The sequence below is a fragment of the Haliotis rufescens genome, unplaced genomic scaffold, assembly GCF_023055435.1.
Source record: "Haliotis rufescens isolate VD_foot unplaced genomic scaffold, xgHalRufe1.0.p SCAF_11, whole genome shotgun sequence".
NCBI classification, from domain to species: Eukaryota; Metazoa; Mollusca; class Gastropoda; order Lepetellida; family Haliotidae; genus Haliotis; species Haliotis rufescens.
Window position 1 is genome coordinate 30,698,702 of NW_025963791.1, and position 144,179 is coordinate 30,842,880.

The window sequence follows — 144,179 nt, forward strand, 5'->3', positions numbered from 1 at the left end:
CCATTCTGACAGTCCCACAAAGACAATCCATGTAATTCCTTATACAGTTGTTTTTCCGCTTAAATATTCTTTTGAAACCTTTGAATTTTTATTCATTTATAGGAAAACTCGATTTTGACGATACCAACACAGGAGGCGTCCGTTTCTGTAACAGTGACCCGTGATATTGTTAACATCGATATCTCTCTCTCTCTCTCTCTCTCTCTCTCTCTCTCTCTCTCTCTCTCTCTCTCTCTCTCTCTCTCTCTCTCTGTTGTCAGAAGAAAGTGTTTTAGGATAAAGCGAAAGACGCCGTCGTGTTATAACAGATTGAAAAAACATTGTAACATAACTGTCACATCGATGTTTTAAAAATATACAGCTTGTAACCTTTTTCTTGATTTAATTTGTAATTTCTATGTTTGATTTGGGCATAAAAAAACTGCAAAAAAAGACTGCAGTGTTTGTCGGCTGGAGCCGAGCTATTATGACCCATATCGTCGTTATGTGGCTATTAACTTAATTGTTTTTATGGAAATAAGCACTAAAGTTGGTTTCAAGAGAATGTGAATCTCTCTCTCTCTCTCTCTCTCTCTCTCTCTCTCTCTCTCTCTCTCTCTCTCTGATGATGATGATGATGATGAAAAGTGAAAAGTGCAGTCTGAATAGCATGGGTTGCTGAAGACCTATTCTACCCCGAGTCTTCACGTTTCCTTGTGGTGGTTGTAGTGGCGTAAAACATCAGGGGTTTCCCTTAATCATGGCTCATAGACTGTAGGTAGTATGGGCGAGCAAATTCCACGCTTCGAGGATGAAAATGCAGTGTGTCACTTACGTTGTTCGTAGTGTAGAGAATTGATAGGGTCCGGGCGGTTTCATTTCGGGCCATCGGAGGATTTCCGAAGCAGGGAACATGGAACTACACTTGTAGATGATACTGACTACAATTATGTCCTGTCTGGGGCTGTTTTCATTCCGAGTCACGACCTATATGTCATTTGGTACGACCTTATGTATAGTATATGGAATTGTGGAATTGTTAGCTTGTACATACTGATGTTTCATACGCGATGTCTTAAAAGATGCAGGTTAATATATTGTTTATTTGTCAAAGTTTTGGCGTCTTAGAAAACATAAGTATAACTATACACCCACTAAAACAAAACCTTATGATGTCCATTAAAAAGTGTCATGTATTCGTGCATCAAAAGGGGCACGGGTGGCCCAGTCGTCTAAGGCGCCGCGATTCTCTGTGCAGAGTTGCGTCCCTTGGGCACGCGTGAAAACTATGGTTGTGGGTTCGAATCCCGGTTCGCCCCGATTATGTTTCTAGGTTTGTCAGCACCATACCCGTGCTCGTGGGTTTCACCGAAGTGGTAAACGTCTGAGACTTGCATCACTTCTGGCTTTCCTCCAACATTAAGCTGCCACGCCGCGATATAACTGGAATACTGTTAAAAGCGGCGTTAAACCCAGTTCACTCACTCACTCGTGCATCAAAAACTTCAACACCTCGCCCTGCTGTGAAAGCGCTTTACACTGTAGGCGCTCTAACTCAGATTCAAGTAATGTGTCCTTGGCATTGTATTGCTCACCAAGGATCATTACTTTTGACATATCAATAAAATAATCGCCGTGGCCTCGTGTCCGCTTCATTATTAACTTATATCATTATTCGTTTGGTTGTGGCGAGCGTGACTTGGGATGCTTACTGGTAAAACGAATGGTCGTGTTTATCTCAAGGACAAATGACAACGATTAACGGAAATGGACGAATGGTTGCGATGTATTCCAATGGTACATTGTACGGGAATGATGTCGGTCGATGGGAGAGTAGTTTTTGATGCAGTTCACGGAAAGAGGCGTATGTTAACGAACAGATTACCAGAAAGTAACGAGTTTATGGCTTCTTTTCGTGGTCTCCCAGGGGTTTCGGTAACAATGGATATGTTTCAACTATATCAGAAGATACGGGTTCTCAGGGTGTCAAAAAAACCATTGAAACAAACAAATGTTTTCGGTTTGATCAAATGATACCGATTTATTTATTATTTCAAATTTGCAGACATTACGGTAGCTGATATGCCATCAAACACTAAGAACAACTGCCTTTCATTTAACAGGAACTCTGTTTCGCTAGTCTGCCAACTGAGGACAAGTTATCATGCTTTGTTTACGTAATAAATCAAATAAAATAAACACTGTGTAGGCAGTGTAATATCACGTGTAGGTTTTTCCTTTTAATGTGTTGCTTTTCTTGCGAAATTCGTAACTTTGTCTGGAGTCGTGTCTCGCAAAACAATCTTGTACAGTTCATTCACAGGCCAGTCTGGTATAGGTCATCTCCCGGGAGTGCTACAGTCGGTTTCTGTGAGAGTGGTGTGATTTTAAATCTGGCTTCACAACCATTTTGTAAAGCATTTCATTCATTGTAAAAAAATGTGTGAGGCGTTTCTTATGCAAGAAGCTGCCGTCATTTGCTGAGCATGGGATAAATGGTATGAGCCTCTTTATTGAAGAAATTGCCGTCATTTGATTAGCATAGGGTAAATGGTATGAGATCCTTTAAAATGAGTTGTCGTCATTTGCTTAGGGTGGGGTAAATAGTTTGGGCCCCTTAATAGAAGGAGTTGCCGTCATTTACTTAACATGTGGTAAATGGTATGAGCCCTAGAAGGAGTTGTCGTCATATACTTAACATGTGGTAAATGGTATGAGCCCTAGAAGGAGTTGTCGTCATATACTTAACATGGGGTAAATGGTATGAGCTCTAGAATGAGTTGCCGTCATATATTTAACATGGGGTAAATGGTATGAGCCCTAGAAGGAGTGGTCGTCATATACTTAACATGGGGTAAATGGTATGAGCCCTAGAAGGAGTGGTCGTCATTTACTTAACATGGGGTAAATGGTATGAGCCCTAGAAGGAGTGGTCGTCATATATTTAACATGGGGTAAATGGTATGAGCCCTAGAAGGAGTGGTCGTCATTTACTTTACGTGGGGTAAATGGTATGAGCCCTAGAAGGAGTGGTCGTCATATACTTAACATGGGGTAAACGGTATAAACCCTTAGAAGGAGTGGTCGTCATTTACTTAACATGGGGTAAATGGTATGAGCCCTAGAAGGAGTGGTCGTGATTTACTTAACATGGGGTAAATGGTATGAACCCTAGAAGGAGTGGTCGTCATTAACTTAACATGGGGTAAATGGTATATACCCTAGAAGAAGTTGCCGTCATTTACTTAGAATTGGGTAAATGGTATAAACCCTAGAAGGAGTGGTCGTCATATACTTAACATGGAGTAAATGGTATGAGCCCTAGAAGGAGTGGTCGTCATTTACTTAACATGGGGTAAATGGTATAAACCCTAGAAGGAGTTGCCGTCATTTACTTAACATGGGGTAAATGGTATGAGCCCTAGAAGGAGTGGTCGTCATATACTTAACATGGAGTAAATGGTATGAGCCCTAGAAGGAGTGGTCGTCATATACTTAACATGGGGTAAATGGTATAAACCCTAGAAGGAGTGGTCGTCATTTACTTAACATGGGGTAAATGGTATAAACCCTAGAAGGAGTGGTCGTCATTTACTTAACATTTGGTAAATGGTATAAACCCTAGAAGGAGTGGTCGTCATTTACTTAACATTGGGTAAATGGTATAAACCCTAGAAGGAGTGGTCGTCATTTACTTAACATTGGGTAAATGGTATGAACCCTAGAAGGAGTGGTCGTCATTTACTTAACATGGGGTAAATGATATGAGCCCTAGAAGGAGTGGTCGTCATTTACTTAACATGGGGTAAATGGTATGAACCCTAGAAGGAGTGGTCGTCATATACTTAACATTGGGTAAATGGTATGAACCCTAGAAGGAGTTGCCGTCATATACTTAACATGGGGTAAATGGTATGAGCCCTAGAAGGAGTGGTCGTTATATACTTAACATGGGGTAAATGGTATGAGCCCTAGAAGGAGTGGTCGTCATATACTTAACATGGAGTAAATGGTATGAGCCCTAGAAGGAGTGGTCTTCATATACTTAACATTGGGTAAATGGTATGAGCCCTAGAAGGAGTGGTCGTCATATACTTAACATGGGGTAAATGGTATGAGATCCTTTAGAAGTAGAACATTTAGAGTTGCGGCCATTCAACACGTGAACCAATATCCCCCAGCTTTAAACTGATGTACACTCACAGATAAATAGGTTCGGGAAATGCAGAATGAGCATGCATTTGATGTGTATAAAAGACGTTACACCTGACGAAACGGCTGTAAAATCCCATCTTGTAATTTCCTAGAAGTCGGAAAAGTTTTCAATAAGTAAAGTGTAAACCTTGCCCAGTGGTTATCCTTCAGCATTGTTTGTTTGTTGTTTGACGCCGCACTCCTCAATATTCCAGCTATATGACGGCGGTCTGTACATAATCGAGTCTGGACCAGATAATCCAGTGATTGACATCATAAGCATTGATCCACGCAATTAGGATCAATGACACCTTCAGCATTGTAATAAAATATGTCAGTGAGAGTGAGTGAGTGAGTGAGTGAGTGAGTGACACAGTCCGCAATATTCATGCTATGCCACAACGGCCTATAAAAAATCGAGTCAATCGGTGACGTGAACACTTGAGCAAGATTCCACGTCAGCAGGGTATACTGACACAGTCAGCCGGTCCAATCTAGTCGCATCTCGTCGCTTCGTAGATCTCGTCGCATTGGAATACTGGGCACCATGGATTCTTGAGGGTGCATGATGCCAGAGGTATCACATATATAAACAACAAATAAACAAACAAAACAATAACTATGAACATACGATGCTCACCAAAGTAGTTCATGGAACAAATATACACCTTTTAGAATAGTCCACACATCCATGTACTGTAATTAATGATAACCATATATATATATATATATATATATAGAAGTGACTAACGGGATCGGGTGGCCAGGCTCGCTGACTTGGTTGATGCATATCATCGTATCCAAATTACGTGTATCCCAAGCTCATGAAAAAAATCACTGGATTGTCTGGTCAACACGCGATTATTTACAGTCCGCCGTCATGTAGCTGAAATATTGCCTGCGGCGTTAAACAACAAACAAACAAACAAGAACCTTGTAGGACTATGTATATCAACAGAGGACGAAAGAAACAGAAATATAATTCCCCGCTGTATCTTTCCCACTCATGGCCGTCTTCCTCGTGGTTAATTTAGTGCACCTCATATATATTTATATCCCAGAGGCAAAAGTATAACAGTGATAATTTGTGTATTTATCATATAATGTGTTTCAGAAGCACATAACTGTTGATGCCTTGGGTGATTAAAAGTGAAACGGGGTTTAATTGGGCTGAAGACTGACGCCAGAGACTTTCAGAACTTATTTTTAATTTTCAAATTCTAACTAACATCTTTTAAACTGTTCTTTAAGTGTGGTGAAAGGTCGTGTAATTTCCGTTCCTCTTTATTGCAGATACAGCAATATTAAAGTGAGAGGAAATGCTAGATGAGACTTTCTCCATTGCTTTAATACCGATTTTAGCCGGCCATTTCGTATTCGTGGGACAGGTCCTGGAACTTTATGAAAAAAATAGTCTGTTCACGAAAATGCTGGAGTGAGTGAGTGAGTGAGTGAGTGAGTGAGTGAGTGAGTGAGTGGGTGGGTGGTTGGGTGTGTGGGTGGGTGGGTGGGTGAGTGAGTGAGTGGGTGAGTGAGTGAGTGAGTGAGTGGGTGGGTGGGTGGCTGAGTGAGTGAGTGAGTGAGTGAGTGAGTGGGTGGGTGGGTGGGTAGGTGAGTGAGTGAGTGAGTGAGTGAGTGAGTGAGTGAGTGAGTGAGTGAGTGAGTGAGTAATACAGCCGCCCCTGTTCCTTAATACAGCGAGGTGGGGCTCATAAGGATTACATTCCATTGTCTACTTTCTGGTTCCAAAAGGTTTCATTTTTAAACCAGGGTTATGTCAGCAATATTCCAGCTATATGACTGCGGTCTGTAATTAATCGAGTCTGGACCAAACAATCCAGTGACAGACTTCATGAGCGTCGAGCTTCGCAACTGGGATACGATGACATGTATTCACCGAGTCAACAATTCTGACCACCCGATCCCGTTTATCGCCTTTTACGACAAGCACGGATTGCAGAAGACCACTTCTAACCCGGGTCTTTGCCGCCTTTAGCAATATCAGGTCTCACACTGTACCCGTTTGGGGGAATCGAACCCGGTTCTTCGGCGTGACGAGTGAACGTGTTAGCCACTAGGCTACCCCACCAGCCTCATGTATTGAGAAGCTGGATATGTATCTACAAAGGAAAGAGGTAGTGTAAACGCCGGGGTGCGGGATCAATCCACTGGACCACGATATGATAATTATTGGCACATATTTGGGGGCAGCTGGAGAAATCAAGTTAAATGGACGAATAGTTTTGTCAGCCGAGCATCGTTAAATTGTTGTATATTCTCATGTGAACCCCAAGACGAACTTGCGCATGAAAATACCTGTATGCGGTGTCGGCATCCATTTTTGGCTATGCTTAACGATGTTATCAAAACACCTATTTTCTTTCCTTCAACGCCGCTTTGATTAGTATGTCAGCCACCCGTGAAGATCCGGGGTAGAATAGGTCTTCACCTACCCCTGATTGCCGTAAAAGGCGACTGTGCTTGTCGCAAGAGGCGACTAACGGGATCGGGTGGCCAGGCTCGCTGATTGGGTTGATGCACGTCATCGTATCCAAATTGCGTGGATCGATGCTCATGATGTCAATCACCAGATCTGGTCCAGACTCGATTATTTACGGACCACCGTCGTATGGCTGGAATATTGCTGAGTGCGACGTTAAACAACAAACAAGCAAACAAACAAAACAGTATGTCAGCGTGGCAATAGATGCGGGAGGAGAGACCCAAATGTGTAAGTGATGAAGGTCTTAGACTTTACCACTTTGCTGAAACCCACAAGCTTGGTGCTGCTTACAATCCAAGAATCAGGGCTATTCTGGAATTCGAGCCCCCGGTCATAGGTTTCTGGTACGACTAAGGGAGGCAACTTTGCACAGTGAATTATGGCCCTGGTTGTGCAATGGATTTCGAGTAATTGACTTGGCGCTATTACAACTTACCCCCTGCTATACACAGGGGGCACGGGTGGCCCAGTCGTCTAAGGCGCCGCGATTCTCTGTGCAGAGTTGCGTCCCTTGGGCACGCCAGAAACCTATGATTGTGAGTTCGAATCCCGGTTCGCCCCGATTATGTTTCTAGGTTTGTCAGCACCATACCCGTGCTCGTGGGTTTCACCGATGTGGTAAACGTCTGAGACCTGTATCACTTCGGGCTTTCCTCCCACATTAAGCTGCCACGCCGCGATATAACTGGAATACTGTTAAAAGCGGCGTTAAACCCAACTCACTCACTCACTCTGCTATACACAAGTATTATATACAAAGTCAAGTTCAAGATAAAAAATACAAAATAGGTGTTGTTAATATCAGTTACAGAGTAGTATGGAAAAAGTAAATCTGTTTTTGAGTTTGAACACAGATAGAAACGTAAAGTACATGTAAAACAAGCGCCAAAACACCTAACACGATACATAGCTTTATATGCCGTGCTGCGTCTTTATTCAAATGCCCCCTCTATTCATGCTGACACGGATCGTGCAGAAAGGAATAATTATGAGCAATTAAAGTTAGGAATGATGGCAATATTAGTACGCTGGAGAATAATCCCGTGGTGTATCCGTCACGTGTCAGCCTCCGTGCAGGTGCCCCTTGTTAACGATTCATCATTGACATATTGACATATATTAAATATCTTTTTTGCCTCTATGTTTCATTGCGTAATCGATGTAGGGTTTATATCGTTTCTTACTGAAAGTTTTGAATATGTCCGAAACAATGATGGTCGTAAAAGGTGATTATGTTGATCGGGTGGTATGCAGTTCATTGAACCTGATTACACAAAAACTCCGGTATAAAAATTGGATATATGTTGGTGGCCTGATATTCGACAAACTGTGCGTCAAAACTTAGCCATTGTCGATTTGTAATGTCTAAAACGGCATTGTTTTCACACTAGTTAAAAAATGTCATGGAGGAAAACAGTAAAGCAAAATGCAGGTGCAAGTTATTGCATTTGTAACTCGAAGTAGTGGCTATAAAAGGGCAAGCATAAGCCAATAATTTGTCATTTAATTGTCAACATTTTTAAGTTCGAAAATGCCGAGACTCAACGCTGCCGATCGGAACATCGCCATAGGACGTATCCCAAAGAGGGGAATCGCAGTCTTCTGTTACACGCCACCTCAACGTCCACCACAGCACCATTTGCCGCCTTTGGGACCGATACACACAGTTCAATTCCACTGCCCACCGTCCGAGAACCAGCCCACCAAGAGTTACCACCCTTGCACAGGATCGCTACATTCGACTGTTCCACCTACCTCATCGCAATGCGACAGTTACGGAGACTGTGGGACGCATCCCTGGTTTGAGGAGGATATCGGACCAGACTGTCAGGAACCATCTTCGCGAGGCTAGAATCCGATCCAGAAGCCTAGTTTTGGTCCCTGTTTTACAACAGATCCATCGACAGCGACGCTTGCGTTGGTGCCCAATCTCATTAAAATCAGATCTTAGTTCTCGCTGCCGCTAAACAAAGATCTGAGGACATCCCATTACGGGTCACGTCAGGCCGACCTTTCGCGAACTCTAACCGACCAATGGTATTACTGACAAGAAGTCGACATTAGCCAATCAGAAGGCAGCTTTCTCGTGCTTTACGGCACTAATTTCAAATTGGCGACTACGCTTCGAAACATATTTTGACAAATTCTCGCTTAGAAAATCGAAACCTGAAAAAAAGAACATTCTCGAATGGCTAATATATGGTCTCGATTGTATAGATTCAGTCATTAAGCCCGTTAATATCTTTCGGAATACCCCGTTTTAAATTTTTCGAGGTTGCATGATTAGAAATCACATTCCGATTGTCACTTTCATGATCTGGTAAGCGACGCAGTGATTGGTCGGATAAAAGGTTGTTCGGACGTGACCCCTAATGGGATGTCCTCAGATCTTTGTTTAGCGGTAGCGAGAACTAAGATCTGATTTTAATGAGATTGGTTGGTGCCATACCTTACAGCGGTAGTCTACCTTCATAATGCAAACATCAACGCCTTGCCCTGGCCTTCGAGATCTCCAGATCTCAGCCCAATCGAACACCTCTGGGGTGAACTCGATCGACGTGTACGTCAACCACAGACACTCCCACAACTGGCCAACGCGTTGCAAACAGAATGGCGCAGAATTCCGCAAGACAGAATTCGTACACTTATCCAGTCAGTGCCGAGGAGATGCAGAGCCGTGATTGCTGCCCGGGGCGGTCACACGAGATACCTTGTGGCCTTATGTGACATGACAATGAAAAGTTTTCAATGCTTTTGTACAACGACATCATGTGACTATCGAGCTCCAAAATGTCTTATTTGTATGTATGATATCAAATGAAATATATCGACTTTATTAGGTACGATAAATTTACTAAAAATATATGTGCGTTTCTTTTATTTAAGAGTGTAATAGACCACAGATAGCATGTGCAGTCATTGATGCCCATATGTAATCATTGATTCCCATGTGTAGTCATTGATGCCCATATGTAGTCAATGATACCCATATGTAGTCAATGATACCCATATGTAGTCAATGATACCCATGTGTAGTAACTAATCTCCATGTATAGTCATTGATGTCCATGTTTAGCCAGTGATGTCCATGTGTACTCACTGATGTCCATGTGTAGCCACTGATGTCCATGTGTAGCCGTTGATGTCCATGTGCACTCATTGACTTCCATGTGTAGTCATTGATGCCCATGTGTAGCCATTGATGTCCATGTGCACTCATTGACTTCCATGTGTAGTCATTGATGCCCATGTGTAGTCATTGATGTCCATGTGTAGCCATTGATGTCCATGTGTAGCCGTTGATGTCCATGTGTAGTCATTGATGTCCATGTGTAGTCATTGATGCCCATGTGTAGTCATTGATGCCCATGTGTAGTCATTGACTTCCATGTGTAGTCATTGATGTCCATGTGTAGCCACTGATGTCCATGTGTAGCCTTTGATGTCCATGTGCACTCATTGACTTCCATGTGTAGCCACTGATGCCCATGTGTAGTCATTGACTTCCATGTGTAGTCATTGATGTCCATGTGTAGTCATTGATGCCCATGTGTAGTCATTGATGTCCATGTGTAGTCATTGATGCCCATGTGTAGCCACTGATGCCCATGTGTAGTCATTGACTTCCATGTGTAGTCATTGATGTCCATGTGTAGTCATTGATGCCCATGTGTAGTCATTGACTTCCATGTGTAGTCATTGATGTCCATGTGTAGTCATTGATGCCCATGTGTAGTCATTGATGTCCATGTGTAGTCATTGATGCCCATGTGTAGCCACTGATGCCCATGTGTAGTCATTGACTTCCATGTGTAGTCATTGATGTCCATGTGTAGTCATTGATGTCCATGTGTAGTCATTGATGCCCATGTGTAGTCATTGATGCCCATGTGTAGTCATTGATGTCCATGTGTAGTCATAATACATAAGTGATAAAACTTAAGACCCCTATGAAGACATTTTCAGGGCCTGGGCCAGTGGATTGGTCCCGTACCCCGTGCCCCCTACTGAAGATAGTGTAGGTGATCAGTTTTTAATACACTTCTCTATGTTGATTCCATAGTCTAAAACAATGTTATCAAGCAAGTAATAAAAAAACAACATGTATAAGTGCAACCATGTGACCAATTGTACAATTCTCATATTATTTGATTTATTTGCGACATTAATGTACACATAAAACCATCTATATCCCACTTATGCCCAACAAATTGTTATACGTCATCGTGTGACTGTCACTGCTGTCACACAATATGCAATTGACACGTGCGTGTGAAATTAACACACCGCGTACCGTTCCCCGCAGCCCGACATCTCAAACAACGTGACAGTTAATTAATGATCACTCCAGGATTATCGGCGCCAAGGAAAGGTCCGGAGTAACGAAATTAGACAATACGTTATCTTCCTAATCCCGACGGCTATTTGAAATGATTCCCAGATAGGCTCTTCAGGCTATATTCGTCTTTATCAAAGGGCTCACAAAACCTTCACGCCATAAGCAACAACCTTGACACTTCCCGTGTCTGTTGTCAGCAGAAAGTGTTTTAAGATAAAGGGAAAGACGCCGTCGTGTTAAAACAGATTGAATGACATTGTAACATAACTGTCACATCGATGTTTTATACATATAAAACTTGTAACCTTTTTCTTGATTTAATTTGTAATTTCTATGTTTGATTTGGGCATAAAAAACTTAAAAGACTACAGTGTCTGACTGTTGGAGCCGGGCTGTTATGGCCCATAGCGTCGTTGTGTGGCTGTTAACTCAGTATTTTTTTTGGAAATAAGCAAAGTTGGTTTCAAGAGAATGTGAAATTCACTGGCTGAATATGGGTCATCTCTCTCTCTCTCTCTCTCTCTCTCTCTCTCTCTCTCTCTCTCTCTCTCTCTCTCTCTCTCTCTCTCTCTCAAATCGGTAATTTTTTTATTAGTTCTAGATTAATCAAAGAAATTCACTGATTGTGTTTATCTTACTGGTTAGTTGTAAAACAATCTTCAAAAAACATTATTTTTTGGAAATAAGCAAAGTTGGTTTCAAGAGAATGTGAATTTCACTGGCTGAATATGGGTCATCTCTCTCTCTCTCTCTCTCTCTCTCTCTCTCTCTCTCTCTCTCTCTCTCTCTCAAATCGGTAAATTTCTTATTAGTTCTAGATTAATCAAAGAAATTCACTGATTGTGTTTATCTTACTGGTTAGTTGTAAAACAATCTTCAAAAAACATATATTTTAGTATACTTGACATATTTATTTCAATCTGCACCCAGACAAAAATAAATCCACATTGTATCAATCCGTTATTACCAACACATCGACCTATACACCACGTACTGAAAATTCGATCAAATCTTGCGTGTTTTTGAGTCAACCGCTTAATCACACAACCACCGAAGGGTTCTCACTCGACATTCTCAAGTCAGTTCGCAATAAGGCAATGTCCAGCTAAGCAACTCCACCAGACTGGTGGCGGTGTCAAACACACCCCGCGCCCTTGCGTCTGGTCAGCCGGTCTCGCTGAAGGCGATGCATAGGTCAGACAAAACGAATATCGTTTGACGGGCGTGGCCTTTAAGTCAAGTAAACCGCAGTGTGTCGATGGAGACCGGCTCTCTTAATGACGGGCAAAGAGATGCTATATATGTATAAAATGCGCTCTCTTAATAGCGTGCCAATGCTTAAAGGTACAATATCCAGTGAAAGTGTGCGTATGCGAATACATGTAGAAAGGCTAGAATCGAATTTGTTGGAAATACTTATTTAAAACTTTTAAAGTAAAAACATACGTTTATTGAAGATATTTCTATATAGCTGATAGTATAGGAATCTAAAATAACCGAATGGGCAAAGTCTTTTAAAGTATATGTTATGTTATTTTCAATGTTATTTATAATTTTTCAAAACACAATCTGCTCTTTCATATATATAATAAATATATGAAAAATATATCAAATAATTGTTTATACATTAGAAAACTGTTAGATAAAATGTGTTTCATAATTTGTTTGTGTAGTCATAGTACTACAGGTAAAGCCATTTTGGAATATCAATCAATCTTTATTCAAGCACTTAAGAGGCCACGGGTCTAGAATACATATGACAGAGGTGGTTGCACACAATTTAAACTATTATTTACAAACTTGGTTCTATATAACAGTGCGTGGATTTATACATGACAAAGTTTTTCAGTATCAATTTAACTAGACTGTTTAACAATTGTCGGAATTTCACAATATTTGGATCATTAAACTAGTAAAGAGGATTACATATATATATTTTTTTTGTCACAGTGGAGTACAATGGACATACAAGTAAAAAGTGATATTCATCATCTATATCATGGCTATTACACATTTTGACCTTGGAGTTTTTGTCCCCCCCCCCCCCCCCCCCCCCCCCACACACACACACACACACTCTCTCTCTCTCTCTCTCTCTCTCTCTCTCTCTCTCTCTCTCTCTCTCTCTCTCTCTCTCTCTCTCTCTCTCTCTCTCTCGATGCATAAATCGTGGGATGAACATCGAAATCTTGCCAATGAATTACAGTATTTTGGAATATGAATATATGAAATCCTGATAATTTTTCGAATTAAAAGTATATAATATGTTTTCCGATACATCGGCGTACATGTATAAAGTTGTACTCTTAATTCACGTGTTTGGCAGTACAATCGTCCGGTCAAGGTGTATCTTTGTACGTTACATTCAACTTGACACAATACACACACGATCTCCACTTAGCTGCTTTGTACTTCTGTCATTTGACGAAATAACAAATCCCACATAAATCCCAAGTATATATTTACTTACACACATAATATATAAATACCACGAATATGTGCGCTTGGTGTTTGAAAGTGCACTTACAAATATACTAATTGATTATGAGAATTGATCCGAGCGCTCGACTCTGGAAGTTGAAATTATGGAGGGTACTGCATTCAGCTTAATGCTGTTGGCGTTTAATAATTCCGTTCTTTCTTATTTGAGGGAGCTTTCCGTTTGGTGTCGCAAATAACCTACATCGCTGGTTCTTTCTGCACCAACCGCCGAGGAGGCACTCCACAAGATTTTGTCAGCGGGCGGGCAGTCAATTTGTCGGAACAGCCTTGTGACGTCACGAACTTAGGGGTCAATCTTCTTCACAAAAAGATGGCGGACGTACGGTTGTGGGGTTATAAGATATACAGGATATGTGGAGCGTTAATATTGGTGCTACAGTTGTCATATGTTGGTAAGTAAAGGACTGGACAGTTGTTTTGATGTGTCTGTGCGTAATTTGTACTCGAATATCCCTGTAATCGCGAGAAAACACTGACTAAATGCGTGACCTGTATTCCTTCTCCGAATGTTTACGAAGTGGACGAGTGTGCCATGTCCATTTGATTCGAGACGTGGCCAACAGATTGCAAAGTATTTCCCCCCATTTTCTACAAACAGAATTTTCAATGATGTGTTGAAATGTGTGAGATCGGGTGTTGTCTAGCCAGCCCGGGATATCCGACATGGTTTGTTTTGAGAAACACATGCGGCAAGGAAAGCAGTGACAAAATTGATCAATGAAAAGCATCAGCGCTCACAATTAAAAATCTAGGTTCTATTTGTTTTGATTTCGCAGAAGTTGTATAATTGGTTTGATTTATGGATTTGTATTCCGATAAACCGATGCTTTCTAAATATGAGCGACAATGCCCTTGTTTGTGACTAAATTGTGAGTCTTACAAAAACTTTTCGTCTTGGTGTAAACTTGGCCATTGTTGTAAACGAATCTAGGAAACCCAAGTTTGTTTTACTGTATTTTTATGTCTAAAGAGAGAGAGAGAGAGAGAGCCTAAAAACGGGCCTTATATGATATGTTGTCTGGATTTTCCACTACTTTTTTTTATGGTATATGTATGAGGATTTCAATAACATGACTAGAACTGTTTCTGGTCCCACTGAAGTCATATTATACACTTTTGGAACACATTATTGAACAATATTGAAAAACGCTAGTTCTTATTGATACTATGTTTATAGCCCACAATTAATGGATTGCAATTTTGTTACAATTAATATAACAATGATGATTTCTTTGAATGGTTTTAGAAACAATAATGTATGATGAGTTATCAAAGTAGATGATATTGTGATTTTAATACTATTTATGTATGCTATTTGATTATCTTATCAGTTAATGTCCAGCATCTATCAATGTATGTGGCACCTCATGAGCATGTGAGGGAAGTTTTAAAGTCATGAAAGTTATTCATAGGTTTAACTATTTGATGTAGAAAACTTGTGTGATTATTACATACATTTATGTTCATTATTTGTGTGATTACTACGGATTATGTCAAGTGAGTGTATTCTTCCCTGAAAAATGATCCTATTGTTAACTTGTCATTAACTGTTTTTACACTCCTGTGTCAGTGATTGCCATTTTGTTATGTCATGGCGCAGTGTGTCAGTTTGCATATTGTGATAATGTGATATTTACACCTTGCAAATTACTTGTCATAATCAAATTATTCTACTTGTTATTTGAACCTGTGCCAATTTCAACTGTTCCAGATCATGTTAATTGTGATTGTTAACCAACTGTGATCATTACATTTCATGACAGATTGACTTAGCTAATTTCACATCTGCGTCGTCAATTGCTCATATCCCATAGAGCATGTAAGTGGATCAGTAGATATCTATTGCAGTGACAGGTGCTTGTTATTGACGCTGATGTGACACATGTCATGTGTTGATAGACCTTATCTGTGATTTATTGGAATTCAGTCCGTTGAAAGAATTTGATCACATATTTTATGATTGTTAAGATATCGTTTGTACATCTTGTAAAATGGAAATACTTTTTTCTAAAAAAATAACATGATTGGGTATAATTATATTTTAAATTGTAAGCATAGTCCCATTCCAACATTATGTTTACATGCAAATGATGTGCAAATGTCATTGATGCATGACAATGTTAAGATCTACCGAATACTTGGAGTTGGAGTATCACATTCTATTCAGCATCATGCAAAATAGACTACATAAGATTCTATACTACTCAAAAGAAGTTAAGAACCACTTGATTCTTTCATGTTACTGTAGTTAACCTGTCATGACATGACAGATTAACTACAGTATTATGAAATCATGACATGACAGATTAACTACAGTATTATGAAATCATGACATGACAGATTAACTACAGTAATATGAAATCATAACATGACAGATTAACTATAGTAATATAAAATCATAACATGACAGATTAACTATAGTAATATAAAATCATAACATGACAGATTAACTATAGTAATATAAAATCATAACATGACAGATTAACTACAGTATTATGAAATCATGACATGACAGATTAACTACAGTAATATGAAATCATAACATGACAGATTAACTATAGTAATATAGCAGAATCAGGTGGTTGGCACGACAGATTAACTATAGTTATATGAATGAATTGGATGGTCCCTAACTTGTTTTGAGTGGTATATATCACATGATTGTACTCCTGTCTCTTGATTGTTCTAAATGTACAGCACATGACGTTGGTTGTTTTTCTGTCTGTGAAACAGCTTAGACTTTGAGACAATTCCATTTGATGTCGTTCTTTTGATTTAGTGTTGTCAAAATTAACACAGCCACCTGTTTTCTCTGCCAATTTAATGCCCCAATAGGTGTCAAGTCTAGGAAATCTTCTCCTACAATTTGACATTTGTCCTTAAAATGTTTAGGAAGTGTTAGAATTCATTGCCATTTTGAACATGTTGTATGTTGTGAGAGGTTTCCCTTATGAATCTAAGAGGGTTTTATTGACATGTATGAATCGTAGTGTGTGGTTTAAATAGAGAATCTGTCCGGCCCGTCAGATACTGATACCTAGTGGTAAATTACAGATTATCTTACATGTCAATTTCTTATCACACCTGAGTGGTTTTATCTTACGATGTCACCAGCTGGTAACTGCTCTGTTTTCACGAACACCTGCTATCGCTTTGACTTACCTGCACGGTAAAACATGTTCTCAAGTGCACTGCAATAAGGTATAGACACTGTGTATATAAGACTGTGTATTCTTTGATAATCTTCCTGAGTAATATCCAGTGTGGCCAGTTATTGAATAGGTTTGTTTCATGTCTTGAGTTACCTGCAGTGTTAAAAATGCTCTCTTTTGCATTGCTAAGGAAATTGCATTAATAGTTTTTAATTGAAGGAAATACTGAAAAAAGAGTTGCCATTCACACATAGTGTTGCACTATGATAGGGGTATGGTATTCTTTCATTTCGTATTCATGATACACATGATACTGAGATTATGTACCCTGTGTACTGTGTGTGATAGAGGCTATGGCGGCATATGTTTCTTATGATTTCGACACTGTTACACACTTTCTCAAGTGACAAAATTTATAAGTAACTGAGATATTTTTCAAGAAAATGAATAACTTACTATTTTCAGGTCGACATGCAGGGTCCTCATTTTGAGCTAAGCAGGAGCAAATATAACCCTCAGAGCAAGTTAACTTGGTGCCAAAGCTGGACTAACATATGGTCCCTGAAATTAAGTTGTATAAAACATGTATAAGGCAACCCTCAAGTATTAAGGAACCCTGAAGCCTATATTTCAGCCTAGACCTGAGAATGGGTCAAGTACAGGCAGATAAAGTTGAGAAGGGAATTGGGAGTGGACTGGAAAGGAGGTGTAATGCCATTCATTTGTATAGATGGTTTATAGGGCTGGGATGGGTGACTCGGGTACCTGTGTCGGATGGGTACTGATAAGGACCCAGGTACCCACAGGACTACCCGGACCCGTGGTTATATTGTTTAATGATAAAAATGATCTAGAATTATATGGTCACAGTACAAGTCACTAATGTTCGCATTTCTTTCTGACTATGCACCCATTCCTTCTGACTTTTTATATGTTGAATAAAGATAAAACTTTAGTCGACTTCAGTGTATGCATGACTAGATCATATTAGACGTGTATCTTAATACATTTTGTCCAGGGCTACGGTCAAACTATTCCCAGTCAGACATTTTGTACCCATCTCTTGAGACCTACAGCGGGTTCCTTGGTAGGGTCAGGTCGGGTAATTGGGGGTGGGTACCCGAGGAGTAAACATGGACTCGTCCCAGCCCAAATGGCTTACATATTTGACTTACAAAAACACTTTTGAAATTAGAAATAAATAGAATGACTTTTAATAATTTTTGTTTTTGCCAACTCTGTCCGTGTATCAACTGGGTGCAGTAATAAAAGAACAAGAGATTTTATCACGGCTGTTTGTAAGAAATGGTGCATACCCCGGTAATACATACCGGTATACAATAATATTTATTCTAACCAAAAAAATCAGTTATGTATTTGAATCGTGCCATGTTAAAGTGTTGTTTTTGTTTCATTCATTAGTAGCAGTACTAATAATCTGGAAGTTAAATCAAAAAACATATTTTGGACCACCTACATTGAATTTTAGGCCTTAAATATACTTCCTAGGAACTGAAACTATCTAAAACCAAACGTGATGTTATGACATGAAAGAAGTCATTCCCAGGTAGATTCATCTGGAGTTGGTATTGTAATGGTGTTACACGTTTTTGCAGGGATTTGTCTGGAATTCCAAACTAAATCCCCTTGTTAGTCAATTTGGGGAAAAAAAGCCATTTTGTTCAAAATTTGTTTTTTTTGCAAAATCATATTTTCTACAGTACAGAGATATATTTTAACATTGGATTCATTGCAACAATGAAAGACTCTCGTTTTGGTCAGTGAAATACATGTCACCTCTACCATGCCTACAAAGCCATAACATCAGTTATTATAACTATTACATGAATAGAGGAAGTTTTAATCCAATTTGGGAATTTTTACTGACATTTGCTGTAGACTTATGGCCCGAATATCAGCCTTTAAACAGGTCTAGATAATCCATGAGTTGTTGCTTGAAGTTCAGTAATTTTCATCTGGCTGAGATTATGTTGGAATAGAGCTTGATGGCCTCACATGTCGAGGTAGATGGGTTTTCGTCTGATGTTGTATCAGGCCCTCGGCTTTAACTTCAGTTACACTAATCGTATCATGACAGGGGACTGGATATTGTTACAAGTCTGTTGATGTCAAGTTAAATATTACCTTTACCGATGTACCTGATAGGTTGTCATCATGGCTTCGTGTTTTAACGTGGGGATTCCGGTTTAGAACAGGTATGACTGAATGAAGGAAAAGAATTAGTTTATTGAAGTGGCATGCTTGGTCTTTACAAGCATTGTTGTGCAGTGGTAGAAACTACCATTTTTGTTTTTCTAGTCCTGTTAATGATAACATATAGCAAAACCCTTAAAAATGGCAAATTTCTACTAGTCCTTATGGTACCTTAACTATTGGGCAGTTTTGCATGGACTACATGACTATTGTATTGAGAAATACAATAACAGTAAAACAGGCAAAAGGACTTTTGAGACACCTAAAATAATTGGGTGTTCATTAAAACGAGTCAATATTATTAAAACATAAGAATTGAGATATCTGATCATTAGCATTTAAATGAATCGGGTGGTAAACTCAGTGACTTTGTTGATTGTATGACCTCGTTTCCACGTGGTTCTTGACAGTGTGAGTCATTGCTCATAATATCAATCATTGGATTGTCTGGTCCAGACATGGATATTTACAGACTGCTGTCATATGGCTGGAATATTGCTGTGTAAGGTTTATAAGACAAGGAAATGACAGTGTTTGAAATCACATGAAATTAAAGAATTAGGAATTTTATTATATTTATTGATACATTGATAAACAATACAGATTGAAAAAATGGCATATGAACTAACACGACTAACGCATGGAGTTAGAGAACAAGAGATTAAATTAAGGGAATGAGAGATGTTGTAATCCAGGTGGTGTGTATTCATGGCCATTTCAGGAGGATGAAAATATATGTGACATTTGGTCTGCTATTGTTGGGGATGACAGTGATGGCCTCATTGAATCAGTGTCACGGCTTGAGTCATGTCACACTGATGGTGATGCAGGTTACACATCTCTGTCTGTGTGCTGTGAGTTGGGGAGACACATCTCTCGCCTGGTCAAAAGGTCAGCACCAGAATTTGAATTTTATCGGTGGATTTGGTGGCGTTATCTGAGGTCATGACATCACCAATTACATGGGCAAATCGGAGGATGGTTTCAGTTTCTGTGCCGTGGTACATTTTTAATGCTTGGATGACTTTGATCAATGGTTTCAGTCCCATTTGGCAAACTCTGAGGTGTTGAAATTAGATGTTAATTAAGGGTAGTCTTTAATGCATGTGATGAGTAAGAGAATGTGATCATGAGTGATAGAAGAAAGAATTAGTGGACTTGCATTGCCAACTATTCTTAGACTTGAAAGCTTTGATTGAGTCACCATGACAGCTGAACTATTTTTGGAATATTTTCAGATTTTTAGACACTGGTTTTACGTTTCAGTGAAGTTAAAGTATTTGTCTTCAGCATCAGTGGTATGTGAGAGATGTTTTTTTTATCGCTTTAAATGCAGCATAAGGTGGTGTTTCAGTGGCCCAGTGGGTAATGCGCTTGTTCATCAGATACAAGGGTTTTATGCTGTAGTCCGGTATAAATAAATGTTTTGTTGATACTTGATATTGGCTGCCATGTGATGCCAAGACAAAGTTAATGAAAACAGCAGAACTCCTGTTTGTCCTTCCTTCCCTCTCTCTATCCCTCCTTTGGGGCAAGGGTAGCCTGTGCAGAGTTGCATCCCTTGGGCGTGCTAGAAACTTAGAATTGTGGGTTCGGAACTCAGATTATCATTATGTTTCTTACTTTTGTCAGCAGACTTTTAAAGTCCAGTTTCAACCCTTGCTAAAATAGGCTGGAATTCCTTAGCATGATCGTAGCGCCACCAGTGGTTATTACGAGTTATGTCCCTCCTAAACCTCTCCTATGGACCAATCAGATTCCACCTCTTGTATTACTTACATTTGTTTCAAACAAAATGGCAGGGCCCAGTGAAGACGATCTGATCAATAATCAAGATATATATTGTGATAAAACAGGTCGTACATCGTGAAATGCATCAAATCACATGGGCACCTTGATAAAAAAACATGAACAGATTTGGAAAATATGTGTTGGCAACGAGTTGGCGGTGCACATGCTTTGCAAATCCTGCAATCGACCGAAATCTGCACGAAAGTTTACAAACCGGTTTTCGATTTCGTTGCACGATTTTGATTGGACTATGCATAGACTCGTTAGTACAGCCAAAATGTATCTCCATAATACCAGCCTAGTTCGGCAAGGGTAGAAACTGGACTGTTACAGTCAGTTAACTCTCTTGCCTCTGGAAGATGGCTGAATCATGAACCTGAAGCTGTAGAAGTACTGTATGCACTCAGATTTGATTGATATTTTGAGGGGGGCATTTAGAGTGTGATGATTCTTTCTTCTCAAACCATGAGTTCCAGAAAGCAGTATATTTGGTTTCTGGCTTTGTCAGCACCATCCCATGCTCATGGGTTACACCAAAGTGGCCCAGTGGTTAATACGCCGCAATTCACTGTGAATAGTTGCATCCCTTGGGTACTCCAGACACCTGTGATCGTGGGTTGAAATGCTGGTTCGCTCGATCATGTTTTCTAAGTTGTCAGCACCATACCCGCACTCCTGGGTTTAATGTGTGATGATTCTCAGAAACCATGACTTTCAGAAAGCAGAATATTTGATGTGATGTGCAAAAACAATAAGAGAAAGAGAACCCTATTGTGCATGTTGTGACTTGTTCATGGCATGGAAATAGAATTATTATGTTTAGAATAATAAATCTTTTACCATGTTTACATCAGTTTGTGAAAAAAGATTTATCATGTTTGAGCTTCATATTCTCAGAGACCACAAGCAAGTATCGATGTAGCATGTTTAATCAAGACAATGGGACTAAACAACAAAAAATAATTTGTCTTTCAAAGATACCAGTAAGATCAGGATGTGATTTTTAGTCATTTAAACTTCAAATTTTATGTATGGTAAGTACCGCAATAAAAACCTGATTCTTTTTCGTTTTGATTTGATTTATTTGGGACACTGTTACTGACATTTTCTATGCTGCACTTAATATATTTAAGAAACCATTATCCTACATAGTGTGTGAGGTGTTTTTTTTAGAAAGATATGATAAATGTGTGTACAGAGGTGCTGAATCAGCATATTGCTTACCTCCTGGCACTGTATTGTTAAAACGAATTGAAAATTGTGTACGTTTGTTGTTTAACGCCACACTCTGGGAGCCATCTTCGAGCTGTATGATGTTGGTCTGAAAAGTTTGAGTCTGGACCAGGCAAACCATTAATTGACTTCACAATTGGGATACAATGACATGCATCAACAGATTCAGTGAGACTGACAACCCGATCCTGTTAGTCTCTTACGAAAAACATGGGTTGCTGAAGCCCAGTTCTAACTGGATCTAATTTTGTAAGCAACAGGGATGCAAATAAGATATGGTTCACCAAATTTTGGCCTAAAATTAAATGTTGGTGCACAGAAAGATAATAATTTTCAACTTCCAGATTATTACTGCTACTAACGAATGAAAAAAATGTAAGTCACACCAGCACAGAAGTACGAGTGTGAAATGTTATTGAAAGATAATTGATTGTCTGGTTTTTTGTTCTAATAAAAAAGATTATTCCTATTATTCACTATTTCTGACAAACAACTGTGATAAAATCTGATGGGTTTTTGCATTTCACCTCATTATGAAACAGTGTGGGCACACAAAAATTGTTTTTCTAATTTAGGAGTTTTTGGGGGGTTGGTCCCATAAACAAAGTAAAAAACAGTTTGAGGGGGTACATAAATTCAAATACTACTGGAACAGACCTAAGTACCCCCTTGGTTTCGAATGTTGCATGGTCTTTGAAGCTGAAACTTTGCATGGAGAATCTCATTATGATATTTCTAATAAGTGCTGACTGAATTTTTAACATGGACTCTACGGCAGCCATATTGGAAATATGTTTGTTTTTTATTATCATGGTTATAAAACCAAACTTATATTTGCAAATACGAAATTTGATATGCAGGAGGTAGGTTGTATTCCAGACAAGATGTTACGATGTTGAGTGCTTTAATCATTTGTCATACAACATGTACAATGTTCGCCATGACATTTCGCCATCTCTGAAACTACAGAGGCTATATATCTTCTGCAACTGCAGCAGTGTTGTAAGCATCCAAAATAAGAACTGCCCACAGAATTCCAATCTGAATTTAAACCTTTTAAACATGCAGGATAAGTATACAAATGTAAAAAATATTGAGATTTCACTAATTTTCATCAACTTCTTGGCCACTTATGACTGAATCATCATAAATGCTGTTATTAATCCCATATTATCTGCTGTGTGCAATTATGTAAGTCCTATGTTGAGTTATGTAAAATATGGTATACCGTATTCAACGTAATAAGCGCCCAGGGCACTTTCAAAATTAGAAATAGGGGGCTCTTATAAGAATATTATTATGTTGAACCAAAAAGAGTTAAAAGAAACTTTTTGTGGTTTATGCTGACAGCCTGAAATGTTTATAAACGACAGATATATTTTTCCAGAATTTACTTGCCCATAATCAAGGGTGCATATACCACTCGAGTGCGTATTATACAGAAATAAATAAGTCTTGTGTACATTGATCAATCGGAAAGGGTGCTTATTGGGATTGTTCACTTGCCAAAATATTAGCAAATATCGCCATGTGCGCTTATTAGAGCAGGGGGTATATACGGTATTTGTAATGTAGATTTCGTACCCTGCCCTTTGCATGCTTTGGGGATGTTTTGTACAATGAAATATCTTGAATCTTGTATGATGTTATAAATATGCAATAAAATATATCTTTGTAAGGGAACGTAACATTAAGTTTGCATACATTTTACTTTTGACCATTTGGTGCCCCTTATTGACTTAATTATATATTATTTAATAATGTTGAAACATAAAAAAATCAGGTTAGTGTCTCGGCCCTATATTTATTCATTACCTGGCAACAAACAAGGTTTTGCCAGGCCTAGTGTGTATACCTGCATGATTGACAAGCCAGGAGGAAAGCGTTTTGTCATTAGCAGGGTGAAAACTTTACCATATTGTGTTGATGGCGGAAGATTTCTACTGTGCTCTGTGTATTTTCCCAGATTTTAACACCATGTGTATGCGAGATAATGGAAAGAAAACCTGTAAAGCTGTTGTACAAGATGGTGGGGAAATGTGGGGGATTGAAATGAACAACTGCAATAACAAACCGGTGAATGATGAGTTAGGCAGAGTGGTGAAACTGACAAGCAAATTAGAGGGGACATTATTCCCACACGGCCTTAATGATCAATTGCATTTTAATGAGCTTGTCAATACCTGACAGCCAAAAGTTGCTTGGTTTCTTGCTGATTATTTTGCATGTGAAATCAGGGGAAGTGAGGAGATATTATGCATGACGCAAGAAAGGTGAAATATTCAATGAGTTCCAGAAGATGCGCCGTAATTGGGAAGAAGTGCATTTGCCCAACGTCCATTACATTCTTTTGTCAAACTTGAGCTGAAATTTGTACGGTTTTATGGCCATAGAGAGCAAATTTAATATCTTGTATGATTTTGTATACAAAATGGAAAAAATGACAGCTTGTTAAATAATTTTTGTTTTTATTAATTTACTGTTTACCATATTTTCTTTCGCAAATCCCTCAGGCATCAGAAGTAAAAACTAAATCTTCCCACTGTTTCCTCCAAACATTGAATTATTATGGAAATTACGACCTCAGCTATGTAGACAGCCTGGGAAGACAGTGTTTTGTGATGTTAGGTGACATGCAAAAGGAATTAATGTACTTGGGGAATTTAAGAAAGAAAGTCTGCATGCTTGATCAGAATATAAATTGGTCAGAGTGTCTTAAACAAGACTTAAATACTCACACTAAGTCAATTTAAAGGACCATGCTGTGTTTTATGAATTTGTATTGTGTTTTGCTATTTTAATCAGGCCAGGCTAGTTACAGATTCATGTCAGAGGATTGCCTAAGCCTGTTTAAATGCAGGCCATGCAAAGTGTCTTTGACAACTGTTTAGCTGGCTGATGCAATGCCTACTGCTATCAGTACAGTTGATTCTGGCCCATGGGCTCCCAGCTTGGTATAGTGTCAGCTTGAGTTGCTGATCTGTATGACTGACAGGTTATTGTGAGTATGAGTGTGGTGGAATCAAGTCAATAAACACACCGAATTAAGCTGCGCGTCTTGCAGTCTGCACTGCCTACCGCTCAGCTGGTCCTAGCAGTGGACGCTATGAGGTGCTCAGAGCACGACTAGACGTGCTAGATTAACACCAGTGATTGTAGCATTATGGCTTGATACACATATACCATCTTGCGTGATTTCTTGAAGTATTGGGAGATATCGGGCTTGCTTCACACTCAGCTTGCTAGACACTGCTTCTGGGATAGTTGAGAGATGGAGTGAGGCTTAAAGGAGCACACCCAGTGGTGTGAGAAAGAAGGGCTTTATTGTATGGAGGTATTGGGCTGATTTTTATGGAGAATTTGCAAGCAGTTAGTGAGTTCAGTTTCTCTTATCATGCTTAGTGTGATCTACATCAACGTTGCTGTATTACCTGCGAAGATCCGTGTAAGAAGACAACAAAAGGCGACTATGCTTGTCATACAATTTTACTAACGGGATCGGGCGGTCAGGCTCACTGACGTGGTGGATGCATGTCATGGTATCACTGGATTGTGTGGTCCAGACTCGATTATTTACAGACCGCCGTCATATAGCTGAAAAATTGCTGAGTGCGGCGTTAAACAACAAACAAACAAACAATGTGACCTGCAATGCTGTTCACTCATAAGCTCCCTCTTGCAGAGATAATCAGGTTTAAGGTTTAAGTGGCACTGTGGTCAAAGGTGCAGAGAGCTGACACTTTTTTTCAGTTTTTGATTTATGGATCCAAGTGTTTGGAGCCCAAAATAATGAACACAGCAATCATCAATAACATAAAATAAATAATTTGTATTTATTTTGTATCTGTCTGACCGCTCTATCTTTCAAGAATTGGAAAAGAGGATAATACTCCAAAAAGTAATAAAAAAATAATTTAAATTACATTAGATCAAGTGTGTTGAATGTGGTCTCGGGCCACTTCAAACACCTTCAAAGAACATCGCTTCATAGTAAATATTTTGCATTTTATCCTGAATTAGCATATAATTTTTCATGTTAACTGGATTTAGCCAAAACAAAATTATGCCAAAGAAAATATTAGCCACAAAAACAGAACCTAAAATCTCAAATGTTTGGCCGATTTGTTGGGAGATGTCTATGGTAATTTTTTGATACTGGTATTACTTCAGTCAGTCATAACATACATGTTCCAGGGAGGTGGTTGAAGTAAGCCCACCCTGAGACCAGGGTGATTACAGCGGGGATGGAGGAAGAGGGAGATGGGTGGTTTAGAAGGAAGAGGTTGATGTGAGGTGCATGAGGGTTTTAGAATGGCTCCACTGTGATTACAGTGGGGATGGAGGAAGAGGGAGATGGGTGGTTTAGAAGGAAGAGGTGGATGTGAGGTGCATGAGGGTTTTAGAATGGCTCCACTGTGATTACAGTGGGGATGGAGGGAGATGGGTGGTTTAGAAGGAAGAGGTAGGTGTGAGGTGCATGAGGGTTTTAGAGTGGCTTCACTGTGATTACAGCGGGGATGGAGGAAGAGGGAGATGGGTGCTTTGGAAGGAAGAGGTGGATGTGAGGTGCATGAGGGTTTTAGAATGGCTCCACTGTGATTACAGTGGGGATGGAGGGAGATGGGTGGTTAAGAAGGAAGAGGTGGATGTGAGGTGCATGAGGGTTTTAGAGTGGCTCCACTGTGATTACAGTGGGGATGGAGGAAGAGGGAGATGGGTGGTTTAGAAGGAAGAGGTGGATGTGAGGTGCATGAGGGTTTTAGAATGGCTCCGCTTGGGCTAGCATGTGATTACAGTGGGGAGGATGTTGATTGATCAGCTGGCTGGCTGTGGAAGGGACAATCATCAATCGTCATGGCTTCTTGATTAACAAGTCAAATAGGAAATGAATGTGAACAATTCGAAGATCTTTGACTTTGTCTTGTTTGGTTTGACATGCACAAAAATTTTGTAAAAATTTCTATGGCTTTGACCTTCGGTCATGATTGGATATGATGATCATGATAACTTACTGCAGGAGTTGTAGTCTGTGTTTGATGTCTAACTCTGCTAAGGACCTTTTGATTTGAAGAGATGGGGTCCAAATTGTTTTTAGGTTCAAATTGGATGTAACTAGACAGAACCTCATCCTTGTGATCACTTTATACCAAAGTACCAAACCTGAATTCACCATGACATTGTCAACACATGTCCTCTGTAAATGTCATCTCAGGCTGAAAGTGGCGTGGGGTCAGTTGTCAGTTCACAAGTAAGCTTCTGGTGTGATCACCATTAGCAGTGACAACGGTGCCATAAACCTGTCATCAAGGATCACTGAAGGGGTCTTGTCATGTGCAGTCATGCCTCCCCTCACCATTACACTCCCACCACTGATTGGAGAACATTGAACTCACGCGGCAGCGTAACGTTATATCTGACGTCGATAAACACGCTGATGGCAACCACTGTTTTCAAGATAACCTTGACTCACCTGTTAAGAGGACTAACCTCCGGTCCTGTAAACTTACCTTAAGATGTTGTCTTGACCATGCCAGAAGTGCAGTTCTTGTGATGTGACGTTATTCATGAATATCCTGAGGTCGTCAGTCCCTGGTGTTGCCAGTCTGTTGGTACCGAATGGTGTTACGATAACCCCATACACCTAGAGCAAAGTTCAGCTTTCGGCATTTAAGTTTCACGCAACCGCTTATTTTCAGATAGGCGTGGCATAACGTTTACGACGTTTGGCCGTCAGTAAAGTTGCTTTTCACAGTTAAAACACTTCAACAATTCACTCTGTGTTTAAATTGACTCATTCCAACGTGTATTGTGAATGTGTGACGAATCATGTGTTTCTTACACATGGGATTTTATGCATGCAATGACCGGTTACACGTGTAACTACAGGGTCATCGTGGGTAATCATGACAAAGTGTTTGTACATGTCATTATCATGCATGATTCTGAAAAACCCTCAGCGATTTTATTTTAGTGTGATATGTTATGGTGCACATGAATTTTTTTGCCCATATTCATCATTGTCTGAATCGTACCCTGCCATGCCGAACACTTCTATACACTGCTGTCCACATAAGGTCTGCACATGCTTTTGCGTTCTTGTACGATAAGACCTCCAGTACTTTTGCTCAGACTCTAAAACATTCATGTGTCCAGTTCTTATCAGTGTTCGGTGACGAGAACACTCTCCAATATCTGTGCACGTGCATTAAGTTTGAGTTATGTATGGTCCTCAAACTAATCATGACTTTTTGGGCTGTATCCTACATGTATAGTCATCCGAACAATGCAGGATCAGTATTTATGTATTGTTTTTTAAATCCTTTTTATTATTAATGACCAATTGACATAGTTCAGAATATAATTAGTTGTGTTTAGTTTCTCATTTCAAAACTTGATTCTTTTTAAGATGTTTTAGTTTTCAATTCTTAACAGAAATTAAAAAAACCTTCTGCATACAATGTTGATTTGCTGCCTTTCCCCACTTTCTTTTGGTAGTATTTTTAACATGTATCATATGTAGAGTGTGCTCACTGATTTCCCAGATGACAGCAGAGTGAAGAAATTGATGAACGCTTTTGTAGTTGTCAACAACAAGGTTAAGTCACAAGGCTTGATGTAGATAATAGGAGCATGATAAATCATGACCTTTATGTTTTCTCCCTAATATGTGATGTATAGCTCAGTGAAGGATTTCTGAGGATTTTCTTCATATACTGAGAGTGTTGGAATATAAGACCTTCAGCGAGGAACTTTAACATTTCTTCCTTTCCTGAGAGATAGATAATCCATTTTTTTCTGAAGGGGTTGTCATTATGAGGAGGAAACTTATAAACCATATGTTACCTGATCGCCTAAAAGAGAATTCAGCAAAGCCAAGGTACAATGATCATGGATTACCAATGACATCAACAACTGTCAATGTACAAGGAAAAGCAGTGATGAAACACTGCCACCAAACATTTCAAGAAATCACCAACGACTTGAATTTCCAATCCGTGAACAGTAGAGGCTATGGGATTGCTCAGACCATATGTTCAACTCTTCATGTCCATCGGCTCTTGACCACACCTTCATCATATCCATTGGCTCTTGACCAGACGTTCTTCATGTCCATCGGCTCTTGACCAGACCTTCATCATGTCCATCGGCTCTTGACCACACCTTCATTATGTCCATCGGCTCTTGACCAGACCTTCATGTCCATCGGCTCTTGACCAGACCTTCATCATATCCATTGGCTCTTGACCAGACCTTCATCATGTCCATCGGCTCTTGACCAGACCTTCATCATGTCCGTTGGCTCTTGACCAGGCCTTCTTGTCCATTGGCTCTTGCCCACACCTTCATTATGTCCATCGGCTCTTGACCAGACCTTCATCATATCCGTTGGCTCTTGACCAGGCCTTCTTGTCCATTGGCTCTTGCCCACACCTTCATTATGTCCATCGGCTCTTGACCAGGACCTTCATCATGTCCATTGGCTCTTGACCAGACCTTCATGTCCATTGATTCTTGACCAGACCTGTATTATGTCCATCAGCTCTTGACCAGGACCTTCATCATGTCCATTGGCTCTTGACGAGACCTTCATGTCCATTGGCTCTTGACCAGACCTTCTTGTCCATTGATTCTTGACCAGACCTTCATTATGTCCATCAGCTCTTGACCAGGGCCTTCATCATGTCCCTTGGCTCTTGACCAGACCTTCTTGTCCATTGGCTCTTGACCAGACCTTCATTTCCATTGATTCTTGACCAGATCTTCATTATGTCCATGGACTGTTGACGAGACCTTCATGTCCATCGGCTCTTCACCAGACCATCATCATGTCCATCGGCTCTTGACCAGACTTTTATGTCCATTGGCTCTTGACCAGTGGTTGTATAGCATTTCTTGTCCTTGTTGCCTGGCTGTGAATTCAGGCAGTGTTCAAAAGCACTTTGACTGTCATAGGTAGGTAGGTAGGTAGGTAGGTCGGTGCAACGTACAGGAATTATGATTGTCTACACGCTACAGGGATTTACTTGGGTCTTTCTATGTGCGAGTCTTTGGGATGGCGTGGATTGTCGCCCATAACATCAGTCACTGGATATGTCTTGTCCAGGATGCATGAGGCATGTATGAGATTAGCCAATTATTGCAGGGTTAATCAGAATCCTTCCTTTATCTTATTCTGAATTTTAGCAGAGAGAAGTGTTGTAAAGTCAGTTTCAGTTTGAACAGACACTGCCTAGCTTTGGTGTGAAAACCAGTTGGCATGCTTACGAGAATTGAAATGTTCCTCTTGTGTAAAATAAATTGTATAATTGATCATCATGATCATTCTTTTATAATTAGGTGAATTCATGTTGAAAATTGACGTCCGCTAAATTGCCGATGTAAGTAGGTTATGACGTATTGATTCCTACAGTGAGTTGTTGACCCATTCAAGTGTTTAACCATGCGTTAGCTCAGGTCCATTGACTCCAGGTCAATCCTCTGACTGTTGTTCAACTCCAACTGCTTCCACAGATATCTCAGCAAGCCCCCAGCTGGTTTGACATTCGACCCACAGTGACATTTATTTACGCCATTAGTCAATCAGTTGTGTGGGAATTGGGTTTGTCTAATGATTGTTGGGCTAATTTAAATGGGATCCTTCTTAAGTTAGTCCTGACAAATATGAGTTGTATGACTAAATCGTTACGCTCAACAAAGACTCTATTGTTGCAATTTTCCTCAGTTTTTTCCAGAGGCAAAAAGTTTCTGACAGTTCGTGGTCTGTGAAATAATTTCAAAACTTCTTAGTATCTTGAGTGCAGGGCGACCTGAAGCTGTTATCTCCAAAAATGGAATTTGTCATCCAAAACTGGCTTCACAGGCCATATTGCTTGGGACAAAATTGCACGACAATGCTTTGCAGACCATTGTGACATCATCCATTACCATGACGTCACAATCAAATGGCATTACTTATCTCTCTGCCACTGAAGCTGGTTAGCTGTTCTTTTTTAACTCAATACACTGATTATTTAAGAATTGACTTCAATATTCAATATTTTTTGCGGTTGTGCGGGTATAAAGGTTTAAATCAGTGTGGTCACTTCTGGAAATTTACGGAAAGTGTACACATTGTTCTGTTACCTTTATACTTCCATAAACTATAAAATAGACTGAAGTCAATACTTATGAATTAATAAGTCAACAATAATAACTTCACAGACTGCTTTTTAAGTATTAACACAAAAAATTATTGACGACACAAAATCAGTGACATCATTCAGTGCAATAATGCGACACAAGCCCCACCCATTCCATTATCAGCCAATCAGGAAACAGTAGTCTGGTAGTGGGCGTGGTGTAATTGTTGGGAGTGGGTGGGGGATGTTATGGAAATAATAACCAAAAAGTGTTGCTTGGTTAGCCTATCAAATAAATGCCTTGGAACACTTGAAATTCATTATCACTGTTTACAAACCAAAAACATTGAAAGAATGATTTGGGATGATAATAGAGTCTCACCCTCATGTCTTCCAAGCTCAAATATGTCAAAACACATTGATGAAGTAAAAATATTCTGGGCAAGCCTTAGATATTTATAACTTTATCAACAAGTCTTCATAAACTTGATCTTGGAAGACATAAGTGTGAGATTCTTTATACAAGACGCATCAGCAACAGGTTGATATGTGGGTGTTCATCAAAGATACATCATTGTTTCTGGATAACTGAAACAGTGTCGTAGGCTCATGAATATAAACAAATGGCCCGCAGACTCATAAATAAATATGATTGGTCCCAGGCAATGGAGCAAGCTGGTATGGGTGGTCTTTGTTCTTGGGACGTGAAAAACTATGTAAACTGTGTGAAGAATTCCACTTTTTGTTTGATGCAGATTTAATATTTTGTATGAGAATGTTTTACTGATGCAGTTGGTGCGAGATACATGCATCAATGATTCTTATGGGGATGGCATATATACTACCAAAATGCAAATCCTAGTTCGAATAGGTCTTCAGCAAACCATGCTTGTCACAAGAGATGACTTAAACAGGATCAGGTGCTCAGGCTTGCTGACTTGGTTGATGCATGTCATCGTATCCCAATTGTGTGGATCGATGCTTATGATGTCAATCACAGGATTGTCCAGACTCGATTATTAACAGACCGCCATATTATTATATATATGGCTAGAATGTTGCTGAATATTCATCAAACAACAAACAAACAAACAAAAAGTTAAGGCATGACAGATTAACTGTAGTAATGTGAAAGAATCGAGTAGTTTGAGTTGTATATTTTTTTGCTTGTTTTGTTTCTCTGGAAAACATACAGTTAGGGAAACATTTAATTTTCTTTCTGATCGGGCTGTTTGGAATAATAAATAATAATAGCCCATTTATTAAACACACGACTCCACATCACACAGGATATACTTAAAGTGCATGACATTATTACCCAAGTCAACATATCTGTGTGCATTCCAGTTGCATTCTCAGCTCCACGGGGAATATGCAGCTGAGTAAGTTTAACCTTTCTCAAGAAACTTCAAAGTAATTCTGATGAATATAATAACAAGTTGGTCATGTGTCCCTACTGACTTATTTTATCATGTAACCAAGTACCGGTACACTCTTCAAACCGGTCTTGTGTCGGTTCGCTCATCACGCCTAAGACCCGGGTTCTATTCCCGATATGGGTACATTGTGTGAAGCCCATTACTGATGTCCCCCGCCGTGATATTGCTGGAATAATGCTAAAAATGGCGTAAAACCATACTCACTTACTCACTCAAACCTGTCTTAGCCAATATTTTTCTGGTGCGATAGACGTTGGTTACACTTTCGACTACTGCAATATCATGATATTGTAGTTTTAAATAATATAAGAGAAAGGTTTTGGCAGTGCTCACTTGATCCTAATAATTCTAACAATTGGCAGGTTACTGAAGTATTTGTTTTGAATTGTTGAAGATATCAATAATTGGATTGCATTTAGGAACGGGGAAGTATGAAAAGTGAACTAACATTTGTGGCAATGTTAAAAAATGGGAAGGCAAGCATTGGGTGTTGATCAACAAGGTAAGTGTTAGAGCGCTGTATCTGGGTTGTGTATATGAGTGGAAGCGTAATGACAGCTGAGAAGTCCGAGTCAGACAACATTGTCCCTGTCTGCTTGCTGTAGTTGCTAGTTTACCTCAATAAACAAGTCAGCATTTGTATGCTACTTATCTCTGTTTACTCAGAAGTGAAAAGCTGGGCTATCACTGATGTCTCTAGTATGCATTGCGCTAAGCAGATGCACACCACGTGAATTTGGGTTTGTTTTGACACTCACATGTCAGGTTTCAATTGGGACTGAAGTTTCAAATCAAATTCCTAATTGGTATGATACAGAAGGCAAAATGGAATGTGTAGCAGAGGTAGGACTTTGGAGATTAAGGGAATTCTTTTGTTTGGGTGATTTGCTATTTACACAGGTTGTGGTGAAATGTACGCTGGTTTTAGTGTACTGTGATTGATAACATCAGGGATCAGGGAAGTCATGTACATGATTTTAGTCAGGAGCAACAAGCAACCTGTCTGCCTCGTCAAGGGGCCAGCCAGTTATCACGTAGATCACCCAAGGGAAGAAGCTTTATTTGTTCAGCATCTCGTATTGAGAGTAAACTCGTAAAACACACATCACAAGAAGGGGACATAGATGTCCATGGTTTAGTTTTAGTTAAAATATAAAGCACTACATGGTAAAACTACTTTCAGAGACAGTTCATGAATGAGGAATTTCTGAAGTAATGTTTTAAGTCAATTAATTACATTCAAGTTTATATGCATATTTGATAAATGTCAAATTCCGATATAGCCACAGCAGTTTTATAAAATTCCTAAACACAGCATGCACATATTTCATAAGCAAATTCTGTTGTGCTGTTGTTTCATATTCCTTCAAACCGATATGTGTATTTGTTGCTTGAAAGTTTGAATATATCCAAATGATGGTCAACCATCCAAAGATAATTTCAAAAGACACTTGAATGAGGAACCAGACGTAATATAACAGTCCTTCAACCAACAGTCCAACAAAAAAGCTTCAAAGGGGAACACCGGTCGTGTAATTTTTCCTGTCCAATTTTGTCGAACATCGCCCCATGTTTGCAGCCAGTAATCCCACCAGCCAAAGGTGGGCCGCCAGTCACTGGCATGGTTGCCGTTACAAGCCTGGTGACAATCGAGCATTGTGTTTTGACAGTGTTGTCACATGTAAACTGTCGCCCAACTGATCGCCAAGTTGCATGGTGGTGCAATATTATCAGACTTGTGTGTTTTCGGAATGTCAACCCCCATCCCAGATGGTTCAGGTCAAAAGAAATCCGTTCTCAATGTTGATGTTTGAAGGGGCCCAGGTTTGCTTGCAGTGCTATCATTTTCTCATGCTTGAAATATTTTAAATATTTTGTATACGCCTGTAGCTAACTTTTTTGGCTGTAAATGTATTAATGTTTGGTATTATTTTATGTTAAGGGATATGTTTTCCACATGTGAAATCTATTTTTATACATACGACTGTATATTTCTTTCACCCTCAATGTTGTTGCGTTGTGTTTTTATGACTGACAGTTTAAAGATTGGGAAACATTGCCAAACATTTGGTTGTCGGAAAAAATAACAAACAGAGGACCAGAAACTGAAAGCTTTTTAAACACATTGAAGTGGGGTAAGAAAAACGTCTTGGTGAGATGTGGGCACAGCATTCATTCAAGCAAGAATCGAGACGACTTGACGGATTGTTAGGGATATTATTCATGGTTATAAATTTGTTTTTGACGTTTATGGTATTAAACTATTTCACACTTTTGATTAATGTTGTTGACATTAGAAGGATGATTTATTAAGTTGCCTATTTCTTAGGCTGCCCGTGGATCAATGTTTTAGTTGTTATAGCAAAGGCTATACTTTGTTCCTATGTATATCAGGTTTTCATATATACAGGGCTCAATCTAGAAATTTTCTGACATGGGTCTTTTATCAGAAAATTTTAAATTTTTCCAGAGGTACACCCACCCTTTGCCATATATAGCACAATGTTAGATTGCCCCATAGTCTTTGAAAATGTGGCCTTTTTTCAAATTTAGGGGTTTAATGCTGGCTCAGCAGTATTCCAGCTGTATGACGGCAGTCTGTTAATAATCGAGTCTGGACCAGACATTCCTATGATTAACATCATGAGCATCCATCTACACAATTGGGATACGATGACATGTATCAACCAAGTCAGCAAGCCTGACCACCCGATCCCATTAGTCGTATTATGAAGTTAGTAGGGAGCACTAAGGTGAGGGGAATAAGCTTTCAATATATATTGATTTCATGGTGAATATTGGATGAATACACAGATGACTATGTGAAAGTGTTTGGTGAATTATGGGGAAATATATGAATATATGAAAATATTCACCAGTGTGATGGAAGTTACATGAAATACATCTGACAGACGTGCTTACTGTATACCAAGCCACACTTAGCTGTTGAGGCAAACAAGGAGATCACTCGCTGTGTTAACAGTTTTGTATACAGGAATCATTGTTAGTATTCAGGGTTTTAGATTGGGTCATTTTCAAGGATGGGCTAATTGTTATTCAAAATGTCAACAACAAAAATTAAAAATTCAGATTTGGTTAGTTATTGAATTGTGAGTGAGTATGGTTTTATGATGCTTTTAGCAATATTCCAGCAATATCATGGCGGGGGAGACCAGAAAGTTGCTTCACACATTGTACCCGTGTCGGGAATCGATGTAGAATAGACTTCACTCACTCCCTGATGATACATTGGCCATAGTGTTATTGGTTTGTTTGTTAATTGTTTAATGATGCACTCAGCAATATTCCAGCCATTTGCTGACGGTCTGTAAATAATCGAGTGCAGACCAGGCAATCTAGTGATTGATATCATAAGCATTGATCCACGCCATTGGGATACGATGACATGTATTCACCAAGTCAACAATTCACCAAGTCAACAATTCTGACCATTCGATCCCGTTTGTCACCTTTAACAACAAGCATGGATTGCTGAAGACCACTTCTACCCGTCTTTACGGGCCCAATCGTGTTGTACTTTCATTTAGCCACTTGTGATGAAAACACTATGAAAAGTTTGTTCAACAAAACAAGTTTCCATTTATTATTGATACATTGTTCCCATGATTCTTTGATGTCAATCTTTACGGCTATTGATTCTGATTTTAGCATAATTTTTCATATTTCTTTCATGCAAATAAAAAGTATGGACGTGATGGAATTTGATTATTTAGCAGAATATTTTTAGTTAGCACTTGAAGTAGATATTCATTAATATCAGCGACACATTTAGAATGTTCAGGAAATATTTTAGGAGGAATGTCATGACACTTTGTCTGAAAAGTAGTTGGTTCTTTGTAGAATGTGGTAATCAAAATAAGAACTTGAAATGGGAAATTGCTTCCCACTCAGCCGATTTTGAAAGAGATATTATAACTGTTTGTAATTGGGACCGTTATTAGCAAGAAGTTGTTAAATTGATTATTGTAGTGCTAATAGATGACCTATCACTCAGTGTGGAGGTGTCGGGTTAATGATAGGTATTTTGTTGTTTTTTCTGTCAACTGATATTTTTTAAGAATGTGTCTCTTTTATGACAGGAAAGTCCTTTGTTGAAATTATTTTAACAGTTTCATCCTTTGATTTTACCTGTGAAGATCCGGGGTAGAATAGGTCTTCAGCAACCCATGCTTGCAGTAAAAGGCGACTATGCTTGTCATAAGAGGTGACTAATGGGATCGAGTGGTCAAGCTTGCTGACTTGGTTGATGATGCATGTCATCGTATCCCAATTGCGTGGATCGATGCTCATGATGTCAATCACTGGATTGTCAGACTTGATTATTACAGACCGCCGTCATATAGCTGGAATATTGCTGAGTGCGGTGTTAAACAACAAAGGCTAGCTGTTCTGAACTGCCAAAGAAAGGTCACTTCATGAAAATAATTCATGAAAGTCCCCCGTTGTTATATCAATGCATTTTGGGGAGGTATCCCATTTTTGACGTTAGTCTGTATCCAAATTTAATGTCACTTCCAAAAAGTGACTCAAATTTGGATATAGTGGGTCGCAAAAACCCAGCTTAACAAACATCCATGGTACAAACTTCCAAATGCTTTCCATGAAAATGAAAATTCACTTGCTTTTCCTTGTGCCTTTTCTGATAAACGTCACCCCAAAATGTGGACCCAAGATTCTTTTATCGATACTAGTGCCATGCCAAGACTTACAAAGAATCAGGGAAACCAGGCTTTATGACGACTGCATGCTGGCCAGACTGCATGAATGATTGCCAATGCTACAAGTGTAGATGTGAAGCATCTACAAACTACAGCACCGATACCAGATCAGCATGCAGTCATCATAAAGCCTGGTTCTTTCTTTTGGGGTTCAGTATATATTGCCTATGTGTTGACAGAAAGTGTGGTTAGTTTTCTTTAACATGACATGATGTAATATAACTGAAATACTGTTCAAGCAGTGTTACATACAACCTCTGTCATCTAGTGGTAGAGCGTCTGCCAGGGGTTCGATCCCAGGGTGCGTCATACCAACATAAGTTAAAAGATGGTACTTGTTGTTACCCTGCTGGTGCTCGATTAAGGGGCTAAAACAAGGACTGGTCGGCTCGGAGTCAGTATATTGTATCTGAGTGGGGTATTCATGTTAAGCTGCTGCATGGTATCTCATGGGGAAGCACTATAAAATAGGAATTAGTCTGGACTAGTACAAGCAGCCACACACACACGTGCACGTCGCTATTATAAGTGAATTATTTTGGGCTTGATGGGCACAATGGTATACCCGATTTCACCTAACCGAGGCAGTGTTAAACCAAACAGTGTATTTTCAAGATATGTGTTGAGACCCAGCTGGCTGACTGTATGTTTTTGTTCCAGGTTTAGGTCTGCGCTGCTACTGTAACCAATGTCCACAAATGAGTGACTTGCCAAGCAACTCGTGCATGGCCCGACCCAACAGCAAGTGTTTCACAGCAGTCACCATTAACTATCTGGAGGATGAGACCACCGAGTCTTGGGACTACGGCTGTCTAGGGGATGATGAGAGCACCCTGTTGCAGGTACGTGAAGTTGGAGCTCTTCTCTGGGTGGGTGGAGGTGCAGAGTGGGGAATGGGTTGATGAGTAGGAGTCAGGGGGCAGGCTACCATCCTCCCTGGGGGGGGTAGAGGTGTGGGCATGGGTGGTTGAGTAGGAGTCAGGGGTCAGGCTACCATCCTCCCTGGGGGGTGGAGGTGTGGGCATGGGTGGTTGAGTAGGAGTCAGGGGTCAGGCTACCATCCTCCCTGGTTGGGTGGAGGTATGGGCATGGGTGGTTGAGTAGGAGTCAGGGGTCAGGCTTCCATCCTCCCTGGGGGGTAGAGGTGTGGCCATGGGTGGTTGAGTAGGAGTCAGGGGTCAGGCTACCATCCTCCCTGGGTGGGTGGAGATGGCATGGGTGGTTGAGTAGGAGTCAGGGGTCAGGGGTCAGGCTACCACCCTCCCTGTGTGGGTAGAGGTGTAGAGTGGGCGTTGATCGCTGAGAAGGAGTCAGGGGTCAGGCTAGTATCCTCCCTGGGTGGGTGGAGGTGCAGAGTGGGGCATGGGTGGCCAAGCAAATTTGGGGTAAGACATAGGTTATGTAAGGGTTTGTCTCGACCAAGGATTGTGAATGTCATACCTTGAAATTGTACAGGATATGTCAGACCAAGGCTTAAACCATACATAGGTATGTGAAGATCCAAAATGTGCCATTAAAAACTCTGTATTCTATACCGTTGGAAACCTTACATAGGCAACTATGACAAGACCTTTGCAACAAATGACAATCCCCATAGATCAATATGTTGCAGCAGTCTAAGCCTGAGGATGTGTTGTCTGAAAACCAATATGCCTATCCACCTCAACACTATGCGTTCCTGTGAACCACTACTGGTGATCCCTATATGAATCGGCTGTCCAGCCAGTGATGGCCCATTAATCGGTGTATGAGACACCAGTATTACCAGCAACAATAACCTAGATTACTCTCAGTAATAATCAACTTGCCAGAAGCACATCTGCTAGTAAATGTTGTGCCCTCAGCTTTGATATTAAGTGAATGAAAGTCACATGTAAGAAAAAGGGAGGGATTAGAAGTGTTAATTGTGACAGTAATATGGCGAGCAATTGAGCTGGGGAGTCTGCCTCAGGGAGGGTCAACTCTTGTGACAGATCATTACAGATAATGTATGCCGTTATTACTCTCATTAACTCGGCATCAAAGATACCGTATTCAGAGCTGGTTTTTGGCGATGTTCTTTTGTGAATGATCAAATGATTATTTTGTGGCTGTATCAGACATTGTCAAGTACTAGATCTCTTGCTTTTGGACTAGGCTCCTTGTTCAGCAATTTTAGTTTAGGATTGGACAAGTTGATGTTCTTCATGGTGGTAGATGCTTTTCTGGAATGAAATAAGGGTCCTGGTCGATTAATCTGAGAATCTTAATGAGGTTTTATGACAAAGACAGTAACAGGTAACCAGATCTATCACTGATTGTTTGAATAGCATTTCAAATTTGTTGTGTTTTGGACGCCTCAGGAGTACTCCATGTCTAACTTGTATAAGGAATTAATATATGGAATATGATATAGTAATTTCTTTTTCAACTGAAGTGAATATTCAGTGTCTGATCTCACACCTTTATGGCTCCATTATGGAGAATATTGTTTATGGTTGCATGATAGCATCCTTGTTGGGGGTGTCTGAACTAAAATCTGTAAATCGGAATCAAGATGCAGTAAATTCTCCAAAACAAGAGTCGTGATAAGTCAGCTGATCAGAATCAGGATATCAGGTTGATTAAACAACCCCTTGAAATTCCAAAGCAGAATAGAGCCCTAATCTGTTTCACAGTCCCTGAACCATATTGCTTGCCCTTCTGCCAAGCCTTAATGCTATAGCCCGAAATGAAGCAAGTCTAGAGTTCTCACAGGTTCATTTGGGCTTCTTTTCACTTTTAATTTAGTTGCATATTTCATTAAAAATAATATATTTTCAGAGACTAAGCTTATATGGTCACAATTCCCTGACATTGTTGTTAGGTAATCATGCTGTTAACCACTGAACTTTTATGGTCAATTCGTATTATTCCAGCACAAGCCGAATAGCGACTTGTGGCTGTTTTCAGACTGGGTTCCGACTAAGCATAACGGGCGTAGCTAAACGAATTGTCAAATCGTTGCATAATGATTCACATAGCTTTCCCCCATATATCATATTCCAAATGCTTTTTAAAACACATCGGGACCGATGGTGTTATACAATATGACTGAATACATTTAACAGCATCTTGGGTATATTTTTAGATGCAAGACATATGTAAAACGAAACTTTATTCCTGAGGGATTCTTTGAGCGAAGTACCTGAAGTTATACGCGCATTCTGATTGGTTTGTCATATTTAAACACATAACATTCATCGGTAGGGGACGAGTCTTCTTACAGGCTACGGAAAAGGGCAGGTGGTGAGGAATGAACCACTGAATTGCCTGGCTCAGACTATTCAGAGGTTGTGATGTAGCTGGAATATTGCTGATTTGCCACAAACAGCAGCATTCATTCATTCACTGTGAAGAGGATAGACACGAAACAGAAAATCCCTTCATGGTTCTCAACCCCCCTCTTATGTTATCTGTGTATATATATATTTCACATTCCTGTTTCATGCCCTTATGAAATTCCAAACAATCATCCCGCTTAAAGATGTTTCCCCTTGAACGAGTAAACATCCTAAAGCCCTAATATTTTCTATAGAATCTAAATTCATTATCCAAGTGTCTGCCTCTCGTTAGGAACAAATTATAAGGAAACAATGCAGTCTTTATCTCCTGGAAGCATCAGGCCAACAGCATAACCAAGGTTGAAGAAGCTTGTATAGGAAAACAAAAGCACCACCCCTCTTGTGTTCAAAACAGGTGGAGCATGTTGTTTTGAGGATCACATTACAGGTCCTTTGGGCCCCACATAAAATGCTTGAGAGCACGCACCTATAGGCAGATGTTACCAAAGATAGGAGACAGGAGAGGAGGGCTTTCTTCACCCCCTAGATCCTCTTACAGTGGTGTGTTGATTTTACCTCACATCTGCTTGTAAGGTTTCATGGCGTGCCTGATGCAATGGCCGGCTTCGTGAGATACTGTTTTGCTAGTTCCTAACTAAGATTTTCTTTGTATTATCTGCACCGTTTGCGAGGACGGATTTGGATGTTTTCAAATACTTGACGATGTTTCAGTCAAAGGTTTAGGGGAGTTGGAAATCTGGATGTCACAAAGAGAGATAACTCTGAAACCTGATTAGGGTATCATTGTGTGAGTGTTTGGGTTATGTCCCTTTATATGACTTTAATGAGAAGATTAGGAATATCACGTTTTCAAAGAAACTGTAATTGGTTTTCTTTTTTTATAAGTTTCGCGGTGCATGGGAAAACATGTATTTTTTGCCATATTTTTTTAATCACTGTCGACATGGTAAATTAGATGACTTATAAATCCTCAACCTATAAGCACATAGTCATGCTTTTAGTTCCCCATTCACCACTCTACAAAGGGGTAAATCATGCTGTGGTATTTATCACCTGGTATGTCCTGATAAGACAGGTCTCTTGTCATGCTTGTAGTCGTACTTGTAGGGAGGGACATGTGAAGTATCAGATACAAGTAGCATGGCTAAAACACCGGGGCAAGACTCCTAGACTGATATGTCAATGGCTGATACAGTGTGAAGGCACGGTTACAAAGTACATGCTCATTGAAGTATTGTTGATGGCTGCACTGAAATCTCAAAATATTTCTACCAGGGTGTGGTAATAAGGTGGGGTCATGGTGGGTCACTCTTACAAGATTAACATCGGCAGAAGGACAATTTTCTGAATATGAAAACCTCCCCAATTAATTTACCTGTTCCATTTTTGATAAAGCATGTTTTTATTTTATCCTTTGACATCATAACACAGCATTGTAGATTGAGACTTGCCAACTATGCTGAAAAATTGATTTGGCCGATTTCTGACTAATAATATTCTCAAAATGTTTGAAATGACATGCATTCATGGCAATCCTTTTTGCTGAATACATGAAATATTGTCATTGACAGAATATGAACATTATAAGTGCAGGGTTTCAGATCGGTTCATTTTGTAGGAGATTGTCATTCAAATATTTTCTTAAGATTTTTTTCAAATTTTGTAATGATCTAGAAGAAAAGTCCTATCAGAAAGTGATGAAATCATGAAAATATCCTAATGCCCATGAATATCCCTTGTACCAAGAAAAATTTGTGAAGTGCACTCAAGTGCACTTGAGTCCCAACTATTAACTGTTACTGTCATGATGGACCTCCACATCAAAGAGCCTGTTGGCATAGTAAACAATGCTAGTGACATTAAACCATGGCTACCAAGTGCCTTTTGGCATGTTTGGCACAATACTTGTTAAACCTAATCTAGGACCACTGAAGCATTCAGTTTGGATAGAAAACATTTCAGTGAAAAACAAGTAAAATATTGACAAAATATGTGAAAGAAAAATATGAGCTGCAAATTATGAAAGAAGCCATTGGACTGGAAATTTCAACATGGAGTAAAATCGATCTTTTATTGATATGCATCTCTTGCTAATTAAGACTGTATTGTATGGTTTTGTAAGAAAGTGTTTTCTTCTGTGAATGGTGCTGCTGTCCGTCTGATACACATTGAATGTAAGTGATGCCAGTGTAATTTCTCCCCATGCTGTGAGCACAGGCTTAAAACATGTTACAACACTTTGATGAGCAGTTAATGATGGCTGGTTCCAGTAATCAGAAGGCAGGCATGAGATGGTGGGGATTCTGAGATGGTATTGATGACTTCACAGTCTGCAGGGTCTACCGACACACAGGAAACAGAATACCATTCTTCGGGGTGGGAAAGTTTAACATGTCAGCACCAACGTGTCAGTCATTCATTTTGGGGTTGTACTTTATGAGAATTTCCTTGTTACAGTGAAATGTATGTTCTCAGTGTCGGTGTTAAACTGATGTGAAGACATTCCAGTCTTAAGTTTGAGCGGGATTAATGTAGGGTTTTTAATGCATGATGTTACAGAAGGGTTTAAGTAGGTTTTTGTTTGACTGTGGTGTGGAATTATTATTGTTTCTCATTTTGAATATTTGTTGTCTATCCTCATTCATCTTTCCAGTGAAATTGGGGTCTTATTTTCTGGGCTTTTTGTTCAAGAAAGATTCAAGGTATTTTGTACAAAACACCCTAAACGGGCTGGGTACATAATCTGTACCACAAATATGACATATTTAACATAACACAACATGGTAAGACCTACATAATTGCACCTAGTAGATAAAAGGGATTAATAACAGCATTTATAGAAGGTAGGTAGCAACAGATAAAGAATTAATGAAGGCAGATCTTCTGGAGAACATGGGCTGGTCAGGTAGCCTAGTGGTTAAAGCGTTCGCTCGTCACGCCGGAGACCCGGGTTCGATTCCCGACATGGGTACAATGTGTGAAGCCCATTTCTGGTGTCCCCCGCCGTGATATTACTGGAATATTGCTAAAAGCGGCTTAAAACCATACTCACTCACTCACTCATATTATATCAACTTTGCTTGAGTACATGGTCTTGTTGCATACCTACCAGGTTGGACGCTAAATGTGAAACGCTTCACTGGTCCCCATCTCCACAACTGAAAGTAGTGTAACCGCTTTTCTTGGGTCATCCAGTACATTCATCTGATTAGTTCATCTTCATTAGCAGTTGTCATACACAGTAGATTCATTTCTCACACCCCATGGGACACACTGTGGTATTTCTCTCTTGTTTTCAAGTTTGTGTGTACGACCCCAGTATTTGGTGTTCTTTAGACATGGATTCAGGAAAAAAGAAGCATGTTTTAGCCTCACAGTTTGACCTGAAACAAATTAAATGGAAAATGTTGCCAAGGTGTTTCTTCAGCCATTAGTGCTCATGTTTCAAGCAGTAATTAGTAGTTTGAGAAGAAATGGCGAAAATGCAAGGTTGAACCGGTTCAGCCAATGGAATGATGCTCTAGCGAGAGGAAAAAAGGATATTCCATAGAAAAACACACACTTTTCGTCATTTGAAATTTGTAGCTGTGTATAAAACTGTGGAGAAGAGTGACGTTCCATTTGGCAGGCAATCAGTCAGTGTCACTGGTTTTTCAGCAGGGACCTCCAGCATTATGTTTATTATGCCAAGCAGTACCGCTGTGACCTTTACCACAATAAAATGGTTGTTATTGAAAAAAAATCATTCATTATTTTTTTTATCAATAATGTCCAGGAACATGTGAAAAGAAACCAAAGCTTCTAAGAAAACATTTATAATGGTATTAATATTCCTGATGGCCGATCATTGCTGGTTGCCGACTACTGTTTCATATTCTAAATCCTTAAAATTCACAATTGAGACAACACCGGTGTGGACAAACTATAAAATTGTGGAATCATTTCAGCATATTGAGGAGGGATTAAAAATATTTTAGAATCAAATTCATTTTCGAACCTGCTGTTACATGACATTGAATTTGAAATGCTTGTTTTAATGAGGCAATGGAATCAGATTAGGTGTGTTTGCACAATCATAATCAAACAGCATTTGAAATATCTTTTACAAAATACATAAGACTAACAGCCGTACCTGGCTGTCTGGCTTTGTACAGTGAGCGGGGAATGGCAGTAAGTAGGAGAGCCTACGCCACAGCATGGGCGGAAACTCAACACTGTTAGCCATCATGGAGAGCAATCCGAAACCGATCCTGCATGTGTATGTGCCAAGCAGAGCATGGTTAGGTGTTAGGTGTGGAATTTGAATATGGAAGAAATGTTTGTATGTGATGGAAGTCACACTTGAGTCAGTTGTGTAATTGCCTCCAGAATGGCTTTGCAATGGGGGACACCATGTATGTTCCTCGTTGTGAAGCGAGGGAGGGCAACCATTTTGACACTGAAATATCTGCTGTTTACTTCAAATTGTTTTGTAGCCTACATGAACAGGGTTATGAGGGGTTACAGGTTGCATATTCGTCTAAAGCACTGTAATTCTCTGTGCACGCAGTTTTGTCCTTTAGGTATCCCAGGATCCAACAACCTAGGGTTTGAATTCCAGATTTCCTCTAATTCCTCTAATTATGTCATTTCATGATTTGGTTTGTCAGCACGTCCAAGATCTGCATCACTCTCCTCCCACATCAAGCTGACATGCCGTGATATTACTGAAGCACTGTTCAGGCAGGATTAAACTCACTCACTCACTCACTCACTCACTCATCCCACTCACTCACTCACCCACTCATCCCACTCACTCATCCCACTCTCTCACTCACTCATCCCACTCACTCACACCCACTCACTCACACCCACTCACTCACTCACTCACTCACTCACTCACTCACTCACTCACTCACTCACTCACTCACTCACTCATCCCACTCACTCATCCCACTCACTCCCTCCTTCACTCACTCACTCACTCACTCACCTCACTCAATGATACATGTCTGATAAGAGATGCGGGATTATGACACTTATTCCTGAGACTTTAGCCAATGTGTCAGAGAGAAAACTATAAGCCTGCCCCATTTATGGTTGGTTAATGCTAAAAGGTGTTAATATGGTGGATACAAATGAGCTGTAAAAACCTTGCAAATTTAGCATTGAAGGCTTTGAGGATGTAGTTTTCTGGTTCTGAGTCCATGGATGTCTCCGAGCCTTCCCCTCCATGTGTAGTTAATTGCTGGTAACACAAGACTTGGAGCAATTTCTTTTTCAGGCATGTAATTATTTTCTCTGGACCTTGACTATGCTGTAGTATTTTCAGTTGGTAGATCCATGAAGTCAGCTCCTCTAAGCCCCAAAGTGGGTGAGATTTCAATGAAGTCTTTGTTTACTCTCAGTAGGAGGCGGTAGTGGCCCAGTTACGAACCGTCTCGGATTTTAATGAAAGGGAGTGACCTAACGCCTCACTCTCAGCCTCAGCAAATTAGTTTGATAGTTATCTGAACTGTGTATGTGGAGTTCTGTCCTTAAACACTTCAATTGGGATGTGTGGTCTTGGTATGGAAGAAGGTGCATGGAATAACTTTCTTGCTTCATGTCTACATGGGTTATAAAAGGTTATCAAGTCGAAAACATATTTTGATCAAAGATATTTCTGTTCACAAATCGAAAAAGCTGGGATATCAGGTAACAAGGATGTTTATCTGGACATTTTGAAAGATGTCCACTTGGTAGGTTTTTTTAGCTCTAAAATGTCTAAATTTGTGACTTTTTTATCTCTTCCCCCCCCTCCCCCCATTTGATAAAATGGGGATATAGCAATAAGCATGTCCGTCTGTCCCTTCGTCAGCCATCCGTTTTCCGTTTGCCTAGCAGACCTCCTAAACTGTTGAATATTTCTAGATTAAACTTGCTTTTCATATCAGTCTAATGGTGAACTGGTCCCTTTTGATGATTTGGAATATTTTTTTTCTTCTTTTTTATTTCATGAAGACAAGTTGGATTTTTCTAAAAATGAGACTTATGCTTGTTCCCGAAGCAGGGCCTCATTTCACAAAGCAATCTTTGAGCTACTGTCATTAGTTTATGTTAAAGCATGGGAGTTACAATAACCTTTAGCGCTATGTTCACCTTGTGGAACAGGACCCAGAACGCCAAAACCATTGAATATTTCTAGAAGAAACTTGCTATACAGATCAGTCTTGTGGTGAACTGGTGCCGTGATGACCTGTGATATTTTTTTCTATATTTTTGTTTTCATGACAAGTACGACTTATCCTGAAAATTAGTTGCAGAACACCAAAACCGTTGGGATATTGCAAAATACCAAACAGCATTATTTTTTTCTTTGCGGAACTGACAGTATCCAACGGCAATGAAGTAAAAGTGGGGAATAAGTGGCCAAACTCCATTTTACCAGACCAGGGGGATATGTCATCTCCTGATGACTCTTGTTTTCATCCAGATACTGGTTATGAAAAATAATCTATAGGATAATGGTGTTTTGAAGGTAACAATGAATTAAGGTTTGAAAATATTTTAATTATGGACAGCATTATATGCGAAGATGAAGCAGCATGCCATGAAATATTCATAAAATATCTGTTCTTAGCTCTAAGGCAAATGTTTTCAAATTATTCAGAGTATCTAAAATTCCTTGTTTTATTTTGCCTTTCAAATTAGAATTGAAACAGGAATATATTGCTACAAAATTGTGGAAATTAAGAAAATGCTGAGAAATAAGTTCTTTTCTGTAATAAAGAAGTGTAATCAATTCCTGCAACATTACAAACTATGAACAGAATTATCGGATGAAACACTGACGAGAAGTGTGAAAATTTAATAATGAAATTTTTGCAAATTTCATTACACATTTTATGAATCTTTTTGACAATTTCCATGTATCTACATAAAATGAAGAGGGATCGGAGCTTCAGTGAATTATCATCTGACAACTTAGAGGGTGTTTTCTGTGAACAATAACATTCTTATGGGCTGCCTTACAGTTTAATGTATGCATTGTCATGCAGCTAATGGAAAGTGAAGCATTTTTTGTGAGCATTGGCGCCAGTAGTTCAAGCCCATGGTCACATCTGTCGACTTGTGCCGTTTCTCTGTTCTCACTTGTGTCCTAAGAACAATAAAATGCCATATATCATGGAGATCGATCATGCAACCAAAGGGGCGCGTAATAGTCGCAATATGCCATCAACATCAGGACTGAGAGCCTTTGTCTTATTAAACTGACAAGTGCTTTATGAGAAACTGACAATGGGCTTCATGAAACATGGATTATATGTGACAGGATTTGTTTAGCTTCTGTATTGTGCTATATTAACCCGTCTTTGTTATGTTTTTGCTATGCAAGTCAGAATTGGTAGATATCAATTAGGGTGGGTAAATATGAGTCCCAGTGCTGGGGTCGCCGATTTTCCAGGATTACTGTGTTGACATTTGCTTCTGAAATAGATGTTCACCTTGGATGTGTGTTTGAGTAGTGAAATGATTTGAGCAAATACTTGTATGCTTTGTCAGGGAGTTTACAAAGGTATGTGAAATAGATATGCGCCGTGGACATGTCGAGAACTGCACATGATGTGGAGGGTTGTTTCTCACTATACGAGCTGACACTTGTATACCCTTGTGCATAGTGCAGGTGACAGAATAGCTGTTGATATTTACAACGCTGGCGGCACGATAGACGTGTTTCTATTGACATGTTCGATAGCGATATGTACAGCAACATTAAGTACTTAGGACAACTCGCACGGTTCTTTATCAGGTTTCAGTAATAAATCAGCACTATCGCGGGAAGGAGTTGATTGTGCTTGCAATCCATTGGTCGATTAACAATAGAAATACTGAATAGAATAAGGGTATTACTATTAGGCATGTTTATTGCTTGCTGTAGGACCGAAAGATGGTAGGCTGTAGGACAATGAGATGATTAGCTTTAGGACCATGAGATGGTTAGCTGTAGGACCATGTGATGGTAGGCTGTTGGACCATGAGATGGTAGGCTGTAGTCACATAAGATGGTTAGCTTAAGGACCATAAGATTGTAGGCTGTAGGACCATGAGATTGTTAGCTTTAGGACCATGTGATGGTAGGCTGTTAAACCATAAGATGGTAGGTTGTAGGACCATAAGATGGTAGGCTGTAGGACCATGAGATGGTAGGCTGTAGGACCATAAGATGGTAGGCTGTAGGACCATGTGATGGTAGGCTGTAGGACCATAATATGGTAGGCTGTAGGACCATGTGATGGTAGGTTGTAGGACCATGAGATGTAGGCTGCAGGCCTATAAGATGGTAGGTTGTAGGACCATAAGATGGTAGGCTGTAGGACCATGAGATGTTAGGCTGTTGGACCTTAAGATGGAAGGCTGTAAGACCATGAGATGGTAGGCTGGAGGACCATAAGATGGTAGGCTGTAGGACAATGAGATTGTAGGCTGTAGTCCCATGAAATGGTAGGCTGTAGGACCATGAGATGGTAGGCTGTAGGACAATGAGATTGTAGGCTGTAGTCCCATGAAATGGTAGGCTGTTGGACCATGAGATGGAAGGCTGTAAGACCATGAGATTGTAGGCTGTAGGACCATGAAATGGTAGGCTGTGGGACCATGAGTTGGTAGGCTGTTGGACCATAAGATGGTTGGCTGTAGGACCATGAGATGCTAGGCTGTAGGACCATGAGATGTAGGCTGTAGGACCATGAGATGTAGGCTGTAGGACCATGAGATGGTAGGCTGTAGGCTGTAGGACCATGAGATGGTAGGCTGTAGGACCATGAGATGGTAGGCTGTAGGACCATGAGATAGTAGGCTGTAGTACCATGAGACTGTTGGCTGTAGGGCCATGAGATGGTAGGCTGTAGGACCATGAGATGGTAGGCTGTAGGACCATAAGATGGTAGGCTGTAGGACCATGAGATGGTAGGCTGTAGGACCATGAGATGGTAGGCTGTAGTACCATGAGACAGTTGGCTGTAGGGCCATGAGATGGTAGGCTGTAGGACCATGAGATGGTAGGCTGTAGGACCATGAGATGGTAGGCTGTAGTACCATGAGATGGTTGGCTGTAGGGCCATGAGATGGTAGGCTGTAGGGCTATGTAGAAGGACAGTGATCGGTATATGATGGTCAGTACACTACAGGGTTTCTAATATATAATACTCATTTAATATGTCCCCAGCACCTACTGTGTTTAACCAACTTATGAAGGTAGAGTCGTTTCAATATGTGACTTACAGATAGTTTACAGTGAAGCCGTACCACATTTACTGGAATACTGAGAAATTTGGAGTGTAATAAAAACGTCAAATTGATGTATTATAAGTTTTGTTTTAATAAACATTTCTTGTGGTGTTTACGGCTGTACAGTTTCCATGGAGTACTAGGTGCGGTGATTGAGATCACAGCCCCATGATAAAGTAAATGGGGTGTTCCTGAAGATGACAACCTTGATAGTAATACATGGTGTGGTTAAGTATAACTTCGCATGAGAGAAGATGTTTCCTGTTAGATAGCGATTTCCTCAAGTATAATCGTTGATATCACGATGACTATCATTCATTTGAAACAGGTGTCCCGTGCTCTCAGCGACCCCTCATATAATAACTGCTCCCAATACAACCCTCAAGTGCTCATGTGCACGTAACAAAACCAAGTATTGCTCCCTTTACAAATGTAGTGGATAGAAAAAGTAATCCTGGTAAATGTTGGCGAAATGGGACGCTGGCTCTGTGTTGTGCTGCAGTGGTGCAGAAAACACTGAATGGAAAGTGTAGATGTAATATAGCGTGTCTTGTTACTCCCCTTGACCTGCTTGGCCCTCTTCTACTGCAGGCTGACTTTCTTGCCAGCTTTGTTCTCCTCAAGTAGGCGTAAGAACAGTGGCTTCCTTTTCAACATTTTCATGTTTTGGATGTGACATATGAATGTTATGTGAAATTAAATTTATCTTTTTTTGAATTTCTTTCCTGTATGAAGTGACTTTGTGAGCAGATTTGTAGATTGCATTTCAGTATAAACACATGAAAAGTTGTAGGGTTTGGTGGTGCAATATTCATGATATTGCAGGCCTTAGGTGATGAATTAGGCTGAGTTGGCCTTAAAGCCACTGAGCAGTATTTTAGTTATGTCACGGTGTCAGTTTAATGTGGGAGGAAAGACTGAAAAGTGCAGGTGTTAGACATTAACCTCTGTGTTGAATCCCATGAACACGGATATGGTGTCATGAATTAGGACATCACCAGTAATATACATGTGAGGATTAGAACCTGGGACCCCCTTCCTGCTAAGCTGACACACAAGCTACTGACACGGCAGCCCTTCGTCCACATCAACATGTGTCAAAATATTCTCTTAGACCATGGTGTTATAAGAAGATTGACACTATTGATATCTTAGTTTATAGTTTAGTGTATCATCAATCATTAAATCAATTGTTGCCAACCTAGTAAAGTCAATATGTAAGTTGTTCCAATCTTCAACCAAATGTTTTGCACATGAAGCATTGGACTATGTATATGGCTTCATTGACGATGGAGATTTGTGTTTTGTCTATAACTGTACTGAGGTGTCTGCCAAGGAAGATGAATATTGGTGGTTTGATCCCCGGCTACATCATACCAAAAGACTGTAAAAAATGGAACTTGTTGTTACCCTGCCTGGCATTCGGCATTAAAGAGATAAAACAAGGACTGGCTTGGAGTCATTTTTCTGTGTCTTAGCAGGGTATCCATGTTACAACTGTGGCATGGTGTTTCAGTAGGCAAGCACTGTAAAACCAGTATTAGTCCAGACTAGTATAAGCATAAAGACACACACATACATACACAGAGACAGACACACATATATACCATGTATACAGACACACACACACACACACACATACACAGAGACAGACATACACACAGAGACAGACATACACACACACACACACGCATATATACCATGTATACAGACACACATACACAGAGACAGACACACACACACACACACACACACACACACACACACACACACATACATACACAGAGACAGACACACATATATACCATGTATACAGACACACACACACACACACACACAGAGACAGACATACACACAGAGACAGACATACACACACACACACACGCACGCACACATACAGACAAGCACACACACAAGCATGTGCACGGACACACACAGGCAGCTGAGAAACACACACACGTCACTATATAAGTGCTGTAATCCTGAATGCAACGTTAACCCCATTTCACCTCCCCACCTAACTGTACTGTAAACTGATTCCTGATCATTATCTGAAGTATCTTGCAAGTCAAGGCTGTTTTTCCCCTTTCTCAGCTTGAAGTGTATAAAAATTTATGATCGCTTCTATATTCATTTTATTGCCTATTGGTGATGTGAATGGTGAATTATTTGTTGCGCTAGGCAATGATAAAGCGTTGAAGCCCTCTGCCACTGTAACCTCTATTCTTCAGAAGGGTGATATTTCTATGGGGATACTTAAGCACATCAACTTAGTGCTTACCCTTTGTAGGGAGCTTTCATGTCGTAATAAATGTGCCTTTCTTCCCCCGAAAAACAGGACAAAAAGCCGTGAGAGACTTCTTTGTTGATGTCCTAAGGGACCATGTCGCAAATTTTGGAGGCAATTTCTGTAAAAATTGTCACGTTGAAAAGAAAAAAATTGTCTGTGGAAGTCTCCAGTGACTTCCCTTTGAAGTAGGTGAACCGAGCATAGGGGAAATTGTCTGTGATTTCTTGCCTTTTTTGCAGTCTTTTGACTAAATATTCTGAGGCTAGTTGACACTCCTTGAAGACTACCAGCCAACTGTTTTGAAAAGCTGGGTTTTTAGACAGATCTGAGATTTGTTATATCATCATACAAACTTCATACTTCAAAAAAAAGAAAGTTGTATGTTAAAGTTTGTTAAGATTTCTGTTTGAATGTCTAAGGCAACAGTTAAATAACATGTAAAACTATTGTATTAGAATGTAATGAATATCTCCAGTGCTATTATATTTGCATTTGATCCATATCCTGTATATTGAGGGTATTCTACTCAATTAAAATGTAATATGACAACCAATGTCAGAGGGCACATTTTGTATTTGAAAACAAACTTGCTCTTCATTCCTAAGGGTGCATGTGACTAGGCTGTGTATTCACGCCACAGCCACTCATCAGGACAAAGCCAGGTGTAGTTCAACACTACAGGCAGGCTCAACCAGGGTGTCTTAGCTTTAAAAATAAAGTTAGAAAAATAATTGGGGCTCGTCACCGTGTTGCCTCTATCTAACACTTGATGTTTAGAGACTGGTGTGTTTGCCGGCTGTGTCGTCAAGATAAGAAGTTGGAAGCAAAGTAAATACAGGACTTTGTTGCCAACTTGGGCTGGGTTTGGATAGTTTGTATAGTGAATACTCTCAGCCTCCATAGATCCCTTTCCTCTCTTCTCGCACAAATCCCCACACTTTTTGCTGTTCTAACGAGGTGTAATTTCTGCCCAGCCTGCTTTCTTCATTGTTTGAATGGCTTCCTTTTTGAAAAGGTCATGTGTGGTTTGTCTTGTACTGTTATTACCTGCACAAAAGTTGGATACAACTTCTCTTACCCCCCCCTTTCCTCCTCCTGTCTTCCCCCTCCCACAGCCACTGCTTCTGATCTCAGACAAGCTCAGTCAGCCTTCATTTCTTTGGGGGGCCACAGGTGGCCCAGTCCTCTAAGCCACGCAAGTTGTGCCTCTTGGGCTCGCCAGAAACCTGCGATCCTGGGTTTGAATCCAGGTTCTCCCTGATTATGCTTTTAGGTTTGTCAGCACCATACGCGTGTGCTTCCTTCCCACGTCAAGCTGACACACCGTGATATACCTGGAATATATTGTTCACAAAGTGGTTAAACCCAAGGCCCTCACTCACTTGATTTCTCAGTGGTGTTGCTGGATTGGTCATTGGGATACCGTGAAAATATTGATGCAGTACGTAGTGTATGTTATCTGTATGTTTCTTACTGTTAAATCTTAACATGTTTATGTTTTACTGGTTAGAAGTTTATATGCTTTTTCTTCCAAGAAGATTGAAAATTTCTTTATGCTTCTTTTTGCATGCAAATACAATAGTGCAAATTATTTGAAATATTCAAAACTGAATTGATTAAGTGTTTAAATAAATACACTAGCTGGTTTTTGTTTTTTTTTAAATTTTAGAAATTACAACTGCTGTTTTGTATTAGAGACTGAAGTTGGATAAAAAATGGGATTCCTTGGGGCAAACTTAATTTCCAAAAACGTACACCAAAACATCTTTTGTTTGAGTCTCTTATCATTCCTTTTCATTGTGGAATACAACTGTTTCATGATGTGACTTTGCAATCTTTGTCAGAGAGGGACAATATAGCTGACAATGTGATAGTTGTGAGGAATTTGACCACCTGTTTGTTTTGCAGTGTAAGGGAGACCTGGTGCCGCACCATGTGCCAAAGACGATAGCATGCTGTGACAGCGGTGATGACTGCAACTGGGAACTGACACCCAAAGTGGTGGAGCGAAGCACAACACCTGTACCAGGTAGGGCGTTAGTTACTTTCCTAGCACAACACCTGTACCAGGTAGGGCGTTAGTTACTTTCCTTGCACAACACCTGTACCAGGTAGGGCGTTAGTTTCCTAGCATAACACCTGTATCAGGTAGGGCGTTAGTTACTTTCCTAGCACAACACCTGTACCAGGTAGGGCATTAGTTATTCTCCCAGCGCAACACCTGTACCAGGTAGGGCATTAGTTACTCTCCCAGCACAACACCTGTACCAGGTAGGGCATTAGTTACTCTCCTAGAACAACACCTGTACTAGGTAGGTTGTTAGTTACTCTCCCAGCACAACACCTGTGCCAGGTAGGGCATTAGTTATTCTCCCAGCACAACACCTGTACCAGGTAGGTTGTTAGTTACTCTCCTAGCACAACACCTGTACCAGGTAGGGCATTAGTTACTCTCCTAGCACAACACCTGTACCAGGTAGGTTGTTAGTTACTCTCCCAGCACAACACCTGTACCAGGTAGGGCATTAGATACTCTCCCAGCACAACACCTGTACAAGGTAGGTTGTTAGTTACTCTCCCAGCACAACACCTGTACCAGGTAGGGCATTAGATACTCTCCCAGCACAACATCTGTACCAGGTAGGGCATTAGTTACTCTCCCAGCACAACACCTGTACCAGGTAGGGCATTAGATACTCTCCCAGCACAACATCTGTACCAGGTAGGGTGTCAGTTACTCTCCTTGCACAACACCTGTACCAAATAGGGCATTAGTTACTCTCCCAGCACAACACCTGTACCAGGTAGGGTGTCAGTTACTCTCCCAGCACAACACCTGTACCAGGTAGTTTGTTAGTTACTCTCCTTGCACAACACCTGTACCAGGTAGGGCATTAGTTACTCTCCCAGCACAACACCTGTACCAGGTAGGGTGTCAGTTACTCTCCCAGCACAACACCTGTACCAGGTAGGGCATGAGTTACTCTCCCAGCACAACACCTGTACCAGGTAGGGCATTAGTTACTTTCCTAGCACAACACCTGTACCAGGTAGGGTGTCAGTTACTCTCCTTGCTCAACAACTGTACCAGGTAGGGCATTAGTTACTCTCCCAGCACAACATCTGTACCAGGTAGGGCTTTAATTAATCTCCCAGCACAACACCTGTACCAGGTAGGGTGTTAGTTACTCTCCTTGCACAACACCTGTACCAGGTAGGGCATTAGTTACTCTCCCAGCACAACACCTGTACCAGGTAGGGCGTTAATTATTCTCCCAGCACAACACCTGTACCAGGTAGGGCTTTAATTACTCTCCCAGCACAACACCTGTACCAGGTAGGGTGTTAGTTACTCTCCTTGCACAACACCTGTACCAGGTAGGGCATTAGTTACTCTCCCAGCACAACACCTGTACCAGGTAGGGCATTAATTATTCTCCCAGCACAACACCTGTACCAGGTAGGGCATTAGTTACTCACCCAGCACAACACCTGTACCAGGTTGGGTGTCAGTTACTCTCCTAGCACAACACCTGTACCAGGTAGGGTGTTAGTTTCCTAGCACAACACCTGTGCCAGATAGGGTGTTAGCTAGTTTCCTAGCACAACACCTGTACCAGGTAGGGCATTAGTTACTCTCCAAGCACAACACCTGTACCAGGTAGGGTGTTAATTATTCTCCCAGCACAACACCTGTACCAGGTAGGGCTTTAATTACTCTCCCAGCACAACACCTGTACCAGGTAGGGTGTTAGTTATTCTTCCAGCACAACACCTGTACCAGGTAGGGTGTTAGTTACTCTCCTAGCACAACACCTGTACCAGGTAGGGTGTTAGTTACTCTCCCAGCACAACACCTGTACCAGGTAGGGTGTTAGTTTCTCTTCCAGCACAACACCTGTACCAGGTAGGGTGTTAGTTACTCTCCCAGCACAACACCTGTACCAGGTAGGGCTTTAATTACTCTCCCAGCACAACACCTGTACCAGGTAGGGTGTTAGTTACTCTCCTAGCACAACACCTGTACCAGGTAGGGTGTTAGTTACTCTCCTTGCACAACACCTGTACCAGGTAGGGTGTTAGTTACTCTTCCAGCACAACACCTGTACCAGGTAGGGTGTTAGTTACTCTCCCAGCACAACACCTGTACCAGGTAGGGCTTTAATTACTCTCCCAGCACAACACCTGTACCAGGTAGGGTGTTAGTTACTCTCCTAGCACAACACCTGTACCAGGTAGGGCATTAGTTACTCTCCCAGCACAACACCTGTACCAGGTAGGGCTTTAATTACTCTCCCAGCACAACATCTGTACCAGGTAGGGCATTAGTTACTCACCCAGCACAACACCTGTACCAGGTTGGGTGTCAGTTACTCTCCTAGCACAACACCTGTACCAGGTAGGGTGTTAGTTTCCTAGCACAACACCTGTGCCAGATAGGGTGTTAGCTAGTTTCCTAGCACAACACCTGTACCAGGTAGGGCATTAGTTACTCTCCAAGCACAACACCTGTACCAGGTAGGGTGTTAATTATTCTCCCAGCACAACACCTGTACCAGGTAGGGCTTTAATTACTCTCCCAGCACAACACCTGTACCAGGTAGGGTGTTAGTTATTCTTCCAGCACAACACCTGTACCAGGTAGGGTGTTAGTTACTCTCCTAGCACAACACCTGTACCAGGTAGGGTGTTAGTTACTCTCCTTGCACAACACCTGTACCAGGTAGGGTGTTAGTTACTCTTCCAGCACAACACCTGTACCAGGTAGGGTGTTAGTTACTCTACCAGCACAACACCTGTACCAGGTAGGGCTTTAATTACTCTCCCAGCACAACACCTGTACCAGGTAGGGTGTTAGTTACTCTCCTAGCACAACACCTGTACCAGGTAGGGCATTAGTTACTCTCCCAGCACAACACCTGTACCAGGTAGGGCTTTAATTACTCTCCCAGCACAACACCTGTACCAGGTAGGGTGTTAGTTACTCAGGTAGGGTGTTAGTTATTCTCCCAGCACAACACCTGTACCAGGTAGGGCTTTAATTACTCTCCCAGCACAACACCTGTACCAGGTAGGGCTTTAATTACTCTCCCAGCACAACACCTGTACCAGGTAGGGTGTTAGTTACTCAGGTAGGGCATTAGTTACTCTCCCAGCACAACACCTGTACCAGGTAGGGCTTTAATTACTCTCCCAGCACAACACCTGTACCAGGTAGGGTGTTAGTTACTCTCCTAGCACAACACCTGTACCAGGTAGGGCATTAGTTACTCTCCCAGCACAACACCTGTACCAGGTAGGGTGTTAGTTACTCAGGTAGGGTGTTAGTTACTCAGGTAGGGTGTTAGTTATTCTCCCAGCACAACACCTGTACCAGGTAGGGTGTTAGTTACTCTTCCAGCACAACACCTGTACCAGGTAGGGTGTTAGTTATTCTCCCAGCACAACACCTGTACCCCAATGGGGTGGATCATTGCTCATGCTGTCAGTCCCTGGTTTAATTGGTTTGCAGTTATTGACTAATGTGTCTGCAGTATTTACAGACTGGCAAACAGCTATGCATACATCTTCCTTTGTGTGTCCATTCATTTTACTAGTGTATTGCTTTCAGCCAGAGTGTATGAGTTAACCTTTATCTTGCTGTAAAACCTTAGGGAACCAGGTTGCATGGTCTCTGTCGGGGGACTTTGAATCATGGCCAAGTCTCTTAATGCAGTGTTTAGTGAAATGACGGGGACATGAATAAATGGGATTTATGGTGGTAGCGGCAAGGTCACAAGTACAGGTGTAGAATGTACGTGTGACCCTTGTGCTATCAGTGACAACTGAATGAAGTAGAGTACACTAGGGTCTGACAGGAGACCCTGGTGCCCCCCCTGTGTCTCTCTTTCCCCCCCCCCCCTAGGCTTCAACTATTTGGGACTGCCTCCGTGGTCTAGTGGTTGAGCGTCCGCCCAGAGAGCGGAAGGTCCGGGTTCAATCCCTGACCGCGTCATACCAAAAGACGTTAAAAGATGGTACTTGTTGTTACCCTATGTGGCGCTCAGCATTAAGGGGCTAAAACAAGGACTGGTCGGCTCGGAGTCAGTATACTGTGTCTGAGTGGGGTATTCATGTTAAACTGCGGCATGGTATCTCAGTGAGCTACCACTATAAATCGGCATCAGTCCGGACTAGTACAAGCAGCCACACACATACATACACGTGCATGCACGTCGCTATCAAAGTGCAATAATAATGGACGCGACGTTTAACCCCATTTCACCTCACCTTCAACTACTGGGGTGCTACCTGTCCCTCTGCCCCCCAAGCTTCCATTACTGGGGTGCTACCTGTCCCTCTGTCCCCCAAGCTTCCATTACTGGGGTGCTACCTGTCCCTCTGCCCCCCAAGCTTCCATTACTGGGGTGCTACCTGTCCCTCTGTCCCCCAGGCTTCCCTTACTGGGGTCCTACCAGTCCCTCTGCCCCCCAAGCTTCCATTACTGGGGTGCTACCTGTCCCTCTGCCCCCCAAGCTTCCATTACTGGGGTGCTACCTGTCCCTCTGTCCCCCAAGCTTCCATTACTGGGGTGCTACCTGTCCCTCTGCCCCCCAAGCTTCCATTACTGGGGTGCTACCTGTCCCTCTGCCCCCCAAGCTTCCATTACTGGGGTGCTACCTGTCCCTCTGTCCCCCAGGCTTCCATTACTGGGGTGCTACCTGTCCCTCTGCCCCCCAAGCTTCCATTACTGGGGTGCTACCTGTCCCTCCGTCCCCCAGGCTTCCATTACTGGGGTGCTACCTGTCCCTCTGCCCCCCAAGCTTCCATTACTGGGGTGCTACCTGTCCCTCTGACCCCCAGGCTTCCATTACTGGGGTGCTACCTGTCCCTCTGCCCCCCAAGCTTCCATTACTGGGGTGCTACCTGTCCCTCTGCCCCCCCCCCCCCCCCCCCACACACACACACCGGCTTCCATGACTGGGTTACTACCAATGTAATCATCTGGTTTGTGTGTTGCAGAGTACGAGGTGCCCAAGAAGTATGAAAACATCACCCACATTGCGCTGCTGATATCAGTGACTGTGTGTTTTGTGATTCTCATCATCACTGTCACCTTTGTGTACCTCAGGTAGGTGGCCAACATATCTGACAACTGTCAGTCTCTTCCTGTGTCATGTATCCAGTGAATAACTGTTACTACTTATGTGGCTTGTGATTTCTGTTTGTGCTGATGATGTTATCCAGTGTTCCATGTGGCTGAGTGATACCTCGTGCTTGAAAGAAGCAGTAACATGGAAATCAGGTGTTCATGATTGCTCCTGTGTATGCAGCAGGGTGGTCTCCCAGAAACTGTGTGATGTAGTTACAACTGCGGATGCGGAGCTTGATGGCACAGATTGTTGCCTTCTCTATCAACCACTAAATATACTACTCATAAGAAGTTAAGAACACCCCTTGATTTCATATTATTGGGTGATTTGTCATGACATAACAGCATGCTTGTTGTAAGAAGTGACTGCTTGTTGTAAGAGGCAACTAACGGAATTGGGTGGCCAGGCTCGCTGACTTGGTTGACCAATGCTCATTATGTCAATCACTGGTTTGTGGGGTTCAGACTCGATGATTTAAGTTCTGCCGTCATATAGCCTGAGTATTGCTGAGTGTGGCCTTAAACAACAAACAAACAAACATGGCATGACAGATTTACTATAGTAATATGAAAGAATCAGTGTTCATTAACTTCTTTTGAGCAGTTGGTATATTTTATGTTCAAAATTAAGAATGACAGTCAAGGAGTCCTTTTTATTATTCGGATGTTAAAAGTTGCATATTTAGGAGGTCCATAGATTTACATGCTGCAGAGGGACCCCAAGATCCACCTTAATGTTGCACTTTGGTATTGATGTACCCAGATACCTTGTATCATAATACAAGCATCAAGTCAGGTATTTTTTCAAAACAGTTCATGTATGTATACTACTCAAAAGAAGTTAAAGAACACCCAATTCTTTCATATTGCAATTGTTAATCTGTTATGGCAGGACAGATAATCTATAGGAATGTGAAATAATCAGGTGTTCTTTAACTTCTTTTGAGTTGTATATATCGATGTATTAAAAAGTAGGAAATTAGATTTTAAAGTATTATTATCTGATGGAATGTACAAAAAGTCTTACACCCTTATGATTATTTTACAAAAACATTCTATGTATATCATATGCTTTGAAGTTTCTCTTGATTTCTCTTAAACAAGATTCTTGATATGGCAACCTTGTCCAGATTATTAAGCAGAATAGGTCCAATGTATCAACATTCTTGCCGTAATCAAATGACAATCAGGTGGTCGCAGTATGGGGCTTGTCTGATTGTGCAACAAAAATTATTCACAGGCTGAAATATTGCTGACTGGTTAATTAAACAACCTTTAAGTCACATGGTTAAAAATAATTGGAATATTTCAAGTGGCATGTTTTTCATATAGCAACTTTACAGTGAAGACATGTAGGCAAGTACATGCTCTCACCATTGACAACATGTATTTCTGGTGTGTAGGGGCACAGGTGGCCCAGTCATCTAAGGCGCCACAATACGCTGTGTAGAGAGTCCCTTGGGCAACCCAGAAACCTATGAACCTGGGTTTAAATCCAGATTCCCCTGATTATATTACTAGGTCTGTCCACACCATATCCGTGCTCGTGGGTTTCACCAAAGTGGTAAACGTCTGAGACCTGCATCACTTTGCCCTTTTCTCCCACATTAAGCAGACACGCCGTAGTATGACTGGCATACTGTTCAAAGCGGTGTTAAACCCAACTGACTCGCTGACTCTGTCTATGTTGATGTTGATGTTGTTGCATGATGATGAAGATGATGATGACTGATGACACTCTGTAGGTATCGTAAGCGTGAGCTGGAGAGGGAGCAGATCCTGGAAGAAGCAGAGAACGAGACGTTCATTGGGACAGGGGAGACGCTACATGACCTCATAGAACAGTCCCAGTCTTCTGGCAGTGGCTCAGGGCTTCCATTACTGGTGAGAGAGAATCTTTTGTTGCAATGAGCATTAGGCTTGAAGCTGTATGGGCCATCAGTAATATTTTTTTACCTGCACAGACTGACAGTAAGCATTATCTTTTTACAGTTACATTCCTTCTGCACTGCATTGACAATCATGTAGATGTATTCAGCAGCACTTAACTGTTGCTTCGTTGATTTGTTAAACAGTACTGAACTGTTGCATTGTTGATGTGATCAACAGTCATCAACAATGCCTGCTGAGATCTGTGTCCCGCCTGTGGTCTAGAGGTAGAGCATCTGTCTGGAGAGTGAAAGGTCAGGGGTTCAATTCACGGCCCTGCCATATCAAAAGAAAGTAAAAGCTGCTACTTGTTGTTACCCTGCCTGGCATGCAGCATTAGGGGGCTAAAACAAGGACTGGTTGGCTCGGAGTCAGTATACTGTGTCTGAGTGGGGTATTCATGTTAAACTGGTATCTCAGTGGCCTAGCACTATAAAATCGGCATTAGTCCGGACTAGTTCAAGCAGCCACACACACATACATACACACGTGCATGCACATTGCTACATAAGTGCAATAATCTTAAACGCAATGTTAAACCCCATTTCACCTCCCCTCAGATCTATGAGGATCTACCTATGTTGATCGCTCATAGTTGAAGATAGTAATATTATTGCAAAATGATTAGGATAAGCTCAATATGTTTCGCACCCGAATAGTGCCATTAAGTTTTTCGGATCACATAAGTCGCTGGGAATTGAGGTAGGCTTGGTCTTAGGAGCACATCCTGGAAGATGTGTGAGTTGGTTGACTTCAAAGTTTTTCTGTACTTTTTTTTAGCAACAATAACAATGGGGAAGTAGAGTTGTGAAACCTTAAATTCTATTTTCAATTCAGTTTTGAACCAGCGGAAGATTGGCTTCCCCTAAAAGCTCATTCCTCAAGCAGAAGTAACATATCACCTTACCTCTCGACTCATTAAGGAAACACTTAGCCGGTTGTAGTTTTTACCAGCAATGTCATTATTCATAGCATTGTAAGACGGTAAATATCAGCTAACTGCAAAAACACCACTCCCCGAACAAATGAGGATATAGATAGGCTCTGGTATTGACAACTTCTCGCTCATGTCGTTAGCGCCTGACCCAAGTTAGTTTTATCAATAAAACCATGTCATCAGTTTCATAATTGGCACTGATGAATATTCAAAGGTTATGATAAGGTTTGTTTTCTGGTGATCTCAAGTCTGGCTTTGTCTGCAAATAGGTGTTAGTTTTTTTCTTTATTGTGGAAGTGAATACATCTCCAATGGTGTGGATGTGTTTCGTGGCCTGCAAGTGCAACTGACTTCTTCATGCACAATGACAAGATAGAGGACATGTCAGTCTGTCACAGTGACTGACACCAAGGATTATAATCCTGTAATGCTCTGTTGTCAAAGGAACAGATCACTTCTCAGAATGTGCTGGAAATACTCGTTTGTGACATTTATGTGTCTTTATAATCCTATTCTTCATAAGAAAAAAAATATGCACTTGCCAAACCAGAAGAGTTTGGGTTTGTGTGATTTTTGAATGATAACGTGTAAATCTTATGTAATAATTTTTGTCTAGCACAAAATAGGTATCTGATGCTTATTGCAAGTGATGACTGAACTGGGGATCAAAAGCTAGTCAATCAAAAGTCAAATAGCATAGGATATAATAGCATTGGGTATAATAGTTAACAAGCTATTGGAGTGCAGGTACATGAACAGCGTCCCTTTCTGCTTGGAATACATGAGGTGAAGATGAACACCACAGCCAACTTGACTGCAGCTGATTGAGGACTAGTTTATGGAATATTAACAGAAATGAAGTATATCTTCCAGATTTGCCCTTGTCTCATGACTACTGGTCATTTCTAACCCTGTTAAATGTGATGGATCCAAAGTATGCAAGCGTGGTGTCATGAATAGTTAGTTGATGTCAACTTAGAAAGTGTTATGTTCTGTAAGAATCAGTGCAGATTACTATATAATTAAACTGATTTTCAGGTTCAACGAACAATTGCCAAGCAGATTCACCTCATCAAGAGTATAGGCAAGGGGCGTTATGGTGAAGTTTGGAAGGGCAAGTGGAGAGGGGAGAATGTTGCTGTCAAGATATTCTTCACAACAGAAGAGCAGAGCTGGTTCCGTGAAACCGAGCTCTACCAAACTGTCCTCCTAAGACATGACAATATACTCGGTAAGTCCTTCCCAGCGTCCCTTAGATACTGTTACATACGTTTATTCAACATTGTTGTTTCATTCTGTTATTTGATGCTGTTTTATGATAGTGTGCTTTCTTCCAATGGTGATTCTGGGGCAGAGAAGGTCCCCATGACCCCATGGACCATGGCACCAATTTTCCAGAATTTGCCAGAGACTCCATTTGTTAAAAGGATTTTAAAAATGACAACTTCCTCTAAGAACTCCCTATTGAGAATTCTTGGGCAGATGTTGGCCCCAGTTTCTCATGAGTGTCACAAGAGCCAGCTGATGAGGATTAATGGGTACAATGTGTAAGTAGTGTTTTGCATCTTGCTGCAATGGCATGGATCGTTGCTCATGCTTTCAAGAAGTCACTTAACTAGGCCAAACCTGTTTACAGTCTGCCATGATATAGCTAGATTACTTCAGTTGGCGTAAAACAACATGCTCTCTGTCACTCAGTCACACGTTTGTTGGGGGCGGTCGGGTAGCCTAGTGGTTAAAGCATTCGCTTGTCACGCCGGAGACCCGGGTTCGATTCCCGACATGGGCACAATGTGTGAAGCCCATTTCTGGTGTCCCCCGCCGTGATATTGCTGGAATATTGCTAAAGCGGCGTAAAACCATACTCACTCACTCACAAGTTTGTTGACAAACCTGGTTTCAAATTTGATTTTAGTTTAGGTCAGTGGTGAATGTGTTCACTCTTCAGACAGCTTTCATTTCCCTTCTGTGTGGATGGTTCTTGTTCTGAATGTTGGTGGCCGAAACACTTCTGGTTCCATGCATACAATTCTGTCAGACGGATGAAGCTGTAGTTCCACTTCTGTCTTTGTGAAGAAAATACTGTCAGATCAACAGGTGTTTCTTGCAGTCAGTGCAATCTACATATCATCTTTATTCCCCTTCAGAAACAAAACCATGACAGATAATGTCAAAGGCCATGAGGTGTTGTCTAATATATAGAAAAAACCTTTTTGTTCCTTTTTAAAAAAAATGGCTTTATCTGCTGTTATTTGAATCTGTTTACTCTGTCGTGATTACTGCAGACACTCTGATGATAACGCAGGTTACACAGAATCATCTGGTGATATTATATCATACACTGTCAGACTGATAGGGACTTAAGAACACTTGTGAAAATGAGTATAAACAAAGGTCCCCTCCTGGCTGTGATAGGATCGATGTGATAAGACCAGTAGCCTTATAGTCTTCGTTGTTATCACATTGGCCTGGATCACATTTCGGAATGGAGAAATCACTTGATGGGCGGGTTGATTGTACTTCCGGAATTAACAGATTTGACTGATTTCTCTGACTTAAACCGTGTTAAGGTTGATGTATAGTTTCCCTTTAATTTGGCATAATGACCTATTGTTGCGTCTTGTTACTCGTTAAAATGCATGTTCTGAATGGCCAATGAATTCCTGGCTCAGAAGCAACTGCAACAACAATAGTGTTATGTCATCATTACAGTTTTAATCATGAGATTGGATTCGAACATTTTTTCAACTATTCATGATCATGAAAAATGAATTTCATTAAATTGAAATTGAAAAATTTCAATTGAATCTCATTGAAAACATCAGGGACATAAGGATAAATTTTATTTTGTTTGGGGTAGTGTCATCTTCAAACTTTTGACCCATTATTAGACAATTAGAATCTCTTGTTTGAAATATATTTTTCTTAATGTTTTGATGAAAAAAATCAATGCCCTGGACATTTATGAATTATGAAACTATATAATTCCTTTGAATACATTATCTCTATTAATTCATAGCCATAAATTCCTTTTTTTTCTGTAATCAAACTAACCATTATATAATTATATTTTGCTATAGTATGTGTCATGTAGTAACATTTAAAAAAAAAATTCTGAATAAAAATGGAATTAGGGTAATAAAGGTTTTTTTAACAATGTAATGTTGCCTTATTGTTTCCGTTTCAAAATTTGAAGCATAACTTGAGTTATTATGCTGTATCAAGGATAGATTAAGAAAAAACTGTGTTTGTCATGGAGAAGCCTAATATGTTATTCCCTTCCTTTGCACTGACTGTCAGCTGTGACTTATATACATCATAGAGATGGGAGGTGGACATTGATTCCAATCACAGTCGCTACAAGTGCCCCACATCAAATTACCAGAACTGACACCATAGATGTACAATCTGATTAGCAGGCTATTTTGTCCTTTGTTTTTGTCACATGTTTAGCTTCCGAGTCTCACAAAAAGTAATAGAAGTCGCGAGCTCTCTAAGTAGATTTGGAGAAAAAAGATGCGAGCGTCTTTGACACTAGCTGTAGCTGCGTGCAGGAAGGAAGATACCCTGATCTGATCTTTCCACAGCTGTGTTGTACAGTGAAACCAACAAAGGCTTCGCTCAACACCCTCGCCGAATATATTTGCGTTAATTTGATTGGATTTGAGGACTATGGAAAAGAAATTTTGACCTCTGAATACTGAAGAGTAACATGTATTGACGAAGTTGAGCTATTCTATGAGTGACAGGCACTATTTGTGCTACGCGAACAAAACGCGATTTCCTGCTGAGTCCGTCACGTTCTGTGACAGCTGTCAAAGATGCAGCGCTTTTGCCTTAATAAGGCTGTTTGTTCTGGCATGCAATCTGTTTTGCATTGTGCACTGTCTCAAAAACCTGCATGTTTGCTTCCCAAGATCTTAAGTATGTTACAAGTTTTCCTGATTTCACTTTGTAAGTCGACGTTTCTGATGCATGCATGTGACATACATAGCAGAGTTGGTCAGGGAACCATTGGAATACATACAGCTCAAAAGAAGTTAAATAACACTGATTCTTTCAAAAAACTACAGTTAATCTTTTAGGCAACGACATATGGTAATATGAATGAATTGGGTGTTCTTTAAATTCTTTTGAGTAGTATAATATGGGTGTATTTTTTCCTTGTTTTATTTGGTGGCTAGTTGTTACAGGGACTTTTATGATCAAGGTGTGTTTACTTCATTCATAAGTATATATACTGTATTCGACATAATATGCGCCCAGGGTGCTCTCAAAATTAGAAGTAGGGGGCTCTTATTAGAATATAATTTTGGTGAAATAGTTGAAAGATCGTAAATTTCATGGTTTATGCTAACAGCCTGAAATGATACAAAAGAAAAGTCTGTGTGTATTATACACAACAGATATATTTTTCCTAGAATTTAATTGCCCGTAACACACGAGTGCGTATTATACACAAATAAATAAGGCCTGTGTACATTGATCAATCGGAAGGGTGCTAATTGGAATTGTTCACTAGCCAATATATTAGCATATAACGCCGTGGGCGCTTATTACGTCGAATACGTTAGTTCCATTTTGAGTGTTTGTTACTTAAAATAACAAGTGCTAGCAAGTGTAAATTCCTTGAGATCTCATTTGAATTGAACAAGGTTGTTTGGAGACTCGTAAATGTGTATCACTTGTTCATTGCCACATTTAGTACTTCTCTGTGATCTGTGACATGTGAACCCTCAATAATGAGGTATCTAATCATCACAGACAGCCTCTGGAAAATGTATTATGCTCTAACAATGGAAGCAGCTGTATTCAAGATTATAAGAACAAGTTCTTTTCAATCTGGTGCTCAGATCACATGTGCAGCCGTCTAACTTGGAGAGGGCCCAAAGTAATACACACATTGAAATAGTTCTCTTCCGAGATTGTGCTAAAAGGGGTCAAACCAATACAGTAATGAACTACGACTCTTCTGAGATTGTTGGAGCGGATGCACAAAGGGATCCAAATACATTTGTGTTGAGAGAGGACGACATTTCTTTGAGACATATGTTCATTCCATGTGTTGAACACTGAATGATGAGAATCCATGTTGTTTTGGATTGTGATTTGAAGGTGTCATTTTTTATTAATGCAGGGGGGCGGTCGGGTAGCCTAATGGTTAAAGCGTTCCCTCGTCACGCCAAAGACCCGGGTTCGAATCCCGACATGGGTTCAATGTGTGAAGCCCATTTCTGGTGTCCCCCGCCGTGATATTGCTGGAATATTGCTAAAAGCGGCGTAAAACCAAACTCACTCACTCACTACCTCTGAAAAAAGGGCAGTGTGTGCACCCCACTCGGGATCCGCCAGTGGACAGGTCCATGTGTTCCAGCACAGAAAGACTATATGGAAGATTGTTTGTCCCGCCCTGAGCAGGTCGCATCCACTGTTTACACACAGTCTACCATGCATGTGATACACTTGCATTATCCCACCAGATTATTGTTGCGCTGTGATTTTCCTAGGCAGCTGTAACCTGATCGTCCACCAGGGAACCCAAGTACTTATAGTGGTCAGGACTAACCCTGGCCATTCAGGCACAGTCGGAATAATTTCACGAAATGGGCCCAGGAGGTAATGGTATCCGTGGAGACGTACGCAGGACAACAAATGGAGCCATTTGATTTTTCATGTCGGCTCGCGTTGGCATGAAATTGCAAAATTGCTTGGTGCCATATCGGGCGGAGGGTACTGCCAAAATAACAAAAGCTATGTTTGTAGTCTTTACATTGATTTGGGAATTTTTTGAGTGAGTGAACAAAGGCTGCTGCCACAGCCCATCTGAGAGGGTGGTCCACTAGGAGATGGGCTTCATTGGTATTGATCTTTCAAGGGTATAATAAAAGTTGTGGCAGGCATGCGAGTGATTCTGAGAACCAGCGTTGCATAATGGAGCTCATCGGAGGGAAACTCATGGGAGAGAGGTTTCCGGAGTTTCTGCTACATGCCTCGGAGTCTTTGATTGGCTACTTTCCGAGCTCTGTCCTGTGATACTCTCCGTAATGATGTCACTTAGTTGAAGGTTTTTCTGCCAATTCAAATTGTAGCCGATATTTAAGTGGAAAATCTGAATGTGTTTTTACCTGGTGGGAAATGTTGTCCATTTCTCCATGATATCTTGGTGTAAGCTGTAATGCAATTTTCAGGCGAGATATACCTAAAGATCAAGTTATTGTGAATTTACATTTGAGATGGAGACAGGTTTTTAATAGGCTAATCCATGAAAGAATTTATGTGATGAACTTTAATTGTTAAGTTAGGATTAAGAAAACTCATGAAAATATCTTTCAAATGCATGAAACACTTATGGTACTTAATAATATGCTTTTTGATATGTTTTTTGATATGCAGGAGAAATGACTTTTTATAGTCTGAGAATACGTAACTATATTTTGATGAAGCAAATACAACTGATAATGAAAGATTCTTGAACTGATACATATATGTATCATTGCAATCTGCAGACAGTTTTAATGACATCTCAAACAGTTTTTGTAAATTTCCATGGACAAGGTCACTTGCAAGAAAGGCTTATTTTTATTTACAAGCTAATTCATGAAGATTTAGACATGTTTTTTATGTTTTGTCTCCAATGTTCGTTATAAATTGATGTCCAGGCACTATGTTATTGCAATTTATTAAGAACGTTTTATTTAAGATTATCTAGTTAGTTTGATAACCTTCTATTAAAGGTCAAGGTCAATATTTTATTTGCCCAAAAGCTTACCGGAATGAATCTGTCCTGTATGCCATGATGAAGATAATTACATGACCTTCATTATCCTACAAAACACATAACTATAATGATGCCCTGTGCACATAAGCAAGTTGTTTCCACTGGAACTGTTGATACTTCAGTTACACTTGATCATATCGGAAGTTTTCTCAATTACACAAAATAAAATCAATATCAAGCCTTAAATTTCCAAATGGCATAATTTCTACATGTGTGCTTCTTGGTTAACCTGGGGAAAATCAATGCACTAATTATGTGCCTTCCTCCCCCTTAGGGCACGCCGCACTTGCCTGTCACACGTTAACCTTTCTGATGGCGAGAAGGCTCCTTCGTCACTCAATCTGCAAAATGCTGGACATAAGAGCCTTTGTCTCGGTTTCCACAGGGTGAATGTTTCTGATTTGCCACTAAATCTGTGTTCGAAGTATCATATTTGAGATAGCTCACCTGGAGTTTATATTGCTGTTTCCTGAACTTGTTGACATAATCATATTTGTAAAGCTTACAAATAAGTATATTTCTATGACCTATGTCAGTTAGTTTTCCTGCCTGATGAGGCTGACCGCTTAGCGGTTAAGAATGTCACTATTGAAAGATCTCTGTCGACCTTTTCTTATGAATGAAGCATCAGTTTTGTGAGTCGATTGGCTCTGTGGTAGGTGGTTTGTTTCAGATTACAAAGGTAAAAAAAGGCCCTGTTAAACACAAGTGGCACGGGTGGATAAGTGGTCAAAGGTACCACAATTTGCATGCTGAGTTGCGCCCCTTTGCTATGCTAGGATCTACTGATCTTGGGTTGTATCCCAGATTCACACTGAGTATGATACTTCGTTTGTCAAGACCATACCTATGTTCATAGGTTGCATCAAAGTGGTAAATATGATCTGTGTCACTTTGGGATTTCAATCCACATTGGCCAATTTGTGGTGTCCCTAAAATCGGCGTAAAACCAAACTCAAAGTTGTGATATACCTGGATATTTGTTAAAAGTGGCATGAGACCCAACTCACACACTCACTCCTCCCACATTCAACTGACACCCTCGTGTGTGTCTGCAGTATTATCCCAAGCAGTATTAATCCCAACGCACTCATTTGTAAACACCTTGTCAAAAGTGTTTCAGGTGAGCTACAGAGAGCCCTGACACGACTTTCTTCAGGTTAAGTTTTAAAGTACAGATTCCCCTAAAAAGGTTTTCAGGCTGAATGTCATGTCTCATTATATTCTACAGATATCATCTTTTTAACTGAAGTATTATTCAAATAGCCTGACAAAAAGTTTTAATGAGAATGAGAATTTCAATATTGCAAAACCTATCACCATCCATCAGATGCATTGTGACGTCAGTTTTTAGTCCAGTTTGAGCAGTTTCATTTGAATACCCACTCTCTAATATATCTATTCTGAATTTCAAGATTCTCCAAAGTAAAAAGGTGAAATTGTCAGCTGATCTGAGGTTAACAAGATGATTATAAACTCTGATCACACACCTGTGGCTGCTTCCTTTTAATTTTCTTCACTTCCGTACCCAGTGTCTGTCTGTCTCGCTTACGTTTCCTGATTACACTGTAGGCTAGCTGGAATGGGGTTGTCAATTAAGTTACAGAAAATTGATTTTGTTGATACGTCTATGTTTGTGCTTGCCATTTCCTGAAAACATATTACTGAGTCCACTGAGTGTTCGGAGATTCTTTCACATTGCAGTATGGAACATTTGGACACCAGAGTGAGAGATTTGCCCCATAACCAAATAATGTCATCATCTGAGTTGGTCCAGGATGGAACTACTATTATAAATATGTCTGCAGGTTACGTTTCGCAATTTGATGACTTTCATAGACTGCGTGATGGAAAATAAAACATAGCTTTCAATTGGTAGAGATTTTGTTACATAGCACTGGGATAGCCCAGTGGTGATAGTGTCCACTCATCCTGCTACAGCCCCGGGTTCAGTTCCCTACATGGGTACAATATGTGAAGCCCCTTTCTGGTATCCCCGGCCATGATATTGCTTGAATATTGCTAAAAGTGGCGTAAATCCGTACTCACTCACTAATATGAATAAAATGTTGAGTTAGTACATGCATGATGTTTATGTTCTGTGTTGAAGACAAGACAAAACCATGATCGGTTGTTTGATTTGTGTTGGCAGTTAACAACCTTGGCTTGTTGGATAGATACAAATGTGAAATTTGGGCAATTGAAATTTTTGTGAGGGCAACTTGGCCCAGTAAGCTTTTGGAATGTTGAGTTAGTGGTGGATGCAACAGGACATGCTTACCCTTTACACAAACACCTGGTGTCATCACTGCTTTTCAGTTTTCCCTACAGTGGGGTAGCCTTGTGGTTAAAGTGTTTGCTCATAACACCTAAGACCCAGGTTTGTTTCCCGACATGAGTACAATGTGTGAAGCCCATTTCTGGTGTCTCCCGCCGTGGTATTGCTGGAATATTGATGGAATATTGCTAAAAGCAGTGTAAAACCAACTCACTCAGTTTTCCCTAATTTTTTTTACCACGTTTTATCCTTTTAAGGAACCTGTTTCGTTGGATAATCAAGACTGATTCTCTCTTTCCCAGATTCAACACATAAATATGAGTGGATAATGTTGCCCCAACTGTCCATGATAAAACTTCTTCAATGTTTCCTGAGAAGAAAGACTCTTCCTAACGACTTCTGTTTTGTAAATACAGCATACGGATGCACAATTTTGAAGATTCCCTCAGCAATCTATACATCTCATCTCAGGGTTAATGTGTGATCCATGCCACTTCTTATGGAAGAAAATGAAATGAAATTCTATTAAATTGAAATTTCAGTTTCAAGAATGATACTTATGTTTCATTCAGGTTACAATGTTTGCTGGAGAAATTGAATTCAAACGATAATGTGATACCAATAACCAGATACTGTATGTTTTAACTACCTAAATCCAATTCTAGAAATCTCATGTGGGCCAAAATCACATCATACAGCTATGAAATGAGTTATAAACCAAATTACACAGACCATTGGGAGTCTTCATGGTGGTTGTGTCATTTTTGACAAGGATTGCTGGGAAGGCCCCTCCGCAGATGTCCAATTTATCTTGGATTAGAGTGTCACGTTTCTGTAATTGTATCCTGAAAAGAACATCAGTTTGATAACACAGTATTTTGAAAACTATTATGGGTCGTATTTGTGAACTTAAATGGGAAGAAAAATGGAAATTAATGGCTTAGGGGTGAGAGCTGGGCTATAAATACGAAACGGGTTTCACCATTGGAGGCTTCTCTGATAGCTGTTTGTCAGGGTTCCTGTTAACAAATTACATGACAAGAATTAGGTTTCTATCCTGTTTCTTTGGCCGTTTCTATTAGCGTATTCCTTCTCATGTGCTAATGCACCATTAAAGTATTTCTGGAGAGAGAATCAGGACTTGCGGGCAAACAATTTCCTGAAAAAATGCATCGCACCAAGATAAAAGTTGCAGGAAGAGAATATTTGTTATGACATTAAGCTAATTGGTGTCACATATTATCGTGGAGGCCGATGTGTGCAGCGATTGTTATGCTGTGGATTGCAGTGGGGCATCTATGTTCCTAGGACTTAATAGCATCAGAATCAGAGTGTGGTGTGGTGTTGGCCACAGGGGATTTCGTACAAAGTTATTCTATATTGTATTACTTAACAGGGTCTGTAAAAGCTGCAACGTTTCCATCTTTATGGTCTGTGTGTTGTGTTGAAATTGTGCTGTAGCTCAGTGAGCGAAGGGTTCTGTGTGAATGAAAGAAACAACTGCCGATGGCTACGGGGTGGTATAAGAAACGAGGCGTTTGTATTCTTGGGACTTGTGTGGAACTAATGGTAATGTTTGCTCACTGTACATGGACCAATCTGAAAGTAAATCATCGTTGCTGGTGTTCACCCTTTCCATAACTTGATGGTTTGGTACAGGTCCGTTTATGATGTGGTTTGTTGTATACATAATAGATTATGCAGTTATGTAGAACCTGGTCTCTTAGTGTCTGAAATGACAAATATCCTTTCTTCAATATCGTATGTTTTCCTGGGGGATTCCAGTTTAGAATAGTTCCTCTGCAATCTCTGTCATATGAAGTAGCTTAAAGGATCAGATGTCAGACTTTCTCATAATATCAATCACTTGCTTGTCTGGTCAGTTATTTACAGGCCACCGTCACAGAGCTAGAGGATTGCTGATTGCAGTGTTAATCAACCAACAGGCTTTAGAATAACATGCACGACATGAATATACATTGCCTTTTATTAAGTGGTCAAATGTAACCAATGTTATACTTGGGATTACTTCTTCTGAGTAAAGTGCAAATTGTAGAACAATATTTTTGGTACTGTTTATTTTTATGAGATAATAATACCTATGTGGAAGCCTCGGTGGCGGAGAGGGTTAGATCACTAACCTTTAGTGCTGGGTACCTATTTTGACCCGGATCTTCACAGGTGCCATAGGGGTGGTCGGGTAGCCTAGTGGTTAAAGCGTTCGCTCGTCACGCCGAAGACCCGGGTTCGATTCCCGACATGGGTACAATGTGTGAAGCCCATTTTTGGTGTCCCCCGCCGTGATATTGCTGGAATATTGCTAAAAGCGGCGTAAAACCATACTCACTCACTCACTCACTCACAGGTGCTATAACACAGGTACACTGATCAGAGGGCATATAACTGAGGCTGTATGTACATCACGAGATGGTAGTATACATGGTGCAGTCACAATCTAACCCTGTGGTAGCTGTCACAAGATAACACATTAAACATGTGAAGTAGGTGAAGGACACGCACGTCTGCAAAGCAAAGCAAAGCAAAGAGTTATGTGGTAAAACCTTTTTAATATTGTGATGATAAAGATCCTCTTTAATCATGCCTGTATAAGATTGACTCTGAAATACCCCCATATTGACAGGTATAAGGGCTCAGTTTACCATGTCTTTCCTGGGTTATGTGTAAAGATATATAAAAATAGTTCGGGTATTAATGAACCCTCAAGTCTCTTCGTTTCTTGAGGTGAAAAGGGGAAGAGTATAGGCTGCTGGAGCTGAGAAGAGGATAAGAGTTGAATGGTGGTGAATGTTATATTAAATATTTCCTCTGGGATCTGAAGAGATCAGAACTCAACTCTAAAGTGCTAATGGTGGTATTTTATGATGTTCTTATTAGGAGTGTAACAGTATTTCAAACTATCGATGTAATGCAATTGTTTGCTCTATGATTGTACAATATATTGATATGATTTATGAACGCTAATAGTATTGTCGATAGTATGCAAAATGATTGATAGTTTCAATAGTCGCCATTAGTTATAAGTAAAACAAATTATGCATCTGAAAACCCAATTTTTGCAGTTGAATTTCAAACCTTTCGTGTGCTGTTTTGCAAGGATTACATACAACAAAGTTATATAGAGTTGCTTCCCTTGGTCGACTTTGGCAATGTTGGCAATACATTATTCATTATTCACATTGATCAATTTATTTATCAAGCCTTAAAGGTGGTTTAACACTGTAGCAATACTATTGCAGTAGTGTTGGGTATCATTGTAATACAATCATAGTTGTGAAAATATCCCCATTCGATATGAATTAGTATAATTCTTGTGAATACCTCACCTCTATCACATCAGTGCCATAAATTCCTGTTTATGCTGAGAACCACACTATAAATTTTTATAAATTTTCAACAGACGTCCACTACACTGCCAACATATCCATAGTTGTGAGGGAAACCCTATCCCTTGCCAGAGGCGCCACTGCGCATGCGCAAGGCGGGAATCTAGTCACTTCTTTCCTGTGTGTCCAGATGACAACAAGGAAAATATTTTGTTGCACATCCGTACACGTGATTGAGTTCCACACTTACAAAGCACATTAGATCTTCTCAAGCTTCATAGGCTACAAGCAGTGAGCAGTCTACAAGCAGAGAACGGGGGTATAAGAAGATCGGAAGTTCTAGTAAGTAATTAGTTAGAAACGTTTTGTGGGATGAGATCTTCATCTCAAGGACAGACACCCGTCTGTTCAGGCTGTGGGCAACACCAGATACCTGGTGACCCTCACCCTAGATGTCTATCATGCAAGCAACTGCACACAAAAGTCAAGGTGCAGCTATTGCGAGCCTCTGTCAAAGGAGAAAATTGACAAGCTCTACAAGGCATGTATCAACAATCCTGATTACAAAGATTACTAGCGCATCAAGTAAAAACAAGTGATTAAGCTCTTGGTGGCCATATTAATCACGTGGGTCACAAGCGAGTGTCGCGCGAGGGCGCCGTCTCACCTTATGAGGAGAGGAGAACGCGTCGCTCATCCCACTCTCCCAAAAGTTGAGGAGCAGATGCATTTTACCGGTCAAAAAGAAAGTGCCCCTAACTTGCATCCGGCAATGTATGGTACGGTCGATCATCGAGTTTGGACAGAAACTAACGATCTTCACCCTCTACCGCGTTCCCCCTTTTAACTTAATTGAGTTCGGAATTCAATGTCTGTAATGATGTATAAAGCGTAAAAGCGAGAGTGTCGCGCGAGAGCGCCGTCTCACCTTATGAGGAGAAGAGACCCCGTCGCTCATCCCACTCTCCCAATAATGTTGAGAAGCAGATGCATTTTACCGGTCAAACAGAAAGTGCCTCTAACTTGCATCCGGCAACGTCTGGTACGGTCGATCATCGAGTTTGGACAGAAACTAACGATTTTCACCCTCTGCCGCGTTCCCCATTTAACTTAAATGAGTTCACGGAAAGAATAACAAAATTCAATGTCTGTTATGATTGACGCACGCATGCAATCTATGACCCGGCTTGGCCATACAGGGGTCGATCAGATTGATAAAAGCGCATGCAATCAATGTCTCAGAAAATCTCATATCTTAAAGAATCTGTCGTACAACCCCGGCTTGGCCATACAGGGGTCGATCAGATTGATAAAAGCGCATGCAATCAATGTCTCCGGAAATCTCATATCCAAAAGAATCTGTCGCACAACCCGGGCTTGGCCAACAGGGGTCGATCACAAGATTCAAGAGACCTAAGGATCTCCCAATAAAGTTGAGGAGCAGATGTACCTCACAGGTTTTTAACTAAAGGGATTCGGAGAAATTAACCAACTCAATGTTGTAATAATTGATAAAAGCGCACGCAATCAAGGGCTCAGGAATAAACTCTAAAAGAATAGATTGCACAAACCCGGCATGAACCTAACGGGGATTGATAAGCACGAGATTAAGTGAGATATAAGGCTGAATATGGCAGTACTTCCTCATACAGCAGACAAGCAAGCCTACGCTGTATCTGATTATTATGAGGACACAGGAGAACAAAAAAAGAGATAGATTACCTCCCTACCACGTACACCATAGGGCAGATCGTGAATCACGGACATTGCATCGCAGTATGCTCAGAAATACACACCGTTCACCCTCTAGCCATAAGATAGACGAGCTGACAAAGCTCGTGCTAATCAGGATAGAATTCCTAAGCATGCGCCATCTCATACTGCCACACAGTCCAGTTACACGGGCGGAGAAGCGAGGGAGATGTTACGTCACTATCACACAGTTATAGAACACGTGATTCCCGCACGGCCAGTCGTAGATCAGACGACCGGGATTACGCTACCCTCAGCCATATGACCTAGTCTCAGCACAGCCCGAGTAGGGGGTGCGGATCTATTGCTAATACTGTTTTTTATACAGTAGGGATTCTACTACGGAGGTTAATTATAGACCAAATAATATGCCATTAACATATCATTGCAGAACTCTATAAATCTAATCCCCGCCCTTTAAAACAGATACAAGGACAAATACCAAGATGACCTTGTTAGAGCGTGACGGGTAGGAGGTACCGGTCAGTTGATTCTAGAATTCCTTACCCTTCCCTGTTCGTCATATATTGATGACGTCATCAAGAATCGAATATTCATTAAATGCTACTTTCGGCACTTAATGTTAGACTGGGTATGCCTGCCATTAATAAGAGTGATTACACAAGTTGCCCCTGCGCACAACAGCCGAGCATCGTTGAACTTTTCTACTAACGTCATACCCCGAACAATCAGAACGTAGGCCTACACTTAGACACCCCACGGAGATGACACTACAGCAGACCGGATTCATCAACAGCTCACTGGAACACATTCTGAAGATGCAGGAAGATCTTCAATCAGCAACCGGACTAACGTCAAGAAGCACAGTTCCTGCTAAAGATGATCATCCCACTTCGCAGAGGAGGAAGCAGAAGCAGTCCCCGAAGGGGATACCACCGGAAATGCCTTCAGACCCTACCGACATCGCTTGCCAAATGGACAACGATTTAGAAGTACAGAAGATCAAAGATACGACCACATCGAATCCAGTCGAACTAGCCGGTCTCACAGACATCGACCCAAGATTACACAAGTTCAGCAAGGGGCTATCAGCACCTTAAAAGAGTCAAGAGACCACTCACGGGTTCTACTCCCCAGTACTCCAGGTACCTACGCTTTGCAGTCAACGGTCAGAGATACCAGTTCAGGGTACTACCATTCGGCATATCCTTAGCCCCATGGTTATTCACCAGGATCACCAATCCCATCATCGGTTTGCGCCCATATAAGCTCATAAGGCTTCTCGTATATAGACGATTTCCTATTGGCCGATCAGGACAAGCGCAATTAGTTTAAACACAGTGTGCCTCACTACTAACATTCTTATGTTTCCTGGTTCACCCTCTAAAACAGAGCTAGTACCCACACAGGCATCACCTACATAGACGCAAGATTCTACTCAACAAGGGGCATAGCAGCACCCACAGAGGACAGATATGCAAGAGTAGAGCACATGATAACAAGCCCACTCGATCAGGCCGTCAAGTCGAGACGCTGGTGGATGTCTCGCCTATGCCCGCTCACATCTATCCAAGATTTAACCTACAGAGGCACAAGGTCTCAGCCTTTACTGAAGGAGGTTACATGTTTATATGCCTTGGTGGACTCAGTGAGTTGCAAGATCGAAGTAAGACACATTCCGGGGAAGCTAAATATACTAGCAGATTACCTATCCCGGAAAAACAAGATAGTACCCACAGAATGGTCACTACATCCCGAGGTGTTCAAGTGGATAACCCAGATATGGGACACTCCAAACATAGATCTATTCACTACATGTCTCAACAACAAACTACCAGTCTACGTCAGCCCAGTACCAGACCCACTAGCACTCCAAGTCGATGCGCTCTCCATGGAATGGAAGGGAATGTTTGCTTATGCATTCCCCCATGGGCTCTCCTAGACAGAGTACTGAAGAAAATAGAGGAAACGGATTGTGTCATAATTCTCATAGCCCCGGCTTGGCCCAAAAGGGCTTGGTTTCCGAGACGTCTACAACTCCTGCTGGAAGTACCGCTGAAACTCCCAGTACGTCACGACCTATTGAGACAACCAAAGACGGACATATTTTACGGCCGCCTCGATAACCTCCATCTGCACGCTTGGAAATTATCTCGCATAAGATGCAAGCCGCCGGTTACTCTAAATCAGCTGCACGAAGAGTGGCTAGCTCATGGAGACCAGCCTCATCTGCCTTATATAATAACAGATGGGACAAGTTCGTCGAATGGAGAAGAGGGAAACAGTTACATGGAGATATAACGATACCTATAGTAGCCGATTTCTTGCTCCATCTCAGAAATGATAAGAAATTACGACACGGCACTATCGAAGGATATAGATCAGCCCTGTCATCAGTATTACAACACGATGACCTATCTATAGGTACCCATCCAGTACTAAATCGACTTATGAAGTCTTTTGCCCTGGAAGATATAAAAGTACCACGTACTTTTCCTAAATGGGATCTATCTATAGTATTGTCGGCATTGATGAAAGCACCGTATGAACCCATGAGTAGTGCGACATTACTATCAGTCTCCAAGAAAACTGCTTTTCTCTTAGCCATGGCTACGGCGACTCGCGTGTCAGAACTACACGCTATTGACATCTCCACTGTAACCCATACCAAAGAATGGAAATCAGTGTCGTTCAGATCGCTCCCTGAATTTATTGCCAAAAACCAGTCGTCAACCTTCGGCCCACTCGGACATCGGCAATACACAATTCCAGCCTTAAGTAAAAGTGTGGACTTCCCGGATAGATTGCTTTGCCCCATAAGAGCCTTGAGATATTTTATCACAGCGACTCAACCCCACAGAAAGCAGAGAAAACGCCTATTTATCTCTTGCAAGCCCTCGTCAGAAAAGGACATCGCAAAGGGCACTGTAGCGGGATGGCTAAAAACAGCTATCACAGATAGCTATAAAACGGCACAAATCTCCACTCCGATTTGGGGTAGCTGCAGACCCCACGAAATCAGAGCACTGGCAACAAGCCTAGCCACATGGAATACTGCATCCATCGAACAAATCGTGGCCAGCTGCCAGTGGAAGTCCCACAACACTTTTTCAAACTTTTACTTACGAGACATACAGACCGATCTAAATGGACTATACACTCTGGGACCTTTGGTGGCCGCCCAGGTGATAGTTACCAAATAAAGTAACCTGTTCCCTCCCTCGTCCAGGAAAGGGAAAAAAGAGGGGGGGGGGGTGAAGATTTCAGAAGTACCTCAGGAACTCAGGGTAAGTTGTACTTTGTTACTGGACTGCGCTATTGAGTTAGTAAAACAGGGCAAATGTCAACACTGAAATCAGAGATCGAAGGATTAAGTGATATACGGTAATCTACATGATAGGAAGGTTAATGTATTACCACCGGAAGTGACGTCATAGGAGTCATCACACCGGAGAAACGTTAAGATACGTTAAATATCACTATCCAAAAGGGCATAACGGTAAACCACGTCATAAGTGATACGGGAGAATAGTGACACCGGAAGTGACGTCACATATGACGTCATCACCGGAAGTGACGTCACAGATGACGTCATCACAGGAAGCGACGTCACAAAAAGTCTAAGTATCACAAGGGAATATACATATACCCTTCACATGACGCCTTGAAAATTATATACGTCTAAGTCTTGTAAGTAGACTATTAGACACATCCGTTTAAGACCCCTTTTGGCATATAATCCTTGGTTTTACCACTCCACTAGCCAAATATCTATGGGATGCTAGATACCAGAACCCGCCGGTCCCTCTGGTGTATACTGGCACTGATGTGATAGAGGTGAGGTATTCACAAGAATTATCAAACAATAGTTATCATTGTGAATAATTCTAAGAATACCACCTCTATCACATCAGGAATTAATCCCTCCCACCTCCCCAAATATCTGCATCTAGTTGATGAGAGTATGGGTTGAAAGAAGTGACTAGATTCCCGCCTTGCGCATGCGCAGTGGCGCCTCTGGCAAGGGATAGGGTTTCCCTCACAACTATGGATATGTTGGCAGTGTAGTGGACGTCTGTTGAAAATTTATAAAAATTTATAGTGTGGTTCTCAGCATAAACAGGAATTTATGGCACTGATGTGATAGAGGTGGTATTCTTAGAATTATTCACAATGATAACTATTGTTTGATGATGCTGATCCTAACACATTTTGGGACAATGGGATCAGTGATTAAAAGCCTTTGCTCGTCCCACAGAAAGTCTGGGTTCGTGTTTACACATGGGTAGAGTGTGTGAAGATCAGTTCTTGTGTCCTCTGTCAATATATTGCTGGAATATTACTTAAAGTAGTGTAAATCTATACTTATAACATTTGGGAGAGATCATATGACACCAGCAGCTCCATGCACATATTTGTTGCCTTATTTCATTTTTCGAGGGGCGGTCCGGTAGCCTAGTGGTTAAAGCCTTCGCTCGTCACGCCCAAGACCCAGGTTCGAATCCCGACATGGGTACAATGTGTGAAGCCCATTTCTGGTGTCCCCTGCCGTGATATTGCTGGAATATTGCTAAAAGCGGCGTAAAACCAAACTCACTCACTCACTCACTCACTCATTGTCCGAGGTTGTACTTAGAACACATGTTAAATGAGTTGATATCAGTTTGTAATAACTCCTGCGAATATCCTGCCTCTATTACATCAATGCCATAAATCCTGTATTTTGGCTGTCATCACATTATAAAATAGTCAGGTTTTCAGCATAAGTCCTCTTCAGTGTCAACTATCCATAAGCAGTTGTACAGGCAATAGTATTCTCCGCTAATCAATGCCATTGGTTGCAGGTTTCATCGCTGCTGACATCAAGGGGACAGGGTCTTGGACTCAGTTGTTTCTGATCACGGACTACCATGAGAATGGATCCCTATATGATTACCTCAAGCTTCATACACTGGACACCCATGAGATGCTGCTTCTATGTCACAGTGCTTCCTGTGGCATCTCTCATCTCCATACAGAGATATTTGGCACCAGAGGTCAGTAGAGGGAATAACTCTCATTTCTACCTTTCTAAGGGGAGATAACTAATGACCTTTTATTGAATGTTTTATGTTTGTTGTTTTGAACTTTGTTGATGGATGTAACGTTGCAAAGAATATTTTCAGTATGTGGTTTGATTCACATGTTGGTAGCGATTTTGAAACAAATTATTCTATATTTTTCTAGTTTCATAAGGGTTTGGTAATGTATTAATATGGGGCGCTGGGTCAGAGGCAATCAGGGGTGGGTCACAAAAAATAATACATATTTGATTAGGGTCATGGAAAAATGGACACTTTATAGTAAAATATAATGTTCTTTTGCATTTTGGGGGGGGGTTCAGGGAGGGTCTTGAACAAAAATTATGAGGACATGGGAGGGTCATCCAAAAATATGACAATTTGGTAATTGTTTTCTGTACATTTGGGCATCAAAAACCTCTGATCCATCCCACAGTGTAATAATTGACTGGTCCCGGTTAATTTGAAAGTTAGCATTTTGAATATTACCGTAATTTTATGATGAATTAATTAAAGTTTGTCACAGTCATAATCACTGAAGATACACCTCTGACTTTCAGGAAAGCCAGCAATTGCCCACCGAGACATCAAGACAAAGAACATCCTGGTAAAGAAGAATGGTACATGCTGTATCGCCGATCTGGGCTTGGCTGTCAGATACATCAGGTACTTGTTGATGGAGTGGCTGGAAGAAAATGCTGTTGGGGGGTATAGCTGGAATTGTCAGCATTATCAGGGCTTGGAGAAAGTCACTTGTATAAACATGCATTGTTTCTGAGAGAACAACTGTTTTTATTGTCTTGAATGACACGAGGAAACCTGTTGTATCACCGCAGAAAAGTTACACTCTAGATAAAGTGGAACCAGATTTCTGATATTTAGGCGAGCATCTTACAGCCTGACATGAGATATCACTCTTCCAGAAACTAGAGGTTCAGAGATAGGAGTTTTTGCTTGTATTTGAATTCATGTGTGGCCAAGGAAGAAATAAATTGTTCTCTGTTTTGGACGGTACCTAGATGAATGTAACATACATTTAAGCCAAAGACCAACTTAACCTGTTCATGCAACAAAACAGTTTCTTGTGTAATCTTGCTTGTAGATAATGGTAGTTTCTTTCCTGAATTAATGCCAGTGATTGACACCAGCTGTGCAGCCCTTGTTCCCGTTAGAGTGGGATGTGTTATAAGTCTCAAATGTATCATCAGAGTGATATAATGCATGCTGTTTTGTGATGTATTTGCAGTGAAAGCAGTGAGGTAGATATTGCTCCCAACACTCGATCTGGTACAAAACGGTACATGGCGCCAGAGGTGCTGGAGGACAGAGTCAACAAGAACCACTTCGATGCCTACAAACAGGCTGACATGTACGCCTTCGGGCTGGTGGTGTGGGAGGTGGCAAGAAGGTGTATAATTGGAGGTAGGTGGATGGCCATGATGGCATGATATGCGTGTGGAAGTTTGACCTCACCGGACTGAAAGTCAAATGACCTTGTGTCATGGACCGCCTCCGTGGTCTAGTGGTAGAGTGTCCGCCCGGAGAGCGGAAGGTCCGGGTTCGATCCCCGGCCCCGTCATACCAAAAGACGTTAAAAGATGGTACTTGTTGTTACCCTGTCTGGCGCTCAGCATTTAGGGGCTTAAACAAGGACTGGTTGGCTCGGAGTCAGTATACTGTGTCTGAGTGGGGTATTCATGTTAAACTGCGGCATGGTATCTCAGTGAGCTAGCACTATAAATCGACATCAGTTCGGACTAGTACAAGCAGCCACACAAACACACACACATACATGCACGTCGCTATATAAGTGCAATAATCTTGGACACGATGTTAAACCCCATTTCACCTCACCTCACCACCTTGTGTCATGGTGCGTTCTCCATCATTTGTCTACTCAATTGTCAGGATGTCCATCCATTAACTTTTGCATTTTGGAATCTTCTCTGATACCACAAGGCCAATATGAAGCCGAAACTTTTTATGGACAATCCCATCTCTCAAAAAAGTGCTCATAGAATTCTGTTTAAATTTTAAACATGGCCTCCATCATGCAGATCAGCTTCAGAGCCTTGCTGCTGTATATTTTTCATGTTTTCATTGATTGCTGTACATCTGGAAAGATTTGGGAGTGGGAAAGTCTTGTGAAAACTACAAGTGACACACACTCACAATCGTTTAATGACACAATTACTTTTGCAGACCAAAAAGAACAAAATCTAACAGGACATGTTCATTTTCACTTCCACACATTGTCAAACCAGCCAGTATATGATTAAATATATTTAGATCCCTCACGTCATGTTTCCTTAATTACACATGGTGACTTTGTGTCACTAAGTAGTCCAGACATACCCCAGCCATGTGAATTGTTGTATAAACTCCAACTTTCCTTGTCAACTACAACACTTGCATCTGTAGTTGAAAAAAGACACCGAGTTACCTTTTCATCATGCCGCTTCCTTCTCCTTTAGAAAATGGTCAAATGTAAGAATTATTATATATGGGATAACATTTTCTTAGTAAAGTACAGATTCTAGTACTTTTGGGGGGTTGAGTCCCTTCTGGGATTCGAACCCACACTGCCAGAGCAATAGTTTGGGAATTGTTCTCTGTAGATAGTTGCAGAATAGGTCCAAAGTACACTTGATCATTATGAGAGCTAAGTGAAGTGGTGGTTAGGTGTCTATAGTATGTGATCAGGGAGAGATTAGCCAGTGTTTCGTCCGAGTGTGATTAGTTAGTGCTATTTGTTGTGTTGATGCAGGGATAGCCGAGGACCATGCGCTGCCCTACTTCGACTGTCTTCACAGCGATCCCAGCTTTGAGGATGTCCGGAAGATAGTTTGTGTTGAACAGATCCGACCAGCCATACCCAATCGATGGATCTCGGATCCCGTAAGTAGTCAGCAGCACTTAGTACTTATAAAATGTCAATCTGGCAGTCTCAGTGTTCATGGTACAGCTGATTCATGCCAACAGTTAGACATGTGTTAATTCAGTTGCGATGAAAGTTGCAGCCTATTTGTTGTAAGACAGTGCTATATTTTGTGACCTTTCAAAGTCAGCATAACACAAAGTCTGTTTCGTTATTTCTTGTTCTTACTTGGTTCAGATATCAGATAGCCTTTTTCTAAGTAAGAATTTTGAAAATTGTATTTATTTCCGGATTTCATGACGAACAAACTCCAATCAATCGACCTTTGATGAACAGTTTGTATTTTCTTACCAATCAAGTTGAAAACTGTTTACTTTTATGTTTTGAAATTTTCTCGTCGTCTGTGTTATTTTTCGAAATTCAATCGAAACATGAAGAGCCCTGTGCATTCCAATGATAACCATTGCTCCCAGTGATCTTCTCATAGTAACACCTTCCTACTGAGAAGAAGTGGAATGGGGATATAGGAATGGGTGCTGTCCGTCCATCCTTCCGTCCGTCACATTTTGTTGCAGAACAGAACTCATAAACCATGCGAGATATTTTAATCAAACTTGGCGCATAGATAGGTCTAGTAGTGAACTGGTGTTTTTTGATAGTTTGGGATTTTTTAAACATTCATTTTTCAAGTTTCCATGGCAGCAACTTTGACTTGAAAATGGTGGTATTCGTGGGGGATATGATTTTTTCATTCTTGTTTGAAGCAGAATGTTTTTGCAATTTCTTGTCTCTTAAGTAACTACTTTGTTTCCTGTGTGTCTGACCTTGCCTCTGCCTTGCCTCCACAGTACATGAAGATCCTGACAAAGGTGATGATCGAGTGCTGGAGCCCTAACCCAGCAGCCAGACTCACATCATTGCGTGTTAAAAAGACACTGGGAAAGATGCTGGAGAGCATTGAACTCCACACAAAGCTGTCGTCTCAGTCATGATGACATCGGGCAGACAGGAGCTAAACTTAATCAGGGAATGCTGAATATATAGTGCTGTGTACAGATGCTTGTTCTCACGGAAGAGGAGACCACTTGTCCCACCGACCCAGCGTGCAACTGAACGCGGAGTGCGGAGTCAGCCACGTCCATGCCTCTTGTCCCCGACGAATGTGGCAGCACGTGTAGCGTGGAGTGCACCCTGCTTTGTGCAGGCTGCACAGTCATGCATGTCTGGTTTCATGCATTTTGTAAACTGATTGCTCAACCACAGGAATATATGAAGTCAGGATATGGTGTATTCAGATAAGGGTAGATCAGGCAGACTTCAGTGAAGGAATCATTAGATCTACACCAAAGTTAATCATTGATTCAATTGTTTTCATGGAATGTTTGGTTTAATTTGCTGATATCATAGGTCCATTCATCGCATATTGTGTGAAATACACTTGAAACTGTTTTGTTTTTATCTAAACTGATTTGATACCTTCGTGGATGGACCCAGGCTTTGTTGGTCTAAGGGAGATAACTCTATTTGCTACAAATGAATAACTTCTATTTAACATACATGCCGATCAGTACTGAGAAAATTATTCTTTCATCCTATCCATTGCTCCCTTCCTTTTTACATCTCTGGAATTATTCTCATTTTTTTCTTATGCTATTTTTAAAGCATAAATCCTTTCACTCTTGTGATTACAAACTTGGATGTGTTTAACCATCTTTGGGAAATTGAGTTTATGGGTGCACTGCCAAATGTTTATCACAAGTTCGAAAGAGATTGAGAATGATGAAATTGGTACAGGTACAAGTCAAAAACATTTCCATACTTGCCGTTAAAGGCGACTTTGCTTGTCGTAAAAGGCGACTATGAGATCGGGTGGTCAGGCTCGCTGACATGTCAGCGATCCCAATTGCGTGGATCGATGCTCATGATGTCAATCACTGGTTTGTCTGGTCCAGACTCGATTATTTACAGACCGCCATCATATAGCTGGAATATTGCTGAATACGGCGTAAAACAACAAACCAACCAACCAACAACAAAAAGATTTACTGAAGTCTTCGTCTTACTGGATTATCTCCCTTTGACCACAGTCTGCCATTGAATGAGCTTGATCAAACTTATAGGATAGACTTGCTCTAGCGAACTAGTGACCTTATCTCCCACCAAGGACAGTCTTTAAATGGCATTTTATAATTTATTTACAAAATTGTTTCATTGAACCATATATGAATCAGCTTTACTCTATTCATCAGCAAGAACAAACCTACCACATCCCTCTTTTTATACCCAATCACATAATGGCAATATGTTGTTTTAATTCTAAGCATTATTTGAATGACTGCAAATATCATTTGAATTGTTTTATTTCCATGCTCAATAATTGTTTGTGATAAATTATAATTTATGTGCAGACCTGTTTGAAAAGAAAATGGCATGGATGCCATTTCCGGTACATATGATATGTATGAGTCTTGTTAAATGATACGAAATAGTGGATATTGAATCTATCTTAAATATAAGGCAGAAATTGTCAGTTCAGTGTTGAAAATCTTCAATTTGTATTTATGAGAAATGTTTTTCGTTGGCACCAATGTTTCAATGCTTATCACATATAGGTCAGTTAGACGTCATCTTTGTACATAGGAACCTAGAACATTATTCAAAGTGTACAGTTTTCATAGCATAAAGCATCACGAAGTCCATTTCCATGGTAACATACAACTCTTGTACATAGGTCATTCTGACGTCATAGATAACCCAAATTGTATTTATTTTTATGTAGTTTACTGTACCATATCAAGTCACAATAGCGGTTCTTTTATGAAGAAACCTCTGTTTGTATATATGTACATATATATATGTGTTTTTCCCCCCGACAGCCCAACTGTGAAATAACATGCCAAACATTGCTGTACTTGAAGTCTGTTGTCCCAGTTTTACATAGTTTTAGCATACTCATTTTAATCAAACATTGATTGTGCAAATATGAATGAAATCAAACTGTTTTAAGTGTTACTGAGAAGTGATTATGGCTGTAGCAATATTTGTACTTAACCAGACGATGCCAATTTTGTGAGTTAGTTAGTAATATGTTTCTTAAACATGCCTCATCTTGTTGAGTTTTAGATATCTGATAGTTATGTCTCATGCAGTAAATGAATGTACAAGTTTGAAAAACGTTCCAGAAAATGTTATGTCTGTTGTACTTAGAGCTGCTGGGTAATCAAGTGATACTGCAATCTTTGCATTTATTTACAATGGCGCAGGAATATCTTGCCCCGCAGAACCATGTAGCAACCATAGTGGTTGTTTCAACTTACGTATGACACTGACACGTCACCCATGTCACTCAGATTACTCTGTGAGGAACATGTGCACATTAAGCTTCCAGATAAAATTAGCTTGGAATTTTGATCAATTTGCACACTTTGTGCAGAAACAGTTTGAGTCTGCTTGTGTAATCTTGTTTTGGGCATCTTTTTGGGTAAATTTCTCATCCTATTGGCATTTCACTGACATTACGTGATGGAAAGAAATTAAGCTTGGGATTCAGAATAGAAGCTGAAATTAAACATTACTGAAACAGAGCTTCTACAAAACCTGATATTTGGACAGGCATCAAGTTTGCCTTGATCTTGAATTCACATTTCACCAAATCTCAAAGATAAACATACGGTAACTACAATTTGGGGATAGAGTTCTGATGACTAAAATTCATTTGAAAGACAAGTCGTAGCCTTGAAATATGCCTTGTCCCCATGTGAAGTGGGTGGCCTGTCAGTGTCAAGTACTCTTACCTCAGTCAGGTAGATTGTAAGCAATCTCGTAGAGGCTTCCATTTCTGTTGTCAGTGGCTGTCGTCCGTCGCTGTCGTCCAGCTTCTTCATGTTATTCTCCTAGTCTTCCAGTCTTATAGATGCAACTGTTTATGTCAATTTCTGTCAATCAGGCCAGTTGGAATGTCAGTTTCCTTGTATAATTTGCCAGGTCGGAGGAAGATTACAGGTGATGTCGTGTTCATTAACTTGAGTGTTAAAGTCAATAGCTTAATGAGTTAATAAACAAAATACATTTTGTACCTCATCTGATCTTTTCAACATATTTAACAGTTTTTCCAACTTAATTCAGTGATAATGTAACTATGAATTGTTTAATGAAGTTATACAACACTTATGTGTTATTCATGATGTTTCTATCATAGCTTGTAAATGGCTCTTTAAGACATTTTGTAAAGTCTTTTCAATGGATAAATTAATTTTGAAAAGTTATCTAACATTTTACATGTTAGGCAGGAATTCCTCCAGTGTTTTTTTTAAACTGAATGTTGTCAATTGTTTCCTGCTTATTGTATGAAAGTTATTCCTTCAATGAAATATATATATACATATATATTTGATAACAATCAGAACCCATACAGCAATACAATAGATAGATTTTGATTTGGCATTACCGTTAAATTATTTCATTTGACCCTTTTCTGTTATTGAGGATAACAGGTGTCATGTATTGACGTAAACAAGACCTACTTCCGTGAAACTATGTTTAACCATCAGATTCGATTCTACTTCTTTAAAAAATGTCAATGGTGTGATACCGTGAAGGGTACGTTTTATGTAGCAATGGAGTTTGTTTCTCTGTTTAAAGGTTCATGACTTTCACAAATCTCTTTCAATGCTTTGCTGTGTAAGCCTTGCAATAATTCTAGCATTTGTTGGCTATATTTGTAATATAATTGTGCTTTGACAAAAACATACTCCATGACTTTGTGTAGACCATGAGACAGTGAAAATTCTGACCATTAAATTGTTTCACAATAGAAAAAACAACATTTTTCAGATTGGGAAATGTCTTCTGTTTAAAATAAATCCTGTAGGTTTCAGAAGGTTAAATAGTTTCATGGAAGGAAAAATACTTGTTCTATATACATATAGCTCCAAATGTAATAATCATTAGTGATCTCAAGAAATGATTGACAGCTTTAGGAACTGCTGCGTTAGACTACATGTATTTTGAATGACTTACTCGTCAGGGAGAAAAGGTCTCCTACCCCCAACCCACCACCAGGTTTGCTACTTAATTATACAGTGTGTAATCATCTTGAGTAATACAGTAGATACTCATGTGATCATCTATGTAGCCTATTAATAATATTTTGTTGAGAAAAAATCAAAATGCTTACATTTTTATGGATAATTTACATGATTTGAATGTATGGATTTTTAACCAGTTGTACATTGTCTTTGGCTGTAATATGGCTCAAAGAGCTTTTGAATGTATATTTTGTAAATATTTCTATAACCACTGGGCGAACCTTGATTTCTGTTAGCTTATGAAGTGAGATCTTGTTGAAGCTAGAAACAGGTCTTGTATCATTAGGAGGAGAGGGGCATTTGTTTCAGTAATTAATGTGGGCATGAAACGGTGAGTGGACAGTTTCTTCAGTGAGTGAGTTTGGCTTAATGACGCTTTGAAAGGTTTCACAGTTGTGTCACGGTTTATCAGCTCGATGTGGGATGGAAGTGATGTAGGTCATTGACTTTCGCCACTTTACTTCAGGACAAACCTGGGATTTAGACCCACGATCATAGGTTTCTGGCAGGTCTAAGGGACGCAACTCTGCACTAAGAATTGTGGTATCTGAGACGTCTGGCCCATTCATACCCTCACCAATTTCTTCAGATAGGAAACGGTGACTGAACATTTACAGTCACAAGCCGATTTCTTTGTCCCACCTTTGAGCACTAACTTATAGAATAAATGAACAAGCCTGCAAGCTACCAGAAGCCCTCTCTGGCTTTGAGCTCTGTTACGCTCATGGGTAGAGAATACTGTGGGGGGGACAGAAACTACGTTGTGGTGGTGTCGATCATTATGTATCAATACTGTGGTGGTAGTATGATTTGTTTTTATTCCCTAAAATTAAGAGATCGTGTGTCATATATTCTGGTGTCAGATCAATCCTGTCCCGAATTGACAACATCCAGACCACAGGTGGCCTCATGGTCTAAGGTACCACACGTCGCTGTGAAGAGTTGCATACCTTTGCCATGCCAGGATCTGCTGATTACAGTCCAGCGTCTTACCTGTGTCTTTGGATTTCACCGGAGTGATCAGGTCTACAGCGTGCGTCATGTTGAGCTTTACTCTGACGTTAGGCTTTCTTGTTATAATGTAACTGAAAAACTGTGTAAAGCATCATGGAAACCACACCCTTACTGATTATTTCGCTGTATTGGATGTTGTAGCTCCAATAAGCGCCCCCCATAGCAACTTCTAAACCAATCTGTAAGTAATCTCTTTATGTGCCACATACTAAGCCCAAAAATGTACATGACAGTCCATAATTTTTTTGTATATTTCTGAGTTTTTACAGAAAACACAGCAGTGTAGAAAGGCTACATGATTGGCCAGTAACTACAGTGTATAATTGAAAATGTTTTAGTTTCATTGACTTTTGTTCTCTACCACTTGATCTAGGCCAATAAATTAAACTTGTGTGTGTTTTAATACGAGCCCCCGTTTCCATTTACTAAGCACTCAAGGTGCTTATTATGATGAATATGGTATTGATAATAAGTACTATGAATGGTATGAATTTATTCATTCTGTGTATATTTCATCTGTAAAGGAAGGATTAATGCTCCGTAAAAATGATCAGGTTTATGTTAAATATTCAAGAAAAGAAATCTGAAGTAGATGTATGCACATTTTTTACTGACAAGCGCTTCGCTTAGGATACCATTAATTAGCTTGTACTATATGGTACCTTAAGATAATACTGTCTCTATTAGAGAGATTACATATTGAATCTACTACCACCACAAACTCAATATTAAGTTATATGTAAATCTATGTTATCAAGTTCCGAGAAATCCATGTAACAGTGAATTGTCTTGATTCATTGTTGGATGAAAATGTTTCTTTGCTGCCTCCAAATTTCACAGATTACCTCCCTTGTGTCAAAGAATTTCTTATACCAAAAGTGTGACCTTTTGACTGTTGTTGATTCAGTCTGACATCACCTCAGCTGCCCAGGTCACAAGTCTACATGAAGCTTAGCCCAGAGGTATTAAAATGTGAAAATAAACTTACAATGTTGCATCAATACAAAATTGATCCAATTTCACTGCAGAATGGAAATTGAAGATCTGATTGCGATGTATGTGAAATTAATTGAAATTAACAACGATAATCCACACCAAAATTTTACTTAAGCCAAATATGGATTGGTAGTTGGGTATTATCTGCAAATGCATGTTGACATAGGCCAGAGTGTGCCACTCTTCTTCTGAAGCGGAATATGGAGCCAGGGGCTGTCTAAGACTCTTATTTTCATATACCTATGCAGCATTTTTATTGCATTAAATGGTATGTACTTTATTTTGTAGAAAATTATGCAATGAATTTCATTTTGCAATAAAATGTATTTACCAACTATGACTGTTTGTTTTGGGTGAACAACCTCAGAAATTTGTTTTTTTAAAGACTAGCCGAGAGGACGAGTGGTAACCTTATTTCACTGTTCCTGGGAGTTTGTATTTGGTCCAGCTTGAACAAGGTGAGGTGAAATGGGGTTTAATGTCGGGTCCAAGATTATTGCACTCATATAGCGACGTGTGTGTGTGTGTGTGTGTGCGTGCGTGCGTGCGTGCGTGTGGCCGATTTCTAGTGCACTGAGATACCATGCCGCAGTTTAACATCAATATACCCCACTCAGACACAGTATACTGACTCCAAGCCGACCAGTCCTTGTTTTAGCCCCTTAATGCCGAGCGCCAGACAGGGTAACAACAGATACCATCTTTTAACGTCTTTTGGTATGACGCGGTCACTAGTCCTCGGCACATTTTGTAGTCTCAGGCTAGCTGATTTGCATGAAGGCTGGTGTACATGTATGGAGGGGGCTTTTACATGATTGAATATGTCTTCAGCAACCCATGCTTGCCGTAAAAGACGACTATGCTTGTAAGAGGCCACAAATGGGATCGGGTGGTCAGACTCGCTGACTTGGTTCATGCGTGTCGTCGTAAACGAATTGCGTGGATTAATGCTCATGATGTCAATCAGTGGATTGTGTGGTCCAGACTCGATTAAGTCCAGACTGCGTTAATCAACAAACAATCAAACAAAACATGAATGAGTGGCCTGACAGACTAGTGGTTGTAGACATGTGACCCTAGCCATCAGAGCATCATGGCACGTGATCAGCTAACTCACACTCGGTACATAACCATCCGCCTCCGTGGTCTAGTGGTAGAGCGTCCGCCCGGAGAGCGGAAGGTCCGGGGTTCAATCCCCGGCCGCATCATACCAAAAGACGTTAAAAGATGGTACTTGTTGCTAAAACAAGGACTGGTCGGTTCGGAATCAGTATACTGTGTCTGAGTGGGGTATTCATGTTAAACTGCGGCATGGTATCTCAGTGAGCTAGCACTATAAATCGGCATCAGTCCGGACTAGTACAAGCAGCCACACAAACGCACACACGTACATGCACGTCGCTATATAAGTGCAATAATCTTGGACGCGACGTTAAACCCCATTTCACCTCACCTCACCTGTACATAACCACCCATCCTCACTGAAGTCGGCTCTGCCAACAGGCATGGGTGACACTCCATCCAGAATCCTGAACCTTTGGCTGACACCTTGTGGAGGCGCTCTTACAGCCATGGTTACCTGTTATGTTTCTTTTAGTTATGATATGGACCTCTGGAGATCTGGGGTAGAATAGGTCTTCAGCAACCCACGCTTGCCCTAAAAAGCGACAATGGTTGTCGTGAAAGGCGACGGACGGGATCTGGTGGTCAGGCCCGCTGATTTGGTTGATGCATGTCATCGATCCCAATTGCGTGGATCGATGCTCATGATGTCAATCACTGGATTGTCTGGTACAGACTCGATTATTTATAGACTGCAGTCATATAGCTGGAATATTGCTGAGTGCGGCGGCAAACAAACAAACAAAGTTATGATATCACCAATAATTCTGAAAAGGGCACCAGAAAAGTCTTCAAGGTATGGTGAAAATGTTCGTCTTTTGTATCGAACTCTGTCAGATGGATGGATAGCAAAGACATTATGACATGGGTACAGGGATATGATTGTTGCATGTATTATCTCTGACAGCAGAATGCATACATGCCATTTTCAAATTCAGGAAAATCAGTTATACACTGTACAATAAAAGGTTCTCGGGATCCTGAATATTTTTGGGGATATTTTTTGTTGTGAAGACTGAGCACACAGTTTCATAATAATATCCCCCTAAAATATATTCATGATCCGTAGCCTTTTTTGTTTAGTATGTATGCGCATTCCACAAAAAAATATTTTTAGCACAAATTTTGAAAAGGGAATACAGATGGAATCTGGTTAACTTATCTCCATAAACTCTATACGTGACCCTACATAACAATTATTTGTCCTATGATCTATGGGGCGGTCGGGTAGCCTAGTGGTTAAAGCGTTCGCTCGTCACGCCGAAGACCCGGGTTCGATTTCCGACATGGGTACAATGTGTGAAGCCCATTTCTAGTGTCCCCCGCCGTGATATTGCTGGAATTTTGCTAAAAGCGGCGTAAAACCATACTCACTCACTCACTCCTATGATCTATGCGGCAAGTCCCGAAATACTGATAACTACATGTTATATATACTGATGGTCGCAAGACTTCGAGCTCTATATAATATATACATAGAATTGTGGCCGGCTTCATGACCATGTCAATGCTTGGGCTCTACCGAAGGAGACCGCCTCCATGGTCCAGTGGATAGAACGTCTGCCTTGGAGAGCGGAAGGTAGGTGGTTCGACCCTGACCGCGTCATCCCTCAATACGTTAAAAATGTGAAGATCTGGGTTAGGATAGGTTTTCAGCAACCCATGCTTGTCGTAAGAGGCGACTAACGGGACTGGGTGGTCAGGCTCGCTGACTTTGTTGATACATGTCATCGTATCCCAATTGTGTAGATCGACGCTCATGATATCAGTCACTGGATTGTCTGGCCCAGACTCGATTATTTACAGACCACCGTCATATAGCTAGAATATTGCTGAGTGCGGCGTTAAAAGAACAAACAAACAACAAACTTTTTTTTAACCCTGTCAGGCTCTCTGCATTTAAGGGGGTGAATCAAGGACTGGTCAGCTCGGAGTCAGTATACTGTGTCTGAGTTGGATATCCATGTTAAACTGCGCCATGGTATGTCACTGGGCCAGCATTATAAAACCGGCCTAAGTCCGGACTAGTACAAGCAGCCACACACACGTGCAGCCACGACCCTATGTGAGTGAACTAACCTTGAACCCGAAGTTCAACCGCATTTCTCGCTCTTCTACTGAAGGGATGAGTGAATGAGTTGGGTTTAACGCCGCTTTTTCCTGTTATATCACGGCGTGTCAGCTTAATGTGGGAGGAAAGCCCGAAGTGATGCAGGTCTCAGACGTTTACCACTTCGGTGAAACCCACGAGCACGGGTATGGTGCTGACAAACTTAGAAACATAATCGGGGCGAACCGGGAATCGAACCCACAATCATAGGTTTCTGGCGTGCCCAAGAGACGCAACTCTGCACAGCGAATCGTGGCCCCTTAGACGACTGGGCCACCCGTGCCCCCACTGAAAGGATGGAATACAGTCGATAATCCTTGAATCCTTGCAACATAAACATTGATTTTCCAAAAGTACATAACCTGCTAACAGGAAACAGGGCAATTCCTCAGCTCAAAATTTAAGACGAAAGATTCTGTGATACATGTCCCCAATCACTGAGAAATGTGTTGTACGTCAATAAATCTGTGGACTGTGTGGTCTGGCGGTTGTTTGGTTTCAGGAAGCGTGCGTAAAATATAACTATATTCTCCCACGACAATTTGCTGTTCTACATTGTCAACCCCTTGCTGGTTGGAAATGCGTGTGATAATGTGTCAAGAAATAACAATAATACTGCGCCTGGTTATACAGAGACATACGTACCCTCATTACATACTTACTAAGTATTCAAGCTTGAGAACTCCACTACACTATCCAACATCGACTAGCTGCTTATACATAGATACGATTCCCATGAAGATTCATAGGCCTCCAGCAACCCATGCTTGTCGTATGGGTGGTTTTGTTTGTTTGTTTGCCGTTTAACGCCGCAATCAGCAATATTCTAGCTATATGACTGCAGCCTATAAATAATCGAGTCTGTACCAGACTATCCAGTGATTGACACCATGAGCATCGATTCATGCAAATGGGATACGATGATATGGATCAACCAAGTCAGCGAGCCTGACCATCCGATCCCGTTAGTCGTCTCTTACTACAAGCATAGTCGCCTTTTACGGCAGGCACGGGTTGCTGAAGATATATTCTATCCCGGATCTTCACGGGTCAAACGACGAGGTGAGCTTACGCTGAACACATGTCAACCTTCACATTTTTAGCCCCCAAAATTTAAACCATAAAATATAAAGGGACCTTAAAAACTTAATATCCCTTAATTAATTTGCATACTTCACACCCTCGCAATGACTTGGGTTTCATGTAAACGTCAGAGACCTCCAGGCTTTCCTCCAACAACCAGCTCGCGCGCCGTGATATAACTAAAATACTGTTCAAAGCGGCGTTAAGCCAAACTCACTCACTCACTCGCGAACTACATCGCATAAGAACTACATCTCATAAGAACTACATCTCATCAGCACTACATCTCATAAGCACTACATCGCATAAGAACTACATCGCATAAGAACTACATCTCATAAGCACTTCATCGTATAAGAACTACATCTCATAAGAACTACATCTCATCAGCACTACATCTCATAAGCACTACATCGCATAAGAACTACATCGCAAAAGAACTACATCTCATAAGCACTACATCCCATAAGCACTACATCCCATAGGAACTACATCGTATAAGAACTACATCTCATAAGAACTGCATCCCTTAAGAACTACATCGCATAAGCACTACATCTCATAAGCACTACATCGCATAAGAACTACATCCAATAAGAACTGCATCGCATAAGAACTACATCTCATAGGAACTGCATCCCTTAAGAACTACATCGCATAAGAACTACATCCCATAAGAACTACATCGCATAAGTACTACATCCCTTAAGAACTGCATCGCATAAGAACTGCATCCCATAAGAACTACATCGCATAAGAACTACATCGCATAAGAACTGCATCCCTTAAGAACTGCATCGCATAAGAACTACATCGCATAAGAACTGCATCCCTTAAGAACTGCATCGCATAAGAACTACATCTCATAGGAACTGCATCCCTTAAGAACTACATCGCATAAGAACTACATCGCATAAGAACTGCATCCCTTAAGAACTGCATCGCATAAGAACTACATCCCATAAGAACTACATCGCATAAGTACTACATCCCTTAAGAACTGCATCGCATAAGAACTGCATCCCATAAGAACTACATCGCATAAGAACTACATCGCATAAGTACTACATCCCTTAAGAACTACATCCCTTAAGAACTGCATCGCATAAGAACTACATCGCATAAGAACTGCATCCCTTAAGAACTGCATCGCATAAGAACTACATCTCATAGGAACTGCATCCCTTAAGAACTACATCGCATAAGAACTACATCGCATAAGAACTGCATCCCTTAAGAACTGCATCGCATAAGAACTACATCCCATAAGAACTACATCGCATAAGTACTACATCCCTTAAGAACTGCATCGCATAAGAACTGCATCCCATAAGAACTACATCGCATAAGAACTACATCGCATAAGTACTACATCCCTTAAGAACTACATCCCTTAAGAACTGCATCGCATAAGAACTACATCGCATAAGTACTACATCCCTTAAGAACTACATCCCATAGTAACTACAACTCATAAGCACTACATCTCATAAGAACTGCATCCCTTAAGAACTACATCGCATAAGAAGTGCATCGCATAAGAACTACATTTCATAAGAACTGCATCCAATAGTAACTACATCTCATAAGCACTACATCGCATAAGAACTGCATCCCATAGTAACTACATCTCATAAGAACTACATCCAATACGAACTGCATCCCATAAGAACTACAGCTTAGAACAACAACAGTTATGGTCTTGTGGTCAGTGCGGTATAGGTGTTACTTCCCTTAATTTAATGGACTGGCCCGCTTTTTACTGCTATGAGAACTACATAACACTTGATATCTTATTATGTACTTCATTCACCTTCTTAGAGACATGATAACATAGCATCCATACATATAATATAACGAAGTCAAGGTCAGTTGTCTCTGCATCTTATGGGCTGTAGTTCTGACGGGAGTAAACCTTACAGTGTCTTGTGTACAGGGATGCCAGTGCGACGATCCTCCTCATCCACCTTACTGACCAGATCTCGCCCATAGTGACAGGTTCTCACATTTGTCTGGTCAAACATTCAGGGACCAAGACTCGACAGACCAGGATTTGACCTTGATGACCGACCTGGAGAAAAGATGGAACAAGTATATTATACTGGAAGGGAACCCTGTTGAAAACATAAAATTTAATAAAGCTCACGAAAATATTTCAGGCCATTCCAAAATGTTTTGATACCCTCTCGTGTGCCTGCTTGAGAAGGTGTGTGTGTGGGTATGTGTGTGGTTTGCCTGTGTATTTGTGTGACCGTGCGGGGTGTGTGATAGTTTTCGATCACTCAAACATCAAATCTAAACCTAATATTTGGACGTAAAGGGATTCAAACTGACATGTTACCCCCATATTTCAATAAAATTGAGTTTGAATGGATGGTACACATCCCCAACCACTCTATGAACTGTTGAACTGTGACGTTGGTTGGTTTGTTGTTTAACGCCGCACTCAGCAATATTCCAGCTATATGACGGCGGTCTGTAAATAATCGAATCTGGACCAGACAATCCAGTGATTGATATCATGAGCATCGATCCATTACGACAAGCATAGTCACCTTTTACGGCAAGCATGGGTTGCTGAAGACCTATTCTACCCCGGAATCTTCACGGGTCTGAACTGTGACGAGGAGTTGTGAAGGGACTTACCAGCAAATTGCAGCTGACATTCATTTTAAACGTTCATATTCATCTTCTGAATGCATGAAAACATCCCTCCAAAATGTAACGTTATTTGTTTATATCGATATTTAATTTTACTGTTTAATGACTTGATATAATTTAATATTGCAGACTTCGGCGAAAACAACAGTAAATTAGGAAACAAAATCCATTCCATCATGCTATTTTCTCCTAACTCAGTCACCATTCGTATTCTACATCTGAGGGTGTTATTATTGTGTTGGTCAAATATTCATTTTTTTATATCTCAAATGTATATTTTTGCAACTTAGATAAATGTACCAGATTCGAACACTCGTTCTGATACATATGACTACAGTTCGTGCAATGTCAGTTATAACGAAGCGGTAAGAAACAGAGTTGCTTCCCTTTCAACAAACCCCGGAAACCTTCAGTGGGATTTCTGAAATAGCCCCATTGTAATGCCATACCAAGTTTAGTTAAAAACTGTAAATGAAATTGAATTATGTGGGTGTAGGAATATCCACTAGATGAGCCGAATCCTTTAAAGAAAAACTGAAAAACGAAACAAATAAAATTGGAAAGAAAGTTAAACTTGCCTCTGGTACATATATCCTATGTAGTCAACAGCGGGAGCTACGTACGGATCTCGATCGTAACAATGTCAGGGAGATGTCAGTTAGTCTTACATGGACCCACGACCGTTAATTATGCCAGGATGCATAGATGCTCTGTTCTTATACCTCTTCACAGATACCATCACCAGTGTTAATGAATGCCATAGATGGGTTCACATTATATCGTTCGCGTATCGCCTGTTGATGCATGTCATCGATCCCAATTGCGTGCATCGATACTCATGAAATTAATAACTGGATTGTCTGGTCCAGACTGGATTATCTACAGACCGCCATCATATAGCTGAAATATTACGGAGTGCGGCGTTAAACAACAAACCAACCAATCAACCAACCTGATAGTGGGGGTTCGTGGCGTTATAGAGATATGTCATGATGTCAATAGGCCAAGTAATTACTATGCCAGTCAATACATTAACGGCCCTGACGTAATTAACAACACTATGTGATGTGATTCGATGTGTGTGAAACATATCACATGAATAACTATAGAGAAAACGTCTAAAAACTGACTTTTCATGCAGAAGTTTACCTGTTGTTATTTGAGAAAACAATGCAACCTTTTGGGACCGTATTCAAGAACACGTGGTGTACTAAGACATCTAATTGATTAGTTTTACCATGGTTGGAGGAGCAAGAAAGGGAACCGCCTATCCTCTATCCTGGGTTGCACGAAAGCAAATACGAATATTGCGTGATGTGCAGTTAATGTGTCATTCAATTTACTTCCACCCAGAGGCTACACATTTGTGTGAGTGCGTGTGTTTTGTTTTAAATTGTATTTTGTGTGTGTATGTTGTTTTTTAAACCTTCATCAATCAATAGGTGAAATGGGGTTTAACGTCGCGTCCAAGGTTATTGCACTTATATAGCGACGTGCATGCACGTGTGAGTGTGGCTGCTTGTACTAGTCTGGACTGATGCCAATTTATAGTGCTAGCCCACTGAGATACCATGCCGCAGTTTAACATGAATCACTCAGACAACATATACTGACTCCAAGCCGACCTGTCCTTGTTTTAGCCCCTTAATTCCGAAAAAACAACAAGTACCATCTTTTAACGTCTTTTGGTATGACGCGGTCGGGATCGAACCCGGACCTTCCGCTCTCCGAACGGACGCTCTACCACTAGATCACAGAGGCATCACTAAATACAAGGGGCGGTCGGGTAGCCTAGTGGTTAAAGCGTTTGCTCGTCACGCCGAAGACCCGGGTTCGATTCCCGACATGGGTACAAGGTGTGAAGCCCATTTCTGGTGTCCCCCGCCGTGATATTGCTGGAATATTGCTAAAAGCGGCGTAAAACCATACTCACTCACTAAATACAAAGTGTAACTATGTAATGTCTGATAACCAAGTTGATGCACGTGTGTTACTCTCATGTTTTTATACATGTAATGCGCATAATTGAAAATTAAGTTTCTTTTTTTTCCTGTGATGTGAGGTTATATGGTGTTTTACGTCGCGTTCAAGATCATTGAACCGACCAGTTCTTAGTTTTTCCCCCTTAATGCCGAACGCAAGGCAGGGTAACACCAAGTACCATCTTTTAACGTCTTTTGGTATGACGCGGTCGGGATCCAACCACAGACCCGCCGCTCTCCCGGCAGACGCTTTATCCACTGAACCATGGCGTTATACAGTCGGATACATTCTGTGACACCACCACAAGAACCTGTTGACTTTGCTGTATAGGGCAATCAGCGCTAACGTTGTTTTCGTTGAAAGCCCGTCCACGGAGACGCTGAATTCACTGTTTCATGTACTTCGCATCTGTGTTTTATTTACTAGCGCAATCATACCGCGGGATGCTATTGTCTTAACCACGTGACCACGGAGCGAGGTTTAATAACAATATATGTCTCGGGAAAAGTATAGCCTGTCTTAACTGACATACAACGGGAGCTGTTGTTTACTTCCATCAACATACATGTATAGTTAAGCTATTTTTTTAGTCGGATAAAATACTGGCTATGTAAGTTTTTCCTCAGGAATAATGTTCACAAATCATAGTTACATTTCCGTTAGGGATTTACGTTGCCATTGATTTAGTTCCACCATGACAGCGTCCGGGGCACGGCTATTTTATATTAAAATCATACTTTCAGCGCGTTTCAATGTGATATTATCGTCTGGATTCCGATGGAGGAACGCTGTGTGTACAAATCTGTGAAGACAGGTCGATGACGTTATGGAGTTGACTGATAGTTCAAAATCTTATATATCACTACAGATTTCTTTTCTAATCCTCCCATGGTCGGTGGGGTAGCCTCGTGGTTAAAGCGTTCGCTCAGACCCGGTTCGATTTCCCACATGGGTACAATGTGTGAAGCCCATTTCTGGTGTCCCCTGCCGTGATATTGCTGTAATATTGCTAAAAGCGGCGTAAAATCAAACTCACCCACACTCACACTCACCTTTTACGGTAAGCATGGGTTGCTGAAGACATATTCTAATAGTTCACCATGACATCTTCAGTGTGAATTTTAACCATGGTTAGACTCAACTCAACTCAACTCAACTCAACTCAACTCAACTCAACTCAACTCAACTCAACTCACTCACTCACTCACTCACTCACTCACTTACTCACCCATCCACTCACTCACGCACTCACTCATTCACCCACCCACCCATCCCCTCACTCACTCACTCACTCACTCACTCACTAACTCCCTGAGCCTCCGATCGTCCACCCGTCAGAACTTAATTTAAAAGCTCTTCTCAACCATATCTACTTATAATATCAATGCCATGCACATGTCTGTATCTACCCCAGAATTTGGTGATTGTCTGGTCCAGACTGGATTATTTACAGACCGCGGTCATGCAGCTGATATATTGTTGGGGCGGCGGTAAACAACAAACAAACAAAATTTGGCCTTGTGGCTACAGGTGAGTTATTGTATATTGAAGTTTCTCTCCAACATTCTTGCCGTAAATGCATGATAAGTATGACCCGTGAAGATCCGGGGCCGACTATGCGGTAGAATAGGTTTCAGCAAGCCATGCTTGCCGTAAAAGGTGACTATGCTTGTCGTAAGAGACGACTAACGGGATCGGGTGGTCAGGCTCGATGACTTGATTGATCCATGTCATCGTATCCCAATTGCTCAGATCGATGTTCATGATGTCAATCACTGGATTGTCTGATCCAGACTGGATTATTTACAGACAGCGGTCATATAGCTGGAATATTGCTGAGTGCGACGTTAAACAACAAACAAACAAACAAACAAACAAACCTACCCAGCGTGCACTCCACTGTCTTTTAATCATATCACTAACCGCAACTAGACATCATGATTGCCTCACTGCTAGTGTTACCATAATCAGTTGTATACGCTTACTGGGTGTTCACCTGTCGAAGGGACAAGAAGTAACGTCGTTAAAAAGTGGAAAAGAAGTTGTTGTCCATAAAAAAAGTGTCATGCATATAATGTAACTGAATTTCTGTTTTAAATGTTCAGAAAAATTGAAACGAAGTAGTGAAAACGAATTGTAACCATACATTTAGTTGTGTGGTTTGTCTGGCAGATAGATCCATTTTGGTTGTCTGGTAGTGTGATCCATGCTTATAATTTTCACCTCCGTCTTTTGGCTTTTACGCCTAATGGAATCTGTTACGTCGGATAGTCGAGACTGGTTCTTCACTGGCATTGGCATTTTACATTAAAGATAAAACAACCAGTACATCATCAACCCCAACTCTTGTATCGCTCTCGCGATTAGTTGTGCAGAGTTGCGTCCCTTGGGCACATCAAAACCTATGATTATGGGTTCGAATCCCGGTTCGCCCCGTTTATGTTTCTAGGTTTGTCAGCACCATACCCGTGCTCGTGGGTTTCACCGAAGTGGTAAACGTCTGAGACCTGCATCACTTCGGGCTTTCCTCCCACATTAGGCTGAAACGCCGTGACATCTCGTGTCCGAGATTATTGCTCTTATATAGCGACGTGCGTGACCGCGCACGCGTATGTGTATGTGTGCGCGTTCGTGTGCTTATGTGCGTGCGTGCGTGCGTACATGCGTGCGTGCGTGTATGTGTGCGTGCGTGCGTGTGCGTATGTGTGTGTGCGTGCGTGTGTGTGTGTATGTGCGTGTGTGCGTATGCATATGTGTGTGTGGATCGAACCTCCGACCTTCCGCTCTATCCACTGAGCCACGGAGGCAGTGGAAGCACAACTGCTACTTTTGTATGCAAGTAAATAGCCATCAATCAATTCCACATTGAACTATGAGCAGTAATCGACACCTACAAAATCGGTTTGAATAATAGCATTGCAAAAATAACTTTTGCCTATGTACTGCCTTTGAGAGTCCATTTGAGCGTAAGCATGCGTCATACCGTGTCGCCTTTTTTGTATACTACTCCAAAGAAGTTAAGGGCCAACTGATTCTTTCATATTGCTATAGTTAACCTGGCATGGCATGACACATTAACTACATAAGTGACGTGTAGGAATCGGGTGTTTTTCACAAATTATCTTCTTTTATGTAGTTTTTATTGCTAAAAAATAAACGGAAACGTTCCGCTCTGTGGATGAGGCTTATGCCGTGCGATACAGGAGGGTGTTTCAGTATTATTCTCTTTGAGTATATTAGCGTGTCAAGTGTGAATTATGCAAACGGTACGTTGTCATATCCCTCACAGCTACCACGTTTTGTTTCAGGCTGAAATTTGTAGTGGTAGACCATTATTAATTGTATGGTTAGACGTGGGATGGGTTTGCCTTTTACTCCCAATGGAAATCGAGAGTGATTATTCTGCGGCGTTGACGTTGAATGTTTACTCTGTAGAACAATACATCTTACAATTAGCATGGGATGAATTAGTCATGAGAAGATGTTGAATATGCATTGTGTGGTCTTCACTAACAGTGGACAACACAGGTGTTGTTCGAGTTGTTACATCTATGGATGTCTTTGAATCAAGCCTGATGGCTAGAGAACAAAGATACATTCACTGTGAACGGGAGTCGCTGTCAAACGGCACGTGCGTACACTTACATTTCCTAAAAATAAATAAATATCTCTATATTTTTAAAAAATATGTTTTTGTGGCTGTATACCAGTGTCCTAGTGAGAATGATCGTCCCAGTGTGTCAACAGAGACATTGCTGTGAGCATTGAGGGAGTCATGGAAGAGATTCTGGTTTGAAATAGAGATGCCTTGGCTTCATTTGAGATAAAGATAAACAATAGAGTATTGTCCTAGAATGAAATTATCTCAAAAGAAGATTCGTCAAAACGTGACTTTTCCATCTAGCCAAATAATTAGGCACCGAACTTTCCTTTATCATTTAACTAAAGCATTTATCCATGACATAAGCTTATGACATAAAAACATGTATGTCATACCCCAATGACATAAGTATGCAAATTATATATGCAAATTAGCTAACCGGAAGAGAGAGCGGTTTGATTTGAAACTATATATTATAAGTGAAGTTACACCAGAGATATAATCAGATTACACAGAATCGTTTTTGTTACCGTTATTAAAGTTTCAATTATTCTGCCAAAGTCTGTCCAAGTATTTTGTTTAAAATAATCCGAGGAACTTTTTTTCTCAGCGAATTGTTTATTTTGGTTTACATGGCTATGGAAAACATGTATCACTACGCACGAGTGAGAATACGCACGTAAGATTTCGACAAGTTGCTGATGTTAATGTTTAATGCAATAATTCCTTAATTTGGGAGCAAAAATGTGAAAATGATAAATAGAATTCATCACTCGTGTTTTTTAATATGGGAAATATCAACCTCGTCCCGTTAATCGCCAAAGGCTCGGCAAATACCGATTAACTAAGACTCGGTTGATATTTCCCATATTAAAAAAACACTCGTGATGAATCCTCTATATAATTCATAAAATTTATTCCTAATTTTCGAATTTCTATTTCTGAACATATGGACTATCACGAATGAAACAGATACATTAAACAGCTATTGTGGTGATGCAGTGATTGAACATTATTAAATGATATTTAAACCAATCGTCAACTACAATAAATATACCATGAAAGAGAGGTTCAGCCGCTTTGATGCCTACACTTGTTTTTAGTCTCATCTTCGCCCCAGATAGAAGTGTGATTGAAGTGTCTGTTTTCTTAATCCTGTGCTGTTTCATATCCGAGTACGGAGTATGTCTGCTTTACTGTCGTTGGAGCAATAACGAAGGGCTATTTACTAACGGCGACCACGTCATAGCTTTGCACGTGCATACGTTGCAAAGAGGGTGGATGGTAACACATGAGAGTGGCTTGAACAGCAGGATATGCAGTCTCTCAGATTGGCAGGAACAGGTCAACGACCCTGCATAAAGCAAATGACGCTAGGTGCCATTTCTGGCCATACATTTGTTATCCAGGTACTAGTATCTGCTCTTAAGCGGTTTGGGGGCACGGGTGGCCCAGTCGTCTAAGGCGCCATGATTCGCAGTGCAGAGTTGCGTCCCTTGGGCACGCCAGAAACCTATGATTGTGGGTTCGAATCCCGGTTCGCCCCAATTATGTTTCTAGGTTTGTCAGCACCATACCCGTGCTCGTGGGTTTCACCGAAGTGGTAATAAACGTCTGAGATCTGCATCACTTCGGGCTTTCCTCCCACATCAATCTGACACGCCGTGATATAACTGGAATACTGTTAAAAGCGGCGTTAAACCCAACTCACTCACTCACTCTAAAGCGGTTTTATTTGTTCCCGACCAGTGGATCCGTTTGCAATCCAGTTTTATCATTCTCAACTCCTTGGGGGGGGGGGGGGGGGGTACACAACCGAAGCTGCCTTGAGTCGACGAGTCAAGTGACCAGTAGCAGTAGTAGTGGTTGTAGTCGTAGTAGTAATATTGACAATGTGCACATTTATAATGCGTCAAATCGACACCCTAACGCATGCTCAAGGCGCTGTATTTTATCACCCTGGTCAGTGGAGCAGTGTGCGCTGATTCTCAGCTCCCTTGGTAGTATACCACCCAAGCTGCCTCACAATGCCCTGGAAGGTTCACCGTCACACCCTACAGGGTACCCATTCAATGTTTGGTTGACAGAGGCATATTTCGAACAAATTCGCTTGCCTAAGACGAAGTTTCCATTGACGCGGCACAAGATGGTGACAGTTCTTTTAAGATGTAAAATTTCCACTGGCGAGATGCCTTGGCTTCATTCGAGATGAATATTAACAATGGAGTATTGTCGTATCATGAAATGATCTCGAAAGAAGACTCGTCAAGACGTGACATTCCCAAGCAGGAAACTCTTCTCTGAATCTCCCCCATCATATCGTCCATCTAGCCAAATAAGGCACCGAACTTTCCTATAATTCATAAAAAGTATGAATTATCAAGAGTGAAACAGATGCATCAAACAACTATTATGGTGATGCAGTGATTGAACATTATATACAGATTGAACTACAACAAATATACCATGAAAGAGAGGTTCAGCCGCTTTGGTGCCTCACTAGTTCCGTGGAGAGCACCTTTTAATGATGATGTCAAACAGGGTGCGGACCAGCACTCAACAATGGATGGATGGACAAGTATGGGAACTCTGTATGCAAGGTGAGGTGAGGTGAAATGAGGTTTAACGTCGGGTCTAAGATTATTGCACTTACATAGCGACGTGCATGCACGTGTGTGTGTGTGTGTGGCTGCTTGTACTAGTCCGGACCTATTGACGATTTATAGTGCTAGCCCGTTAAGATACCACGCCGCAGTAAAACATGAATACCCCACTCAAACACAGTATACTGACTCCGAGCCGACCTGTTCTATTTTAGCCCCTTCATGCCGAGCGCCAGACAGGGTAACAACAAGTACCATCTTTTAACGTCTTTTGGTATGACGCGGCCGGGGATCAAACCCCGGACCTTCCGCTCTCCGCTCTCTCTCTTTATATACAAGCAAGGAGGGGGCAGACTGGAATGACGGGTTATGGAGCCAGAATTATGCTGTATTATGCTGAATACAACATTCACACAAAGCACCACTACACACATTTCAGAAACTCAAAGTTATATACAGATTAACACTTAGAACCCTGCAACAGACACGCAGGCGCTAACCCAATACAATCAGCAACTTACACACGGGCAAACATGCAAACCAGTCCACCTCACATGGAACCATTGGCATCCCACAGGCACCATAGCCAGATACACAACAACAACCACCGTCAAATTGAAATGAATGCATTCGACGCATTGGCAGTGTCAATGAACATGTAAGATAGCAGTTGTTAGTCATTGTTTGCCAACAAAGCATTTCCTCTCACACACATCTACACTAAAACCACTGCAAACACAAGCTTACATAATAAAAACAAAGAAATAATTTAGACACATTTTAAGTTTCAATGGAAAGTTTACAACAGAGTAAAGAAATGTTCAATGACACATGCAAATTGTTCAACGCATACTCTTACGTTATGCAGTCCACAGCACATGGGATAAAGACACATTGGTATTGCGGGGGCATTTCTTGGACCTTATTGGAGGACAATACGTACAGTTAGTTGTCTCGGAGGCAAATATTCAAAGCTGTGTTATTGAAAACGGTCTGCCAAAATCCTAGTGGTGGGTTGCCAGTGTTTTCCAATGACTGTTCAAACATCAAGTAGACCGACAACCTTATTTTGTTATGCGTTTATGAAACCAGGAGGCCCAACAAATACAGATAACGCTGTGGTCATAGCATCGAAGGACAACGATGCTGAGGATCCTGTGACCATTCTCTCCTTGACAGTAGTGAGAGTCTGGCTGCTCACGACTGGACCTACAGCGGCCAGGATATATTCCAACTTCCTAGGTAATGATAATAATGACAACAATAATAATACATGACAGCGTATCTAGAGACAACGAAGAGATGGGAATGAGACGTAGAGACGTCTGAAGAGATGGGTTGTCGGGACTCATTTGAAAGAGGCCACTGAGGGAGAGTGCTTGATGTCGGGAGAGAAAGTGGAGCTGTGACCACAGGATTTGAGCTTTCTCTTAGGCACTTTCAGCAGGTGTGGGTGCTCTGATCGAAGGCTTCTGGTGGAATCTATGGGTTGAGGTGAGGTGAGGTGAAATTGGGTTTAACGTCGCGTCCAAGATTATTGCACTTATATAGCGACGTGCATGCACGTGTATGTGTGTGTGTGGCTGCTTGTACTAGTCCGGACTGATGCCGATTTATAGTGTTAGCTCACTGAGATACCATGCCGCAGTTTAACATGAATACCCCACTCAGACACAGTATACTGACTCCGAGCCGACCAGTCCTTGTTTTAGCCCCTTAATGCCGAGCGCCAGACAGGGTAACAACAAGTACAATCTTTTAACGTCTTTTTGTATGACGCGGCCGGGGATCGAACCCCGGACCTTCCGCTCTCCGGGCGGACGCTCTACCACAAGACCACGGAGGCGGTCCTATGGGTTGAGAGTCACCCAGAGAATTTTGTAGTCTGTCCCGGCCTTTACAGGTCGCCAGTGTAAGGCTTTCAGGTGATTTGTTTGTTTGTTTGTTTGCTTGTTGTTTAACGCCGCACTCACTAATATTCCAGCTATATGACGGCAGTCTGTAAATAATCGAGCTTGGATCAGACAGCGATTGACATAAGCATCGATCAACGCAATTGGGATACGATGACATGCATCAACCAGGTCAGCGAGCCTGACCACCCGATCCAATCAGTCTCCTCTCACCAATCATGTGTTGCTGAAGACTTACTCTACCCCGGGTATTCACCGGTCCGTAAGAAACGGGTATCGCATAGTCAGACTTGGTTGTTTGGGCGGAATAGTACCCCGACGGCGAAGGACTTTGCAAATGATATGACACCAGAGCTCCAGCTAAGCTGCGTATTTATACGCAAAATAAATTACAATTGCCCAATTAGTTTTGTGTTGCTTGCCTACAAATATGCATAAAATCCAATAGTATTACAACAGCGTAAGTACTGCATGTTTCCTTTTCAACTTTCGTACCTGTATTTCTTTACAAATCAATATTTACAAGCCGCTTCAATATATACATCTATATCTACATCCCACACAAACTCTAGTGTAGTGAATAATGCATACAGAGACGCCATGTTTAGTTAATTGATGACATGGTTGTTGTGATTTTATGCGAAGTGTTACATACTTAGGGCAGCACATGAACAGACACAAAGTAGAAGTCACCTTAAACAACATTTAGGCAGATTCTGAATTATTTCTGACAATGTTTATTCATTTGTGCACAAATACCCAATAAATTGGACCAAGGGAGAAAAACACATTTTGAATACCCAAAGAAGACTGTCAATACTCGTGATGATTATTCTGTAATACCCAATGGCTCAAAACATTGACTGGAGCTCTTAACATCACCGGTTTGTCTGGCCAAAAATAATATTTACAAGCCGCTGTCATAGAGAGGGATTTTGAATAATGAATCAGATCCCTTTGTAGAACGTGTACCAAGTAGACAATAAAGACTTCAGAAGACCAAAGATGTAGATCAAGCCGCAACGTGCAATTTCCATTTACAAACATATTATTCTATGTTGTATTATACTGGTGGAACAATTATTCATAAATTCATTCATGAAGATTGACAGAATGGAATGATAGCAATTCTCATTTTAGCAATTCTCATTTGAGTTACCTATAGATACAAAACTTCGATTACCATTAGTTTTGACCTACATGATATGCAAACATTACTGTGTAAAATCCTGGTTTCAAAACACAAGTCTAATGTGAACGAACAAGGCAGGCTGGTTTGTGCTTTTCATATTGAACATATAAAAATCATGTTTGATTATGTAATTGAGATCCCGTATCAAATCCTCAATAATGTATTGGACAACGGGTTGTGTGTGCAGTGCTACATCCCCTAGACACACACCAATGTATGTAGTGCTACATCCCCTACACACACCAATGTATGTAGTGCTACATCCCCATACACACACCCATGTACGTAGTGCTACATCCCCTACACACACCCATGTACGTAGTGCTACATCCCCTACACACACACACACACACATGTACGTAGTGCTACATCCCCTACACACACCAATGTACGTAGTGCTACATCCTCTACACACACCCATGTACGTAGTGCTACATCCCCATACATACACCCATGTACGTAGTGCTACATCCCCTACACACACCCATGTACGTAGTGCTACATCCCCTACACACACCCATGTACGTAGTGCTACATCCCCTACACACACCCATGTACGTAGTGCTACATCCCCTACACACACCCATGTACGTAGTGCTACATCCCCATACACACACCCATGTACGTAGTGCTACATCCCCTACACACACCCATGTATGTAGTGCTACATCCTCTACACACACCCATGTATGTAGTGCTACATCCTCTACACACACCCATGTATGTAGTGCTACATCCCCTACACACACCCATGTATGTAGTGCTACATCCCCTACACACACCCATGTATGTAGTGCTACATCCCTAAACACACCCATGTACGTAGTGCTACATCCACTGCACACCCATGTATGTATTGCTACATCCCCTACACACACCCATGTACGTAGTGCTACATCCCCTACACACACCCATGTATGTATTGCTACATCCTCTACACACACCCATGTATGTAGTGCTACATCCTCTACACACACCCATGTACGTAGTGCTACATCCCCATACACACACCCATGTCCGTAGTGCTACATCCCCTACACACCCATGTATGTAGTGCTACATCCCCTACACACCCATGTATGTAGTGCTACATCCCCTACACACACCCATGTACGTAGTGCTACATCCCCATACACACACCCATGTACGTAGTGCTACATCCCCTACACACCCATGTATGTAGTGCTACATCCCCTACACACACCCATGTACGTAGTGCTACATCCCCATACACACACCCATGTATGTAGTGCTACATCCCCATACACACACCCATGTATGTAGTGCTACATCCCATACACACACCCATGTATGTAGTGCTACATCCCCTACACACACACCCATGTATGTAGTGCTACATCCCCTACACACCCATGTACGTAGTGCTACATCCCCATACACACACCCATGTATGTAGTGCTACATCCCCTACACACACCCATGTATGTAGTGCTACATCCCCATACACACACCCATGTACGTAGTGCTACATCCCCTACACACACCCATGTACGTAGTGCTACATCCCCTACACACACCCATGTACGTAGTGCTACATCCCTAAACACACCCATGTACGTAGTGCTACATCCACTGCACACCCATGTATGTATTGCTACATCCCCATACACACACCCATGTATGTATTGCTACATCCCCTACACACACCCATGTACGTAGTGCTACATCCCCTACACACCCATGTATCTAGTGCTACGTCCCATACACACACCCATGTATGCAGTGCTACATCCCCTACACACACCCATGTATGTAGTGCTACATCCCCATACACACACCCATGTACGTAGTGCTACATCCCCATACACACACCCATGTACGTAGTGCTACATCCCCTACACACCCATGTATGTAGTGCTACATCCCCTACACACACCCATGTATGTAGTGCTACATCCCCATACACACACCCATGTACGTAGTGCTACATCCCCTACACACCCATGTATGTAGTGCTACATCCCCTACACACACCCATGTATGTAGTGCTACATCCCCTACACACCAATGTACGTAGTGCTACATCCTCTACACACACCCATGTACGTAGTGCTACATCCCCTACACACACCCATGTATGTAGTGCTACATCCCCTACACACACCAATGTATGTAGTGCTACATCCCATACACACACCCATGTATGCAGTGCTACATCCCCTACACACACCCATGCATGTAGTGCTACATCCCCTACACACCCATGTACGTAGTGCTACATCCCCATACACACACCCATGTATGTAGTGCTACATCCCCTACACACAGTCATGCATGTAGTGCTACATCCCCTACACACCCATGTACGTAGTGCTACATCCCCATACACAGACCCATGTATGCAGTGCTACATCCCCTACACACACCCATGTACGTAGTGCTACATCCCCTACACACACCCATGTACGTAGTGCTACATAACCTACACACACCCATGTACGTAGTGCTACATCCCCATACACACACCCATGTATGTAGTGCTACATCCTCTACACACACCCGTGTATGTAGTGCTACATAACCTACACACAACCGTGTATGTAGTGCTACATCCCCATACACACACCCATGTACGTAGTGCTACATCCCCTACACACACCCATGTACGTAGTGCTACATCCCCTACACACACCCATGTATGTAGTGCTACATCCCCATACACACACCCATGTACGTAGTGCTACATCCCCTACACACACCCATGTACGTAGTGCTACATCCCATACACACACCCATGTACGTAGTGCTACATCCCCTACACACACCCATGTACGTAGTGCTACATCCCCATACACACACCCATGTATGTAGTGCTACAACCCCTACACACACCCATGAATGTAGTGCTACATCCCCATACACACACCCATGTACGTAGTGCTACATCCCCTACACACACCCATGTATGTAGTGCTACATCCCCATACACACACCCATGTATGTAGTGCTACATCCCTAAGCACACCCATGTACGTAGTGCTACATCCCCATACACACACCCATGTATGTATTGCTACATCCCCTACACACACCCATGTATGTAGTGCTACATCCCCATACAGACACCCATGTATGCAGTGCTACATCCCCTACACACACCCATGTATGTATTGCTACATCCCCTACACACACCCATGTATGTAGTGCTACATCCCCATACAGACACCCATGTATGCAGTGCTACATCCCCATACACACACCCATGTATGTATTGCTACATCCCCTACACACACCCATGTATGTAGTGCTACATCCCCATACAGACACCCATGTATGCAGTGCTACATCCCCATACACACACCCATGTATGTATTGCTACATCCCCTACACACACCCATGTATGTAGTGCTACATCCCCATACAGACACCCATGTATGCAGTGCTACATCCCCTACACACACCCATGCATGTAGTGCTACATCCCCTACACACACCCATGTACGTAGTGCTACATCCCCATACACACACCCATGTATGTAGTGCTACATAACCTACACACACCCGTGTATGTAGTGCTACATCCCCTACACACACCGATGTACGTAGTGCTACGTCCCCATACACACACCCATGTATGTAGTGCTACAACCCCTACACACACCCATGTATGTAGTGCTACAACCCCTACACACACCCATGTATGTAGTGCTACATCCCATACACACACCCATGTATTTAGTGCTACATCCTCTACACACACCCATGTACGTAGTGCTACATCCCCTACACACACCCATGTACGTAGTGCTACATCCCCTACACACACCCATGAACGTAGTGCTACATCCCCTACACACACCCATGAACGTAGTGCTACATAACCTACACACACCCGTGTATGTAGTGCTACATAACCTACACACACCCATGAATGTAGTGCTACATCCCCATACACACACCCATGTATGTAGTGCTACATCCCCTACACACACCCATGTACGTAGTGCTACATCCCCTACACACACCCATGAACGTAGTGCTACATAACCTACACACACCCGTGTATGTAGTGCTACATAACCTACACACACCCATGTATGTAGTGCTACATCCCCATACACACACCCATGTACGTAGTGCTACATCCCCTACACACACCCATGTATGTAGTGCTACATCCCCATACACACACCAATGTATGTAGTGCTACATCCCATACACACACCCATGTACGTAGTGCTACATCCCCTACACACACCCATGTACGTAGTGCTACATCCCCTACACACACCCATGTACGTAGTGCTACATTCCCATACACACACCCATGTATGTAGTGCTACATCCCCTACACACACCCATGTATGTAGTGCTACATCCCCATACACACACCCATGTACGTAGTGCTACATCCCCATACACACACCCATGTATGTAGTGCTACATCCCCATACACACACCCATGTACGTAGTGCTACATCCCCTACACACACCCATGTACGTAGTGCTACATCCCCTACACACACCCATGTATGTAGTGCTACATCCCCATACACACACCCATGTACGTAGTGCTACATCCCCTACACACACCCATGTACGTAGTGCTACATCCCCTACACACCCATGTATGTAGTGCTACATCCCCTACACACACCCATGTACGTAGTGCTACATCCCCTACACACCCATGTACGTAGTGCTACATCCTCTACACACACCCATGTACGTAGTGCTACATCCCCTACACACACCCATGTACGTAGTGCTACATCCCCATACACACACCCATGTACGTAGTGCTACATAACCTACACACACCCGTGTATGTAGTGCTACATCCCCATACACACACCCATGTACGTAGTGCTACATCCTCTACACACACCCATGTATGTATTGCTACATCCCCTACACACACCCATGTACGTATTGCTACATCCTCTACACACACCCATGTATGTATTGCTACATAACCTACACACACCCGTGTATGTAGTTCTACTTCCCCATACACACACCCATCTATGTATTGCTACATCCTCTACACACACCCATGTATGTAGTGCTATATCCTATACACACCCATGTACATAGTGCTACATCCTCTACACACTCCCATGCATGTAGTGCTACATCCTCTACACACACCAATCTCGCTGTAGCATCTCGCTGTTCCTACGACACGAAGATTACACGTACACAAGGCGTAAAATAACTATTATGAAAATAAATAATATATTATATGATGTGAGATGAAATGGCCTTGAACGTCGCGCTCACTTTAACTCTCTCTCTCCCTCTCTCTCTCTCTCTCTCTCTCTCTCTCTCTCTCTCTCTCTCTCCCCCCCCCCCCCTCTCTCTCTCTCTCTCTCTCTCTCTCTCTCTCTCTCTCTCTCTCTCTCTCTCTCTGTACCATGCCGCAGTTTATCATGGATACCCCACAGTATACTGACTCCGAGCCGACAAGCAAAAGTTTCAAACAGGCATTATTTTGGAAGTGAATGCATGTTGTTGAACCGCGTCATCAATATTCGACAGTGACCTGTACATGCTGTGGGCCACACAAACCAGAAGTCATTAAAACGAGTCACCATCCACGCCGTTGGATACACTACACATCTAGGGTCACTAACCGAACCCTATTTTAAACGACTCTTCCGACAACCATTAGTGTACAGGGGTCTCCTCTGACCCCGATTTAGAAATCCGCTTGTCTCTATGACACTCCCAAAAGGCCTTTGGTGTCAGGTCTTCGTGCCAAATTAGAACCACCAGGTCTTTCGCACGAAGCATCGGAGCTGCGTCCAGAATGGTAGCATATAAGACTTGTGAGCACCGCAATAAATGAGCAGGTTGATATCGCGTCCCCCGCTCGTCTCCCACATCATAAAAGTGTTTTACTGACGCTTAAGACGTGACCCCATTTCAACGTTGTCCATATATATGACAGAGGTAAGTGGATGCCATAAAGCATCTAAGCCTCTTACGATTGACGTATGATTGTCCCTTCGGACCTCTCATCAAATATTGAGCTGAGCATGTGATGTATGGCTGGAATCTGTGACCACAGAGGGGCTCTAGCGGCTTCAGCCGAGCCAGTGTTGGCACGAACAAAAGACCCGTGCCTGGCATGGGAGGACAAACACGGTCATGTGCCTAGCATGGTAGGACGTACACAGCCGTGCCTAGCATGGTAGCACGTACACAGCCGTGCCTGGCATGGTAGAGCGAACACAGTCATATGCCTAGCATGGTAGGACGTACACAGTCGTGCCTAGCATGGTAGGACGTACACAGCCGTGCCTGGCATGGTAGAGCGAACACAGTCATATGCCTAGCATGGTAGGACGTACACAGCCGTGCCTAGCATGGTAGGACGTACACAGCCGTGCCTAGCATGGTAGAGCGAACACAGTCGTGTGCCTAGCATGGTAGAGCGAACACAGTCGTGTGCCTAGCATGGTAGAGCGAACACAGTCATATGGTTAGCCTGGTAGGACGAACACAGTCATATGGTTAGCCTGGTAGGACGAACACTGTCATATGGTTAGCCTGGTAGGACGAACACAGTCATATGGTTAGCATGGTAGGACAAACAAAACCGCCGTGTCTACCATGGTAGGACGTACACAGCCGTGTCTAGCATTGTAGGACGAACACATCCGTGTGGCTAGCATGGTAGGACGAACAAAACCACCGAGCCTAGCATGGTAGGACGAACAAAACCACCGTGCCTAGCATGATAGGACGAACACAAGCTCCGTTTCTAGCATGGTAGGACGTACACAGCCGTGTGGCTAGCATGGTAGGACGAACCCAACCGTGTCTCGCATGGTAGGACGTCCACAGTCGTGTGGCTAGCATGGTAGGACGAACACAACCTCCGCGTCAAGCATGTTTGGACGAACACAACCGTGTCTTGCATGGTAGTACGTACACAGCCGTGTCTAGCATGGTAGGACGTACACAGCCGTGTCTAGCATGGTAGGACGTACACAGCCTCCGTGTCTAGCATGGTAGGACGTACACAGCCTCCGTGTCTAGCATGGTAGGTCGAACACAACAGCCGTGTCTAGTATGGTACGACGAACACAACCTCCGTGTCTAGCATGGTAGGACGTACACATCCGTGTGTCTAGCATGGTAGGACGTACACAGCCGTGTTTATCATGGTAGGACGTACACAGCCGTGTCTACCATTGTAGGACGTACACAACCTCCGCGTCAAGCATGGTAGGACGAACACAGCTGTGTGGCTAGCATGATAGGACGAACACAACCTCCGTGTGGCTAGCATTGTAGGACGTACACAGCCGTGTGGCTAGCATGGTAGGACGAACACAACCGTGTCTTCCATGGTAGGACGTACACAGCCGTGTGGCTAGCATGGTAGGACGAACACAACAGCCGTGGCTAGCATGATAGGACGTACACAGCCGTGGCTAGAATGGTAGGACGAACACAACCTCCGTGTCTAGCAAGGTAGGACGTACATATCAGTGTGGCTAGCATGGTAGGACGTACACAGCCGTGTGGCTAGCATGGTAGGACGAACACAACCTCCGTGTCTAGCAAGGTAGGACGTACACAGCCGTGTGGCTAGCATGGTAGGACGAACACAACAGCCGTGGCTAGCATGGTAGGACGAACACAACCTCCGTGTCTAGCAAGGTAGGTCGTACACAGCCGTGTGGCTAGCATGGTAGGACGAACACAACCTCCGTGTCTAGCAAGGTAGGACGTACACAGCCGTGTGGCTAGCATGGTAGGACGATCACAACCTCCGTGTCAAGCAAGGTAGGACGTACATATCCGTGTGGCTACCATGGTAGGACGTACACAACAGCCGTGGCAAGCATGGTAGGACGTACACAGCCGTGTTGCAAGCATGGTAGGACGAAGACAACCTCCGTGTCTAGCATGGTAGGACGTACACAGCCGTGTCTTCCATGGTAGGACGTACACTGCCGTGTGGCTAGCATGGTAGGACGTACACAACAGCCGTGGCTAGCTGGTAGAAGTACTAGTATTGGTTAACATCCTCACTTATCCAGTTATCGCCATGTTCTATCATGACACACTGCATGAACAGGGATGCAGTAAAAAGACAACAGTTAGCACTTTACATGCAGTAGCGAGGAACGATTGGCGCAAATCAGTCATCAGTAACTTGGTACAAGGACGATGGTGTTACTCCGTCAGTATACCATAACCAGACTTGACTGTGTTTGTTGCTTATGCCATCAACATCCTTGCTATGTCACGGTGATCTGCAAAAAATGGTTACTTCACATGGCCAGCGGTTGATAGCACGAGCAACGATCCAGCTCCTCGGGACATGATATTTGAGCAGTCATGTCATACACTGACAATATGTGATAGGGAGAAAAAGACAACAAACCTATTTCATGAACTGACGCACAGCACTGAAATACCTCGGCAACACATTATGCGCGGAATAAACCAATTTATTTCATGAACTAAGTGGTTATGCATGTCAATAGATGCTTAAATGTCTTCTTGGTACAGTATTTGAAAAAGACATCGTTTGTTCTTGTGTGACACGTGCTTCATCAGCCAATGAACGTCAAATATTCATTTAACCCTCATACGTTCAATCAATATGACAATGTTAATAGAATCTTCACTTATATGGATGATGTATGTTGTAGGAATGAGGTAGTTTCAGTAGCCAGGAAAGGATGATAGATCACATCGCTTAGGTAAATTCTGATTATTTTCTGAAATTATACACGAACTGTTTACGCATATATGTAAAGACGGAGCCTGGAGTAGGCACTGAGACAACGTAGGCAGAACCTTTGCATCTCAGTTCGCAACTGGTGTGACGTTGCTTCATATTGGCACCCTGTAACACCGGGGTCATTCTTGTACCTCAGGCCTCCATTACTACCGACGACACTCAGGTTTAATGTGATTGAATACCAGGAAAAACGCTGACTTGCACTCTCGTAAATATATTGTTTGATAGGCATTACTTAGAAGTCAACGGATGACCAAGTAGACACGATTTATGGATAACAACTTCTTTAATACTGTAAAGACGACGTTTCGGTATAGATCCTTATACCGTTGTCAAGAAGGCTGAATGAGGAACATTGTACAGATTATATGTAGTGGTGGAGGATAAACAGTAGAGGATAAACAGTAACAACAATTGCATACATGAGTAGGATAACATGAGTAAGTAATGATAACAGAAGGATAATACTGTGAGAACATGATGGACAGAGAACACATAGGTGGAAGCCAATGGGACATGAAGCCAATTAAACAGGATAGGTTTGTATAGGTGTAGTGATTATTGCTTAATGATTTTTTTTGGGTTTTTTATTTTATTTTTTTTGGCTTAATGAGTTCATAGTAGGCGGATGGGATGAAATAGCCTTGATCTCGCACAAAACCTCAAGAGCGGCTTAAAACCATGGCTCTAACTCTAGAAGCAATACTAAACCCACAAAATAAACTAGAAAACTTCAAGGCCTTAGGCGTATTCTTAATAAAAACGGAACTAATAAAACGCATCTAAAAACACAATAACATACCAAATCAAAATCACATAAACAAACAAACATCCACCATACCCAGCTCCCTTAGTTCTCCTCCCCAATCCCATCGGCATCTATTCCAAATCTCAAAATTCCCAATTTCTATATAAGCAACCCCTAAAACCCCCCTCTTGGGTTGCACAGACCACTTTCGCCCCTTTCGGAAACACATTAAATGGCCTGGCCGGGCCCGTGTGCGAAATACGCATCAGTCGGAAAGCGCACGTTAAATCTCCAAAGTAAGTAAGTAAAACCAAACACAATCACCTACTTTTAGCCCTGCAGTTGGGATAGCTCTTGTGGTCTCATAGAGCCCTGTGTAACTCATGTAACTCATATTCACCTATTTACCGGAAAACATAATATCTACGAATGTACAGTACATTATTTGTATTTTGGGTCATATATGTGAGTTTGATTGAATATATTTCTACAACAAACTTAATGACTTAACATTCTATTACTTATTTAACATGTGTAAGTCTTATTAGTTAGTTAGCAATCATCCCAATAAATAATAAAAAAATCAACATAACCACCCCTCCACTCGAACGTGGATATGGCAGAACTTGATCTACATCACAGTTACTCACACTTCAAAACTGTCAAAAAGGCCGCCAATGTTTACATTTTCCGTGCTTCAGCAGACAGGTTACGAAGCAAGATGACAACCCCGATCTATGATCTGGTTCAACATTAACCTGTGGATTCACTAGGAATGAGCCTGCTGGTATAATGTGATTACCAATGGAACTGGAGTATGACTGTAGGCTATTTTGACACGAGGAATCTGCATGACTTGACCCATCCATTTGAAGTTTTCACGGATTCAACGCAAGCGTGTGAAAGAAAATTGTGACAGTTGTTGGCCAGAACCAGTGGTTCGTGTATGATTTTCTTAATTGTGCGTGTTCTGAAATGAATCTCACCAAGTTTGATAAGTTGCTATGATCAAGAGTGTTTACACTTCAGTGATGTCGGGACATTGTTTTCGCCTTCCGAAGGGAGCTAGAGAATCTAGGAGTGTTTTCAGATGAACTTTTAGGCCTAAATCCTCTCCTGCCAAATCCTAACGGTGGTGGTAGACGGAGATGGCAATGGATATCGATCACAAAAAAGTTTGTAAACAACATTTCATGAATAAAGTTTCTTCAAACATGTTTTATGATGTTTTACTGTCTATTGTCGGTTGTTTGAATGACGAAATAGGCTGTTCTGATTCTGGTCGCCATTGAATGTCGCGTGATCTAAAACCCTAGTCACACTAGAGGAAAATTCTTTGTTTATTCCTGGATATTCGAAGCGCATTCTAAAACTTCTGACTGCATTCTGAGTGCATTCCAAATATTCGGGCCCATTCTTGTGGCCGGCCCGAATGTTTTGCTCATGCTCAAAACTTTCGAGTGGAGTAATATCGAACGGCATTCGAAGTGTATTCTGACTGCACTCTGATTGCATTTTAAATATTCTCACGGCATTCCAACAGCATTCGTAACATTCTGATCGCATTCGAGGGAGAATCGAAACGCCAAGCCACTTCAAATCCTGCCAGAATGGCCCGAATGCGCCTCGAATTAACCGGATTGCACCTCGAATTCATCTCGATTGCTTCCGGAATTCATTTTGATAATAAAAGAATTCCGATGGAATGCATTCTGGCGGCATTCTTAATACACCGGGGACGTTCGTGTTACAGTCTAAGTACATTCTAAGTATTCGAGCTGCATTCTGTTTGAATTCTTGGACGCTCGAACCATATTCCGCGGCCATTCCGGGAGCGTTCTGAGTGCATTCGAGTTGAATTCGTACTCGATGCACCTTCCAACCAGACTTCGAGCAGCAATCGAGCCGCACTCGTATGGCATGCGAAGTGCATTCTAAATATTCTGACTGCATTCCAACAACATTCTAAATATTCCTACTGTGTTCCAACTACATTCGAGCTGCATTCGAGAGCGAATACATCCGGAATGTGCAAGAATCATTCGATATGTTGATATCTCATATATGCTGCGCCCCGCATGGTCTATTCTCTCTGCAGTGTTTCATTGTACGAAAAACAACTCCCACTCGTCGTTTATTTCTTAATAATTATTACTGTAACGCAATCCCTTCCAGTTTCAATGGTTCGATGACAATGAGTGAGTGAGTTGGGCTGAACGCCGCTTTTAACAGTATCACGGCGTGTCAGCTTAATGTGGGAGGAAAGCCTGAAGGGATGCAGGTCTCAGACGTTTACCACTTCGGTGAAACCCACGGGTATGGTGCTGACAAACCTAGAAACATAATCGGGTCGAACCGGGATTCGAACCCACAATCATAGGTTTCTGGTGTGCCCAAGGGACTCAACTCTGCACAGCGAATCGCAGCGGCTTAGACGACTGGGCCACCCGTGCCCCCCTTTGTTGACAAGGTGTGGTTGCTACAATGAGGGAATGAAGTTGCTGGGGCATCATGGTCTGGGCAAGTTGTAGATCAACTTACATTCAGAACAGTTTCTCTAGTCAAGCAGACTCAGAAGATCATCGCTGATCTCCTTTATCCCATAATATCACCAGTTTTATAAATGAGTCACATGACTCCTTATGCCATAGGCTTTGTCCATACTGTAGTCGTTCTGTCTGTGTCATTTAAAATATATCAGGGTTGGTAAAAATCTTCAACGACTGCATTGACCTTTTTGAAGGAGCCTAGTAGGATTTTTCACGTCCTACAGAACCACCTGTCCTTGATCCACTTTGTGACAAAATAACACTCGATTGACATTTTAACAATTTTGACATTTATTCGACATTTTGCGAGAAGCCTCTATTTTTAAAAGTACACAGGATATTACTTGATATCCTCGTTTCCACAGACAGCTTTTTTTTGGTTTAATTTTTTTTAAATGGTATAGTGGCACTTCTAGTGTGCATTCGTGGAATGTATTGATTTTTGGAGGAGGGTTTTTATCCAACGGGGAGCTTAATGGTCAATCTACCAGTCACCTTTGCACATTTGCGTGAAAATGAACTACGTTGAGAGATGAATGTGTCATCTCCGAAATAATCCGTATCGTCATTCGAAATGATTCGCAGTAACGTTGACATAAGAGGACGACGATTTCATATAACTGAAGATAAATAATAGTTTCAATAACATCTCCCGTGGTGATTTACGGGACACAATGCATCCCACAGCGTACCGCTGGCCAATAATAACGGGTTCCAATACGCCATTATGACGCTTAGTGCTTGTCACCACCACATCCGTGCTGATAGGCTTCAACACAATGGTAAACGTCTACGACAGCCTTGCTCCTACATAAAACTGAAACGATGTAGTACAAATAAAATACCGTATTCGACGTAATAAGCGCCCCGCTCTAATAAGCGCCCACGGCGATATTTACTAATATATTGGCTAGTGAACAATCCTAATTAGCAGCTGGACGATTGCTGGATCAATGTACACAAGACTTATTTATTCGTGTATGATAAGCACCCTTAATTATGGGCCATTAAATTCTCGAATATATGTCTATCGTGTATAATACGCACAGATTCTTCTTGTATATCATTTCAGGCTGTCAGCATAAACCACAAAATTTACAATCTTTCAACTCTGTTTTTTATCTCACCAAAATTATATTCTAATAAGAGCCCCTTATTTCTAATTTTGAGAGCGCCCTTGGCGCTTATTACGGCGAATACGGTACACTCCGTAGTTTCCTACTCCCCTGACACGACTGACCTGCGGCAAGTCAATATACGTTAGGAGTTACATGATCAGAATAGTATTACTAACCAATAGTGATAATGTTCATTTTATCTATAAAATTTACATTTCCACGTTGTCATGTTTTTATGCCAAGCTCATTGTCAAAAACAAAAAATACAAAGTGGCCCATTTACCTCTGTGTATTTGTGACTCATACAGTGACAGGACTGGACAGAGGCAACAACCCTATTGACACCCTTCATGGATGTTCTGACGTCAGAGCGGTCCCTCGAGACAGCGACAGCCACACACTACCGACTGTCAGGCAAGGGTAGCGCATTCTGTTCATCGGTAATAATCCCACAAAGGAGTCTGAAATCATATTACCGCCAATTTCTAATTTCATTGAGCAGGTCTGTGAATTAACCTTGGTGTAGTTCTGTCCACCGAAACTCCACTTCTAAGGATTTCTTTGTACACGCATAATTTGCCTGGTATACGTGCCTCTGAAACAACATATATTTAATTCATACAAGCCGTCTATTCTAATATTCCTAATAAGTCGTATTCTTCTCTATCAAGTCGATTGTCGACCCCTTGTTGAACTTGGGCAGTGTTGAATCGTTGACAGTCTTAACACTCCACGGATATAGAAGCCATAACGATCTACCGAAGTCCTGTATCTCTGTGTGCCAAGGTATCAGGAACAAGAAAATGAAATAATCACCTGCCACGGCTGTAATAACTGTCTCTATGAGAAGAGCCTGGGGTCGACAGTACTTCGTAAATAATAACCTATCTATAGATTATTTCACAGAATGGGGAAACGTGTGCCCCAAATCGCATTCTATTGACAATGAGGTATTGTGTTTCCACTCAGTCAAGAGTGAGGTAAATAGGAAAGTGATCGTGACGAGATAAAGCATGGCAAGGTACTAGAGAACAATCATTGAGGTCACTCTGGTGGAGGGCTAGTATTGGGGTCACATGATGGTGGGGGCAGGTATTGGAGTCACATGCTGGTGGAGGGCAAGTATTGGGGTCACATGATGGTGGAGGGCAAGTATTGGGGTCACATACTGGTGGAGGGCTAGTATTGGGGTCACATGATGGTGGGGGCAGGTATTGGAGTCACATGCTGGTGGAGGGCAAGTATTGGGGTCACATGATGGTGGAGGCAAGTATTGGGGTCACATGCTGGTGGGGGGCAGGTATTGGAGTCACATGCTGGTGGGGGGCAGGTATTGGAGTCACACGCTGGTGGAGGGCAAGTATTGGGGTCACATGATGGTAGGGGCAGGTATTGGAGTCACACGCTGGTGGAGGGCAAGTATTGGGGTCACATGCTGGTGGGGGCTAGTATTGGGGTCACATGATGGTGGGGGCAGGTATTGGAGTCACACGCTGGTGGAGGACAGGTATTGGGGTCACATGATGGTGGGGGCAGGTATTGGAGTCACACGCTGGTGGAGGGCAAGTATTGGGGTCACATGTTGGTGGGGGCTAGTATTGGGGTCACATGCCGGTGGGGGCAGGTATTGGAGTCACACGCTGGTGGAGGGCAAATATTGGGGTGCAGGTATTGGAGTCACACGCTGGTCGAGGGCAAGTATTGGGGTCACATGCTGGTGGAGGGCTAGTATTGGGGTCACATGCCGGTGGGGGCTAGTATTGGGGTCACATGATGGTGGGGGCAGGTATTGGAGTCACACGCTGGTGGAGAGCAAGTATTGGGGTCACATGCTGGTGGGGGGCAGGTATTGGGGTCACATGCTGTAGGGGGGCAGGTATTGGAGTCACACGCTGGTGGAGGGCTAGTATTGGGGTCACATGATGGTGGGGGCAGGTATTGGGGTCACATGCTGATGGAGGGCAAGTATTTGGGTCACATGATGGTGGGGGCAGGTATTGGAGTCACATGATGATGGGGGGGGAGGTATTGGAGTCACATGCTGATGGAGGGCAAGTATTGGGGTCACATGATGGTGGGGGCAGGTATTGGGGTCACATGCTGGTGGAGGGCAAGTATTGGGGTCACATGATGGTGGGGGCAGGTATTGGGGTCACATGCTGGTTGGGGGCAAGTAATGGAGTCACATGCTGGTGGAGGGCAAGTATTGGAGTCACATGCTGATGGAGGGCAAGTATTGGGGTCACATGATGGTGGGGGCAGGTATTGGGGTCACATGCTGATGGAGGGCAAGTATTGGGGTCACATGGTGGTGGGGGCAGGTATTGGAGTCACATGCTGGTGGAGGGCAAGTATTGGGGTCACATTCTGGTGGAGGGCAAGTAATGGGGTCACATGATGGTGGGGGCAGGTATTGGGGTCACATGCTGATGGAGGGCAAGTATTGGGGTCACATGATGGTGGGGGCAGGTATTGGAGTCACATGCTGGCGGAGGGCCAGTATTGGGGTCACATGCTGGTGGAGGGCAAGTAATGGGGTCACATGATGGTGGGGGGAGGTATTGGAGTCACATTCTGGTGGAGGGCAAGTATTGGGGTCACATGATGGTGGGGATGGTATTGGAGTCACATGCTGGTGAAGGGCAAGTATTGGGATCACATGTTGGTGGAGGGCAGGTATTGGGGTCACATGCTGATGGGGGGCAAGTATTGGGGTCACATGCTGGTGGAGGGCAGGTATTGGGGTCACATGCTGGTTAGGGGCACGTATTGGGGTCACATGCTGGTGGTGTCAAGTATTGGGGTCACACGATGGTGGATGGCAAATATTGGAGTCACATGATGGTGGAGGGCAAGTTTTGGGGTCACACAATGGTGGAGGGCAGGTATTGGGGTCACATGCTGGTGGGGGGAGGGATTGGGGTCACATTCTGGTGGAGGACAAGTATTGGGGTCACATGATGGTGGGGGGAGAGATTTGGGTCACATAATAGTGGAGGGCAAGTATTGGAGTCACATGATAGAGGTGGGCAAGTATTGGAGTCACATGATAGCGGAGGGCAAATATTGGGGTCACATGCTGGTGGGGGGCAAGTATTGGAGTCACATGATGGTAGAGGGCAAGTATTGGAGTCACACGATGGTGGGGGCAAGTAATGGAGTCACATGATGGTAGAGGGCAGGTATTGGAGTCACATGCTGGTGGGGGCAGATATATGGGTCACATGATGGTTGGGACAAGTATTATAGTCACAGGGTGGTAGAGGGCAGGTATTGGGGTCACATGATGGTGGAGGGCAAGTATTGGAGTCACATGATGGTAGAGGGCAGGTATTTGGGTCACATGATGGTGGGGGCAAGTATTGGAGTCACATGCTGGTGGGGGGCAAGTATTGGAGTCACATGCTGGTGGAGGGCAGATATTAGGGTCACATGCTGGTGGGGGGCAAGTATTGGGGTCACTTTCTGGTGAAGTGCAAAAATTAAGGGCCACGAGTTCTTCCGAGACAAAATATTAGGGTAGAATAGAACAAAATATTGCTGTTGGAAAGCAACATATTGGAGTCACATACTGTTGGAAAGCATAGTTGTGGAGGGTATTATTGAGGTCAGCAGCTGGTAGGGCAGGTATTGAGGTCACATGCTCTTCAGGGGCCGCTAAAGGGGTCATGTGGTGGTGGAGGACAAGCATTAAGGGTCACATGCTCCTCAAGGGCAAGTACTGGGCTCATACACTAGTGGCTACTTGTGGCAACACCTCACCACTGCCTCATCGATTCCTTGCGACCAGCGGACGTGGAGGAAGCGAAGCCTTTCAAGAAGTGATTACCGCAATGGCAGATATTGAATTATATTTGATTTTTATGTAGTTTATTGATTCCTAATGTGTCTTAAGAACTGGGTGAGAAAATGTCTTTATTTGGGTAATTTGACACTATTTAAATTCAGCATGAGAAGACCATATGAAATTGGTACTGTGTGGTAGTTTTCGGTCAGAAGGTAGCAGTTCCTGTTTTGGAAACATAGGAAGCAGATTCCTGGAACTCTGAGTCTTTACCAAAATATTGGGAATTTGCAGCCGTACTTAGTAGATGAGTATTGTTTTACACCGTTTTAAATATTTTTCAAGTAACATCAAGACAGGGGACACCAAGATTCTGCTTCACACATTGTACCACGAACGTTGGGATCAAATCCAGGTCCTGGCCTCTAAGTTCCCCAAGTATCCGTATTATAATACAATATTCATTGTCAGTTTAAGTTGTTTGAGTTGGAGTTAGCAGCGCCTTGAACAGTATTCTACTTATATCATGGAGTGTCAGCTCGATATGGCCTTACAAAATCATTCACTTTTGGATCTGTAAGTGAGAGGAACACAAACTGGTGACAGGCGATGACTCTACCCGACTGAGTGACTGTGAAGTCCATGCTTCCTCCCTAGCATAGTGGTTAACGTATTCGCTATTCACGCCGAAGGCCTGGATTCGATTCCCCACATGGGTACAATGTGTGAAGCCCATTTCTGGTGTTCCCCGCCATGATCTTGCTGGAATATTGCTAAAAGCGGCGTAAAACCATACTCACTGACCACCTGGGCCATCCCTGCATCCTGATGAGACTCATCTCTTCACCTGCTTCATTAAACTATCTATTATTCCCGGGGTATCCTACAATGTGTTTATCCTACAATTAGGAGATTAACATACAGTGTTTTTTATTGCAGAGAGGTTTCAAATGTTAAATTTAGCGCGTTTAAATCTACAAGTAACCTATCTCTACATTGAAAACACAGTATGTTTATCTCCATTCTACCTTGACTAAATAAAACGCGAACTCTTTGGGTTTAGCAAATATACTGAGTGAAGCGGCATGGGTTGAGTTCGGTGTTTTGAGTGGGTTATCGATCTGAAATACGGAATCGACGAACAAAATATGGTGCTGTATATCCTCAAGCAGTTTGTTTACAACGTAATACTTCACTCGAACATATGACAAGCATTTAAAGCATATCAGCACGGCAACTTGGTAAGCTAACATGAGTTGGGCATCCCTAAAGAAAACAAAGCAAGCTTTGCAAGGCTTTCGCTCTACATCGCACGTCACCATTATGACGTCATATCGCTCATTGTGACGCAAAAGATATGACGTCACAGTCGTATATAGAAAAGCGCCAAAATTCCAAGCTCTCTGTTGACTCCAAAACGTAAATACATTCCCTTTATTGATTTCTGTCGTGTTTTTCTGCACAAATGTATTGCCACACATCCTTTGACTATTGTAGTAACCGCATCTGTGCATTTAGTAACCCGTAATTGTAGATATAGTTATTTAAATATGCCTACCGACAATGACTGAAAATAGTACTATTCTATGAATATTAGCTTCCGCGGTGAAGCGGCCGTCAAACCAGCTGCTTCAATCAAAGGGGGTTTATTGTGATTTAATAGCCTCTGATTGACCAATCAGAATCGAGTAAATTCCAAATTCATGGTAGAATCATTTTTAATCGCCTTTTGGGAAGAAAAAAGGTAAAGTTTGTGGTTTTTTGTTAACTTTTCTAAGGTATTTGATATGGTTTATGGGTCTAAATTATAGTTTGTCTTAAAGTCCGTTTGCTGCAAAATCGTACCGATGAAAAATAAATATAAATCCGAAAGCAACAATTCGTCTGAAAGTTATTTGGCATGAAAGTTATTTATTTGTCCATACCAACTTGTCACCATAATTTCAGACATTGTCATGATGGGTAGAAACAGCTGTTTAACAAACTATCATGTAAGTGTTGGTGTTTCAATGCCTGTTGTCTATGTACTTTGCATTTCATCGTAACGAAACGTACTATAGACCAGAAAGGAGTTTCACCAAAAATGCTAATTGCCGTAAGGCTATTCACGAATCAGTTAAATCACGTGTAAAAGTTGAAAGCCTTTTTTTCGGTTGTGTTTAAATGCAACGTGGGCGTCCGTCAGGGCTGTGTATTGAGTCGCTTTTCGTTTTCCTTATTCATAAATGACTTGGCCGACAAAATAGAAATCCCGTTATCCAGGTGGTCAGTTGCATCCTGATATAACTCATCATTTTCTTTTGTTATTTGCAGATGATGTGGTTCTGATTTCTGATTAGGAAACAGATATTCAAAGACGCATCAATAATACATTACAGGAATATTGTAATGGATACAATCTTAGTGTTAATCTAGATAAAAGTAAGATTGTTTCCAAAAATGGAGGCATACTTTCTAAATGGGAGAAGTCGTATTTTAGGAAAATTCCTATTAAATGCATTACTTCTTATAGATATTTAAGCATAATCTTTTCAAGAAATATGTCTTGGAATATGCACTTTGATAATGCTTTTTGCAATCCAAAAGGGTATTTATTTGGTATTTTAAGAAGTTTATCAAGACTTACCTTTGTCATATGCTGTTTTCTTTAAGGTTATTAATAGCAAAATATTGTCAGTTTGATTGTATGGGGCTCAGGTATGAGGCCTGGATATTGACTGTAATTCAAATCAAGGAATTGTAACGGTATCCTGCAAGTCTGTTCTTGGTGTTACTTTCAAATCTTGTTGTTCGTGGCGAATGCCAAAGATGTACATTTTACATGTATTCTTATAAATGTAGTATTAAATACTGGTATAATACTTTATGTATGACAGATTTACCAATCAAATGCTGTAAAAGGATCCTACTATTTAACGTCCGGGAACGTCCGGGTGCGTCCGGAAACGTCCGGGAGGTTTTATCAGACTTCCGGGAGTTTAATACTAAAGTGCAGCCAGTCAATAAAACATGTCTTTCTCAGTTTGGTATCATCGTGAAAATATCAACTGGCGTACAAATTAATAGAACACACAGCAAAATAAAAACAAGCAAAAATGAGCTCGAGTAAAAAGGTTTAAAATATTTAATAGGCCATGAAGGTTTTTTTTATCCAAAATAGCGGACTTAATGGTAATTACAGACAAATGTTTGTGGTTTAACGCCACACTCCGTAATATTCCAGCAATATGACGGCGGTCTCTAAATAATCGAGTCTGGACCAGACAATCCAATCAACCAAATCAACGAACCTGACACCCGATTCTGTTAGTCGCCTCTTAAAAGCATAGTCGCCTCTTCCGACAAGCATGGGTTGCTGAAGACTAATTCTAACCCGGATCTTCACAGGTCGTATGTTAAGTTTGTTTGTTTGTTGTTTTTCCACACTCAGCAATATTTCAGCAATATGACGGCGGTTTGTAAATAAATGCTGTTGGACATGTTCAATGATAAAATTAACTGGGCTTCAAATGTTCAGGTACTGTATGGAATAGTTTTTCGTGAAATTTGTGAAAACTAGCAAGAGTTATAAGACTAAAATGTATGGATCAACAAGACTGACATGCCTCACTTACAGGTGGTTCTAAAAATTGTCCTGTTAGCTGTTCAATATTTCTTTCTATGTGGATCCTTATGTAAAGAATATTACAGTTAAAAAGTCGAAAATCAGTCCAATTTCGATGTAGGTCCAAGTAATTAGACATAGAAACAGGTCGATAGAATATTTTTTTTAAAATATGTGAAAAAATCAGTATCAGTTTTTGCTTGTTTGTGAGGCTAATGCAGATCTGCGTCAAGTTTATCTTCACACTAAATACTATGTACAGCCCACTTTACAGAAATATATCATACTAAATTCTATTGATGACATTGTAGTTGTTAGACATTTGACAATGTTTGTTTTTCATGCAGTGAGGGCGGTCGGGTAGCCTAGAGGTTAAAGCGTTAGCTCGTCACGCCGAAGACCCGACATGGGTACAATGTGTGAAGCCCATTTCTGGTGTCCCCGCCGTGATATTGCTGGAATATTGCTAAAAGCGGCGTAAAACCAGACTCACCCACTCACTCATGCAGTGATATTAAGAAAGATAGTACGAACGTGTAAGACCAGATGGCAGCACTGTATCTGAAGCTGTGTGGGGCGACGGCCTAGCTTCATCCCTGCTGGATAAAGATGGTGGGATCGGCGTCCCAGCCGACCAGTTTCATGAACATAAACCCGAGGTTGTCTTTATAAACCGTTTACCACACCTAATGCCAAGACGCTTAACCACCTAACCCAGCAAGGAAAAAAACCCGTCAATGCAACCTGTTAGTAAAGCCTCATTTTCCCCCGATTTCGCTTAACGTGAAGTATTCACATTATACTTATATAATTAATATCTTCCCAAAGCGAATAGCTTTACATATGCATGGATGTATTCTCGTTAAACGGTTTCATCCTGTCGGTGTAAATAATGTTCTTCACTGGGTTATAATGGCGGAATTACCTCACAGCGTCAGGCAGAATGTCTGTGTAGTGACGAGCGCTCGTTAAGAAGTCGGTGCCGGTGTTAAAGACGACATCAATGTGGATATACTTCCTCATAATCACTGGGTGCAACCTGAGAGTTACGCCGACCTTAAAGTGGCCGTCTCAGACAAGTTTTAATCGGATATCTTGAGAAACAGGATTACCACCAGCTGCAGAACTTCTGTCGATATTTGATGGAGATGGAGATGTACAGTTATGTGTCGTAAAACACACTCTGTGTCACTTCTCTCGCTGTGGGCCGGGCCTCGTACCAGTCGTGTCATTCAGAACCAGGAATACCCGGGGGTCTGGTCGTTGCAGACCAGTCATTCGGGATCCGTTTTCACAACGCAATCGACGTATGTCTGACGTATGCAAAGATTGATTGACCAACATTCGTTGATCAAGCCTTGATTAAGAGTTCATCAAATCTTTATTGTCAACAATAATGTCAACTAATATATATATATATGGGATATGTAGATCTTTCTTCAAACCAAATGTCAATGTTCCAATTCAAACCATACTGACATTCTCCAAATTCAAACCCCCAGAAATTATTTGCTGTAGTCTATCCAACACATTGAGAGGTTACGATGGTAAGTTTTAGCCGCTTCAGGGATCATTTGCTGAACAAGTAATTGATCCTTACAACCCCAGCATCCCTTTCAGGCCCCTTTCTGCTCCATGTAAATAATGTCATTGGAAGCGTATGATGACACAAGATATGTAAGGCACTCTGTGAATATTTTGTACTGTGTATTAGACAAGTAATAGGGCGGAAGTATTTAGGGTCAGTCAAATCACCTTTCTTTGGGAGAAGTATTTGCAGAACCAAGGCGAAACATCCCCTGTTGTTGTTGTTGTTGTTGTTGTTGTTGTTGTTGTTGTTGTTGTTGTTGTTATACATCGAATGCTTAAGCCGTCGATGGAACAACAACGCACGTTATGCAGTCTAACCCTTTGTCTCGAACCCTTTGGGACCAGTGAAATAGTTCGACACATCCTACTCGATCCTTGTACGGTGTGACCAAGCTATCTCACAAGACAGACAAACTCCACCATGCACATTATTATGTACATAAGAATAATTATTATTATACGAAATAACAACAGAAGCATTTGTTATATGTACATTTATACATCTACATGCATGTAAATAACATCAAAGGATTATCATTACATCACATAATAAAATGGTTATTATAGTAAACAAAGTCATACATTTATGAATTACCTAACAGTCGACTTGGCACATGAAGTTCTGAAGGTGACATTGTGGCATTACCGAAATATGACCAGTGGTGTTTCAAGTACGAGTGAGTGAGTGAGTGAGTGAGTATGGTTTTATGCCGCTTTTAGCAATATTCCAGCAATATCACGGCGGGGGACACCAGAAATGGGCTTCACACATTGTACCCATGTCGGGAACCGAACCCGGGTCTTTGGCGTGACGAGCTAACGCTTTAACCACTAGGCTACCCGACTGCACCGTTTCAAGTACGATCAATGGCACTGTGGTGTTCAGTATTGCTGTGTTTTGGTTTCCAATTTAGAAATAAGTAAACCTCAATATAGAAAACAAGTCTAACCATGTTCCTTCTGAACCATGAAGGATAACATGTCACTGTCGCCCGCACATCCATTAGCCCTGATTGTGTTGTTGTGCTTCCTCTCGCCATGTTTGCTCCTACATGACATCTGCAGTTTCATCTCCCAAGACACATCACCCCGGCCCAGTCGCCTTGCTGAGGCATCTATGTGAGCTTCTTGATTCAATATTCTATTATCACATTGTAGCTGTCCTGAGACGTTATTGAGTAAGATCTCGACACAGATACATCAGACGTCCTAAGTAATACTGGCAATATCTAACCAGCGTGTATAGTATTGCCTCCAGAGACATAAGTCATGCATCAGAAATGAACCGAATACCTTGTTGTATACTCAAGCAATTTCTGGCCTTCGGTACGTGTATATTTCATACAGCGTCTCTCTGTCTCTCTCTGTGTGTCTCTCTCTGTTTCTCTGTGTCTGACTCTCTCTCTGTTCTGTGTGTGTGTCTGTCTCTCTGTGTCTCTCTCTGTATCTCTGTCTGTCTCTGTCACTGTCTCTCTGTCTGTCTGTGTCTGTCTCTCTGTGTCTCTCTCTGTATCTCTGTCTGTCTCTGTCTCTCTGTCTGTCTGTGTCTGTCTCTCTCTCTCTGCTCTCTCTCACTGCTCTCTCTGTCTGTCTCTCTGTGTCTGTCTCTCTCTCTCTCACTGCTCTGTCTGTCTGTCTGTCTCTGTCTGTCTCTGTCTGTCTGTCTGTGTCTGTCTCTCTCTCTCACTGCTCTCTCTCACTGCTCTCTCTGTCTGTGTCTGTCTTTCGTTCTCGGTCTCGGTCTCTCTTTGTGTGTCTCTCTGTCTGTCTGTGCCTGTCTCTCTGTCTCTCTCTCTGCTCTCTGTCTGTCTTTGTCTCTCTGTCTGTCTGTGTCTGTCTCTCTCTCTCTCACTGCTCTCTCTGCTCTCTGTCTGTCTGTCTGTGTCTGTCTCTCTCTCTCACTGCTCTCTCTGTCTGTCTCTGTCTCTCTGTCTGTCTGTCTGTGTCTGTCTCTCTTTCTGCTCTCTGTCTCACTACTCTCTCTGTCTGTGTCTGTCTTTCTGTCTCGGTCTCGGTCTCTCTGTGTCTCTCTCTCTCTCACTGCTCTCTCTGTCTGTCTGTCTCTGTCTCTCTGTCTGTCTCTATCTCTCTGTCTGTCTGTCTGTCTCTGGCTCTCTGTCTGTCTCTGTCTCTCTGTCTGTCTCTGTCTCTCTGTCTCTGTCTGTCTGTCTGTCTCTGTCTCTCTGTCTGTCTCTGTCTCTCTGTCTCTGTCTGTCTGTCTGTCTCTGTCTCTCTGTCTGTCTCTCTCTCTGCTCTCTCTCACTGCTCTCTCTGTCTCTCTCTCTCTCTGTCTGTCTGTCTGTCTCTGTCTGTCTGTCTCTCTCTCTGTCTGTCTGTCTCTGTCTCTCTGTCTGTCTCTCTGTCTGTCTCTGTCTCTCGGTCTGTCTCTGTCTCTCTGTCTGTCTCTGTCTCTCTGTCTCTCTCTCTGTCTGTCTGTCTGTCTCTGTCTCTCTGTCTGTCTCTGTCTCTCTGTCTCTCTCTCTGTCTGTCTGTCTCTGTCTCTCTGTCTGTCTCTGTCTCTCTGTCTCTCTCTCTGTCTGTCTGTCTGTCTCTGTCTCTCTGTCTGTCTCTGTCTCTATGTCTGTCTGTCTGTCTCTGTATCTCTGTCTGTCTCTGTCTGTCTCTGTCTCTCTATCTGTCTCTCTCTCTGCTCTCTGTCTGTCTCTCTGTCTGTCTGTCTGTGTCTGTCTCTCTTTCTGCTCTCTGTCTCACTACTCTCTCTGTCTGTGTCTGTCTTTCTGTCTCGGTCTCGGTCTCTCTGTGTGTCTCTCTCTCTCTCTGTCTGTTTTTCTGTCTCTGTCTCTTTCTCTGCGTGTCTATCTCTCTGTCTCTTCTCTCTCCGCTCTCTTTGTCTCTGTCTCTGTCTCTATGTCTCTCTATGTCCCTCTGTCTGTCAATCTGTCTCTGTCTCTGTGTGTGTGCCTCTCTCTGCCTCTTGCTGCTCTCTATCTATCTGTGTCTGTCTCTCTGTCTTTGTCCCTCTCCGCTCTCCGCTCTCTCTCTCTCTGTCTGTTTTTCTGTCTCTGTCTCTCTCTGCGTGTCTATCTCTGTGTGTTTCTGTCTCTATGTCTCTCTATGTCCCTCTGTCTGTCATTCTGTCTCTGTCTCTGTGTGTGTGCCTCTCTCTGCCTCTCTCTGCTCTCTATCTATCTGTGTCTGTCTCTCTACGCTCTACGCTCTCTGCTCTCTGTGTTTCTGTCTCTATGTCTCTCTATGTCCCTCTGTCTGTCATTCTGTCTCTGTCTCTGTGTGTGTGCCTCTCTCTGCCTCTCTCTATCTGTGTCTGTCTCTCTGCTCTCTCTCTCTCTCTCTCTCTCTCTCTCTCTCTCTCTCGTCTGTGTCTGTGTGCGTGTCTGTGTCTGTGTGAACGAATTCTAATACGAGTACCTATTGACACATATTTCAATACATCATCGTGACTTTTACCAGGACTTATGTAAGCACTGGCTAGTGGATGTTTGCCTAAGAAGCCAGGTAGGTTTTATCACCAAGTGTCCCACGGGACATTCACACAAAGAAATTAACCTTGCTGTTACATTGAAGACCTCTACCGATTACCTATTCATTGTGTTAATGATTAAAGACATTTATATGTTAACACCTGATATCCGTTTCCTTTGGACAGCCATAAACAATGAATATATGCACCATCAATGTTTGTTCAGTTGGGCTCATTAGGGCTGCTGTTCGTATAGAGCATCTGAGGATTCCTTCATTTGGGCTTCTTGTATGCATATATAGAGACACAACTAAATTTAAGTGAGATTTCTATAAATATATCTTTAATTGTAAATAGTTTTGACGTTCTTCCCCCACCGGCAACAACCTTTTCTACTCCAGTGTAGTTGTAGTAATTGATTGTGTGCCCAAGATTGAAACTACACATTTTATATTTCTGATTGTAAAACCAATTATACTCATTATTAAATTGCAAAGATTCGCGAATATGATAACGGTTCCCGAGTCACTATCCTAGTCTATGTGCCTCTACGTTACCTAACGTACGAGACCGCCTCCGTGGTCTAGTGGTAGAGCGTCCGCCCGGAGAGAGGAAGGTCCGGGGTTCGATCCCCGGTCGCGTCATACCAAAGGACGTTAAAAGATGGTACGTGTTGTTACCCTGTCTGACGCTCGGCATTAAGGGGCTAAAACAAGGACTGGTCGGTTCGGAGTCAGTATAATGTGTCTGAGTGGGGTATTCATGTTAAACTGCGACATGGTATCTCAGTGAGCTAGCACTATAAATCGGCATCAGTCCGGACTAGCACAAGCAGCCACACAAACACACACACGTACATGCACGTCGCTATATAAGTGCAATAATCTTGGACGCGACGTTAAACCCAATTTCACCTCACCTCACCTCACCTCACCTCACCTCACCTCACCTCACCTCACCTAACGTACGAGAAAGATCATTGGTGATGATAACAGGTACCCTACTCCAATATTCCCTCCGACAATAGAGAAAACCAATAACCTAAGCAATAAGACGTATAGACAATGGATGTATTTCTCCCCATACGTGTGGTGACGCTCACGAGCAACTGATCGTGTTTACCAACTTGCCAGTAGGAAGTCTAATGTTTCGCTGCATATTACAAGACCGGTAACCAAGGCGACAGACAAACGTGTTCCATAAAGCAAAACATCGCACATATAGACATAATTCGACATTATCGCCTTTCTAAAGCTACCACGGTGAAGCATTTAGACAAACGCTGTCAGGCAAATTGCCTCTCGGAGCTGCCGTGTTGGAGGAATGGTAAACGCTGATTAAAAGGCTCTTCGTTGTCAAGCGATTATTGTTGCTGAACTGTCCACATAATTGTCCAGCCCGTATTTGATGCGCTGGGAATTGAATCACAGTATCATTGATCGGAAGAAACATCTTTTAATTAACCATGTTTCATAAGAAGGTATTTTGACGGAGCTCGCTTCTTTCCGTAACCAAGAAAGATAGAAAGAAGAAAAATTATACTTTCTCAACAGATAAACTAAAGAGAATAATTTTGATCAAAGATCTTCCGCATGATATGTCTGTTTTGTATTGAGGTATACGAATGTGGTTGCAAATTGGGTACAGCAACGCTGTGGTTAAGAAAATTCATGATTAAAATGCAATGTCGCCGGTAGCTGCCAAGTTGACATACGCGCTAAGACAGAACCAAGTTTTTAAGATACCGACAAAAGTCGCCACATTCTTGAGCATACATGTCATTCGTTTGCAGATTACGGGAAAAGATGAGATTTAACAAATGGAGTCATTTTTCGGGTTATCCGGATTGACACGAGTGGCCAGGAATTTACTGTTCCTGTGATTTATCATGCGCGTACTATAATACCATACCATACCATACCATACCATACCATACCATACCATACTGATGGTGGTCTAATGGTAGAGCGTCCGCCCGGTTCGATCCCCGGCCGCGTAAAACCAAAAGACGTTAAAAGATGGTACTTGTTGTTACCCTGTCTGGCGCTCGGCATTAAGGGGCTAAAACAAGGACTGGTCGGCTCGGAGTCAGTATACTGTGTCTGAGTGGGGTATTCATGTTAAACCTGGCATGGTGTCTCAGTGAGCTAGCACTATAAATCGGCATTAGTCCGGACTAGTACAAGCAGCCACACAAACACACACACATACATACACGTCGCTTTATAAGTGCAATAATCTTGGACGCGACGTTAAACCCCATTTCACCTCACCTCACCTCACCTCACCTCACCTCACCTCACCATACCATACCATACCATACCATACCTACTTGGCTCGCGAGGACTGCCTGGTCAGTCTGAGGTTCCAGTCCTTGTTGGCAGAATGATCAATCATTAAGAGAAGCACCAACGTACCACCTTTCTATGGTCAGTACTGGGTCCTTACATCGAGGGGGAAATTACCAATGTACAGTCATCATCACAGATGAAGATAGATGGACAACACTTATAAATGTCTGTCTATTCTCTTATATACATGCCTACGCAAGGAGGCCCAGAATAGCACGGTGCGTCAGTAGAGTCATCCTTCTATTTTGCTTTCGGTTGTGGTTTGATTTTTTTGAGGTGACACCTTTTCGCAAACCATTTGACCTTCCTTACTGCCCATGTATAGAGTATAAATGACTTAGTCATTTAATTACTTATGTACCCAGAAGATACTCTTTTGTGCATGTGTGTAGTGGTTGTCGGTAGTCTGTTGTGCATGTGTGTAGTGGTTTTCTGTAGTCTGTTCTGCATGTGTGTAGTGATTGTCGGTAGTCTGTTGTGCATTTGTGTAGTTATTGTCGGTAGAGTCTGTTGTGCATGTGTGTAGTGATTGTGGGTGGCGGCAAAATGTTGAACTTTTGGTGAAGAATGTCGAGTGCTGTACATTGCCAGAGCGAAGCAGTCAGTATACATATTGCCTGATTATATAGATTGAATTTAGCCTATGTAAGGCTGTACTTCACTCTTGCTAGACGTATAAGGATCTATAAGTTGTCATCCATGAAACATCTTCTCTATTGTTACTTACCAACTTAAAAATGGCAATAAAACAGTTGAACCTATTTCTGTTAACATCAATCCGGAAATTACTTCGTAACAATATAACCAGGGTGGCCCAGTCGTCTAAGACACCGCGATTCGCTGTGAGGAGTTGCGTCCCTTGGGCACGCCGGAAACCTATGATTGTGGGTTCGAATCCCGGTTCGTCCCGTTTATGTTTCTAGGTTTGTCAGCACCATACCCGTGCTCGTGGGTTTCACCGAAGTGGTAAACGTCTGCATTACTTCGGGCTTTCCTCCAACATTAAGCTGACATGCCGCATTATTGTTAAAATGTTGGAATATCGTTAAACCCAACTCACTCACTCCACACCACCCCTGTCCCATATAAAAAGTGCGGATTTTCACGCTGAATGAAAGTACACACGGAATATCAGCTATTTATCACCTACTTGTGAACATTGATAAGAAACTGTCGGGCAAACGAAGGTGATGTATAGGATACGGGTATCATACTTGTGTTTTGGACCTTACGTTTGAAGTTTTCAGCCTTGTAACGTGATAACGTGTCTAATATGTTGGTCAAATTCAAATTTCAAGCGTTTACGTTCTTTGGGGTCATTTACATTCAGGGACAGAATATACAGAATATACACCCGTTTCGCCCGTCAGCTGAAGACCCGGGTTCGATTCCCCACATTGGTACAATGTGTGAAGCCCATTTCTGGTGTCCCCCGCCGTGATTTTGCTGGAGTATTGCTAAAAGCTAAAACCATACTCACTCACTCTTTCATAAATATAAAGCGTAAACACCAGAGAACAGGCAGTCTCCGAAACAAAAGTCATTGGGCGTAAAAAGGCTAAATAGCGATGAAAAATAGTGATGATCATGACTCCAGATGTTCGTGAAAACGATAACATGTACTGCCCTATATAGAATTATAAAATATAAGGGGCACAGGTGGCCCAGTCGTCTAAGGCGCCGCGATTCGCTGTGCAGAGTTGCGTCCCTTGGGCACGCCAGAAACCTATGATTGTGGGTTCGAATCCCGGTTCGCCCCGATTATGTTTCTTGGTTTGTCAGCACCATACCAGTGCTCGTGGGTTTCACCGAAGTGGTAAATGTCTGAGAATGCATCACTTCGGGCTTTCCTCCCAGATTAAGCTGGTTGTCGGTAGTCTGTTGTGCATTTGTGTAGTGATTGTCGGTAGAGTCTGTTGTGCATGTGTGTAGTGATTGTCGGTAGTCTGTTGTGCATGTGTGTAGTGATTGTCGGTAGTCTGTTGTGCGTGTGTGTAGTGATTGTCGGTAGTCTGTTGTGCGTGTATGTAGTGATTGTCGGTAGAGTCTGTTGTGCATGTGTGTAGTGATTGTCGGTAGTCTGTTGTGCGTGTGTGTAGTGATTGTCGGTAGTCTGTTGTGCATTTGTGTAGTGATTGTCTGTAGAGTCTGTTGTGCATGTGTGTAGTGATTGTCGGTAGTCTGTTGTGCATGTGTGTAGTGATTGTCGGTAGTCTGTTGTGCATGTGTGTAGTGATTGTCGGTAGTCTGTTGTGCGTGTGTGTAGTGATTGTCTGTAGAGTCTGTTGTGCATGTGTGTAGTGATTGTCGGTAGTCTGTTGTGCATGTGTGTAGTGATTGTCGGTAGTCTGTTGTGCGTGTGTGTAGTGATTGTCGGTAGTCTGTTGTGCATGTGTGTAGTGATTGTCGGTAGTCTGTTGTGCATGTGTGTAGTGATTGTCGGTAGTCTGTTGTGCATGTGTGTAGTGATTGTCGGTAGTCTGTTGTGCATGTGTGTAGTGATTGTTGGTAGAGTCTGTTGTGCATGTGTGTAGTGATTGTCGGTAGAGTCTGTTGTGCGTGTGTGTAGTTATTGTCGGTAGAGTCTGTTGTGCATGTGTGTAGTCATTGTGGGTGGCGGCAAAATGTTGAACTTTTGGTGAAGAATGTCGAGTGCTGTACATTGCCTGAGCGAAGCAGTCAGTATACATATTGCCTGATTATATAGATTGAATTTAGCCTATGTAAGGCTGTACTTCACTCTTGCTAGACGTATAAGGATCTATAAGTTGTCATCCATGAAACATCTTCTCTATTGTTACTTACCAACTTAAAAATGGCAATAAAACAGTTGAACCTATTTCTGTTAACATCAATCCGGAAATTACTTCGTAACAATATAACTGGAATACTGTTAAAAGCGGCGTTAAACCAAATTCACTCACTCACTCACTCACTCACTCACTCACTCACTCACTCACTCACTCACTCACTCACTATAAAATGAAAAGGTGAAAGCTATGAATTGGCCGATACCTTGAGTGATGTAATTGAACATGGACGTAAATGTGACCAAACATTTATAGCAATTTTTCGGCACCTCGTGGGGATTCTCGGGTTGAATGGGCGTCGTGTATCTACTACCGTAACGAGGATCGAGGAGTCACAGTCTGTGTAATAGCCGACCAGTGAAGATCCGAGGTGGAATAGGTCTTCTGCAACCCATGCTTGCCGTAAAAGGCGAACATGCTTGTAAGAGGCCACAAATGGGATCGGGTGGTCAGACTCGCTGACGTGATTGATGCACGTTATCGTATCCCAATTGCGTGGATCGATGCTCATGATGTTAATCACTGGATTATCTGGTCTAGACTCGATTATTTACAGACCGCCGTCATATAGCTGGAATATTGCTGAGTGCGGCGTTAAACAACAAATAAACAAACAAACAACTAGCCACGTTGGTCATGCGAACATCCCATGGTCTGTCTGGTCCTGAGTCGATTATGTACAGGTTACCGTTGTGTTTAGCTGGAATATCGTTGACTACGGCGTAAAACAATATTCCTTTATGGGTGATATCTTTGAGTCAATAGGTTAACAAATTCGAGAAACATTCAACAAAGGGCACAAAACTGTCATCATTAGTGATGTGAACATATGGATAAACTATTCAGGTAATCAGAGGTGGCTGGGTAGCCTAGTGGATGCGCCCGGGTGAGATTTCCCTAATGGGTTCAGAGATTAACCAGATTTCAAAAACGTCAATCGACTCTTGCTCAAACGTTGTTTGATCAGGGTTACAATATTCAAGGCAGCAGTAAAGCTTTCAAACAGATTTGTGGAAGACAGATAGAGGACATTTCCAAATTTAACGCGTCAGTGGCAAATGATGCTCGAGGCAATCCCTATTTTGACTTGTACCACATGCCCCGTATTTTCCCAGGTGAACAATTGACTTTCCTTTGCAGGTGTTTGTGACAGGTGCCACCGATGGAGCAGGATACGGTAACATTTTCGCGAACACCTGGTATTATCACTGTTTGATAGATATTAATAAACACATGATGGTATTCTTGTCCTCGGAATCGTAACAATTGACCCTGCTTTTAGTGGATTTTTATTATGATTCCGGAACATGTTTTTTGCCGCTTTTATTAACAGTGTGTGAATCTCATTTCTAGTTTCCCCCGTCGTGATCTTTTTATACGCGGCGTAAAACAATTCCCATCATAGTTAGACATTTTCCCGTCCGAACGATACCCTTTAAGAAGACGTAATGGTACCGCTTGCTTTGCCTTAGAGAGAGAGAGTGAGAGAGAGAGAGAGAGAGAGAGAGAGAGAGAGAGAGAGAGAGAGAGAGAGAGAGACTCACTGAGTAATTTTCTACCAAACTGTAAGAGGCCCCCCGCTTCCTTGAACTAAACTGTGTCTGTATTGCAACATAGTATCGCCCACAGGACCGCTGGTGACATAACTGCAAAGTCGTTGTTGTCTCTAGTTCAACGTCTTTTAGCGTCGTAGACGGAGCTTGTCATCTCTCGCCCACGTTCACAACTGCATCCCTCCTCACACAAAGCAGTTCAGTGTGTTTCTGTTTATATGTAGGACGGCTGGGATCAGATGGCTCAGCTGGAGTTTTTGGGCATCAAACTACAGCATTTTGAACGGGGATTTATTGATCGAAGGAGGTATTTCTGTCTAATGTGACAAAGATTGATATGTGCAAAAATGAATGAAATCCCTTATCCAGGGGATGTGGCCAGTTATGTGTTGCTGGAACTAACACTGCTGCTCCGGATAAACGTGGCTTGGATGCATCAGAACACATATGGCTTCATCATGCTTGCGTGAATTCATTAATAAAGCAGCTAATGAAAAGGATTATTATAATTAATGTAATAGTATTCTGTACACTATCTAGGACGAAGGTCATCTCATTACACGATTATGAATGGCAGTTTATTTCCAAAGACACTCACTGCTAACACCGCTAATAGGGTTGACCTTGAAATCCTGCCGTCCAGTTTCCAATCTGACACTGGCTTGTCTAGGCTAAGACCGGTCTCGCTCTCGTCGATATCATGTTGTTGCCAGCGTGGACCACGTTGACACACGTAAGGCAGGTTTAGCACCAGAAAATCCCTGGTAGGAACCCATTCGGAGAGGGATTAAAGGGCCACGCCATTACACTAATGCGATAAACGGAATCCGAAAGGCGGGAAATAATTTGCAAGCAGACGAGAGCTTCTCGCGGTGTGTGAATTGGAGGGAGATACATCACACGTTTGGCCTTGTATGTAGAGCCAGCGAGGTGGCTGACGCCAGGCGGGATCGACTACCACTGATCCACGGCCAATACAATGGCAGCAGCTACAAGTCTCCATCGAGAGGCTGCACGGTCTCCCAGACTTCATCCGTTCTCCCTTGGCGGTCTTTTTCTGGCTTAAGTTGTTACTGGTGTATATGGTTGTCAGTGGTTCTGACATTTAAGCAAAGGTCGGGTACACCTCCTGGTCTAGCCCTCTGAGACTTTCATCACGCAACGTTGTAATTCATTTAAGTACAGCCATGTCCTGGTGCTATATCCCCCGGAGTAGAGTAAACGTTTCATATCATTCATGATGAATGTTCAATATTTTCAGTGAATGATATACTACCTTGTACATTTGTGTTAATACATTTTAACAGCAAGTGAAACCAAGTATAAAAGACCCTGCTTTGGCAAATAATGCTATAATGCGGCGTTAAAACATGCTATGTGAAAAACTTGTGTGATCAAAACATGTTTGAATTATGTATCCGATTCTGGATTCAGATGAACCCAATAAAGCGACGGAGCATTTCAGCAATATTATGACGTCCAGCGGGACATTGATATATATATGTATATGGCCTTGGTTAATCCAACGACCACAGAACGTAGGCAGGGCGAAAGAGGTTCAAACTCATGAAGGGGCGGGGTGGCCCAGTCGTCTAAGGCGCCGCAATTCGCTGTGTAGAGTTGCGTCCCTTGGGCACGCCAGAAACCTATAATTGTGGGTTCGAATCCCGGTTCGCCCCAATAATGTTTCTAGGTTTGTCAGCACCATACCCGTGCTCGTGGGTTTCACCGAAGTGGTAAACGTCTGAGACCTGCATCACTTCGGGCTTTCCTCCAAACATTAAGCTGACACGCTGTGACATAACTGGAATACTGTTAAAAGCGGCGTTAAACCAAACTCACTCACTCAAACTCATGATCCGCGGAGAAACCAAGGGACGTAACTCTGCATGTCGGCAACCGTTCCTTTTTGTGTTGTCGTTCAGCCAACTAACACAAATAAATGAAAATAGATTATTACTATATGTCTCCATTAAAAAGACGATTGGTAAGACGATAATGGGAGTAGCATACGGAGGTTCCTTTGCCCGTCAGGGAGGATGAGAGAGAGTGAGTGAGTATTACGCCGCCTTTAAAACAATATGACAGCAATATCACGACTGGTGAACACAAGAAATGGCCTTCACGCATTCACCTTATGAATGAGTAAGTATGTACTCAGAAACGTTTTGTTCCTTATAATAAAGAAGTTGACATGCATAAATTCTCTTCCTTAGGGCCTGTCACACCTAGCCAATTTCAGTCGCTGGAGCTATACCGGAGCATACATTTTGCGATTTTAGGAGATCGGTACTAGTACGGTAGCGCAACGGTTTCACATCGCTAAGAACTGAAGTACATCGTAAGGACATCTTCAGAACATCGGCGAAAATTTTAGCAGTCCATAATTGTCAGCATCGTTCACGTGTTCCTTGGTAAGGTAAGG

General features: G+C 41.8%; 1 protein-coding gene across 1 annotated transcript; it reads left to right on the top strand.

Moving 5' to 3' along the window:
- Window positions 1-13,799: 13,799 nt before the first annotated feature.
- On the top strand, window positions 13,800-91,547 carry LOC124132568 (bone morphogenetic protein receptor type-1B-like). Its single transcript, XM_046496533.2, has 11 exons — window positions 13,800-13,909; window positions 37,865-38,046; window positions 53,975-54,095; window positions 59,069-59,177; window positions 60,944-61,082; window positions 63,103-63,295; window positions 81,022-81,213; window positions 81,798-81,903; window positions 82,484-82,659; window positions 84,005-84,135; window positions 84,964-91,547. The coding sequence occupies exons 1-11, from the start codon at window positions 13,828-13,830 to the stop codon at window positions 85,105-85,107; spliced, it is 1,575 nt and encodes a 524-aa protein (XP_046352489.1). The 5' UTR covers window positions 13,800-13,827; the 3' UTR covers window positions 85,108-91,547.
- The last annotated feature ends 52,632 nt before the right edge of the window (window positions 91,548-144,179 follow it).

Bases quoted from the DNA above. Each gene is read 5' to 3' on its own strand.
- LOC124132568 (XM_046496533.2), top strand. From the start codon at position 13,828: ATGGCGGACGTACGGTTGTGGGGTTATAAGATATACAGGATATGTGGA. The intron at 54,096-59,068 runs GTAGGGCGTTAG...TGTGTGTTGCAG, and splicing joins AAGCACAACACCTGTACCAG to AGTACGAGGTGCCCAAGAAG. The intron at 81,214-81,797 runs GTCAGTAGAGGG...TCTGACTTTCAG, and splicing joins AGAGATATTTGGCACCAGAG to GAAAGCCAGCAATTGCCCAC.